We start from the raw sequence: 138612 nt of genomic DNA, 5'->3' as shown, positions 1-138612 counted from the left end.
TACTATATCTATTTCATCATTTTTTGTAAGAATCAGTTCCAAGTTAATTATTCCCTCTTGACTGCTCAAAACAATTTTTTCGTAATCTATTCGATACACCACCTAATTTAATTAAGTTATATTTATTTAACCATTATTTCTCCTGATAGATTAGCTGAGAAATACATATTTAAATACATAATATCTGTGTAGTCTCCACACTGCACACCAGTCCCTTGGCAGAAGTTGTATATGACAGTGCCAACAGGAATCTCTTCTTTTATTGTCTTGTATAGTTGTATGGTTTCAGAGTGAATGAAAGTGGCGAGTAAAGTGAGTAGTAGTATATTCTATACAAGTTAGTGTTTACACTGCCAACCATTAAGAAGGATTAGCATCACCGGAATATTTGTTTATATACTGTTTAATAACGCCGTAATCATATTTGAGCAGTAAACAAATCATGGATTGTTTTACATAATATTTTCGATTGCCCAAATGCACAAAAACACTCCAAATGTTAAAATCAGGGCACTCCAATAAATTAGGGAATATTTTTCAACCATTTTGAATGTGTCTTAATTGCACTCACTGCATTGTTATTTTACTGTAATATAATGCGTCTAAAATTACAAAACCACACCATTCCTTATCATTTCAATAATTCATTACAAATTAATTCTAAAGACTAGATTAAGCACTCTCGAGATGCTTTTTTCTAAACAAAGGCAATGATTTTTAAAAACAATTTTTTATTCCTTATTTTTTGATATGGGAAAGTGATACCATACAATATTAATCGATTGGGAATATTGACTGTTAATATTTTTCAGGCCTAAATCATTCAGTGTATCTGTTTTTATTGTCTGGACAAATCGTTATTTAAACTGTCAGATCTTCTAAACTGCCTCAGTCTATTCATTAATTATTTGTCATATTTTTTCCATAAATAATAACCTTTTTTATTTAAATGATAAGATAGGCTTACATTGATTACGTGTTTTAATAGGTGGAATTAATTTTTACTTGAATAATAGTATTCTAATTCACATGGGCCATGCGATATCTATTGGCAGCCTGTACATTAACCTTGAACTAAGATTTCTTTTATTTATTAACTCCAAGACTGTCTTCCGGGAATACTTACGAAGGAATATGCTATGATCGGAGGCCGATTGATGGATGCAGACGATCTGGACGAAATCGGAAAGAGGGCAAGACGACGGAAGGGATGGAAGGGGCTAACGACAAGAATAGTTAAAAACATGGCACAAGCGAAACCATAAACTTTGTTTACTGGCAACGCGAACGTGCATTAACTAACTAACTCCAAGATCAACGAGAAAGATGGGTCAAAACTAATCAATTAGGTGATCCCTGCCTCCAAAAGCAGCCGGACTCTCCATACTTGATCTTCTGATGACCCAACCGTATCCCGAAAACGCCTTCTCTTCATTCTGCAAAGGAATTCAATCGGCGTGCATTTCTTTATATCCGACCGAAATTCCTCTGCATGGGACACCTTTTCCTTGAATGGGTTTCCCTTCTTCAATTAATTTTATTTTATTAAAACCACAAGAATAAAATGTAGCTAGCTATTTTTTAGTTTAGTGATTAGTATAGTCGATATTTCTTCATTCTAATTAGTTATCTATTAAATTAAAATATTCAAAACTACCTCAATACGATTATTCCACAAAATATTAATAATTTCTGCAGCAGAATAACACGGAGACTCAACCTTATCCAGTCGCAATGAAGGATTTGTTCCAAAATCCTTTTCAACCCGAACCTATTTATTAATGTTTCTAATTAGTACTTTCTCTCTCACTCTAAAAGTATACTTACTATTATGAACATTTATTCTCCTGGTCACAACTTTGTAATAACTTGAATTTTCATCAATTGAGTTGATTTTTAAATTTAATCTCTTCGCGGTTGGAAACAAATTGTCTGAATGGGAATAATCTAGATATACATTTTAAACCGAATTACATGAATTTTCAATAAATTCGGGAGTCGGACAATTAACAAAATTCTTTATTTTTTCGAATTCACACTCATCACTTAAATTATCTAATTGAATTTATTTTTTGAAAAGACTTTCGTTAGAAAATGAATGGACAGATATGTTACAACTGTACAAAGCATTTTTTAATTTATCAACCCACTTTTTTTACTGCTGTCCATATTTTTAACAACTTCCTAATTATCGTTTGATTAAATCTTTCGATAATTACTTGAGTCCGAGGATTATTGGGCCTTCTGTGGATTTGTTTGATGTTAAAATCAACGCATAGTTGTGTTATTTTTTGATTTTTAAATTCAGACTCATTGTTTGATTGAAGAAAGTTGCATGGTCCATTTAGGCGAAACAAATATCTAAAAAGGGTTAAAAAATCTAAAAGGCTGCCCATGTGGCAGATTATAATTTCAATAATTAATGAAACTGATCAAATAAGCAAACGCTAGTCATAGGATCGTATTGCAATTACCACTGCTTTATATTTTGAGGTTACATTTATTCTAAAAGAAAGGAAAACTCAAAGATTACATTTTTATTGTTAAAAAATAAACTTCTAAAAATTGTGACAATTATTAGAATTTCTTCACTGAACAACGTTCAAAACATGGTTCACCTATGTGACTTACAAAAGTATTTTAAACTCCACAAATGACAGTGAATTGTCAAAAAAAATTTAATGGAATATTTTTTGAAAACGAACAATGTTAGGAAATTTTTCAATTTGCAAGTTTTTTCATTACAGTAACTTTATAACAAATTATTACAAAATTGACTTTGATCAGTTTTTTTAATCTGAATATAGGCTTAAAATATGCTGATTCTTAATAATCTAGATCGATAAAGAATATTTTCTCCCCAACGTCATATTTTTATATTATGGTTTGATTTTTTCATTTGAAATTCACCAAAATGCTTTAAAAACAATATAAGCGATTTAATAGATCATATAAAATGATTTTGAAATCGGAGTGTCGGATATCTAAGTCATCAAGGCACCGTAGCTTCCTTCTCCGATTGATTTTATTGGCTAATGTTAAACTCCTGATGTTTTAGGAAAATTCTGAATGCCTTAACTCCAGTAAGTGAAAGGTTGGGTCAAAACAATTTCGTCATTTGTGACTGCAGAATATCTTAATGTTACTAACCATTTAATTGATGTGCCTCAGGTTGCTTTATGTCATTTACTAAAAAACCCGATTGTTATTTAACAATAGCGAAATTATATTTTCATATAGATTAAATAAATAGAATAATTATAATAAATGCTAGTGCGTCTAACTCGGAAGGTTAGTGAAGCACGATTAAAGAGAAAGGTGTCATTATGCAGACAGATAAGCACTCCTGTGGGAATAGTCCCAAAAAACCCTTCGAGCGAGGCCATAATCTTCGACCGCCCAGAACTGAAGGAACAAATATACCCGCAGGTGGGAGACCGGGACATTGTGGGCCCGAACTATGAGAACAACATGCGCTACGTGGACAGACTGGACTTTCCATTTCCTCCAGTCCGGTTCATGGCCAACACTCCCCAAGTGATGGCTCTCCGAGTGAAGGAACAGGCCGACTGGAAGTCCCTGAGTGTGGAGGACAAGAAGGCACGTGAGAATGTTGGCTGACCTGTCTAAGTGTACCGTGCCTCCTTTCGACATACTCTCAGTGAGTGTCGGGCCAAGACTGGTCTTCGGAAGAAGGTGGTCTCCCACGTCCTCATTGCTGTGGGCATTGCCTGTCTCCTCATGTCCTCCATCAAGACTCTCGGTTGGTTTCTCCTGCCCAATGCCTCAGTCATGCCCGAATACCCCTCCTATTTGTCTGTTCAGTCGAAGGAGGCACAGATCAAGAGGATGCTCAGACAGAACAAGGACCCCATTACTGGAATCTCCTCCATGTGGGACTACGACAAGTGTGACTGGAAGTGATATTTACTAACTGGGATTACTTATTTGTTTTGACTAAACAATTAGTTTTACCTAATGCATCATAACTTTTAAATTGACTTGAAATAGTGAGATATAATACAATAAAGAACTTACAAACAATAATAATCTCGATAAATGATTAAATATCACACAATTCATAAATTTCGTTATTGTCCTGATACAGTTTGTTATGGAAATTCAACCGTCTTTGAGAGAGAACTATACATTGACGATAACTGCTATTTCACGAAAGCATTCTTGCCTCAAATATACTTTCAGCGTAAATTTGTTATCCAATGATTCCTTGAATGTCCACAAATCAGTGGACGGGATATATATTGCGATGATTGTTCTCTTTGTTATACTTTTGGGTTGGCCAGTTTTGTTGGTTTTCGTTATCGGAAGAATATTATGGCATTATTCGTAAAGAAAAATGTGGAATATGCGACAAATAACGAAATTTACGAGATGTACGACACTTTTGCAACCTTTAATCATATTATTTTAATTCTGGACTTGTCTTATTTTGAGAAAACGAAAATCAAGAAAAATCCAAGGAAAGATGAAAAACGACGATTATGAGTGACGTGTAAATACTCGAGGAATGTGATGCCACCAAATAAACAGTGAACGAATATCTTATGGAATAATACTTTGTGGGAAAATATAAATTTTAAATGGATAGGGCTTCTTAGTCAAAGGGATTTCACCAATAATGGTCACCGGAATATAAATTGACTGTCAAATTTTCTAACAAATCGTGAGAAGTTTTGATAATAAAATCATTCAGAAAATTCAGAATTGAATGAATATTTTCGAGAAACGTATCCTCATTGTAAGTATTGTACTTCTCGTAAATTTCATTGTTAGTTGCATATTCTATATTTTTCTTTACAAATGACACCAGAATATTCTTCTGATAACGATAAACACAAAACTGGTCAAAGCAATAAAAAGTATAACAAGTAGATCGATCATTGCAATATATTTCCCGTCCACTGATTTGTGAATACTCAAAGAATCATTAGATTCCAAATCGACGATGAAAGCATATTTGAGATAATGTATATTTGTTTATATACTGTTTAATAAAGTCGTAATCATATTTGAGATTAAAAGTTTATTTGTGGTCAATCTGTCTCAGCAAAAAATGGATTGTTTTCCATAATATTTTTGATTGCCCAGATGCACAAAAACACTCCAAAGTAGTCAAATGTTCAAATTACGGCACTCCAATAAATTAGGGAATATTTTCAACCATTTTTAACTTGTTTTATTGTTATTCTACTATAATAAAATGCGTCCAAAATTACAAAACCACAACAAATTCTTTTCATTTCAATAATTTATTTTAGAATTTAGTAATTATATTAATTTTTACTTGTAAAACTTGATCTCTGGTTCTTTAATATTTGAATATAACAATCCATATTTTATCCTCCAACATGTAATACAATATTTAAATTATATAGCTCCTAAAATAATATTTACCACCCTATTTTTAGACCTAGTTAAAAATTAATTTTAAAGACCAGATCAAGGACTCGCGCGATTTCTTTTTCTAAACAAAGCCAATGATTTTTAAAATAATCTTCTATGCTTAGCCACAATAAAAACTCATTTTTTTAAATAGGCTGTATTAAACGATTGGGAAAAATGACTGTTAATATTTTTCAGAGCTAAATCATTAAGTGTATCTGTCATTATTGTCTGGACAAGTCCTTATTTCAATTGTCAGATCTTAAAAACAGAAATGTAAAACTAATTTAAATGATAAAGATAGGATTATTTTGATTACGTGCTTGAATAGATGGGAATAAATTTTTACTTGAATTATTGTTTGATTTTAATTTACCAAAACATTATATGCAATAATTGATACTTTTCTACTGATTATAATGGCAAATATTAATCAAGCTAATAAGAGAAGCAAACGCTAGTCATAGGATCATATTCTAATTAACTATACTTTATATTTTGAGAATAGTTTAGGTTAGAGAATTAATTTGAATGTTCGAAAGTCAATTTTATATACGAAAGTGTCGAAAGAATTAGTAAATTAATAATGTATTTAAATAATAATTTCACCCTGGGCAGCCTTGTCCTCAGGATATACTTTGTTCTCAATTTCTACCTTCCCGTCCACACACTTCATGACTGTCTCACACTCAAACCGGTCTTCTGTCGAGGGAGGGGTCCCCGCCTTCCGAACAGAACTCCTCACCTTCACTCGAACATTCGGAAATGTGTGTTTTGGGGTGCTCTGTGTCACATCCTCTCGAACACATTCCACAGTCCTCCCCCCGTCCTTCCGAGGCACCGAGCAGTGCACCATCTCAGAACTGCCTCCACTCAAAGACGAAATTATACTATTTCCCGACTTTTTTTCTCCTGGTTTTGTATTTCTTTGAGGTTGGGCATAACAACGCCCAAGGTTGAGCTCCTCCGAGGACCGTCGACTAAGAAAAACGAGAGGATCTTTTCTTTTAGTAGGCGGGTTAAAAGACGGGCCACTTTTTGGTGGGGAGACAGTTTTAATTGGGAGGTCTGGTTGTGTTGGGGAGGACTCCTTAGTGAGGACTGTCATCCCCTCATTGGTGAGTCGGGCGGCCATTTGAGGGGATATTTGGAAAGTGGAAGAGGAGGAGGTGACGGGAATCATTTCACAATCAGTCAGTTTATGGCAGGAGACGTCCACAGTGACCCAAACGGAAGTGTCCTCGAACATTCCGCGAGAGTAGAGGACATGGAATTGTGCGGAGACTGTGGCAATGGCATTGTCCGTGACGGTGGCTATCATCTGCCTCACATCCTGGTCCCCCTCAAACGAAGCACTCCCACTGAATGTCCCCGGAGTCTCCGACTTGTTTCTCAATATCAAATTGGCAGTAGCACGTGCAATCAACTTGGAGGGAAGTGCAGTCATGTTTGCGTAGATGTGAACACAGCTGGTATATATTAATACTATTTGCCTATGAGTATGTGACGTCGAGGTTGAATTGGGTTATTAGTCGATCAATATTCTCAAAGGGCATATTGATAATTTAATTGTATTTAAAATTAAATTTTGTTTATTTTTAATAATTTTTGACAAATTAAATAAATGAGCGGGAGAGAAATTGTGTATTGAGTGATGTGTGACTCCATCAATGTCGAACTCATAGATGGCGAAACAGTGGCATTTTCTGTAATATTTAAACACCCTCAAGTCCAAATAGACAAATACAAAGGGAGGTGACATAATAGAGTCCCTGGTGACCATGATGGGGTTGTACGACTACGGAAACTACTTTGGACTGAAATACATGGATATCGAAGGAATCGGAGTTATTCCCTCGATAATATCATAGTTGTGGCTCAAAGAAAACAAAACAGTAAAATCTCAGCAAAAAAGTACGTGAGTGTGACTAGAGCAGAATTCCTGGACAGAACACGTGTGTATTTGTGTCTCAAATTCTACCCAGTGGACCCTTCTGGAATAGGACAGGAGCGAATGAGGTGATTGTGGGCAAATGAGGACAGATATGTGATCTACCGGCAACTGAGGAGTGATATCCTCAGCAGTCGACTTGCCACCCCATTCGACTACTCAGTCCAACTGGCTGCCTATTCCCACCAAAGTGACAATTTATGTGAGGATTAGTCGAGTATGGAGGAGAGGAGGGACTGGGCGGGGAGATGTGTGTCCGCCTCTTCCTCCAGAAGGCCAAGTGGTTGGAGTTGTATGGAGCAGACATCTACCCCCTCCACGGGCACTGTCTGCTGATTATTCTCCCGGGGTCACTCATTGTCAGGAAAGGGCGGGAAAATATTAGTCAAATATTTTGGCATGATATATGTCATGTGCAGTCAAAAGGGCGGGCTATTATTATTCAACGTTTTCCCGCCCCTGGGAATGTGAAGGGGGAGAGGAGTAAGGTGAAGGTCATGTCTCCCCGAGTCTGTCGAAGTGTTGTCCGAGTCATCAGAGGGAGGATGGTCTTCCAAAGGTACTCCTCCTTCAGCCAGTCCTCCAAGGGAAGGAAGGAGGGCCAGACTATCATCCTTTAAGGGGTGGCCAGTTAATGCATATTCTATGAGGAAATGTTTATCGAATGATTTTAATAATATTAGTTTGGGTTGAATTATTTATTTTAATTTAAATAAAATATATAAGGCGTGTTAGTTGTTATGGGTCACGTTAATATTTTTTATTCTCACCCACGGAAATTTGGACCTGGGTCTCGTGCTTGGTAATGTGATGGTTGATGACTTTAAGTCGAATGTGTGGAAACAGACATGGACTGATCAGGAAATATGCCCTCAACGTCTGCCGTCAGTGCTTCAGGGAAAAGGCAACTCAAATTGGCTTCAAAAAATTGGATTAATTCTTTTTTTTCTTTGTTAATGCTGTTTCTGACTTTTCTTTTTTTCATCAACAGAACGAGGCTGGATATCCTCCATGACCGTACTTTTACAGGTTCTGTACTAGTTTCGGCACTGCAGTCCAGGTGTTCAGTTATAGAAGAGCCAAACATACCAATCTACAACAAACCTAACTCTAAGTTTTAGATTTTTTTTTTTTTTTTTTTTATATGTAATTAACAAATAGTTATTAACTAACTAAATTCCCGGCATCGTAAATGGAAACACAGTTTCCACGTACTATGGCCAAGGAAATCCTTTCGAAAAGCCACTTGGACTCGCGTGGGTCTCCCCGTTTATGGGAGATCATGCGGCCAAGCTTTTTTAGAAAGGAAAGAGACTTTTCGCCGATGACGCCGGAAGTCTCGACGGCGATGGGAGTGAACAGATACCGTTCAGAGAGCTCCTTGTACTTTCCAATCTTCATCTTCTCGGTTTTGCGAGAGACTGAGCCAGGCTCGACAGCTGAAGAAGGAAGGTTGAGCTCCGAGAAAGTGTCTGAACACGTCGCATCCCATAACAGAGACTTGCCGAAGTTTTAGATTATTTAATAAAATGATTGAACTTTATTTGAATGCTTGTTTTCAAATATTAAATTAGCTCACAATTTTCATTATATCCATAAGCAACAAATTCATTCTGGCTTAAAAAGTGTAATTTCCCCGACATCGAATTCTTATATGAATCGATACAAAACGAAAACAGCATGATTTCTGACAATTTAAGACACTTTTTAAAATTCTCAGTAAACTTGAAAAAGAAACGAGTGTTTTTTGATCACATTCACCGCAAATATGTTTCATCTTGCCGCTAACTTACAATTGGAAATAATTGACTTGAGATATCACTCAGATCTGAAACATCATGGAAAAAACACTCTAGAAGGAAAGAAGTAAATTAATTTCTCAATAAAAATAAAAACAATTAACAAAAAAATTCGACTTTTTTTTGGTAGGAAAGAAATTTTGCGACGTTATTTGGTTCGGAAAAAAATTTTGCGAGCTTATCTTTTTTGGGAAAAAAAATTTTACGACCTTTTCTTGTTCGGATTTTGTATACATTAAAAAATGGTCATCTCCATACACAGATCTTAGGCAACGAATATGCCCGGGATAATTCTTACAAAGTACAACTGTATTTGGGGAAGCTTTTCTAATGAGCCTGCCACAATGAACGCATCTGCCAATTACAACTTAATTTTATAATATATAGAATTACGTCGCATAAATGTTAATTATCTACTATTTTGAGTATTTGTACACACCTATTCAAATGTATCATTGAAAGTCATATATGGACAGAAAGAGTACATTAACTAGTGATGATCAACATGAATATTTACTGGACAGATGAGTGGAGTATTCAATTGTGCATGCTGCTAGATTCCTGAATCATCAGAATTTGTCAAATATTCCTGAGAAGGTGATAAACTTACATTTGCCCGAAACCATTTATTCCAATAATTATATATAAAACCTTCACATTGATGTAGTCATAGCACGTAGTGGTTTAAGCTTCTGTAATATGATTTTTTTGAATTAAACGGCTTTGTTGTTCATCTTAAAAGCAGGATATATATTTACTATTTAATTGTCATCATTTTTCTAGTTTAATGTGAAGAGTTGAGCAAACATCAAATGGAATGTATACATGAAATGGAACATCAAATGTAATGGAATGTTAACACACATATTAGTGTAGTGGGAACTTACCCATTTAGATAATTCGATGAAAACTCAAGGATGCCTTTTAATACAAAAATTCTAAAGTTTCTTTCCTATGTGGATCAAATTTCTTTGAAAATGCTAAATATAGAATACAATTGACAAGATAGACCAGAGTTTTCCAAAATCTGTATTCAGAGGTGAAGACCGTGGCAAATGCCTTCATTGTGGCAGGCTCGTTAGAAAAGCTTCCCCAAGGCATTTAAATACAGCAGTCCAACAACGATGGTCAATTCCAAAACGAAGAATTAAGGAGCTGGCCCAGAGGATCGGGAATTTAACAATTTCCACGAACCCTTCCAGAAACAGTCCTTTTTCGTTATAGACCAGACTAAATAGTTAAAAATACTTTCTTACTATTTGAATTCCCTCCAGTACTTGTGCTCTTCCAAGAGGCGAACTCGAGACAATTGTGTGCCAGAGATAGCGCACTCCTGAAAGAACGATTTTTATTCTTGCGAAATCTAAAATATTGATTATTAAAAAATAAATACAATGATTCGTACTGGTAAACATATTTTTTTGACAGATCCGATAGAAAAAACATCATCTTTGACTGAATTATGTTTTTAGCGCGCGTCATGTGGTTCACCTTTTCTGGTGGCGCCGGATACAGTCCTAAACGGTATCTAAAAAGAACCATTTGCTCCCCGCCAACCAGAGGACTTCCCCCTGGACGGCATCTTCTCAACGTTGGCACTTACTATCGATTGTTGCTGTTGACCTCAGGTGACGTGGAACAGAATCCCGGTCCAAAGCTAACAATACAATGCCTGAATATTGACGGGATTCGAGGAAAGACGGCGGAACTTGCCAGTTTTTTGGAGGAGAACCGAATAGATATCTGTCTTCTCCAAGAGACGAAACTTTCGAAACGGATCCCTACTCCTCTTTTTGCTGGATACGATGCACTACGATGTGACCGCGAGTCGGAGCATGGAGAGGAATAAAATATTTCGAGAATCCCTTACCGTATACAAGCCTAAAGAAGGACTCCAACACCGAAATAATTGGAATCTCACTTATGACCTCCTACGGAAGACTTGAAATCGCCAATGTCTACGTACCTCCCCCAGGTTCATGCAAGAAGGGCTATCGTTTTGACCTATCAAGCCTTGATAAATTGGATAACTTACTCTTATGCGGAGATCTGAACGCGAAGCATCCCGCTTGGTTCAGATATCAGACTGCCGATGCCAGAGGAAACCTTTTGATATCGCAATTGCAGAAGTTAATAATCCTTAACAACCCGAAAAAGAACACTCGAACACCCTACAACTCTAAGGACACGAGGACATCGCCAGATCTATCAATCTGCTCACCTCGGCTTTCCCCTATCATCAAGTGGTCGGTCCGCTATGATCTCCGAAGTGACCACCACTCAATGATAATGAGAATGAACTGTTCTCCACATCTCATACTGAAACCAAATTATTTCTATGATTACGAAAACGCAGATTGGAATGCTTTCGCAAATTACGTCGATTCAAGACTCCAGAACTTTCACCCTAAGAATTTTTCTTCCTTGGACAGGGCAGTGGAAAGCTTCAACAAAACTATCATAGATGCAAGAAATTTGATTATCAGAAGAGCATGTATAAGAAGTGGGAGCTCAAAATATGACTCAAGAACGAAAAAACTAATCAGAGAAAGAACCAGCCTCAAGAAAAGAAAGTATCGACCCAAAGTAATCATCGATCGAATCAGGGCTCTAAACATGCTTATTACGAATAATACCAACCAAGTCCAAAGGAAGAAGCTCAGCTGAATCTCTAGAGCCATGAATAAACAAGCCTCTATTTCGGCCATGTGGACGATGTTGAGACGCTTAAAGAATCCTGACGAGCGTAAAACAGAAACATATCAGCTCAATCTAAACAATTTTATGAAACACTGTGTCAAGATTAGTCATATTCCTTATAAAAAAATGAACTCACAGCCAAGATTAAAATCAAAGCCATCCAAAAGGCCCCCGACGACTTATTTTCTTCCTGAAGAGGTGTCTGAAACAATCTCGAATCAGAAGAAAACAAACTCATGTGGACCGGATGGAATTCCACTTATTCTACTAAAACACTTGGGCCCAGTTTCAATAAATGCTTTAACCACGATCTATAACACATCATTATTCACGAACTCTATACCGAACTTATGGAAACTATCAAAAATCCGGCCAATATTAAAACCTGGAAGACCGAAAAACGACCCCGGCTCCTATAGACCAATATCCCTTATATGTGTGCTGTCAAGAATCTTGGAAAAACTGGTCCTAAAACATATTCGCCCTTTCCTCCCACAATCCACATTTCAACATGGATTCAAGGAAGGATTGTCAACGACCTCCTTCCTCACCACACTAACAGATTTTATAAATGAAGGACACAAAAAGAAGAAATTGCAGGAGAAATCAATTGTATGCACTATCGACATTCAAAAAGCGTTTGACTCCGTCCCAAGGAAGATCCTAATTCAAAAGATATTTGGTACAAATATTTCTACACCTATGAAGCTATGGATAGCGAATTTTTTGAGCGGACGTCGTGGGAAAGTGTGCGTCGGGAACGAGAGTTCAAGATCACGCTTATTGCCCAATGGTGTACCCCAGGGTTCTCTTTTATCCCCGACCCTCTTCAACTTGTTTCTGAATGATCTCCCGGTTCCTATGGATAATAATGACATACTACTCTCCTATGCCGATGACATAGTTGTCGCATCTAGGGATGTAAATGTCGAATACGCGAAGGAAAGACTACAAAGAATACTGGACGACTTATATGGATGGCTATATGAAAACAGACTACATGCATGTTCCGAAAAGTCAGCAGTCACCCTATTCACGAAAAACAGGAAGATGGGGACGAAAACTATTGAAGTCACGCTGAATGGAGTCCCAATAACACAAAAGAAAACACAGAAGATATTGGGTGTAACGTTTGATACTTTCCTCTGTTTTTCACCTCATGTTGAATCGATCGTGTCAACTTGTATTAAGAAAATCAATTTTGTGAAAGCCTTTCTTTGGAACTGTGGGAGAACTTGTCCGCCAGGGGTAGAGACCCTTTACAAGCAGTATATCGAGCCAACAATAGGCTATGCATGTGCTGCTTGGGGCTGTAACCTGGCGGCAACGAACCAAGTAAAAATCGAGAAAATCCAAGAAAAATCCATAAACCTACTGAAGGACCATACCGACAGGAAAATTGTCCATCGAACACTGGAGTCTCTTGTAGAGGCAAGTGGGAGGGATCGTGGAGATGGACCACAAGCATTTCACCGTACATACAGAAAGTGTGTGGGGTCACGGTCTGAACATCGTGAAAAGATGGCTCGACTGTTGAGAAGTGTCGGAATCACCTGAACACGTTAGTTAATGGTTAAGACGGTGATTCTGTTTTTTGGCTTAAATAATAATAATAATAATTATGGCAGGAATATGTCAACACGGATGACAACTTCCTACACTGTCTCCACAAAAAGGATTTTTTAAAATATAACAACAAATTAAATACACAAACGCAATTGATTTTTTACATTTTTTAAATGTATTCCGGATATCAGTGGTACTGGGTGAGCGCATAGTTCTAAAGCTTTTATATCGATGATACCTTAATTCCTCGCAAATCCGTGTACTAAGTCTGACATTTCCCGAAAATCCTGCTATTATATTTTTCGAAAAAACTTCGATTTTATCGACTCTATTTCAATCTACAAAATTAAAAAAATTAGTACATTAACTACTTCCATCTTTAAATTTCGTTGTTCTTTTAGAGTCTGCAGCAAGCAAAACTACTCCGCGGTATTTGACTTAAAGTATTGTTGTTCCGCACTTAAACTAATAACAAGTTGAAAACAAACCTTCATAACCACACACTTGAAAAAATATTTCTTCCCTCTTTTTAAAACATTGATTTTTAGTTTTTCTCCATCCAATAAATGATTCAACGCAGAAACAACAAAAGACCCAAATGAATTTACCAAGGGGACATTAAGTTAATTTCCAATGTCAAATCAGGTGTCTCATCGCACATTTCAGTAAACAGTAACTTGATCGACATGAACAATATTCACATTCCTTCTGTCCTCACTAAAAAAATGTCAAACTTATCTGATACTCAGGTCGTCAGTAAAGGTATGGTTCTTCACAAAATTGACAATTCACAGAGAGAGTTCCAAGTTCTTAGAGACCTCAGGAATCATCGTGATTCAATTTCTCACTGACATTGGTAGGAAAAGCTTCTCGAAAATATAAATAAAATTCATATTTATTAAAATTAAAATTATTACACTATGGTTAACCTATTTTTAAAGGTAAGCCTAATAAATTATAACACGTTGATACATGTAGTTGACTTATTTTGTTTGTATTTTATATGTACTTTTCTACATTCTTATTTAATTTGATTTGTAAGGAATAAATCTTTATGAACTTTCATTTCCTGATTACAGAATTTGAAATTTTATCATTTTCATCATTTTTTTGATTTTATTCCTTAAAAGTCAATCTCTTATTATTTTGACATTTTTATAATGATTTTTTTTATATCTTTTTGAATTTTTTTACTTCATCTTTATTCTGATTTATCTATTAACAAGAAATCTATTAAAAATAACAAAGAATCAAAAAAGGATCAAATAAAACTAAAATCAATCAATAGCAGACATCCAGAAAAATTAAGTCTTTGATTTTTTTGGCGTCTCTACTTTCTGGCTATATCGTAATCCACGAAAATCACTAAAAATGCTTGTTGTCGAGGAAGCACACAACCTTGATTGATTTGTCTCTCGTATTTTTTAATGTATTCCAGATGTTAATAACACTGGGTGTATTTTATATTGATAATACATTAATTCGTGTATTAGCTTCACATTTCCCGAAAATCCCGCAAAATTGTTTGAAAAAACTTCGATTTTTTCGACTCCATTTTTATCTACAAGATTAAAAAAGTTAATACGTTTCAAAGAATTTGAGTCGTACACATTTTCACTAAACGAATTTCAGAAGTTATTGTAGTGGGGTTATCCCCACTAAACTAATTCCAAATAAAGATATTGTGTGAACTAAGATATTATTTATTAAAATATACTTTGGGAAAATCCTTCTGTTAATCGGTCCTTTTGCGCTGCATGTTTTATAGCATCGTGGGCTATTTTAATCGCCTCACTTTGCGTTATCAATACTCCGAGGTGACTGCCAATAATTATACAAAAATACTGTGCGAATATCCACTGAAATGCCGAGTTTGTCCAGATCCCATAAAAAGGAATAAAGGAATCAATTTTAATTGTATAGATTCCACCTTTGAAAACACATACAAGAATCACGGTCTAAAAATATAAAAAAATAAAATATACCGACAATAGAATTGGAAGTGTATAATTTGCAAAAATTCCATGAATGAACATTACCAAATTTCCTGGATCCACATTATGGTCGAATCTAAATAACAAATTAATCAGAAAAATACAAATAATTAAGACGACATGCACCGAACAATTTCTCATAAACGTGCATGTTCCCCGTGAACCCAATAATTGAGTTGTTCGTAATTTGAAATATTTTGTTTAACCTGTCATTATCTAATTTGTTAGTCCAACAATTTATTACAGTTTTTGTTGGGAGTATTCGCATCTTGGGTTACTCTGCTATCTGCAGCAAGAACAACCCTTCCAAGATAGGGTATGGTCACCACAGTTGTCATACTTATATGATTCTAAGACGAAATTAGAAAATTCAAAGCTACCATTCGAAACATTTTTATCAATCTAACACGTTGGTATATTCATAAATATCACTTTAATCGAGACGTAGAATTATAACTACAACATCAAAGACGGTAGAGCATGAAATTGTAGTATGGTTTTAAGAAATAAGATCAAAGAAAAATTTATTCTCGCAAAATGGAGTTAGGTGGATTTTTTAAATTTAATTCGTCAAAAAGACTGGAATTTAGGCTAAACATCTGTTTTAGATCACTATAGTTCAAAATACAATAATTCAGTTTTGTACTATTGGATTAAAACAACTTTTTAATCTGATTTTATAAATTTTTTAGTTCCATCATTATGTTATAAACCATAAAGCCATGTTCTTCATCTTTATTGGTTTAGCACCCTTACTTATTTAGTTTAATTATTTTTACATTTTGTGCATATAAAATTTTTATTGATTATTCAGTTACTCGTTAAATTCAGTTAATCGCTAACTTTTGCCTTGGTCAAAAATTTGGCAAGTAAACGGGGTTTGACTTTATTTATATTCTAAAATTTTAAACTCTTCGCAAATGTATGAAAAATAGATTATTCCTTACTCAAAATAATAAAACTTTAATGATATGAAATTAAAAATGACAAACATAAAGGGATCAGTTTGTCTATCTAGACAAGAGCTTAGAAATTTTTATTATCAAATAAGCCATTAACCTTATCAAGAGAGCTTTTGGAAGTCCCCGGAATCTCTTTCATAGTTGAACCTACTGGGATCGATTGGGGAGATGGGAAAAAACAGGACTGTATCACTGTGTTTTCTTTCAAGAGAGGAAACACATTTATTGTAAACCGCCCCTAAATAAATCGCCACAATTTCTTAATGCAAAAAGATGCGGAAGTACTCTTCACTTGTGGAGATCCCGTGAGGCCAATACGATGTCATCCGCATAAGATAGGATGGAATCATTATTGTCGGTAGGGGGCGGAAGATCTTCCAGGAAAAAGTTGAAAAGGGCCGAGGATAAAGAGGATCCCTGAGGTACTCTGTTGGACAGGAAATGATACGTAGACTTTAGGCCTCCAAGTCACACCCTTTCCCTTCTTCCACTTAAGAGGTGAGATCCATAGTTTGAGTTACTCTGAAAATATCTTTTTTGATAGAATCCTCCTTGAGACAAAGTCAAAGACTTTGTTTATACCGACAGAACAAAGGAAACTTTTTAAGTGTTTCGGTTTGCTTGCAAATCCAGTAAGAATGAAATCAGTGAATGTTTTTAAGCATGTAGACGCGGACTTGATTTTAAACCTATATTGAAAAGACCTTTACGGTAAAAATTCTTTTATACTTCCAAGAACCATAAACCGGTATAAAAAATGCAAAGTCGTTTCTTTATAAATGGCTGTGTCCATAATGACGTATCACATTTGGGTTTATCGAAGTATCCAACACCTCTCACCGAAAAAAGAAAAGGTGCTGACCGTTTCTTCTGTTTGAGGGTAGCGTGTTGGATTTTTTCTCCTCATTATGTGATATTTTTGCATAGAACTTTATCAGATTATTCAACCCTTTTGAATATATTCCTCTGCTTTTGAATATATTCCTACTATTTTTGTAGGTCGAATACAGGGGTCTGGTTCAAACTATTGAATTATAGTTCATTTAATTTAAATTTTGGTTTACTTTGCGAACAAAGAACTCTTTCACATCTTACAAAGTGTTTATATGCCCATAATACAATAAGTTGTGCTTTTTTGCTGTATAGTTTGACAGATTTCATTTGATTTTGATTAATTAATAAATCATTCTTTTTAAAACATTTTTTGAAATAACCAGTCAATTTCAAATTTTTCTTATATCCTTTCCAAGTTGAAATCTAAACTCATAATATTTTTGGAGTGTCTCAAAAATGTGTTTTGCGCTACATTTTCCAACTTATCCATCATTTCATACGTTTCTAATATTGTTGTTTTGTCCTCTGTCCCAATTCCATTATAAAATTCGCGACTGTTGACTAGATTTTGGTTTTCTTCAAATATTACTTCAGTTATTATTTCTTCCAGGACTTCTTCTCCGCAATTTTTTCTTCTCTACTTTCTTCAATTTTCTTCCAACAATTAATTATTGTTGTTTCTTTGACTTCCATCCATGTTTTTCTAATAAGTACCATAATCTGTGGCATATCTATATTTTTAAAAGATTTAGGATTAATTGTTGTATCTTCTTTCAAATTGAACATAAATTCAGTTGGGAAGTTTGTGTAATACACTTTAAAACATTTTATTATACCCATGTCTAGAAGTTGAATCGAAGATGTTGTGTTTTTCGGAAGAAAAAACAATTTAACATTTGAGTATTCCAATAAAGAATGGCATGTAGCATTATCCATCATTAAAAGTATTTTTCTATCTTGTGAGAGAAACTTGTTGACTTCATCTATTTGAACTAATCTTGAAATGACTGATCCTGTATTAATAAAAGAAGAAATGTTTTTTTTTATTCGGCAAATAGTGCCTTTGCTTATCTTGAATTTTTTTACAACTTCTCTTTCAGATGAAGTTTGTAGACACTTTGCAATTTTAATTTGTTTCAATAGAAATCTTGGAATGCATTACACAAAGATAAGTATCAAGTGTTCAAAAATAATATGTCGCGACCCACGCTGGCGACCATCCCACGCTGGCGACCATCAGTTTGACAGGTCATGACCTTCAGTTTGACAGGTGATTTAAACCGGAAAAAATTCATTTTAAGAAATGGTTTAGCGTCATTTTACAAAAAAAATATGGTTTCTCTCAAAAGATGTTAGCATGAAAAAAGCGACTCAATTTATCATTATTAATGATCGGTATATTTGCGACTCCTAACTCATAGTCTTTATCTAAAGGACGAGAATAACCAAAAACACAATTTGGTCATTTGTCTGGACAATGAAATGGAGATGAGGACACTAGCATTCGCCATTCACCAAGAATCCCACTGGGGAATACGAAAGCTTCAGAAAAAGTGCAGTGAATTCTATTTCACTGTAAAACGTCCAATCATCGAACAAATTATAAAAGACTGTGAAATTTGTAAATTTGCCCTACCATTGAAAGTATTTAAAAAAAATATACCTAGGTGTCGGATTCTAATTACCATGTAACTGCAGGAAAACCCAACGAAAGATTCCAGGCGGGTCTTATTGATGTTAGAAGATATCAAGAGTTTAACGATGGATCTAATTGGATACTGACAATTATTGACATCTACAGCAAATTTGTTGTCTGCAAATCTTTAAAAAATAAAACTGCTACTGGTAAGACTTGAAATTTAATTGAAGAAGTGGTGAATAAATTCCAAAAATTGTTTTATCAAATTGGATATTGTCAGATCTTGCAAACGGACAACAGGTTGGAATTCAAAAACCAACTTATGGCTCAACTATGCGAGGAATAAATTTGAAATAAATTAGGGTGTAATTGAGCGCTTTAACTAAATATTGACACGTGCTATGGCAAAACTTATGGATAAAGAAGGAACTAAAAATTGGAAACAATACGGCGGACATATTACGAACAAATTTCGACCTCTTTAAAAATCAAATTATACAACATGCTACTGAAACCGGTCTTATTGTACAATTTCTCTACATAAAAAAATACGTAAAAATTGGAAACAATTTTTAGACAAAGTAACTTTTTCCTATAATACGACACACCACTCGGCGATCAATTAGACCCCCTTCAAAAGTTTAGGGGTATTTCTGGAATTAACACTGTGATTCATGAAATACCAGGTTATAATCTTATTTATAATTTAGATGAAAATAACGAGGTATCGTTTGTCGAAGATGAACTTAATGGTAAATTTACGATGTATTTATTTTTAGAAACGAATAATAAAAGATTGTGGGACGAATCCGTCATTAAAGCTACACAGATTTGAATCCCCATATGAAGAAAAGGGAAAAGTAAAAAATATAATGTCTAAACACAGATTAATGGTTAGTTGTTTTTCCTAACAAAATTTAGTTCGAATTACGAAATAGTTACTATGAATAGAGATAAAAAATGTTAAGTTTTTTTGATTTTTTAGCAATTATCTTTAGTCAGTAATTAGTGTCAAACTATGTAGGTCGCCCTGTCAATCTTGTCAACAATGAAGGTCGCTCTGGTCGCCAGCGTGGGATGGTCGCCAGCGTGGGTCGCGACATAATATTATTCAGAAAAGAAAAAAAAATAGTAAAGTGCCCATAGTGGGGTTTTGATAATTTTCAAATTTTGATGAAAAATGTACTGAAAATAAAACCGTCCAAAAAGCGAAAAAGCGAAAGAGCCCCAAGGTTTTTGTTGCGGCAGGGTTCGATTGTATTTATAATAAATGACTTCCCGTTTTTAAAAAAATCAACCAGCATTAATGTCAAAGTTTAAAATTATTATTGGTTTAGATAAATTCGAAATATTTCGTTATACCTATCTATACAATAAAACGAATTTGTACATCTCGTAATATAAGTAGGGATTAATTTAGGCTGTCGACTATTTTTTGGGTTAATATAAATTAATACATCGGAAATGATTGACTAGTTATTAATTTGAATAAAATCCGCATTTAGGCTGTCAATATGTGTAATGAATATAAAAATACGAACTTTACAAAAAAGTGACATAAGATTTAAATAGCATTCTCCCGATCGATTTGGGCCAAAATCAGAATGTTTAACTAAATTATATACAATCATATAAAGTGAAACTCAAATAATAAATTGATTGAATGGAATAATAAATATTGTGTAAATCATTCTGGAAATATGTTTGTTTAATTCTAACTATAGCAGACAATTGTTTATTTCTTCAGAAATCAGTATGATATTGATTAATATTTTAATTATTAATTTCTACAATTACTATCTTGATTTACACAACCGTCAGAATCTGTTTTAAAAATAATAAAATATTAAAGAAATTTGTTATTCAAACAATTTAATTTTATATTTGATTGTCTATTAGATCAATTCTGTAAAGTTTTAAGCAGATTATTAATGTTTAAAGAGTGTAATTATAGATTGTCTATTAAATTATAACTTATATTTTTTTACAGTCGTATATAGATCGTGAATCAATGCATAATATTATTGCATTTCATCAAAATTGGTAAAATAATTAAAATAGAGAAATATCTTATGATAATTTTGGTTCCAGCTTCCTCCTCTTTGTTTTCAATCCGCTTCTTCTTGCAAGATTCATGGGCCGGGATACAGCGTCCAATTAATGAATAAAACATACTTTAAAACAAAATTATTTTATAATCGATAATTCTGTGTGATAATTTTTGAGGGGTCTAGTAATTATTATTTACCAAGAATATTTAATATTGTAATTATAATATCGTATTTAAGCTAGCAAATCATTTCCTGATCGTTATTATCAATATATTTATTTCATATAACAATATAAACCAGCGCCGAAAATTAAGTCGAGAATGAATATAATTCGTTCAAACTTATTATTAAAATATTAATTTTATAGACGCCAAAAACAATGAATATGTTGAAATGGAAACTTCAAGCGACACCTGGATAGAAAATTTTGTTCCAGGGGTATTAATTACTTATGACTCTCTTAAATTTAAATAGAATAACCAGTTTTATCAAGAATATCAGAATTATAAGATCCGAATGAAGTCTATTGATGGACCATTATCATATTATGGAAATCAACATGGACGAATTTTTGATGAGCGTTCTACGGCATGATTATTTCATATGTAATTATAGTTTGATGAAATGAATAAAAATCAATATTTTGATGAACCTTTTGGAGAATATTATTATGACATGAATAACCAAAATTTTTACAATTCTTACAATGTAGTGATTATTTGATTAGCTTAAATTTCAATAGAATAACCAAAATGATTTTGATCCTAATTTCGATCAACCTCTTGATTTGGAATATGCTCAGATGAATAAATCAAGAAGAAATATTCATTCAAGAGTCCTTAATTATATTAATTTTAATAGAATAATCAAATTAATTTAGATACCAATTTAGATTCATTCTATGGATTAGAATTTGTTCAGAAGAATGAACCAAGGCGAAATATATTTTCCACAGTTTTTAACTATATTAATTTAAATAGAATAATCAAGTTAATTTGAATCCCAATTCAGATCAACTTCATTATTTTGAATTTTGTCAGATGATTAAATCATTTCCAACTATTCATTCAAGAGTCCTTAATTATATTAATTAAAATAGAATAAACAAATCAATGCGAATAGAAGTATTACTCTGCCAATGTTGAGTTCTCCTCCCAATGTAAAAATTATTTTGAATTTATTTAATTTGAATAGCAATATCAAATTCATTCAAATGATCAAAGTTTTGAATACAATTCAGAATTCACTGATGAACCAATTTTGGATAAAGTTTGTAGGTTTTAATCATTTTTAAGAGAGTTGAGCATTCTTTAAATGAACGAATCCGCAGGAATCAAGTCAAAAAAATATATTTAAACATCGGCAAAATAGTATATGCACAGAAAGTTGGAAAACAAGTAAAATTACTAAACTAATTTGCAGGACTATCGCGACCATATTCGCCAAACAGCAAAAAAAGCTTTCTTTTTCCTTGACGAAATTTCAAATATTATCGCTGAGTTTGAAGAAAAATTTTATGAATATATCCAAATGATGAAAGACTTTGGTCAGTAAATATTTCAACTATCTTGATAGCACATCCTTTCGTGGTCGAAACAGTAATGCAAATTCGGAGTGATTTTGCTAAGAGGATAATGAGTTGCAGGACAATATTGCCTAATTTTTTCGATTGCTGGTTAGATGAAAATCGTGAAGTTAAAAACTTGATTATAACATACAGACAATAACCTAATTTTAAATTAAAAAAATTATTGACTATCAGCCATTTTTTATTAACAAAGGTTTCCAAATGATGAGGCGCGAAAAGCATATCAGAAACATTTTTTTAGAAAATTAGATCTATATAAAAATCGTGATTCATGTGATTGCCAAAAGACCAAATGAACGATTCCCAGAAGACATCGACACGAATTCCAAGACTTTAACTTTGATACGAAATTTTTCAAAGCTCATGAGTGAAGATTCAGCCACAAACTTGATCGGTACTTTTCTATTTAATGAATCACGAAAATAGGCACTTTATTTATTTATTTATTTATTAAACACCAAGACCACAGTTAAGACCGAACTAATTAGCATGTGATCCCGACGCACTTCGACGGAGATCCTCCGGAAGGTTCAATCCTATGCAAAGTGCATCGTCCTGCGACGACGATGTCCCAGGGGTAGGAGAGCTATTGGTCCTTTTTCGGTGAGCATTAGGTGCCCCCTCGGCGTTTCCAAATCCAGTCGAAATCTCCAAGTGAATTTGGTGGACCACGTAACGCCTTTCTAAGGCCGGATAGGAAGGAGATCCCTTTTTGACATACTGTGTCGTGCCAGATGTACTCGTCACCTCACGGGCAAAGGAACTTCGACGAGATTAACCCCGACTCCAAAGTAGCCTCTTCTGGATTCGAACCCACGACGGCTGAATTCCAGTATCCAGGGCATACTCTTCAGCCAAGAGGGCCAAATTAATTAATGAAAATTTATTTAAATATTAGAGGAAAAACTAAAAAAATGAACTATGCCGATTTTGTAAATATTATTATAGATTTTTTTAAATAAAATTTTGAATTTTTTAATCGGTTGTGTGGATGGACGGTCACGTTGGGATGAGAAAATACGCAAAATTGAAGGACTTCGAACTCCCTCGCTCTGAGATGGAGTCCGTAGCCTTCCTTCAGGAGGTTGGAATCATTCCAACCGAAAAGAAATGCGCCAAAAGACATCCGATGATCTTAGAGCGAGATGGTACAACTTGGGTGTGCGATAAAAGCGAGTGTCGAATTTCAAGTTCTGTCCGAAACGGTGTAATAAGAGAGTACTTTATTTTTAGGTACGTGGCTCGAAGGCACGACAGTGTCCTTAGAATCTTGTATTCGTTTTATTTATATGTGGAGCTTCGACAGACACACCATTTTATGGTGTAGGCGTCAACTGGAATGGAGTGGCCAAACGATATGTAATTGGTCTCACTCGCTGCGGGAAGTATGTGCTGCATATTTAGCAAATTGTCCGAACAAACTGATTGTTATATTACATTATTAGATTGCATAGGTGGAATTGAAAATGTCGTAGAAGTTGACGAAAGTATGTTTTCGAAAAGAAAAAATAATGCGGGACGGATTCTCCCTCAACAATGGGTGTTTGGGGGAATCTGTCGTGGAACAAAAGACTGTTTCCTGGAGATGGTACCAGATCGCTCCAAAAGAACGTTAACCGCAGCGATACAGCGAAATATCGCACCGGGTTCAGTGATACACTCTGACAAATGGAAGGGTAATTGTAATTACTTTATTCTTGTTAATAGGTTATTCAACCCCAGATCTAACTGCTCTTGGATATGTGCATCTTACAGTAAATCACAAGTTTATTATAATTCATTTATAATTTGCAGACGAAATTTTGTAGACCCGGAGACCGTGCACATACCCAGACTGTTGAGAGGTTCGTGTAGCAAAAATTATATACAAAAATATAGAATGTGGAGGAACGCAAAATGGCGCAATAAGAGACAAAGAGGAACCGCACGCCACTATATGGGTGAATACTTTGCAGGTATTAAATATTCAGATTTAATTTGTAGAATTTTTATGGAGAAGGCAAGTGAGCCATTTGGACAACGCATTCGACGAATTTTTAGACGCAATCGTGCAATGTGCCTATTTTCGTGATTCATGAAATAGAAAAGAACCACTGGATCTAACACAACTATTCATTCTTTAATTAACCAAACACCATTTGAAAAACTAAGAGGAGTTTCTGGCATAAACACAGTCATTCATGAATATAAAAGTTTTTCAATTTTTTTAAATTTTAAGGAAAGTGGGGGTTTGGATGATTTCTATCCACCATTTGAATGTAGAAAATATTTCAGATGTTTTATGTAAATTTTGTATAAAGTATGCTCAAAAACATAGATGATACTGATTTTGTATTAAATTTTTTTCCACAGAATTTAAATTTATCGTATTTTAAACGGATGAATAAAAAGATGAATGTTCATCAATCGAAATACAATTTTTCAAAAAAAAATTTTTTCAATTGGAAATGAAGTATGTTTAGTGAATAATTGATAGGTTCGCTTTTAAAAGATTATGTGACAAATCCTTCACCGTAGCTAAACAGATTTGAATCTCCATATGGAGAAACAGCTGAAATTAATCAAATTTTGTCATACAATCAACTACTGATTTATTTTATATTCTAAAAAAACATAGACGCTTAATTCTAATAAATTTTTTATTGTTGAAACGGTTATTGATTAGAATCCAATGCAATTAATTTTTACAGTCACTAGACAGGCATTATAATAGATTGATAGGTGATATGTAGCCACCATGGAATAATACGGGCATTATTATAGATTGAAGCGACATAATACAGTGTAGCATTTAGCCCATCATAAAGAGGCAGTTTTGTTTGATTTGCGACTAAATCAGTTTTTATAATTACACGATTTTTCCAATTATTGGATCTTAGTCATATTTCCACTTTCGTTTTTGATCATTTTGTCCGCCGCTACGGTGGAGTTATAATCAAAGAGAATTTCTTAATAATGTCAAATAGCGCCCAAATTGGTTTTGTGACCATACTTATTGAAGAAATCCATCTTTTAGTAGATTTTTATAATTTGTAATTTTGTATTTTTCAAAAGAGGGTTTTCATTTAGACCCAGGTGCTTTAAAACAATAATTTTTTATTAGAAAATATAATTCAGCGGCATTGATTAATCATACAAATACATGATTATTATTGAAACCTATATATTTTATTCACATGTGAAAAACAGTTTTTATTTTTTTGGCCGATAAGAGGGCGAACCTAATAAAATAATAATCATATTGGGAAGATTAAAAATATGTATTTCACTCATTTTTAATAATTATGATTGATCAAGTAAAAAATCAAGTAAATATTTATGCAGAATCTACATTTGATTTTTAACTAAAGTCGCCTTTGCATTGAAACAGAATTAATTATTAGAATTTTAATAACTCATCTTTTTAACGCTTTCAATACTTCACATTTAAATGAGTAAAATCTCAAAATAAATTTATTAAAATTCTTAGATCGACAACTAAATTAAAACCATTCTATAACAAGGAATAATTTGTTCATATTTTTCTAGATATTCTCGGTATTCTAGGCATATTTTTGATAACCACAGACTAACATAAGTTGTCGTAGTCAATTTATCCTAGTTCTTACCAATGTGTTCTATCCAAACCTTACTAAACAATATATTCCACCTAAACCTGTCAGAATAACACTTATCAAAAGAAGATTGTCTCTATAAACTTTTAAACTACAGAAAGTCGAGAAACTCCGCAAATACGACTTCCCTGCAAATATACAGTGTAGATAGAAATATTGTTTTGACATTAGGGGATGACACAAAAAAGGAGTAGTTTTTACATTCTAAAAGATATCGCTTGACTTGTCTACTACTACACCTGTCTTTAAAAAATAAAAAAGAAATCGTTCTAATCAAAAAGTAAAACGAACATTAAAGAGAAGCCCCAGGATTGCTGAGGACGACAATGACGGTGTCCCCTCTGAGGAACATTTTGGAAATATAACTATAAACTAAGGACGGGCAATAACACCGGTCTTTGTTGACAGGCCTGGACTTTTGTCCCTTCTCAGACTTGGGCACTTCCGTCCACATTTCCCTCACGTTTTCGAGGACCATGTTACAATGTCTATAACACTCATATTTAATGGAGACCGATCAAAGGCCTTCACTCGGGCTAATAGTTTCTTGTTGTTTCGGCAGCTTATCAGCACTTGCTTATTCTGACGAACCGCTTGGGTCAGAAGGCTTAAGGGACCGACTTCAAACTCCTGTTTTTCCAACTCTGCAATCTCATCCTCGGTGAGCATTGAACGGGGTCTGTCTTTGAGGGGAATTGTTTGATTCCTTAACATTATTAACAAACAAGCACAACATGGTCACACAAGAATTAACGTTTATAATAAAATAAATTAATATTATTAATATTGTACTTAATTAAATAATCTTATTATTATTAGTTTAGATTCTCCGGGAAACCATTTCATCGAGACTGGACTTTTGAAGATCGTCTCGGTCGTTGGTGGTGAAGGAAATAGAACAATTCTAAAAATCCCTACAAGGCCAATATACCGGGAATAACTTGGCCACTCTGCCCTTATCGACCGAAACACGTGCTTTTTTGAGAGGAGGGACCTCATCGCCAATCCACGTGACGAAGGCAAACTTAGTGCGGACAGTGAATTGGTCCCCAGTGAAGATCTTGACGAATCCGTACATGCGTTTGTGGTCTGTGAATGAGTGAGTGGGGGACCATCAAAGTCGTCCACAAAGTCCTGGTAGTCCACGCCTGTCTTGGACACCCCAATTCGGTTGTCGGAGTAGTAACAGAACGTGGCCCTTGGAGTCACTCATTTGTGTAACCACATCACTGTGTCTTGCTTTGATTGGATGCTCAAATAGGCTTCACTCACATTCTCCTCGAAAGTCAGCATTTATTGCGTAGAATTAACACTCTTTTATACTCTAGTTAAGCCGGTTGTTGTATCCGTTTTTCGTGTTTTTTTATTTAACGGAATTTGTGTTTGAATATTAAGTTTTTTGTTTAATTAAAATGTGTATTTAATCTTGATTTTTAATAAGTTATTTTTAACTCAAATAAAATGCGGGCACTTAGAGTTATATAATTTTTCTAGTGGTGTTTCATACAGATGGATGATAGTAACTACATTCAGAAATATGAGCGCATTTTATCAGAGCGACGTGCAAGATTAAGATATTTGGCAGACAAAATACAGTTATTCGACAGCGAAATGAACATCCCAAAGTGAATAACTCAATACATTTGTAGACAACCATCTGTTGTTCCAGAAACACCACAAAACAAAGAAAACGTCCCCAGCCCCAGAAAAGAGACCAAACAAATTCACAATCCTTTCAAATTCGTCACTCCAATCCCCCCAAAACCCACCGAACAGCTGTTTCAGCCCCCTTTGGGTACTAATTTCCCCAATACATAGCAGATGTCCAACATGCTACCCCAGAGAGGCAAGAACGTGGCCCAATTAAAGGTCACGTAGCTGAAATAGTGCGACAAATCGAGTTACTTGGAGATAAATACCACCAAACTGAAGTCAGACCCCCACAATCAAATGTCCCTTGTCAAGACTCCCCTCAAACTGTAAATCCAGCCAAATATTGTAGTCTGATGAAGACACAGAAAGCCCATCGGTTGACTTGTCATCCCAGCCAGTGAAAGACTCTCCTCAAACTGTAAATCCAGACCAATATTGTAGTCTGATGAAGACACAGAGAGCCAATCGGTAGACTTGTCACCCCAACCAGTGAAAGACTCGCCTAATATTGTAAATTTATACGAATATTGTAGTCTGATGAAGAAATGGAGGGCAAATGGGTAGACATGTGTAGAGAGAAGTGTAATTGTGACTTGTCTGCATTGAAGGATTCATATGTGGAGGTGTCATCGACAGTGCGGGATATAGTGATGTGTGCTGATGGAGTGAAATATCAGTCGATATACCCATCGTCATCCCAACTAGTGAAAGGTGAGTGTTGTGATGTATTCAGACATGCTGGAACACTCCCAAGTGATGAAGGTGGTCCACAACACAGTCCATTCTGAAAAGGACTTGACAGAGGGACACCTCCGGGCATCCTTGGAAATAGAGGAGGGAGTGATAAACCAAGTGATCAAGGCATTGGGGACATGTGGAAGGCACCACACCCCGTCCATCCACGCCGAGTGTTCTCGTCTGCTGTTGGTGGCCAGTATATGTCAGATTGATGATTGCCAGTACATCGAAAGGGGGCAATTCTCACACATTTGGAGAGGAGGATTCTCAGGTCGAATCCCTTTTGCTTTATTATTAAACTGAATGACATTCGACTGCAATTGAAGCAGCCCCTGTCCGACAGAACGCACTATTATGTGTGTTTGCTCAAACATGGCCACACAGTCCTGGCTACCGAGATGAGGTGGTCTGCCGAGTTTGTTGGCCACTCCTCCATCTTCTTTGCCGACGAGTTCACACTGTCCAACCTCCCCGTTGACTTCCAACTGGTCTTGGAAGTGTTTGTCCTCGTCCTCCCCCAACAAAAGCACAGTTTGGTGGCCAAAATGACTCCCCTGTTGAGTAGTGTGCTTGTGTGTATGGTAGAGAGGAGGAGTAATCGCTTTGTGCCTAAATCCTTCGCGTCGTTGGGGTCCGTCAGTTTGTCCGTGGAGGAGAATGGACGGAGGATTATACAACTTCCGCGTCTTCCCTCCACCTGTTTGTTGAATGGATTGATTGGACTTAACTTTGACTGTTCGATAATATCGTCCAAAGTACTCAGATGTTTCCTCGTTGTGTTGTGCCGTGATTTATAGACCTTCCGCGAGTCCAACTCGAGTTGGGATCGACGTTGGTGTTTCATGTGTGAGGCAGTTCTCAAGATGTGGCATTACCCCGAGGATGAGCGTTCTGGCAAGGTTGTGTGTGTTGTCCATTCTAGATTCCAATTCGAAGGATTGACTTTCTCAACAGTCTGGATGGGCCTCCCTCTCCTATTTCGGGGATGGTTTGTCCACGGCCTTTCACATTCGAAGTTCGGTTGAGGGAGGGAGTCGTCGTGAGGTTGGTGTGGCCAGGTGATTGTAGGTCGTGTTTGGTCTCTACTGACTCCATGGATGTGATGATGGATATGCTCGAGTTGTTGAATAACCTTTGGGAGGCAATTGTTCTTTTGAGGCGCTGACTTAACTAAAGTGTGGTTATTTCATCGTTGTTTTATATTTGCAGACTAAGTTAGGAGTTTTAATGATACAGCCAGTTGTCTTACAGAGGTAGGATTTCAACCAACCACCCCCTGTGGGTGGCAAATTGTACTTTAGCAGGCTAGTTTTTCTACTAAATGCATTCATTTAATGTTTTGTCGCATTAAGGTGGACTGAGATGACACTTATTATAAACAAAAGGTGTCCATATCAGGATAATTAATTACAATTTGGGATTGACGATCGAAAGGTCATTTCTCAGTAAGTCGAACTTAGTGCTTAACATATGTTATTGACGATTTTGGAGTGTTTTTGTGCATTGGGCCATCAAACGTATTATGGAAAACAATCCATGATTTGTTTATCGCCTAGTCAGATTTAATCGTGATTAGCCATGCCGCAAGATTTAAACAACATGTTGACATCTCGCTATTCGGCCACACTTTTTTTATAAAGATCAAGACAGAAAGAGAACATGTTATCAAGAAACTAACTAATTCAAATGAATGTGTCTCCGCTTCATCTTGTCCCCTTTTTTTGTAGTGTGGCCGATGAAGACATCCGGTTACGCAGTGAGATCACTGATGAGGGCGTCAATTCAGGTTCCACATTAGATGCATGGAGCCTTCCTTTAGCCGAAGTGATAACAGTGGAATTCCAATAAGTACTCCACCACCCGGAATGAATCAGATTGGTCAAAATAAATCTCAAACTACGATTCCCGGGTTATTAAACAGTATATAAACAAATATTCCGGCGATGCTAATCCTCCTTAATGGTTGGCAGTGTAAACACTAACTTATATAGAATACTCTACTACTCACTTTACTCGCCACTTTCATTCACTCTGAGAGAATAAAACTATACAAGACAATAAAAGAAGAGATTCCTGTTGGCACTGTCGTATACAACTTCTGCCAAGGGACTGGTGTGCAATGTGGATACTACACAGATATTAAGTATTCAAATGTGTATTTCTCGGCTAATATATTTGGAGAAATAATGGTTAAATGAATATAACTTAATTAAATTAGGTGGTTGATCGAATAGACTACGACGGACCTCGTTCTGGATTTAAATATGGTGTTATATTCTTAGAAATCACACTTCTAAAAGATTACGAATCATACACAGTCGAAATATATATAACAGTAAGAACTGGTGAACTAAAGTGGCAGGTCCTGGACATAAATGACAACCCCCCAATATTCCCAAGAAATAAACGGAACATAACACTGGGAGGATTATCAACTGGGTTAATTATCCACTTCCCGAGAGCAGTGGATAAAGACTCGGGGGTGAATGCACAGACATGGTATGAAGTGGTGGGGGATAGTCAGTTCTCCCTCACAAATAACAAATCATCCCCCACTCTTGTATGCCACTCCTCCCTCACTCCCCTCTCCCCCATTAACCTGCGAGTCATTGCCTTTGACCAACTCGACATACACTACTGGTCATTCATGGACATTGCCATCACATTCAACTCCTCCCACAACACTCCCATTCAGTTCTACGACGTCATCCTCAAAAAAGTCCCGGTAAGCGGAAAACATTTGATCACAATCCAACCCACGGACGAGGAGATCGCAAAATACGGAATGCCAACGTATTCGCATACAACCATCAACGGAATATATTCTTTGACGGATAGTGGAGAGATTACACCGGTCGGCACATATAAAGTGTTGAATGATGTATTTGATGTGGATGTGAACTACACCAACAACAGAGTGGGAGTGTATACAATCCAAGTGGATACGATTAAAGAGAAGAATGTCACATTGAAATGGGCGAATGCTGTGATTTTTCCTGTGTTAGATGTGAGAAAGGAGACAACTGTAATAGACCGATTGAGTGTGAGTGGGGGAGTAGATGTGGAGTGCAGTACTAATTCGGAGACTATTGTGTTGTCGAGGGTTTCAAGTAATGAGTACAATCTGATACTCCTTAATTATTCGAGTGTCCTCCCCACAATTAGTGTCAACGTAAGCTGTGTGGTGGTGGAGGACACTGATTGTACTCGAATGTGGCATCCACACCAAAAGATATATACGATTACTGTACAGGTTGGGCTATATTATTTATCATCATATATTTTTATTTGTAGTCAAAGTCGCTCGCTGCGCTCGGTCGCTCACAGCGCCTGTGACATATATTTGTAAGAGATCATGTATCTTTGACTGTGACTACTCCATGTAACAACACATAAGAAGTAGAACAAGGAAATATTAGAACAAATAACTAGGTTAGTTAATAACTGATATTCGAATTTTTGATTGATCACGATCCTTTTTGCATATCATGTTTATTGGGGTGGGATGGTAGCAGAGGTTGCAATCTATTATGAGTAAACTAATCTATCATCTGCTCGCTCCAATTTTAGTATTGCTTGGAAAAATATATCTGGTTTTATATTCACACTTTTGTTAGTTAATAACAAGGTGGCGAACGAATAAGTACTGATCGGCAATCTCGTAATCCTTATAGGTGAATATCCAAGTATTCATTATGGGTAGCGCCCCATTCGTGAATATACACATTTTCTGGCCATCAATAATACTATACACTCAGTAATTTAAAATACAGAAGGTTGAGGGGACGATTGTTCTTAAATTAAACGCGACTGGAAAATGGAATTTGATGGTATGTAACTTTAATGTTAGAATAAGATTTGTACAGAGATGATAATGCGACTAAACGTTCAAAGGCATCTACATTCACGTAACGAAGTTTACTAAAGTGATCAAATGATTCAAAATATTTGAATGTACATATAGTGTAGGTAAATCAAGCCATAAAATGAGTTGTTTAGTATTCTCTTTGGCGAGTCTCCATCACATTGACTAGTGTTAATAAAATGTTGATCACAATGTCTCCAAGTTTGTTAAATTCGAGAATATTTCTTCATATGAAAATGTAAAGTTTCTCGTAATTTTAATTGTTGTTGTATGTCTCGCAGCATGTTCTCCATTGAACTCACAGTCGTACAAATACGACTAGTTTATTCATGAGGGATATGAACACTAAATTGTTTGCATGATTGTTGTGTAAATTACATTTTTACAGGAACGCCACACTTATTAAAGCAGGGGAAGATTGTGTTTTATTTCACATCCATCCAAGCTGTGCTAATCCATGAATAGCATCTAAAAAAGAATTTTTGGCAAGTGGTGTCGCAAAAGAGGAACAAGGAAATATTAAAGCAAATAATTAGGTTAGTCAATTAGTAACATCCGAAATGTAAGTCAAAAGCAATCCTTCCGGCATAGAAGATTGCTTGATGCGGGATATCGGCAGAGGTTGCAATCTATTGTGAGTAAAATAACACACCATAGGCTTCCTCACTGATTAGTGTTGCGTCTCGATTTATTTCTACACTTTTATCAGTTAATTTGATATTTAGCTTATATGTCAATGTTGTAATCCTTATATTTGAATATATAAGTATACATTATGGGTTGGGACCCATTTGTGAATATGCACATTTTCTGGCCTGGATAAATTCTACAAAGTCAGTAAGTTAAAATACCCTATTTTGAGGGGACGACTGATTTTTGGCTTCTGGAAAATGGTATTTGATGGCATGTAACTTTAATGTTAGAATAAGATTTGTACAGATATGATAATGCGACTAAACGTGCAAAGGCATCTACGTTCACGTAACGAAGGTCACTACAGTAATACAGTTCTCTAGTGATTCAAAATATTTGAATGTACATATAGTATAGGTATTTCAACCCGTCAAATGAGTTGTTTAGTATTCTCTTTAGCGAGTCTCCCTCACAGTAACTAGTATTAATAAAATGTTGATTACAATTTCTCCAAGTTCGTTAAATTCGAGAATATTTCTCCATTTGGAAGTGCAACGTTGCTCAAAATGAAAATTCTTGTGTTATGTCCTGCAGCATTTACTCCATTGAATTCACAGTTTTGCAAATCTCTAATTCAAATAAGAAATTTTTCAAAAACTCTTCTGTTAAATCACAGTCTCTTTGGACCACTACGTGAACAAAAAGTAGGACAAGTGAAAGCATTCTAATTAAAGCTAATATTTTATTGCGAATAACTCATTGGTTAGACAACAAATAAATTAAAAACTTTATTAACTAAATCCAAAACCGAAAATAATAAGAAATTAAGTAATTATTGATCCTAGTTTTTGGAAATTTTTCTCATCTTAGGGGACTCCATAACTCATTATTTCCACATTTACTTTCATGCTCAGAGTCATTTATAATTTGTCAATTTGTTTCATCTGGGGTTTTCGCATTATTAGTTTGTCATTGCAAACAACTGGTTCATTTTAGCAAAGTCTGGAGGAAACAAGGTCTTGACTTTCCGGAAGATCAAATGTCTCAACGAAACTGGGATCGAATAGGATGCAAGCAAACTTTCAATCTGCTGCTCGAGCATTCCCGAACGTCCCATCTGGCACTCTCCTCGACGATGAATCGGTAAAAATTGGAATCTCTCATTTCATTATTACTTAATTATTATTCCTTCAAAATAAATATACGACAAAGGGGACGAAGGGTGACAAATAATTTTATTATATACAATCAAATCACTCTAAACCGATTCCTATAGAGAGGAGACCGGTATATTGCACATCAAATTTACTTATAACGACAAAGTGATATTAATAAAAATTTGTCAATAAGGATTGGCTCGTTTTTAGCCTCGATTTAGCAATCGTTTTATTTTTTGGATAGATCAGTCTGTCGACGGGATCGAGTAATGCAGGGTCTTGAATGCAAACAAAGTGGCAGATTTAGCATTTTTTGAACATTTGTGCGTAGTAATTTCTCTATATTTTCTGGCCTGTTTGCTTATCTGAGTCATCGTCATTATCTTCAGAAGCTGAGACTGTTTGTATTGGCCAACGGGGAATGATTCCTATTCATTGAGATTTTCAGTGGGTAGTTAAAAGTCCAAGTTGACAAATTCTTCTTCTGTCACGTGATTACCGACTAGTTTATTCATGAGGGATATGAACACTAAATTGTTTGCATGATTGTTGTGTAAATTATATTTTTACAGGAACGCCACACTTATTAAAGCAGGGGAAGATTGTGTTTTATTTCACATCCATCTAAGCTGTGCTAATCCATTAATAGCATCTAAAAAAGAATTTTTGGCAAGTGGTGTCGCAAAAGAGGAACAAGGAAATATTAAAGCAAATAATTAGGTTAGTCAATTAGTAACATCCGAAATGTAGGTCAAAAGCAATCCTTCCAGCATAGAAGATTGCTTGATCCGGGATATCGGCAGAGGTTGCAATCTATTGTGAGTAAAATAACACACCGTAGGCTTCCTCAGTGATTAGTGTTGCGTCTGGAGTTGTAAATGGATCCATTTCTACACTTTTATCAGTTAATTTGATATTTAGCTTATATGTCAATGTTGTAATCCTTATATTTGAATATATAAGTATACATTATGGGTTGGGACCCATTTGTGAATATGCACATTTTCTGGCCGTCATTAATACTACAAAGTCAGTAAGTTAAAATACTTCATGTAGAGGGGACGACTGATTTTTGGCCTCTGGAAAATGGTATTTGGTGGCATGTAACTTTAATGTTAGAATAAGATTTGTACAGAGTTGAAAATGCGACTAGACGTGCAAATGCATCTACGTTCACGTAACGAAGGTCACTACACCGATACAGTGATCTAGTGATTCAAAATATTTGAATGTACATATGGTCTAGGTGATTCAACCCGTCAAATGAGTTGTTTAGTATTCTCTTTAGCGAGTTTCCATTACAGTAACTAGTGTTAATAAAATGTTAATTACAAATCCTCCAAGTTTGTTAAATTCGCGAATATTTCTCCATTTGGAAATACAACGTTGCTATAAATGTAAATTCTTGTGTTATGTCCTGCAGCATTTTCTCCATTGAATTCACAGTATTCCAAATCTCTAATTCAAATAAGCAATTTTTCAAAAACTCTTCTGTTAAATCACAGTCTCTTTGGACCACTACGTGAACAAAAAGTAGGACAAGTGAAAGCATTCTAATTAAAGCTAATATTTTATTGCGAATAACTCATTGGTTAGACAACAAATAAATTAAAAACTTTATTAACTAAATCCAAAACCAAAAATAATAAGAAATTAAGTAATTATTGATCCTAGTTTTTGGAAATTTTTCTCATCTTAGGGGACTCCATAACTCATTATTTCCACATTTACTTTCATGCTCAGAGTCATTTATAATTTGTCAATTTGTTTCATCTGGGGTTTTCGCATTATTAGTTTGTCATTGCAAACAACTGCCGTAATGACTTCTTTATTAGGCATATTAATTCCCATTCCTATGCTTTCTAGTGTCTTTTTCATTACAAGTGCCAGAATGTATGTTCTCGTCGGGCCTTGAACAAATAATCTTTCGATATAGGAGATAGAACACTTTGTAATACTTTTAAACCTACTCCGTCTCTATTCACAAAAAGATAGAACACTATTTTTTTCATCATTGTCGTTTAAATCATATATTTTTGCTGGAATGCCACATTTATTAAAGCAGAGGGAGATTGTGTATTATTTACGTCCATCCAAGCAGTGCTAATCCACGGATAGCATATAAGAAAAAATTTTAGGCAAGCGGTGTCGCAGTGGTTTCTGTTTCGGAAGCAGTCAAGATGATTAACAAAGGAATTGTAGAGAATTGAGCAAGAGGAGAAATGCCTGGTTTCAATTACCTACAAAACACTGATTGGATGCCACCTACGTCACACCGACTGCTGAAATCGATTGACGAGATGTCTGATAAATGGAATGATTGAGAAGGAGAGGGAAGAAGTTTGCAGTATTGTGTTGGACTGCCCCACCAATCTCACTCACCCGAGATTAGGGTGTAATACTACAAGACAGTCGACGACCATCTCTGCTACAAGACGGAAATAGTCGACCCCACCAAGAAAATCTCCCATTTTACATGTGTAGAGGAGGTGATACAAATCTTAGAGGCCTATTCGTAAGCACATTAATTGTCTCTGTTCTCTCTGCAGCCCGACAACCTCAACCGACTAGGGCCTTTCTTCAACTTGGCGGTTTTTTACTGTGAAGTGAAGGAGATGCCTCACAAGACAATAGAAATGGCGGAACAGTCCGTGGCGACACCAAAGGAGTACTCCACAACAAACACTCTATTTTCATTGCCAAACTCATCCTGGACAATATATCCGTTGGCCCCCATTCTTATATTCACTCAATATTCCACAAGCTGACACACATCTCAACTTCATTATCTCTTCTTTGCTGTCGATCCGCCTCTTTCTGCCAGATTCATAGGCCAGGATACAGCTTTCGTGTGTTTGACAAGTTCCACTGATGTCTCGTGGTGGCTACTTTCTTCATTCAGTCGCTTATTGATTGCCCCAACATCCATTGCAATACTTGTTACGTGATTCGCCGCCGTGGCTGAGAGTTTATGTTTTTTTAACTGCTGGTGATTCACACCCTTGTCATGGAAATTCTACGCTCCTTTTCTGAATTTTCCTTGGACACAAATGTGGTTCATTTCAGCAAAGTCTGGAGGAAACAAGGTCTTGACTTTCCGGAAGATCAAATGTCTCAACGAAACTGGGATCGAATAGGATGCAAGCAAACTTTCAATCTGCTGCTCGAGCATTCCCGAACGCCCCATCTGGCACTCTCCTCGACGATGAATCGGTAAAAATTGGAATCTCTCTGCGCCTCGAGCTAAGGCAATGTGTCCCGCACGTGTATCGTTGTGGCTGCCCTGTTGAGCCTTTCGGTTTGCATCCTTTATCGTGCAGGAGGAGTGCCGGATGGTTTCCAAAACACTCTGCTTTGAATGACATCATACGGAGGGCCCTTAATTCGGCGGGATTTCCTTCGGTCCTCGAACCACCGGGTCTTGACCGCGGTGACGGGAACGTTCTGTTGGGATGACCCTTTTCCCTTTTGAGGGCGGAAAAGTCTTCGTATGGGATGCAACCTGCTGGGACACTTTTTCTGCTTCACATTTAACTTCGTGTGCTCTAGAGGCTAAATCTGCTGCTAAGCAGGTTGAAGATTTAAAGCTAACCAAATATTCTGCCATTTCGGATGAGTTTTTCGTGTTGTCGATAGCGGTGGAGACGTCGGGTGCTCTTAATTCAAAGACGGAAAAATTCCTCCGCAAGCTCAAGACACAAATCTCAATGCGCACTGAAGATCCTCGGAAGGTGGACTGGGTTTTCCAACAGTTCTTGATCGCCGTTATCCGGGGGAACAGTTTGGCAATCCGTCCGGCCGCTGGCCTTTTCATTGATTAATCTTTTAACACATTCTTGGGTTAAATAAAATGAACAAACAAAAATGTGAATTTAATTACAGTGAAACCTCTCGAATCCGCTGCTTCTCGAATCCGCTTGTTTTAATCAAAAATTTGAAATTTCCTATGAATGATTCTTGAATCCGCTTGTTTCTCGAATCCGCTCCTCAAGTATTATGAAAAATAATTTTTTTATCTAATTGTAAGTTAAATTAATTAACATTTTAAAATTCTCATTACACGTTAAATTGTATTTTTGTGATGCGTCGTTGTGTTAGACTTTCTATCAACGAAAAAATTTCTATACTACGTTATATTTCTGACAACCCATTCGTTCACCTCAAATTTCCAGGATTTTTTCTTCACGGTTAAAAAAGAAAATTTCTCCGAGAACTATAAACGACCTTAAATCAAAATCGGACCTTTTGAATAGGACTGACATCAAAAAATTAAACATAACGAGAATTCCAAAACTCAAATTTAATGAAATTGATGTAGCGATGATAACATGGATTAACTTAATGGAATCTAGTGGAGCAATTCTATCAGATTCAATGTTAATTGCAAAAGCTCTTAAATTTGGAAAAAATTTTCCAGAATTCAAAGAAAGTCGTGGGTGGCTAGAAAAGTTTAAATTACGAAATGGTGTCAAGTTAAGAAAATTTCAGTCCAAGGTCAAATTGACGATCCAACTTATAGTGAATTTGTTGATTACGGATATACTGAAAATGAAGAGCTAATGGAATTTTTAGACAAATCTGAACAAGCTGGTACATTACAGTCAAAAAAAGTTCAATCAGTTAGTGATTTTATTTATAATTATACTTAGGAAACAATTATTGAAGAGGAATCAAATGAGAAAAAAGTTGATCTCTCAGAAGCTTTCAGAGCTTTAGAGATTATTAAAACTTATGCTTCTCAGGTAAATGCAGATATAGATGATCATGAAAATATTATGCGAATTGGGGAAATGTTAAGAAAATTAATTAAAAAAAATAAAATTTCTGATTTTTTTGAATATAAATAATTTTATGTATTCAGTCATTTGTATATAAAAAGAAATACTTAATCTATATTGTAAGTTCATGTTTCAACTATAAAATATTATTGGTTGTTACGTGCATGTTTGTTTCTACTGGGTCTAATGAAACATTTCCAATGGACCTATCTACGTAAGATAATGAAAGAGAAACCAATAATAACGTAGATCGTGTGGTCCGTGGGCAGCTTGGAACGCAAGAATCTGATATTCCCCCTCCAAATTCGGTGTCGCAACCGGATTGTCCTGCTAATCTGTTAACTCTACGGGCTATCATCGATCAAGTAACGCAGGTGGACATGATCAAATGGGCGAATGAAGTGGTTAACGTTTCTCGAGCAAGATTCAAAAGAATACCACGTGGTGGATGGCCTATGTTTACTCAGGCTTTTAACGAAAAGTTCCTCACGTCCAAATCTGTGGCGAATGTGAAGAGTCTGGCTAAGATGACGGGAACAAAGTCTAACTCTCCATTGGATCAAGAAAAGAATCACAAGACTGAAATCTCTAATTTTAGAGATTGCTCAATTGAATTTTCTTCCCAAATAGGGCAAGTAAAATCTATCTCTAGAAAAAAACGAAAGCCGACCAAAAAAGTCCCATATCAACTACTTAAAAAAGAAATATTGTCTGGAATAAATGCAGTGATTAATGAATATATAAAGACCAACCCTCCTGTCAATTTGAATGATATCACCGATATCGTTTATGCTGCACAGCTGACATACCAAGCTCTCACAAAATACTCTCCTAAGAATAACAACTGGAAAGGAATAATGGAAGCAAAACTAATTAAACTTAAAGAACAATACGAACAGACTAATACACTTATTGATCAAAAAGGAAGTTTGAAGTTTGATAATGCAACGAGGGATACGCTGAGTGAATATGGATATCGAAAGGCAAAGAAAGGAGAACTTGGAAGAATTTCTGCTTGCATTGGAGACGAAATAAAGATTGTTGAGAAGAAACTTCGACTCCATGATGCAAGAAAAGAATTTCGGAAACAGAATTGGTTTTTTGAATTGAATCGGCGTTGTTTCTATCGCAGTTTAAATGATGAGAGAAAGAGTGCAGAGTTCATGTTTAATAACAGTGAATGTTTTTCATATTGGAAAAAAATATGGAGTAGAAATGAGAAGAGCGATAATGTGTTACATATTAACAAGAGAGTGACATGGGCAGAGGATACATTTGCAGAGTTTAGTAAAGAAAGCATCCTTGAAACAATTAAACAACTCCCAAACTGGAGAGCTAGCGGTTGTGATGGGGTGTATAATTTCTTTCTAAAAAAATGACCTCAATCCATGATCACTTGTGTGAAGAACTAGTCAAGATAATCCATGGTGAATACATACCGGATGAGTGGTTCTACACTGGAATCACATATCTCATCCCAAAGAAAGATATTTGTCAAGGACCCAAAGATTTGAGACCAATTACTTGTATGTCTAACCTATATAAGCTTGCAACGAAATGTGTTAACAGGAAGTTGGGAGATTATATTGAGGCATATAATCTGATTGCCGATAATCAATTGGGAACTCGGCGAATGTGTCAAGGGGCAAAGGAACAAGCAATTCTTAACCGGTGCATTCACAAGCAAAACGGAAATAATTTGTTTTCTACCTGGATTGACGTAAAGAAAGCGTTCGATTCGGTAGATCACGACTTTCTGTTCCAGGTGCTTGAAAACTCCGGACTCCCTAGCTGGATTGTGAATTTTGTGAAGAACCTTGTAACGAAGTGGAGAATAAAGCTAATTCTGAATCATAATGAAATCGGAGAGGTAAAATTGGAAAGAGGCATACTCCAGGGTGATTCCTTGTCACCTCAAATCTTTGCCCTGGTGATGGATCCTCTTAGTAGAATTCTGAATGCTAAGTACCCAAAAGTGATGATTAATAACCAAGATCAGGGTTGTATTACATATACAACAAATCACTTACTGTTTATGGATGATCTAAAGCAGGGGTGCGCAAGTGCGGCCGTGAGTCAATAAATGTGCGGCCGTGGGCACAATTAGGTCATCGAGCAATTAATCTTAAATATAATGCTCATAGTGTTAATTAATCAAGAAAAACCCTAAATAATAATTAAAAATATTCATATTAAATAAAATTCTATTTTTATATAATGGTTAACCTCTATTAAAAGTAATTATCATAAACGGCTTAATTTATTTATGTTATTACCTGTTAAAAGACGACGTTCTTTGAATGAAGAAAAAAGAAAATTTAATATCAACTGGGAAAGTGAATACTTCGTAGTCGAAAGAGACAACAATAGCATGCAATGCTTATTGTGCCATGAGATTGTGAAAACTATAAAACGGGACAATGCTAAACAACATTTTCAAAGACATTTAGACCACCTAGTTGTCAAGTCCAAGTTGTCAAGACCACCTAGTAAACTTTTACTCATCAAAGCAAAAAGAGTGTCCTTTGGATAAAAAAATATCTTAATTGACTTAGCATTTCTGGTTGATGTACTCACATATATCAATAATTTGAATATATATTTGCAAGGTAAAGACCAAACAATTTGTCGAATGTATAAAAAATTAACGATTTTATGGATACATGCCGCCTACTGAAGACTCACATAGAAAAAAATGAATTATTTCATTTTCAAAAAGTCAAAAATCTCATTGATGACAAAATAAAACGGCGTGGTCCATTCAGCGGACGGTCACATACTATATTCGATTATATTTTGAAACAATTTGAAGAGCGATTTAACAAATTTAAAAAAATTGAACTCAAACTTCAATTAACTGCAGCACCACATACTGTTTCGATTGAGAATGCGCCATTGGAATTTCAAATTGAATTATTGAAATTAAAAAATGATTTAATTTTGATAAATAAATTTAATGAAAGCGAAGATTTATTGAATGTATGGAAATCAGCGACAGATTATCCAAATTTACGTGAAATGGCAAGAAATATTCTCGTTTTATTCGGAAGCACATATTTATGTGAGTCTACATTTTCCAAAATGAAATATTTAAAAAGTCAATATAGATCTCGGATAACGGATGCAAACTTAGAGTAATGTTTGCGCATAATGATATCTACCCTACCAGTGGATTTCAATAAGCTCGCAAAAAATACCAAAGATCCTGACCGTCATTAGAATAACTTGTATAATACATTTCTTTTAATTAATTTTCCTTCTTTCTTATCTTTTGTCCATGAAATAATTATTTATTTTAATAATATGATGTCCCTGATGAACGAGAGCATTTCCTGTCCAAGAACTCATTCGGTCTCGATGACAATGGGCAACTTATGCGGTCACTTTTAATAATTAAAAAAAATTACTATATTAATATCGAAAAAATAATGCAGAAAATGTGCGGCCGTGGAAGAGAAGGGAAAACAAATGCTATGCGGCCGCAAACCCAAAAAGCTTGCGCACCCCTGATCTAAAGGGATCTCGACGATTGTACTTTGGGCGGTCCTCCTGATGTTTTGTTGAGGGACCTAGCTACTCTAATTCCCATTTTATCTAACATTAGTCTGGTCATTAATTCCAGTAAGTCTGAGATTGAACACTAAATTGTTTGCATGATTGTCGTGTAAATTACATTTTTACAGAAATGCCACACTTATTAAAGCAGGGGAAGATTGTGTTTTATTTATGATTAGCATCTAAGAAAGAATTTCTGACAAGTGGTGTCGCAAAAGAGGAACAAGGAAATATTAGAATGAATGATTAGGTTAGTTAATTAATGACATTGAATATTTAAATTAAGCACAATCCCTTCCGCATAGATGATTGTTTAATGCGGGATATCGGTAGAGGTTGCAATCTATTGTAAGTAAACTAACGCACCATAGGCTTCCTCCGTGATTAGTGCTGCCTCTCGAGCTCGATTTGCATGTATTTTTACGCTTTTGTCAGACAGAGCAAGAAGCAAAGAAATATTAGAATGAATAATCAATCACATTAATGTCAATAAAGTCATATTAAGAGAATTTTGAATAGCTGTCCATTTCAGGATTAAGATACCAATAAAGATTACAATCGGGAACGTCTTTTTACAGAGGGTCAAATCTTAGTGCTCGACATGTATCTTTTTCAAATTATGTATTTATCATTGTGACTAGCTCATCTAACACAAATAGAGCTAATAAGTTGAACAAAGAAAAATTGGAACAAATAATCAGGTTAGTAAATTAGAACACCGAAATTTTTAATTTAAGAACAATCTTCTGTGCATAGAAGATTGCTGGGATTAGGGTATCGGCAGCGGTTGCAATCTATTGTGAGTAAACAAACACACCATATGCTTGTGCTGTGATTAGTATTACTCCATTAACTTGATTTGTAGTCATTTCTACACTTTTGGTGTCTAATTCAATGGACAGCCAACTTGTTTCATTAGTCACTTTCGTAATCCTTATATGAGAATAACAAAGTATACATAGTGGGTTGAGACCCATTCGTATATATGCACATTTTCGTTCTCTCATTAATACTACACAGTCAGTAATGTAAAATACAGAAGTTTGGGCGAACTAATGATTTTTGGTGGCAGAAAAATGGTATTTGATGGCATATAACTGTAATGTAAAAATAGGATTTGTACAGCTTTGTTAAACTGGGTAGACCTGCAAATGCATCTACATCAATGTAACGAAGATTACTGCATGAATAAAGTGTTCTAGTGATTTAAAATATATGAATGTACATCCAGAATAAGTAAATCACTCTATCAAATGAGTTGTTTAGTATTCTCGTTAACGAGTTTCCTCGACAAACACTGGTGTTAATGAAATGTTATTACAATGATATCAAGTTGGGTAAATTCGAAAATATTTCTCCATTTCGAAATTCAACGTAATCTCGAATTAGAAGGTGTTCTGTATGTGTCGAAACGTGTTCTGTATTAAATGTACAGTTTTGTAATTCAGTTCTTTTCAAATTTCCCGAAACCCGTTCTGCTAGGTTACAGTCGTTTTGGATCACAGAACGAAACAAAAAGTAGAACAAGTGGAACCATTCTAATATAGATAGGTCATATTTATTGTGAATAACTCATGGTTAGACATTTAATTGATATATTTTTTTTTAAACTGTTTTTTTGTTAATATATATTACTTTACACATATTTCCGAGGCGGTATGACAACAAAATTTTTTTTTTATTCGGATTGTATAAAAATATTTTACCTCTGAAGCATTTCGAGTAATGACGGATACTTCCATAAAATCCGTAATAATCATTTATAAATTGAACAAAAAAAAAAAAAAAAAAAAATTGAACAAAAATTGGCTAACTCAATATCTTTTTTTTTTTTTTTTTTTTTTTTTTAAATTTAATTTTTTTTTTTTTTTTTTTGAAAAAACAACCAATAACTACAAGTAATTAATTAAAACTTCAGTGCGGGAAGCCAGACGCGATCGAGAAGAATTAGAGCGTACTATCGCAAGGGATTCCGCTCGAAAAACCATCTCGATTCGATATCTTAATAATAAAATGGTATGGTGTGTGCTGTCTGTCTGTCTGGTTGTCTGTCTGTCTGTCTGTGGGTGCACACCAACTTCAAATTGGCAATCATACGATGTCCTCGACTTACATGATGAGGTCCTTAAAACCTTCCCCCCCAAAAAAAATTAAAAAAAATTTTCTGCGTTTTGGTCAAAATGAACAACTACGATGTCCTCGACTTACATGATGAGGTCCTTAAAACCTTCCCCCCCAAAAAAAATAAAAAAAATTTTTCTGCATTTTGGTTAAAATGAACAACTACGATGTCCTCGACTTACATGATGAGGTCCTTAAAACCTTCCCCCCCAAAAAATTAAAAAAAATTTTCTGGCATTTTGGTTAAAATGAATAACTACGATGTCCTCGACTTACATGATGAGGTCCTTAAAACCTTCCCCCCCAAAAAATTAAAAAAAATTTTTCTGCATTTTGGTTAAAATGAACAACTACGATGTCCTCGACTTACATGATGAGGTCCTTAAAACCTTCCCCCCCAAAAAAATTAAAAAAAATTTTTCTGCATTTTGGTTAAATGAACAACTACGATGTCCTCGACTTACATGATAGGTCCCTTAAAACCTCCCGCCAAAAATCAAAAAATTATTTTCTGAATTTTGATTAAATGAAAACGCGAATGTGTCCTCGACATTCATGATGAGGTCCATTAAACTTTCAGGCAAAAATCTCACGTATTAAGAATTCCTTGATGAAAACGACAGCGAGAATATAACAATGATGAACTCTCAATTATTCGCGATAAAGAAATTCAATTCATCCAATGTTTTTCTCTTTAAAATTAAATGCATATATCATTAACGCCCATGAATCAAAATAAAGCTATTATCATAGAGTGTGCAATTAACAGATTTTGAAAAACCACTTTGATAGTTGAAACCACATTAGCATCAATCATTAACACAATTTACCACAATTGACGCACGACCTTGAATAGAGTGTGCAATTAACAGATTTTGAAAAACACTTTGATAGTTGAAACCACATTAGGACAATCATTAACACAATTTACCACCCATTGACAGCGCAATCAGAAGAATTTGCGTAAAAATATTAACTATTTAGTTAAGTTTTTCGTAAAGATAGAATTTATTTTCGGTATGCCTCTTTTCCTAAACTTTTTTATTATTCAAAAATAATTTTTTCAATAGATAACCGAAGGAGGGAAGACGACCTTAAGAAAAGAAGTTTTTCGTAAAGATAGAATTTATTTTCGGTATGCCTCTTATCCTAAACTTTTTTATTATTCAAAAATAATTTTTTTAATAGATAACCGAAGGAGGAAAAACGAAGCTGAAGAAAAAACGGTCAGCTTAATAAGGTAATTAATCAAATCTTTTTTGTGTGTCGCTTTCTTGCCTGTCGCTTTTTTGTGTGTCGCTTTCTTGCCTGTCGCTTTTTTATGTGTCGCTTTCTTGCCTGTCGCTTTCTTGCCTGTCGCTTTCTTGCCTGTCGCTTTCTTGCCTGTCGCTTTCTTGCCTGTCGCTTTCTTGCCTGCCGCTTTCTTGCCTGCCGCATCTCTACCTGCCGCATCTCTGCCTGCCGCATCTCTGCCTGCCGCATTTCCGCCTGCCGCATCTCTGCCTGCCGCATTTCCGCATTTCCCCCCATCTCACCCAAATAAAAAAAGAAAAAAAAGGAAATTACAAAGAAACACGAAAAAATCAAATATAAAAAGTTAACAAATAAAAAAAAGAAAATAAAGCCCAAAAAAAAGAAAATAAAAGAAAATAAAAAAAAGAAAAAAAACTTAAAAAATTAAAAAGAAAATAAACAAAAAAAGAAAAAAAAACTTAATAAATAAAAAAAAGAAACTAAAAGACAAAAAAAGAAATAAAAATAAAAAAAAATTTAAAAATAAAAAAAAATTTAACAATAAAAAAAATAAAAAAATAAAAAAACTTTTAAAAAATAAAAAAATAAAATAAAAACACAATAAAAATCGAAAAAAAACACAATAAAAATCGAAAAATTATAAAAATAAAAATAAAAAAAAAAAAAAGAAAATAAAAAAAAAATCAAAAAAAGAAAATAAAAACACAAAACAAAAAAGAATAAAAAAAATAAAACCAATAAAAAATAAAAAATAAAACAAAAAAAAATTCAAAAATAAAAAAAAAATTTAAAAAAAAATGAAAAAGGAAAAAAAATTAAAAAATAAAAAAAGAAAATAAAAACACAATAAAAAAACAAAAAATAGAAAAAAAATCAAAAAAAAAGTTAAAAAAATCAAAAAAAATAAAATAAAACACCGCAAAAGACAAAAAAAGAAAATAAAAAACAAAAAATCGAAAATAAAAAAGGTAAAATATCAAAACAAAAAAAAATCAAAAAATACAAAAAAAGTTAAAAAATAAAAAAAGAAAAAAAAGTTAAAAAATAAAATAAAAAAAATTTAAAACATAAAAAAAGAAAATAAACCCAAAAAAATCAAAAAAAGAAAAAATAAAACAAAAAAAATTAAAAAATAAAAAAAAAGTTAAAAAAAAAATAAAATAAAAAAAATAAAACAAAAAAAAAGAAAAAATAAAAACCAAAAAAAATAAAAAAAAAAATAAAAAATAAAACAAAAAAAGTTAAAAAATAAAAAAAAGAAAATAAAAACACAAAAAAAGAAAAAAATTAAAAAAATAACACAAAAATTTAAATAAAAAAAAGAAACTAAAACACCAAAAAAGAAAAAATTAAAAAATAAAACAAAAAATTTAAATAAAAAAAAGAAACTAAAACACAAAAAAAGAAAAAAAATATAAAAAACTAGCTCGGCAGCTCGCTTCGCTCACCGCGACCTAGATCCTGCGGAGGGCCTGTTTCATCATCAAACAACTAAAGTTTATGTAGATGTATAAAACTACCTGGTTTAATGTAACCCTATTCTATCGCCTGTTGATAAACGATGTTTGTCGTCCGTCCTTCCTTGCATATATGAAAATTTTTTCTCTTCTGCCTACCCTCGAGCATCCCACATACAGCTGTCCATGTGAAAAGCACTCACTCTAAAAATAACCCAACTACCTTTAATGACTGTCCCTGGGCCTTGTTTATTGTCATTGCAAACTTTTTTTTTCATTTTTTGTGGTTTATTTTTTTTTATATTTAATTTTTTCATTTTTCCTTTGTAATTTCCTTTTTTTTCTTTTTTTATTTTTTACTGGCGGAAATGGGGCAGGGGGAGATGCGGCAGGCGGAAATGCGGCAGGCAGAGATGCGGCAGGCAAGAAAGCGACACACAAAAAAGATTTAATTAATTACCTTATTAAGCTGACCGTTTTTTCTTCAGCTTCGTTTTTCCTCCTTCGGTTATCTATTTAAAAAATTATTTTTGAATAATAAAAAAGTTTAGGAAAAGAGGCATACCGAAAATAAATTCTATCTTTACGAAAAACTCAAGTAAATAGTTAATTTTTTACGCAATTCTTCTGATTGCGCTGTCAATGGGTGGTAAATTGTGTTAATGATTGTCCTAATGTGGTTTCAACTATCAAAGTGTTTTTCAAAATCTGTTAATTGCACACTCTATTCAAGGTCGTGCGTCATTTGTGGTAAATTGTGTTAATGATTGTGCTAATGTGGTTTCAACTATCAAAGTGTTTTTCAAAATCTGTTAATTGCACACTCTATTCAAGGTCGTGCGTCAATTGGTGGTAAATTGTGTTAATGATGTGCTAATGTGGTTTCAACTATCAAAGTGGTTTTTCAAAATCTGTTAATTGCAACACTCTATTCATCTGGATTGCACATTCTGTCAAAGTCAAATATGATAATAGCTTAATTTTGATTTATGGTCGATAATGATTATGCAATTAATTTTAAAGAGAAAAACATAGGATGAATTGAATTTCTTTATCGCGAATAATTGGGAGTTCATCATTGTTAATATTCTCGCTGTCGTTTATCAGGATATTCTTAATACGTGAGATTTTTGCCTTGAAGGTTTTAATGGACCTCATCATGATGTCGAGGACATTCGCGTTGTTCATTTTAATCAAAATGCAGAAAAAAATTTTTTGATTTTTTGGGGGGAAGGTTTTAAGGACTTCATCATGTAAGTCGAGGACATTGTAGTTGTTCATTTTAACCAAAATGCAGAAAATTTTTTTTTAATTTTTTTGGGGGGTGGCGCTCCCACGGGAGGTCAGCCACCCATGTCGGAAGGATTCCTTGCTCTGACAATTCTAAATGCCCGCTCGCTTGCGAGACGGGCATCGGAGCTGAGGCTCCTGCTGGCCACAGCGAAGTCTCACATATTGATTATCAATGAGACTAAGCTGAAGGAAGCTACGAGGGTGGAATTCGAAGGCTATAAGTCTATTAATATACCATGGAAAATAAACTCAGTGGCGGGGACAGGAACCTCAGTCTACTACAGGGCGAACCTTAAGGTAAGAAACATCAGAATTGTGGAGGAGTCACTCTGTGAACTTATTGTGCTCGAGCTGCACACGACTGCTGGCTGGCTAACCGTCGGGGGAATGTACTCAAAGTCGCTAAGGCGCTATTCAAACGTTATTGGGACGTTCTTTGAGGAAAATTGCCTGTCAATCCTAGCAGGAGATCTTAATGCCAAAAATGTGAGTTATGGATGTGAAACTACGAATATGGATGGAACTGTCCTTGAGGACTTGGCCAGTAGCTTGGGTTTTTCGGTCTTTACATCGGAAGAACTGAATCATTATGCAGACAGAGGCAGGGCTGATCGCTTGGGTCTCTTTCTATGCTCGGCATCAATTAGTCCTTTATGTTACATACCGAGGTTGGAAGCGGACATTGGCTCTGACCACGTGCCGCAAACGATGTTGATAAAGATGACTATGAATGTTACGGAGGACTTGTTCATTGGTTACAACCTCGTGAACATGAACTGGAGTTTATTCGAATCATATATGCGGGATTCTCTTCGAAATGTCGTGTCCCAGCCTCTGAGAAGCAGAGATGATATTGACAATCTCGATGATCACCTTAGATCGTCAATCATAAAATTCCTGGATGTTTATGCATTAAAAAATGTATGGAAACCCAAAGGAACGCAAAAGCGGATGAATTCGAAACTTGTCACTCTGATCAGAACGAAAGGTACCCTGGAAAATCGCAGGAGAAGATGTCGGGTTGAGTCAATCAAATGCCGCCTGAAATTGGAGATCGACAAGATAAAATCTACTATTGCAAAAATGGCCAAGACTGAGGTCGAAAGTAAATGGAGGTCTGAATGCAGAAAACTGGATAAGCGAAACCCTAATTTCTGGAAAGCATATCAACGCCTTACCAGAAATGATGCCAAAGGATTTGAAATTTCACTAAAAGAACCAGACGGGAAATATATCTCCTCTGATCGTATCCCGGAAGTACTCAGGAACCAACTGAGTAAGGTTCAAGAGGTCGAATCTACCGTTCCACGAGGGACTTATGACCGAATTGTGAAGAAGCTTGGCTCTTCGCAATTATCGGAGGGACCATTATGTGGGGCGATAACACAGGAAGAGGTTGAAAGGGCAATTGCTGGGTTGAAGAACAAGGCGCCTGGCTTCGACTACATCCCTCCGAAGTTGTTAAAGAAGGCCCCTGAAATCTTGATACGAGCATTGACTATGTTGTTTCACGCCAGCTGGACGTTCGGACACCTTCCATCGGCGTGGAAGCATACGATTGTTCGAATGATTCCAAAATCTGGTAAATCGACACTGCTGGCACAGAACTACCGGCCAATTAGCCTCATTTGTGCTTTCTCTAAGACAATGGAAAAGATTGTCTTTAACAGACTCTCTGGTCATATAGAATCACAAAATTTGCTTTTACCTGAACAATGGGGATTTCGTGGAGGAAGATCCACAGGGGACTGCCTCAGGGAGTTAGAGCACCAATTATCCCGTGCTGACAGAAATGAAGCATGGCTAACTGTGGTGTGTCTGGATCTGGCCAAAGCCTTCGATAGCGTGTGGCACCTGGGCCTACTCTCCAGAATCCATGACATCGGAGCCGGGATAAAGACCTATCGATGGCTGGAGAGCTTCTTGTCAGGAAGACAATCATTTGTCCGCTGTGGAAACCGCCTATCGGGGTGTGTGGAACTTAGAAGGGAGTCCCGCAGGGATCTATCTTGAGTCCACTTCTGTTCAACCTCTTCTTGGCGGACATTCCTCTGCCGTCGACACGTACTGGCAAGCTCGTTATCTATGCTGACGATATCCTGGTCATGGATACCTCGAAAAGGATATCGCAGTCTTGGAGACGACTGAAATCATACATTGCAACGCTAAAGATGTGGACTATAGAGAAGGGTTTGACCCTAGCACCGGAGAAGAGCACCATTTCATGGTTGCGGAGAGGGAGTCGCTATGCGGAGTCTTGTGCATATGCGATGAGTAGCTATGTGATGGATCTCTCGAAAAGAAAAAATCTTTCTTACCTGGGAGCAACCATTAACTGTCGTGGCTCGTACGTAGAGCATATAGCAAATCAGAGAAAGAGGAGTGTGAGGATCCTCAAAAGCTTAACCAGGTTCCATCTGGATCCGGAAACGTACATCTACGTATACAAAACGTGTGTGCAGCCAGTCCTCACATATGGCTACGAGGGCTGGTACGGTACGGAGGAGAGTGACTACCTGATCGAACAGTTGGAAAAGACAAGACGTTTCGCTATGAAATTGGCTTACGGAGTACAACTTGACGGAAGGCTAAAAGACTCACAAGAATCCTCTGTGCCCACGATCCGGATGGTCTTGGAGAATTGTCGTCAAACATGACTAGTATTGGGGATACGCATGGAAAGAGACACTTCGGTGCCTTGTTTTTATCTCCCCGCCGATGTTTTTCTTCCTTGTTTTTCTTTTTCTTTTCGCTCAATAAACACTATTCTATTCTATTCTATTTTTGGGGGGAAGGTTTTAAGGACTTCATCATGTAAGTCGAGGACATTGTAGTTGTTCATTTTAACCAAAATGCAGAAAATTTTTTTAAATTTTTTTTGGGGGGGAAGGTTTTAAGGACTTCATCATGTAAGTCGAGGACATTGTAGTTGTTCATTTTAACCAAAATGCAGAAAATTTTTTTTTAATTTTTTTTGGGGGGAAGGTTTTAAGGACTTCATCATGTAAGTCGAGGACATTGTAGTTGTTCATTTTAACCAAAATGCAGAAAATTTTTTTTTAATTTTTTTTGGGGGAAGGTTTTAAGGACTTCATCATGTAAGTCGAGGACATTGTAGTTGTTCATTTTAACCAAAATGCAGAAAATTTTTTTTTAATTTTTTTTGGGGGGAAGGTTTTAAGGACTTCATCATGTAAGTCGAGGACATTGTAGTTGTTCATTTTAACCAAAATGCAGAAAATTTTTTTTTAATTTTTTTGGGGGGAAGGTTTTAAGGACTTCATCATGTAAGTCGAGGACATTGTAGTTGTTCATTTTAACCAAAATGCAGAAAATTTTTTTTAATTTTTTTGGGGGGGAAGGTTTTAAGGACTTCATCATGTAAGTCGAGGACATTGTAGTTGTTCATTTTAACCAAAATGCAGAAAATTTTTTTTTAATTTTTTTTGGGGGGAAGGTTTTAAGGACTTCATCATGTAAGTCGAGGACATTGTAGTTGTTCATTTTAACCAAAATGCAGAAAATTTTTTTTTAATTTTTTTGGGGGGAAGGTTTTAAGGACTTCATCATGTAAGTCGAGGACATTGTAGTTGTTCATTTTAACCAAAATGCAGAAAATTTTTTTTTAATTTTTTTTGGGGGGAAGGTTTTAAGGACTTCATCATGTAAGTCGAGGACATTGTAGTTGTTCATTTTAACCAAAATGCAGAAAATTTTTTTTTAATTTTTTTTGGGGGGGAAGGTTTTAGGACTTCATCATGTAAGTTGAGGACATTGTAGTTGTTCATTTTAACCAAAATGCAGAAAATTTTTTTTTAATTTTTTTTGGGGGGAAGGTTTTAAGGACTTCATCATGTAAGTCGAGAACATTGTAGTTGTTCATTTTAACCAAAATGCAGAAAATTTTTTTTTAATTTTTTTGGGGGGGAAGGTTTTAAGGACTTCATCATGTAAGTCGAGGACATTGTAGTTGTTCATTTTAACCAAAATGCAGAAAATTTTTTTTTAATTTTTTTGGGGGGAAGGTTTTAAGGACTTCATCATGGAAGTCGAGGACATTGTAGTTGTTCATTTTAACCAAAATGCAGAAAATTTTTTTTTAATTTTTTTGGGGGGAAGGTTTTAAGGACCTCATCATGTAAGTCGAGGACATCGTATTGCCAATTTGAAGTTGGTGTGCACACACAGACAGACAGACAGACACACAGACAGACACACAGACAGACACACACCATACCATTTTATTATTAGATAAATAAAAACACACAATAAAAACCAAAAATAAAAAAATAAAAACACAAAAAAAAATTCATAAAATAAAAAAAAAATTTTTTAAAATAAAAAAAGAAAATAACAAAAAAACTTTAAAAATTTGTCTGCCGCCGTGTGTGCACACTTCAACAAACCGTGCGCGGAACGCGGAAGCAACCGTACTGCTGGGCTCTAACCCCTGCCCCGTCGAGCACGCAGATCGAGCTGGATCTCTTAATTGATTCTTATTTTCACTTAAAAATTATTTACTTTGAATTAAAATTAGATTAATTCTTATTTTCACTTATCTTTAACAACCTGTCAATTTTTTAACAGCCTATTAAGATAATGCTTAAGAGCCCTTTACAGTTTCCGGAAATTTAGCTTAGTGACCTTGATTAGACAAATTACTTCAGATAGCAATTAAGATAAGGCTTAAGAGCCCTTTACAGTTTACGGAAATTAGGCTTAGTGACCTTGATTAGACAACCACTTCAGATAGCAATTAAGATAAGACAAGGCTTAAGAGCGTTAAATGTTCAATATGTATTACTGCGTGGCGTAAAAAATAAGATTAGTATGGTGGGTAGTCAGAATATGGAGAGTTTCACACCGAAGATATCGTGGATGCCAAAACAAACGAACAAACTGAGCTTGGGGGGAGTGTAAGTAATGTAGGTGCGGGCATAGGTAATATAGGTGTAGGAAATGCAGGAAATGTGGGCGCAGGGAGTGTAGGTAGTGTAGGTGCATGCGTAGGTAATCTAGGTGCAGGAAATGTAGGTAGTGTAGGCTATGTATTGTCAGAGAAAATAAGATTACTCATCAGTTGTCAGAAGATCATCAATCGATCCGTTTCGATGAAAATAACTTCAGTAAAGAGGTATTAATATTAGATTTATTTTTAGTGTATGGAAACGGATTACCTATTGAGAAACAAAGAATATTTGGAAAATACACAGGTTTTAAATAATTTATGTAGCACGAAACGTAAAAAAGTTAGTGTAGGAAATAATAATTTTAAACGATATAGTTTCGATGATATGAGTGTTAGTCTAGATAATAAATTTAACATTAAAGTAAATAGTTCAAATGAGACGTTTTCGATCTCAAATTTTAGACGAGAAAAGAATAGATTGCGCATGGCTATGAAAAGGGCAGCCGAGTCACAAGATCAAAAGGAACATCGACAAGAATGCAACAGATTAAGAGCAACTATATAGAAGGAGGCAGAGACCGATGATATGAGGAATTTCAGAAAAGAACAAGATATAATGGGGAAGGCTATTACTAGGGAACAAGAGTCACAAGAACAGAGGGAACATAGACAAGAACAAGATAGAATGGGGAAGGCTATTAGTAGGGAACAAGAGTCACAAGAACAGAGGGAACATAGGCAGAACAAGATAGAAGGGGAAGGCTATTAGTAGGGAACAAGAGTCACAAGAACAGAGGGAACATAGGCAGGAACAAGATAGAATGGGGAAGGCTATTAGTAGGGAACAAGAGTCACAAGAACAGAGGGAACATAGACAAGAACAAGATAGAATGGCAACGGCTATTAGTAGGGAACAAGAGACAGAAGAACAAAGGGAACATAGGCAAGAGCAAATAGAATGGGAACTGCTATTAGTAGGAAAAGAGACTCAAGAACAGAGGGAACATAGGCAAGAACAAGATAGAATGGCAACGGCTATTAGTAGGGAACAAGAGACTCAAGAACAGAGGGAACATAGGCAAGAACAAGATAGAATGGCAACGGCTATTAGTAGGGAACAAGAGTCACAACAACAAGGGAACATAGACAAAAACAAGATAGAATGGCAACGGCTATTAGTAGGGAACAAGAGACAAAAGAACAAAGGGAACATAGGCAAGAGCAAGATAGAATGGGAACTGCTATTAGTAGGGAACAAGAGACTCAAGAACAGAGGGAACATAGGCAAGAACAAGATAGAATGGCAACGGCTATTAGTAGGGAACAAGAGTCACAACAACAAAGGGAATGCCGACGAGATCGGAACACAAGAAGAAATTCAGTTAGGAGGAACCAACTAACTCAGGATGAACATCAGACAGAAAATCGACTACGAGTTTCACGCAGGAATAGTAGGGTATCAAATTCTATTGGTTAGAAAACACTGGATTTAATTATAATAGGGGCATTGAGTATAGAAATTTAGGTAATGTAGGTGCTTTAACGGAGATATGTACTTTTTGTTTAGCTATGAAATTTAAGGGGAAACTATCGGAATGTGCTGCAGTCGCGGAAAGGTACGTTTACCAGTTTTAGACCCGCCTCCTGAGCCTCTTTTAACACTGTTGAGGAATGATACACCATCATCTAGGCACTTCGTTGATAATTTCGCAGGTACAATAATGTTTTTCAGATGACATCTTTTGGTACAAGTGGAAATTTCAATCCGACGGGCTATATGCCCACATTTAAGGTACTTGGGCAAGTGTATCACAGGATGGGTTCACTCCTTCCAAGTGAAGGCGAGGATTTTAACTTTTTACAAATTACTTTATAGATAATCACGAAGAACAATCTAACCGAAGATGTCTAGCAGATTCAAGACTACGAGGCAACATTATTAGTTCGTTGCAAAATATGTTGCAAATGTGCAACACGTATATTTCATCTTTTAGATCTGTTCTGAGATCCACAGCAGATGAAGATTGTAAGGTAATTATACATGCAGATAGGACACCTGCAAATGAACATAACCGTCGATACAACGCACCAACGTCAAACCAGGTTGGAATTCTAATAGTAGGTCAACACTATGACTCGAGAGACATAATAATAAACAAGAGATCCACTGGATTAATGAGAATTTCAGAGACACATCGGTCATATGATGCACTTCAGTACCCATTATTATTTCCGAGAGGAGAGGATGGGTACAATTTTAAGGTAATGCATTTTAATCCGTCGACTGGTTTAACTACTACTAAAAAACCAGTTGTATGGAATTTTATTCTTATAGGTTGATGAAAGAGAGCAGGAATTCAACATTCTACATCGTACAGGCCAGTTATTTAATCAGTTTATTGTAGATATGTATGCGAAAATAGAGGCAGAGAGACTTCTCTACATTCGGTTGAATCAGCGGAAACTGAGAGCAGAAGAGTATATACATCTAAGAGATGCCATAATGAATGACGGTAATGTGTCTAATGTAGGTCAAATGGTTATTTTGCCTTCGTCATTCACGGGAGGACCAAGATATATGCATGAGCGAACTCAAGATGCTATGACATACGTTAGAAATTACGGAACTCCGGATCTGTTTATCACTTTTACGTGTAATCCGAAATGGCCAGAAATTAGTGATAACATATTTGTAGGACAAAAGGTCGAGTATAGACAAGACATCATAGCACGTGTTTTTAAACAAAAAGTCGATAAGATGATTGATCTTCTATGCAAGGGACAGATTTTTGGGAAGACAAGATGCCACATGTATACAGTAGAGTGGCAAAAAGAGGTTACCACATATACATATATTAGTATGGTTAGTAACTAAAATTAGGCCTACAGAGATAGACGATTGCATACGGGCAGAATTGCCAAATCCAAATGAAGATAGAGAATTATACGAGATCATCAAAAGAAATATGATACATGGTCCGTGTGGCATATATAACAGATCATCACCGTGTATGCAAGATGGTAAGTGTTCTAAAGGGTACCCAAAAAACTTAATAATTAACACGCAAACAGGTGAAAATGGATTTCCATTTTACCAGAGAAGGGGAGCAGCTGAAGGAGGATATACTGCAACCCTCCACGAAGGAAAAGAAAATGAAATAACAGTTGATAACAGATGGATAGTGCCTTATAATCCACTATTAAGTAAGATTTTTGATGCACATATCAATGTGGAATTTTGTAATTCAATTAGATCAATTAAATATGTATGTAAGTACATTAATAAAGGGTCAGATCAGGCAATCTTTTCAATAGAGCAACGTGATGAGCCAACTTTTTATCAACATGGACGCTATATCTGCAGTAATGAAGGAGCATGGAGAATTTTTGGATATCCGATTCATGAAAGATATCCATTGGTTATGCATTTAGGGGTTCACCTGGAAAATGGGCAAAGAATTTATTTCACAGAGCAGAATGCACGCAATCAAGTTACAAATGCAAGAAATTCAACTCTGATGGCATTCTTCGAATTATGTCGTACAGATCAATTTGCAAAGACTATATATTATGTTGATGTTCCTAGATATTATACATGGGATGTCGCGGGGAAGAGATTTAAGAGAAGGATAAGAGGAAATCCAGTAAATGGACATTCAGGAATTGTAAGTGCAGATGCATTGGGTAGAGTATATACAGTGCATCCAAATAATTTTGAATGTTATTGTGTTAGGTTACTTTTGCACACCGTACGAGGGCCAGAATCTTTCACTGATCTACGGACTGTAGATGGAGTACTCTGCGAAACATACAGAGAAGCCTGTTTTAAATTAGGTCTTTTAGAGGATGATAATCACTGGAATCAGACTTTAACAGAAGCTGAACTTGCAGATTCCCCATCGCGACTAAGGTATTTATTTACTTTGATGCTAGCCCATTGTGGGTTAGCAAATCCACAACAACTGTGGGAAGGTCACCGAGAAAGCATGTGTGAAGATATATTAAGAGAGAAGAATAGATTGAGTTTCGATGCAGAGATTTTCAACATTGGATTAATCATGATAGATAGATTGCTAATATCTATCGTTGGTAAGAGTATAGGTGAATTTGGTTTTATAATCAGCGATATTCATAATATTAATTCATTTGATGAGCATTATAATTTAGAAGAACTTCGAACAATAGTGGAAGAAAGAGACAAAGCTTAACCACTGGCCAGTTGGAGGTATACAGAGAAATTAATCGAGTCATCCAAGAAGAAAACGGTTCTATCATTTTTATTGATGCACCGGGTGGAACAGGTAAGACCTATCTTCTAAATCTATTATTAGCTAAGGTCAGAAGCGAAAATAAACTAGCTTTAGCAGTTGCATCTTCTGGAATTGCTGCAACTCTTTTAGATGGCGGTCGAACCGCACATTCGACATTCAACATTCCGTTGAATCTCTCATATACTACTGAACCGGTTTGTAATGTAAAAAAAATTCAACTACGGGTAATAGAATTATGCATTCTAGGTTAATTGTTTGGGATGAATGTACGATGGCTCATAAAGGCGCATTCGAAGCAGTTGATCGAACATATAGAGATATCAAGAATTGTAGCGACCATTTATTTGGGGGAGCAATAGTTGTATTGGCAGGTGATTTTAGACAGACGCTGCCAATTATTCAAAGAGGGACGCCTGCGGATGAATTGAATGCCTGCCTCAAATCGTCATATTTGTGGACACACGTGAAAAAGGTAAGCTTAGATGTAAATGTACGTGCACATTTACAAGGCGTTAATAGCATATTCCCACAAATCCTTCTAGATATTGGAAATGGGGCAATCACTTCAGAAATGCAAGACCAGAAAATTAGGCTACCGGAAGAATTATGTATTTTCGTAGAAACAGCAGAAGAATTATTGAATGCCGTCTATTCCGAACTATCTGAACACTACGTGAATTTCGACTGGCTGCGTGAACGAGCTATATTAGCTCCACTTAATGATGAGGTACTTAATATAAATTTAGATTTATTAATGAAAATCCCTGGCAGAGAAAGAATATATAAATCGGTCGACGTTATTATGGACCATGAAAGGGCCTGCGAATATCCTGTAGAATTTTTAAATTCCTTAGATCCATCTGGAATGCCGAATCATCTATTGAAATTAAAAATAGGTGTACCGGTTGTGTTACTCCGCAATCTTGCGCCACCTAAATTATGCAATGGTACAAGGTTGGTTATCAAGAATTTGATGGCTAACGTAATAGAAGCGACAATATTAACAGGTAATTACAGAGGTGAGGATGTTTATATCCCACGAATACCTCTGATTTCGGAAGAATTACCTTTTAGATTTAAGAGACTACAATTTCCGCTGAAGATAAGTTTTGCTATGACAATAAACAAGGCCCAGGGACAGTCTTTAAAGGTAGTAGGCTTATTTTTAGAGAACGAGTGCTTTTCACATGGCCAGCTGTATGTGGGGTGCTCAAGGGTAGGTAGAAGAGAAAATTTATTTATATTTGCCAAGGATGGACGGACTGCAAACATCGTTTATCCACAGGCCTTAGAATAAGGTTATATCAAAGCAGGTCGCATTTATATATCTACATAAATTTATAGTTATTTAAGGAAACTGCGAGCGTAGCGAGCAGGGCCTCCGCAGGAGCTAGCTCGCAGTGAGCGAAGCGAACTGCTGAGCTAGTTATTCATAAGATATCTGTAAATAAGAAAATTTGTGAGGTTATGCAATAATAATTCGGTGAAAAGTACATTGCACTAATACATCTTCCAGCCTATAACTTTTTTCAATAATTACTCATTCGTGTTTCCGATCAAACTTAACTATTTATTGTAGTATCTACGAGAACCTCCAACAAATCATTAGATACTGCATTTTTCACTAATCATCAGTCGTTCATTGACAGAAAATATATCAATATTGTCAATTGATCACAGAAAAGGAGCTTATATTTGTCGTAAACTAGAATTTTTAGTTTCGTGCTGGACGTCGTATGCAATAAAGCGTGATCTAGACTGGCTATTTCCGTTCCTTACAGCGCAGTCTATCATCATCGAGTCATAGTCTGGCTATTTCAGAGTCCACGACAGAAAGTGTCAGTTGGAGGACTACAAGGAGGCACTGAGTCGCCTTTTTTCTTTTTAGTGTGCAATAAAGTCGATTATCTGTCGCTATCTCTGCCAAATTGGCATTGCTGACTAAATTAAGCTCTAAACTCTTTGCTTAATGTAGTGAAATACGTTTACACCAGTAAAACATGGCTTGCGAAAAGGCACAAATAAAGGTCACTAATCTACCTTACATTGTGAGATAGTGGTCACCTAACCAAAGAAGAACTGCGATTTGTTGCGCTTAACCAAGGGAATTAATTGACCCTACTTCTGTTGTACTCAATTGGGGGGAACATATTGTCCACACACTCCCTCAAACACATCAATCTGTCATATTACTCAACATGACAACCCCAGGAAACCAAGTCTACTGAGTGTCGGCAAAGTCAAAGAGTGGACCTGTAAAATAAACCATGGTCATTTAGTATGTTCCACAGCGTTTAATGTTCTCGGATGAATTGGGTCTTTCTCTTTGGAAACTCTTAGTCACAAGAAGAAACCCACAATCAGGGTAACCTATCTTTGCTAGCCAGTTAATGACCACCTAACAAGAGTGTGATCTATGCCTTTAACTATACCATTTACAACTCTATTTTGCATGTACGAAATTTAATTTGCGGTCAGTAAACTCATTTCTGCAAGTAAGAAATGATTTTTGCGGTTAAGAAAGTCAATTTTGCAATCAAGAAAATTAATTTGCGGTCATGAAAATCGGTTTTGCAAGTGGGAAATTTAATTTGCGGGTAGGAAAATCAATTTTGCTAGTAGGAATATTAATTTAGCAAGTAGGAAATTTAATTTTGCAAATTCATTTTGTATAACCTTGACGCAACATTAATGCGTTTAAACAATATACACCCCATGTAATAAAAACCGGATTTTCGAATGCTTAATTTTTTTGATATTCTGTTTTTAATTTTAGACTTTTATTTAATTTATAATGATAATCTTCGTAACTTTCTTTTTATAATTTTTCAATAATCTTTTTGTACAGCTAAACTGACTATATTAAATTTTTTCTGTGTAAAAAAAAACCGGATTAGACAAAAAGTCAAATGATTAATTATTAATGTGTCCTCCATGTGCCTTATAAAGCTCAATGCTTCTTCTTGCCATGTTTTCAGTTAATTTTCTCACTAATTCCATTGGTATTTCGTCCCAAATTTTTATAATATTTTTGCATAAATCCTTTTTACTACTATCAGCATTTTTTTACTCAATTCTTCCTTTATGTAGCTCCACACATGTTCAATTGGGTTCAAATCTGGTGATTGCGGTGCCCAATTTAATAATTCAATTTTTTTCTCATCCAAAAATTGTTTTGTTCTCTGGAATTATGACAGGGGGCGAAATCTTGTTGGAAAATAAAACGATTTAGCCCATTTTATCTGCGATTTCCACAAATTATTTATTAAAATGTTGATATATACAGCAGAATTTATTTTTTCATTACTATAACCATTCCCTCCCCTTTCCTATAGAATACAACCCCATACCATAATTCTTCCACCACCAAACTTCAAAGTTGGCGTTAAATGGGCATAATTTAAGGCTTTATTTTTTTTCTAAAGCAAAATGTTCTTTTTTTAGATGAAAAAATTTCAAAGGAAGCCTCGTCACTCTATATAACAGTTCTCCACGTTTCATTGCTTATTGCAGAAAGATTATTGAAAGCTCGTATTGTTTTTCACTATTTTTTTTGATAAAAAAGGTTTTCTTTTACACACACATGCTTTGTAATGATTTTCATGTAGATAATTGCTTATTGTTTTTTGCAGACAACTTTTCCTGTAAAATCAAAGACTTCTTCTTTCAGGTTGGCCAGTGTTTTTTTTGGATTTTCTTTCACAATGTTGACAAGTTTACAAATATCTGAGTTAGAGAGCTTTTTGGGTCTTCCAGAATCAGGTATACGATCAACAGTCCCTTTTTTATTTAACTTATTCAGAAAATCATTGAGAATCGAAGTTGGAATATTCAGCTCCTCAACAATCTTCTTTTGTGTCCAATTTAATTGAATGAGAGCTAGAATCTTTCCTTTAGTGATTTTATCAAGCATTTTTTTCAAATACCTAAAAATTGGCTTAGCAACAGACTAATCAAAAAAATCCGGTTTTTTAATACACGCTAAGATTTTATCAAGATCAATTATTCAAATATACATTATAATTTTAAAAATAGTAAAAAGATACAACAAACGATTGCTGAAAAGTAATTTAAAAATTGATATACATTTAAAAAAATACTAGTAAAAACATGCAAACTTGAAAATCCGGTTTTTTATTACATGGAGTGTATATCAAGTATTTTTACGTTTAAAATTAAATTAAAAATGGCACAAAATCGAGAAGCCTCCGAAAATTCACAAGAAAATGGTACAGAAGACATTTGCATAAACAGACAAGGAAGAGGACATTACGGAAAATATTCAATGGAAAAGCGGAAATTGATCATAGACACACACATAGAGATGGAGATTGGCGCTCTTTATGCAGGTCTTTGGGAGTGAAAGAAAGAGGTCTTTGGCTTGATGGACAATTAATTTCATTGAAATCAATTCAGCCAATCACAATTAACACGAATACAGAGGAAAATAAAATAAAAAGAATGGAGTATTTAACACGTCTTTTGAATGCGAGATCTAAAGGAAGAACTATAATTTGGATAGATGAGTCAAATTTTAATTTATTTTGTCGTTGTAAAGAAGGACGTTCAAAAATTGGATGTCGGTCTATTGTTCTTGCACCTAGTAGCAGAGGATCAAATTTACATTGTATAGCTGTAATGTCATCGTCACAAATATATAATTTTAAGTGCAGAAGAGGCTCATATACAGGGGAGTCCTGTAAAACATGGTTTAAGCAACTTATTAATGAATGTGATGAATCAGGAGCTACACATCCAACATTCGTAATTGATAATGCTCCTATTCACAGTCAACTTGAGTCTGTAATAAATTCAGGAGAAAAAAGTGAATTATTAAGACTAGCGCCATATTCTTATTTAATCAACCAAATAGAACTTGCTTGGAGTTCATTCAAAGCTGAAGTAAAGAAAAGAATTCGTGAAATATGGATATAATTATAAATTATAAAAAAACTGCAGAGGGACTGTCAATAACCGAATTCAGAATGAGAATCTTGGAAAGGATTACAATTGAGGCAAAAGAAGTATTAACTCCACAAAAGTTAATGGAATTCTTGAATCATGTGGAGAGATATTATCCCTCAGTTATTCGATGTGAAGATTTAACTGACAAATCTTTTTTGTAATAAAAATTTCTTGCAAAATAGAATTTCTCACTTGCAAAATTGGTTTTCATGACCGCAAATTTAATTTCTTGATTCATTTACTATTTGCAAAAATGATTTTCCTAACCGCAAACCGGATTTCTTACATGCAAAATTGACATTCTTGACTGAAAATTTAATTTCCAGATTGCAAAAATGATGTTCTAGGCTGCAAAATTGACTTGTAAATGGTATAGTTGGTCCAATTAGCGTGTTTTTATATATACAGTGAATACCCCAAAATTCGCCATTCTTAGATTCGCCAATTCTTAGATTCGCCTTTTTTAAAAAAAAATTCTAGTTTCAATGGAAATTCGCCAATTCTAAAATTCGCCACAATTTTTTAAAATTTTTAGATAAAAAATAAAAAAATATGGATAAATAATACATTTTTAAAAAGTTCTTGTTCAAGTTAAAAAAGGCATGAATTCCGTCTGAGAAAATTGCACGGGCAGATGAAAACGGATAAAAAAAGTTAACATCGAAGGATTTTTAAATGAATTTCAAAATTTATCCAAGTCCTATACTCTCGATGAAATTTATAACCTTGATGAAACAGGGATTTTCTACAAACTAATTCCACCTAAAAGTATTTGCAAGACTCAGTTTGGACGATATAAAGATTTTAAGGATCGGGTATCTGTAATGTTGTGTGCAAATAATAACAAACTAAAGCCTGTTTTAATTAGAAACTCAAAGATGCCAAGATGTTTCAAAAATTACGACTATCAATGCTCTGTTTCATATTACAGTTCAAAAAGGGCTTGGATGACGGGCCAATTTTTAGTAAATGGCTGATTAATTTTGACAACTTTTTGACGAAGGAAAAAAGTCAATTTTGATTTTGATCGGTAATTGTACTTCTCATTGTATATCTTGTCATCTTGAAAATATAAAAATTATGTTCTTTCCTAAAAATGCAACAAGAATAATTCAACCAATGGACTTGGGAATTATCAAAACATTTAAAGTGCACTTTAATAGGCACCAATTATTTTATCTCACTAAAATTTTGGAAACTGACAAAGTTTCGGTTTATGAATCCTATAAACATTTAAATCTTAAGGACACTGTTTTTTTTATAAAAATGTCTTGGGAAAACGTATGCTCAAAAACTATTGAAAATTACTTCAAAAAACTGAAAAAAATAGATTTTGATGAACAATTTACAGATAAAAATTTAATTGATGAATTGATAATTAAAACAGATATTTATGATCCTATTCAAATTGAAGAATTCATTTCTATAAATTATTTAGAAGAAAATGCAATTTAATTCGCTTATAAAAAAAATTTGCAATTAGCGAAGAAAGTAATTTCGATAATGAAGATCCTGAAAAACAATCTGCAGATAAAAATTGTCCTTTAAATGAACAAACAATAGTTCATTTCACTAGAAATGAGATTGGTGTAAAATTAAGAGAAATTGAGAAATCACTAATCGAAATTGTCGAAAACGAAGATGTGCGTCTAATTATTTCAATTCGAAGATTTGAGGAAAAAAATCAAAATATAAAGAGAAAACAAACGGGACTGGAATATTACTTTGATAAAAAGCATAATTCTTTTTTAAAATAAAATTAATTTTTTCAATTACGTCAATTTTGGCTATTTTCGAATTATTAAACAGTTCTACTCGCATTCAAAAATTATTGATTATATTCTGAAATTCGCCATTTCTCAAATTCGTCGCAAAAATGACGGAACCAAAAATGGCAATTTGGGAGTATTCACTGTACCATTAATTCTTGCATTTCTCTCTCACCTTCTTTTCTTTCTGACTCCAGAACTGTCAACTCCTCCTCTTTTAGGGATACTTTCGACTGGAGATCTCCCAGTTTTGAGGTCTCCTTCTCTATTCTGAGGAGAATGTCCTCGTGTGCCTGTCGAGAGTTGGCCAGGTTCACGTTTTTTGCCTTGATTTTGTTACATCTTGTACTTTTAGGTCACATTCGCTGTTTTCTAGTCTAATTTCCAGTCGTTTTTAACTCGTTTCTTTAACGTCCAAGTTAATAAATTGAAGAATTTCCAGTTGGGTGAATGATTTGGTGAATTGTGAGACACGGTCTTCATTTTGAGCCACGATTAGGTCGTAGTCGTGTTCCATTGAGACTCGACTTGAGAGTTCTCATCGTCTCCTCCTCGTTTGAGATCTGCAGGATTAGGGGACATTTTGGACAGTTTCTTCGAGTTGTTTCAAATGTATAGTCCGTTCTAATATGACTCCATCGAGGTCTTCCAAGTATAACTCTTCAGGGTACGTTCTGAGGTAATCTCCAATTTTAGGCATGGTATAAATCTCGACGTATAAGCAATAGATTTTAATTATTTTTTCATTTTTTATTAATTTAAGTTAATTTTATTTAAATAGGTTTGTCTATTGTTGATGCGGCTGCAATCAAGTTTGATGAGCAAATAATGCAGGAATATAACCGGTTTTCGTCTCTAAACAGGCTCTTCGGCGATAACGTGGACAACGCAATTTGGTTATGCAGTATAAGAACGAACAGCTGGTTTTCCAGTAAGTCATCCTTAAACTAATTTTAGGAAGTCATTTACCGTTAGCGAAAATTTTGATGCTTACGTATATGTGGGCATTAAATTACCCAGGAAATCTCATCTCGTACGAACTAGAAATTTCGCAAAATACGATTACAGATTGGACGAACTTTTGCAGAGAACTTATTACGGTGTCTCTTGCAAATGCTCCTATTAAACTTGGGGGACTCGTGGTTAATGAAGATACATTACGTAATTCATTTAATTTTTAGAAGAGTCGATAGTGGAAATCGACGAGTGCAAATTTTTTAACAGAAAGTACCATCGAGGTCATTGGCGACCAGGCCATTGGGTATTGGGTGGAATAGACAGGGAAACTAGAAAGTGCTTTTTTGAAGAAGTTGCAGGTTCTTTTTTCCATTTATCCTTTAGACAGGACAGCGGAAACACTCAATGAAGTTATCGTTCGACGCGTACTTCCCGGCACCCATATTATTACTGATGGTTGGGCAGCCTATAGTGGGATTGTGCACATTGGAGGAGGGATTTATTCACATCCTGTGATAAATCACTACGAACATTTTGTTGACCCTTTGGACCGCTCCATCCATACTCCAAATATTGAGAACACATGGATGCGAGCGAAGAGAAAGCTAAAAAGGCAATTTGGTAAAACTCGTAAATTTATTTTAGGAACATCGCGAGCGTTACTGCTTCGTTCTTCTGAAACCGCAATTGATTGTCCCTGCGGGTCAGAAGGTCCATCTGAGCCTCCTGCTTGATCTTGGCTTCCTCCATTTCCCTCATCTAACAGGTCCTGGCCAGACTTAGCCACCTGTGTGTTCTGCAGTTCAATAAAATGTTCATTTTTGACTATTTTTCCTAAATCTATTTACTTATAACGACAAAGTGAAATTAATAAAAATTTGTCAATAAGGATTGCCTCGTTTTTAGCCTCGATTTAGCAATCGTTTTATTTTTTGGATAGATCAGTCTGTCGACGGGATCGAGTAATGCAGGGTCTTGAATGCAAACAAAGTGGCAGATTTAGCATTTTTGGAACATTTGTGCGTAGTAATTTCTCTATATTTTCTGGCTCTGTTTGCTTATCTGAGTCATCGTCATTATCTTCAGAAGCTGAGACTGTTTGTATTGGCCAACGGGACTTGCGCATCTAACACTAATAGAGCTAAAAAGTGGAACAAAGAAAAATTGGAACAAATAATCAGGTTAGTAAATTAGAACACCGAAATTTTTAATTTAAGCACAATCTTCTGTGCATAGAAGATTGCTGGGATTAGGGTATCGGCAGCGGTTGCAATCTATTGTGAGTAAACAAACACACCATATGCTTGTGGTGTGATTAGTATTACTCCATTAACTTGATTTGTAGACTTTTCTACACTTTTGGTGTCTAATTCAATGGACAGAAAACCTAGTTCATTAGTCACTTTTGTAATCCTTATATAAGAATAATAAAGTATACATAGTGGGTTGCACTGATGAAGGCGTGTATATGCACATTTTCGTTCTATTAGTAATACTACACAGTCAGTAATGTAAAATACTGAAGTTTGGGCGAACTAATGATTTTTGGTGGCAGAAAAATAAAATTTGGTGGCATATAACTTTAATGTAAAAATAGGATTTGTACAGATATGTTAAGGTGTGTAGACTTGCAAAGGCATTTACATCAATGTAACGAAGATTACTGCATAAAGTAAGTTTTCTAGTAATTTAAAATATTTGAATGTACATCCAGAATAAGTCAATCACTCTATAAAATGAGTTGTTTAGTATTCTCGTTAACGAGTTTCCTCGACACTCACTGGTAATAATGAAATGTTATTACAATGATATCAAGTTGGGTAAATTCGAAAATATTTCTCCATTTCGAAATTCAACGTAATCTCGAATTAGAAGGTGTTCTGTATGTGTCAAAACGTGTTCTGTATTAAATGTACAGTTTTGTAATTCAGTTCTATTAAAATTTCCCGAAACCCGTTCTGCTAGGTTACAGTCGTTTTGGATCACAGAACGAACAAAAAGTAGAACAAGTGGAACCATTCTAAATATAGGTCATATTTTATTGTGAATAACTCATTGGTTAGACATTTAATTGATATATTTTTTTAACTGTTTTTGTTAATATATATTACTTTACACATATATTCCAAGGCGTAATGACAACAAAAATTTTTTTTATTCGGATTGTATAAATATTTTACCTCTGAAGCATTTCGAGTAATGACTGGATACTTCCATAAAATCCGTAAATAAATCATTTATAAATTGAACAAAAATTGGCTAACTCAATATTATTCATAAGATATCTGTAAATAAGAAAATTTGTGAGGTTATTCAATAATAATTCGGTGGAAAGCACATTGTACTAATACATCTTCCAGCCTATAACTTTCTTCAATAATTACTCATTCGTGTTTCCAACATTGTTTTTGACAATTTGGTATTTATTGTAGTATCTACCAGAACCTCCAACAAATCATTAGATACTGCATTTTTTACTAATCATCAGTCGTTCATTGACAGAAAATATATCAATATTGTCAATGGAGCTCAGAAAAGAAGCTCATATTTGTCGTAAACTAGAATTTTCAGTTTTGTGCTGGACGTCGTATGCAATAAAGCGTGATCTAGACTGGCTATTTCCGTTTGGCGAGGGTTTCCTTACCGCGCAGTCTATCATCACTGAGTCATAATCTGGCTATTTCAGAGTCCACGACTGAAAGTGTCAGTTGGAGGACTACAAGGAGGCACTGAGTAGCCTTCCTTTCTTTTTAGTGTGCAATAAAGTCGATTATCTGTCGCTATCTCTGCCAAATTGGCATTGCTGACTAAATTAAGCTCTAAACTAACAAGAGTGTGATCTATGCCTTTAACTAAACTACTGAGTGACTAGAAATGGTCACCCAGCCAAATGGGTGATTAACTGAGAGAGGATATCCACCTGGTGATGTAAGCAGGGTACTTAATTATCATCCAGGAGGCCAACATGCCCCCACACAATGACTTGTGTTTGGAGAAAATAAATAGTCAATTAAACTGACGTAGTACAACATGAAGTGTGCAATAAAGTCGATTATCTGTCGCTATCTCTGCCAGGATGTGACCGAATAAACCCCATCTATTGCTTCTTATTTCTTTGTCCAACGGGTGTACATTGTACCTGGAGTAGAGATGTTTGTTTGAAATCCGTTTTGGCCAAAATATTCCTAGGATGTATTTCAGCTGCATTCTGTGGAAGGAATTGAGATTTTCCATTTCCTGAGTGCCCAAGAGGAGGAGTTGTATAGTAGGACTGGTTTTACGAACATATTGTAAAGTTTGATTTTTAGAGACGCAGAAATTTGTTTGCCTCTCAACCATATGTTGTTTAATCTTTTGAGCAAGTTTCTTTGTATGCCTCCATTTTTCCTTGTGTCGTTCCGCCAACTAGAAGGTACTATGGACAAATTGGCCAACACTTTTGAAAAATCACTCCTAAAAATTAACACTGAGAAAACAGAATACACTATAGTGAGGCGATGTGACCAACGACACGAGACCACCACTAACATATTATAAATAATATTTAATAAACTTAACAAATTAAATTAATATAAAATAAATATACAACATGGTGGGGTATGATCTGGAGCACGAGGACAGTAAAATATTAATATATAATCAACCAGCACCACCAAATGAAGAGACAGCCGATTTGGGCAAAAAAGATAACATAAATATAATCTTCATTGGCCACGTGGACGCGGGAAAATCGACAATTGGCGGGAACCTAATGCTCCTAACAGGAATGATAAGCAAGAGAACATTGGAGAAGTACGAGGCAGAAGCGCGGGAACTAAACCGTGAGTCGTGGTACTCCCAACTGTAATGTGTGAGGTACCTCTCCTATGCTCTCGACACCAACCCGGAAGAGCGGGAAAAAGGCAAGACAGTGGAAGTGGGGTGTGCCTACTTCAAAACCCCCAAGAAGCACGTGACTATATTGGACGCTCCAGGCCACAAGGCATATGTCCCCAACATGATCAACGGGGTGGTCCAGGCAGACGTGGCAGTACTCGTCATCTCGGCCAGGGCGGGGGAGTTCGAGGCAGGCTTTGACAAGGGCGGGCAGACGCGGGAACATGCCATCATTGCCCGCGCTTCTGGCATTAAATATCTTATTGTCCTTATTAATAAAATGGATGACCCCTCTGTCACCTGGGCTGAACAAAGGTAATTTCACACTTTTCCCGCCAAAGGTTTAAATTCTGTGGCGCGAAATTGGCGCCCTTTTTGAAACAGTTGGGATTCTCCAAGTCTGAGTGCTTTATTATGCCTTGCTCGGGGTTTGACGGGTCTTTCCTTAAGGAAATGCCTCCTGTGGCTGTGTGTCCCTGGTTTAGGTCTGATTGCTCGAGTAATGCAAAGAAAGTGGACTTTTCTGGGTCTGTTGGACAGTCTGGAGCCAATTGATCGAAGGCCTGACCACCCAGTCAGGTTTTTGGTGGCCGACAAGGCAATAATAATCGGGACAATGGTTTTTGGCAAACTGGAGTGTGGGACTGTCACCACAGGACAAAAACTAATGATTCTTCCCGCCAAAGTATATTATTAATATATTGATAATAATAATTAAAATTAATTAAAATTAATATTTAATTTAATAAGGTGACTGTCACGGTCTCCCAAGTGATGGTGGACGAGATTGAGGTCGAGCAGTCGAGTCCAGGCTATAATATCCGTCTGAGAATCCTGGGAGCCTCAGAAGATGTTTGTTGTGACTAAAAAACGTGATTTAGGAGATCTCAGTGGGCTCTGTGATGTGTCCCCCCGAACATCCAGTCAAAATGGCCAAGAACTTCAAAGTGGAGGTGTAGTGTCAATTAGAGTGTGTAGATAGTGACAATGGACCTGTCGAATATAATTTGTGCTGGTTTTCCCGCCATGATGCACATCCACCACGTGACTCACCAGGTGACATTCCGACGGCTGGTGAGTACTCAGGAGATGGGGGAGGAGAAGGTGAGGAATCCTCGTTTCCTGAGGACGGACAGTCGATGTGAGGTGGTCTTGGCTGTGGAGGAGCCCATCTGTGTGGCCGTGGCTGCCGACCTGCCCATTCTGGGGAGGATTATTCTCAGGGATGAGGGCAGGACTATTGCCTTTGGCAGAGTTCTCAAACTAATTGATGGAAAATAATTTTTCTTATTCTTTGAGCTGATTTCCATTCTTTTTTGTAAATGTTTTGGCAAATTTAAAACAGTTTAAATTGACATCCTCATTTCAAACCTCTTTAAAATATTTATTGACGATTGAGCAACGATGGTCAACCAGACCCGACTTGTTTGTTTGTTGAGCACTTATTTAAATAGCTTCTGATAATTTGCGATATCGTTCTGAGGAATCTTTTGCTGATTCTTGTATTTCTCAGTATGTTTTTCCAGATTTATACATGCCAATTATTCTGCCTTTTCTTCAGATGTTCAATGATTAGCTATGATTGAATTTGAACGAATTCAATGACTAGCGGTGGCGGCAAAATTATGGTCTGGGGATGATATTCATATTTTGGAATGGGTTCGTAATGTTTCATCGATGAAAAAATAAACTCAGGACAATATATAAACATTCTTGCTAACAATCTGGAAAAATCAGCCATAAAAATGGGATTAAACAGCTTCATATTCCAGCAAGACAATGCCCCATGTCATACTTCGAAAGCAACAAAGGAGTATTTTTCTGCAAACAAAATTAATTTACTTGATTGGCCGGCACAATTCCTCGATATGAATCCCATTGAACATATTTGGTCGAAAATTAAATATGAATTATCGAGGGATGATACAAAAAATCGACAAAAAAATAAACATCAACAAAAGGATAAAATATTAGAAATTTGGAATAAAATTCCAACTGATTTTATTCGAAAATTAATAAATTCGATGAAAACTCGTAGTTTAGAGTTATATAAATCGAGAGGAAAGCATATTCCTTACTGATATTTTATTTTTTGACATTTGTCCGGAATTTTTTGTCTTAAAAAATCGGTTTTTGCTTTATTCTCAATATTTTAAAAAGATTTATGGATAAATATTATAAACTTAAAAAATATAGATGATATTATCATGCTTAAGTTTTTAATTTAATAAAATTGATAATAAAAATGACGATTTATTAGTTTTTATTGTTGTTCACTGTATATATAACTCCAGGCATTTTTAGTGACATTTTTGGACGCGGGAAAGCACCACGTCAAAACTTGTTCTAAATTAATTTATTATTTTTTAAAATTTAAAAATGCTAATAAATATAATTGGTGACGTGGAATGATAACGGTTAGTGTTAGCACGTGACAAACAGATACCTGACGACCACGAGCGAAATAACGCGGACCAATTCGAATTGCCCGAATTTTACCGCCCCTTCATAGACGACATTTTAATTCCACAGGAGGAGGCAGTGGACAGGCACACAGCACTACTAATGCAGTAGGATTAATGAAATGAGCAATGAAATATGGAATATATATAAAGGACAGTCCCTCATTCTCCTCTGTGTTCTCAAAGGGGCATTCAAGTTCACTGTGAAGGTCACTGAGGCTATGGAACGTCTCAATCTCTCCTCTTCGAAGGAATCCTATGTGAGGTTCCATTTGGAATTCATCAGGACTGCCAGTTATCTGGTTTAATCACTAATGTTACCACCAGAACGACCAGTCGACCGGAAGTGTGAGTGTATTCTCCCCCCAGGTGTTATCCTGTGTTCGCCAGAAGGTAAATTATTATTTTAATAATAATTAATTAAATATAAATTATTATTAATTAGAATGTTCTTATTCTTGAAGACATTGTGGATACTGGGAGGACTATAACCAAGCTAAAGGAGGTTCTGGCCGAGTATGATCCCCTCTCTGTCAAAACCGCCTTTTTTATTTCTAAACGACTGGCCAAGCCGACGATGCCTGCAGACTGTACTACTATTGGACTATATATAGTCGTGGGGTTCAGTATTCCTGACAGATTCATCGTGGGGATGGGGTTTGACTACAACCAGGAGTTCAGGGATGTCCCTGTTTGTTTGTTTGGCTCACTTTCTAGCACATTGCACTCATCAATCAGGCAGGAATTGACTATTTTAGGAATAATTGACTTTTTAATATTTCTAACATTATTTTATTTCATTTTATTATTGGTCACAAAATACCCACGTCACGCAAGTATTTTTAAAATTTAAATTAAATAAATTTCAAAAAGGTTCTTGTGGGGATTATACTCATGTTGAAAAACCTTGCAAATAAACTGTTTTACAAACCAGAACGCAGCTTCCAGCAATATTTGAAATATTTATGGAATATATCAAACACAGAAACACTAATGGAGATGCTGTCCCTCAACTTAATGGACAAATACCAACAACGATTCAAGTGAGGCAGCCACCCGACAAAACTAGAAAGAAATGCGACAAAAAACTGGTGTGGGGGGATGAAATAGCCTCAGCCAACATAATCCTCTCCTACAAAGGGGCAGTCAAGTTCCACGACCAAGACCGGTTTGCCCATAAAAGGACCTCCCAGGTGGGTCACCTCCCTCCATTCCCTCCCCACCTGCTTTGTCCCTGGTCTTCGACTGGAGGCTATCAACGCCTCGGGCACTTTATTTTTCTATGATATTCTGGATTATATTGGTTATATATATATTATATATATATTTATTATATATATTTATAGATAAATGTGAAAATTTAAATTATATTGATTTAAGTGAATGTGTCAACGTGGATGACTTTGTGGTGGCCAGGTTGAGGACTTTTAGTGACTCCCTTCGCTACTTGGACTTGAGTGGGTGTTCTTCGGTCAGTGAGAGAGGCCTTGCCACGCTTCATTGCTTTCAGTTTTGTTGTTTTTAGCACGGTTGAGGAATTTGAAAAGATTGAGAGCATTCAATATGACTGGAGTGGAGAATGCGGACTTGATTGGGTTGTTGTTGGAGGACAAGTTGCCCGACTGCTTCATTGATGGACTGTTCAGTCCTCCACCCAAGTTGTTGGATCATGCTTTTAAATAATTGTAATAAAATGTCCATTCTAGTTGAGTGATGTGGTACCATTTGTTATCTAATATTTAAATAGTCATTTAGATATTTCGAGTTTTGATTGATAAATAAAATAAGTGGGTTATTAATAAAATAAAAGAATAGGAATATGGAGAATAAATAAATTAATAAGATTAATCCGGAAATGCAGCACGTAAAATGTGTGATAGTAGGAGATGGGTGAGGGAGTGTAGTGATTGGCAGTGCAGTGGGCAAGACATGTCTGCTGGTGAGTTACACGACCAACACGTTTCCCGAGCAGTACGTGCCCACAGTGTTCGACAACTACACAATGCGAGTGATGGCCCAGACGAGCAATACAAGCACACACGTCCAGTTGGGACTGTGGGACACGGCAGGACAGGAGGACTACGACCGTCTCAGACCTCTCTCCTACCCTCAAACAGTCCCCTCCCTCTCTTACCCTCAGGACGTCTTCATCGTCTGTTTCTCTGTCATGTCCCCTCAGTCATTCAAAAACGTGGCCTCCAAGGTGGGTGTCCAACCTTACTCTCAGTGGGTCCCCGAAATACAGGCACACTGTCCTACCACTCCCTTCATTCTCGTCGGCACTAAGAGTGACCTCCGAGATGACGACGAGGCCAGTAAAAAGTTGGCGGCCAACGGACAGGTCCCCATCTCCTACCAAATGGCAGTCGAGGAGGCCAAGAGACTCAGTTCCTTCCATGTCCTCACTTACAGAGGCCGCCAAGTACATCGAGTGTTCGGCCATGCAATTGATTCGGGTCAAGGAGGTCTTTGATGAGGCTATGAAACAGGTCTTCACTCCTCAGCCCAAAAAGACTGCCCTTTGTCGGCTTATTTAACTTAATTCTCACTTTTAAGGATTCCCTAATCTTAATCCTCCTTCACTTCCTTTTATGAATTAATTGACACTGATTTAAACATTCAATTTTTGCAAATCCATCATACATTTCCGATATTGTTGTTTGTCCTCTGTTTTAATTCCATTATAAGATTCGCTACTCTTGGCTAGATATCTGTTATATATTACTTCAGTTATTCTTTCTTTCAGGACTTGTTTATGGGATTATTTATTTTCAACTAATTCTCTAATTTCCTCAATTTTCTTCTAACACTTAATTATTGCCAACACTTAATTATTTTTTTCAAAAATGAAAATTTCTAAAGAAACCTCTATTGCTCGCCAAGTTATAAATCTCGCCACTATTTTTCATTATTAAAAAATTTTTGGTTAATCTAACTTTTAATATAAAATAATCTTAACTACGCTTTATCCAACATGCGCAAGTGTACTGTCGTTTAATGAATTGATGATAACAAACATATGACAATGCAACATACAACCTCTGTTTTTTCTTCAATCTTAAGAAAACAATTTCGCGAAGATCAATCAATCATCGCAGGCTTGAGAAACAAAAAATACTTGAATGTGATCCTCTTATCAAACGCTTATTTAATCTAACATATTCAACTATTGGTACAAAAGTTATGAAGTGGATACAAAGTGAAACTTCTTGGCGGATTCTTGGACGATAATTCTATTCTTTTGAAAGCAAAAAAAAGTTGCCGTTCTACAAGGAATTACTGATTTCAAGGCTAGGACTGTCTGGCTTTTTGAATTCAAGAAGCTGAATAATATTAAGCTAATAACTTTTATTATTTCAATCAATTCTTTTATTTCAGTAATTTTCACAAAATTGCAAGAATATGGACCTGAAAATATCTATAATGCGGACGAAATAGGAATATTCTACAAAACCTCTATTCCTCACCAAATTCTAAATCCCCCCATTTTATGCGACCCACCAAATCTTGGCGAGATTTAGATGTTTGCCTGTACTATAATATATCCTATATATTCAAAGATTTCAAAGCTGGATTTATTTTTAAATCGCCCAATTATCTAGATTATGTAGTTTTTCTTCCTTGACAGCCTTACTTATTTTATTTCAGCTAATAGCCCAATTATCTTTGATTATTTGTAAAGATTGATAACATTCTTTTTAGTAACAATTTTCAGCTTATCAGCATGTTCATCTTTTGGCAGATATCAGAATTTTTCCATTTTAAATATACCATTTAAGGTTAAATAAAAACAGAAATTTAGAGAAAATCAAAAAAATTTTGTTGCCTCTCGGTTTTTGAGGCATTTTAAAAATTAGGCTTCAAGTCAAGGTTTACTGTAAATAGAATTCTAAATATTTTCCTTCGTCTTTTCATCGCCAATGTGAGTACTCTCATCCTTCTTACTTGTGGTCACCTAACTGAGTTTTCCTTCTTTTCTCAATACACCAATTAGTCCACTTACTGTCAGCTGTGTCTCCAATTAGTCCCTAATCACGTTCTTTTCCTCGAATACTGTTTAGCTTGAAAACTTGCTAAAATTTCACCAAAAAGCAATGATCGGGTACATTTAGAAAGACCCGATCGACCACCTTTGAGATGTGCCCGAATGGTGTTATGAACATTAAATTCAATAATATTCCAATTAACTCGTCATTGTTGTATTCCAGGCAACAGATGACAAGTGCGTGTCTGCCTGACATTATCCACTAACATGTCCGAATGTGTCCATCTGAAGGGAATCCCAACAAACAAGTCAAAAATTGAGGGTTTGTAAAAATGTGGTATTTTAGAGATAATTGGATGTTCAAAATGTGTGAGAAATTAATGAATCGTAAATAAATGGTTATCTCATGGAGTGTCATCTCATTCTGTTCTACTCGTAGATGTGATTGAGCACTCCACTTGATTACGTTTTTTGAATAGATTTGACATTCTCCTCTCAACACATTCACTAACCGTCGCCAATTCGTGCCAGTCGTGTGAATTAGTGTCATATTCAAATGTACAGTGCATCCTCCTTGGGTCATATTGATCACTAAATTCCTCAAAAATCGACCACTGCAGAACAGTGGGGACACTCCTATATTCCAATATGACCCACAGCATACTCCGTGAGGGTATTTTGGGCAAGTAATTAGCAAAAAATGATGATCAATACAGCAATGATATTCTCACATTGATTTATTTTTTTTGCGCTTAATTAATTGCTTTAACTCAACATTCCCGATTTAACACTTACGAGAGAAAATATGAACTTTGGCTACTCTGGGGGTGATAGGCAGGCTGGTCGTGTCAACTGGGACCTGGACAGGCAGTGTAAACGGAATAAATCACATTATTAGCTCACACTGCTGGGAATGGCTGTGATAAAACTGATCTTCCAATGGGAGGACAAGGTGTGCACAATCGGGGGATGTGGGGTGCCTTGTTTGGTATATATATGTTGTCAGTGGCAGATTACCAGGCATTCCAAATGGCACTGACACAAACATATTACTTACAACTGCTCAATCACTACATGTGGCAGCAAACCAATTGGATGGTACAAAGACTGGGGGAGTACAGGACCACACCCAACTACAGAGCATTCGTCAAAATGACTCAAAAAACGAAAACCGAGGAAGAAGACACGAAATCTTGTGATACGAAGAAAACTCGACTGTGGGGGGAGACCGTGTTTGTGAATGGAAAGAAGCTGATGAAATGTCCCGAATGTGGAAGGGTGGTGACCGAAGGGGCGTTCTACCGACATTCTCAGAGTCACAGCAAACACTATAAACACGTGTGTGGGAAGTGTTCCAAAAGGTTCTATCGGAAGGATAAGTGGAAGGAACACAGTCTCCTGTGTGATGGGACTCCTCGCTACCGGGGGAGACCTTCTAACACTAGGATTGGGACAGGAAAATTATAATGAGGACTTTTATAAATAATTCATATTTTAAAGATTAATTATATTTAAATTATATAGGTGTTAATTAATTGGGGTAATGTGAGGTCAACCAGAAGGGTCGTATTTTAAATAAAATGTCAAAAATTAAACATGTTTTGTTGTCCTGACGACATTTGTCTGCACTAATATGAATAATAGCCAGGAGACTGACTTAAAAACCCTCAACGACATGTCTTCGAACTATTCCTCAGACAGGTAGTCTTGGAAAATAACTTTTAGCAAACAGAGAGGACTCTCCGACTGTGAATGTTTGTTATAAATATAATATATATAAATAATATTGATTTAATACATTAATAAATTATTATTATATTCTCATTGTTGTAGGTTCGATTAACTCAATCGACCTGGTGGACAGAATAAACGACCTTTGTGATGAAAACACAAAAATGACCACAGAAAATGTATTCTAGAATATTCCAGCAGTCCCCAGTCGAGGGATGCCCACAAATACAAGGGAATATGCCACAAACTGAGAAATAAGCTGGACCAAGCAAAGACATGCCAAAAAAGGAGTCGCCAAGTCCAGAACAACATAATAAGCAGTGTTGGGGAGATATTACAACTAGTCGACACCAATTACCTCAAAAAACTCAAAAAAGTAGCCCACGTGCCCACAGTGTCCCTAGTCTGAAGAAATGGAGGGAAAATTAAGACAAGAACTGAGGCAGACACAAAACAGGTTAACCACACTGAAGGCGGAGTGTGAGGAAGGGGAGAGGGACGTGGGCAGACTGAGGCGGGAAAACGAGTAGGGAATGTGTGTGACCTGTGAGGAGTCAGAAGGAGGAGTTAGAACAGTTGGTGGGGAGACAAGAGGAGTGCAGTCGACTGCGGGAGGAGATGACTGCCAATTACACAGCAATGGACTCACTCCGAGCACAGTTGAGGGAAAAGAGCCAGGAATTGTGCAAGGAGAGACGCCTTCGACAGGACAGTGACAAATTAGTGGAAGGCTACAGCTCTAAACTGAAGGAATTGGTGGAGAAGGTGGAGGAGGTGACCCAGGTATGTCCCACAGTGAGGACAGTAGGAGAATGAGTCACTGCAGGGGCACAAGAGTGAGTGTGGGCGTCTGCGTGGGGCAATGAGTGGTCTGAGGAAGAGCTATGAGACCAAACTGGCCAAGTGTGAGGAGAGAGTGAGTCAGGCCACACTCAAATGTGATAAACAAATTAAAATAATTGCGAATAAAAAGGGGGAAATTAGTGAATTAAAGAACGAATTGAGCAGACTGAGGACGTGTAATGGACATGGCTTGATGGAAGAACAGAAAGTGAGGTGGGTGAGTGAGAGGAGTAGAGGAGTGAGGCCACCATAGCCAGTCTGGAGAGGATTAATCTCCAAAATATGAAGAAAGTGGAAAAGACAGTCCACCTGGAGGAGACAGTCAGCCAACTGAGTCACCGACTGCGTCAGTTGGAGGACGAAGTGGAGTATTACCAACAAGAGGGGGATAGAAGGAGTGAGAAGGTGTGAGGGTGAGAGAGAGTGGTAGATGGTGGGGTATGAGGACAGACTGAGGGAGATGGAGGACAGTCTGGAGAGGGAGGAGGCGAGGAATGGAGAACTGGTCAGTCAGTGTGAAGAACAGGCCAGTCAGTTGGAGGAGGAAAGACAGCAAGTGGAGGACAGTGTGATGAGAGTAGAGTGGTGAGAGGACAAGGAGACTGGAGAATGAAGTAGTCAGTCTTCGCAGTGAGTTGGCGGAGGTGAGGAGTGAGAAGAACAGTCTGCAAGTCAGTCTGAGGGAGGCAAAGGAAGAACTGTGCAAGCAGGAGGAGGAGTGGAGCAAGTCACGTGTGCAAGCAGAGGACATGTTGGAGGAATATGAGAGGAGAGTGTGTAGTAGTGATGCCCAGTTGTGGACATGTCGACAGGACATGCTCAATCTGCACGTGCAATATGAGAATAGCATAGTAGTCCCCACTCTGACTGTAGAGTGTGAGTGCAGCACAGGAGGAGGAGATTGCCCACTTGGAGGAGTCATGTGAGGGGTATAGACTGAGAGTGGACACATTGGAGAGACAACTGAGGGAGACCAGAGAGGGGAGGAGGAGTGAGTTGTACAAGTTGTGGAGGGTGGTGGATCAGTTGAGTGTGGGGGGGATAAGAGAGAGCATGAAGGATCACCTGAGGGACATAGAGGAGTGCATTCGAGTGCATAGACAAGGGAGTGTGCGGATGGCCCAGCAGATGGAGGGACTGTCGTGCAGACTGACCTCCCGAGAGGGGACAATCCGAGTGTTGAGTGAGAAGAACGGTGAGTTGAGGAGTGAGTTGGAGTGGTGTCGAGAGGAGAGTGGGAGGGTGGTGGAGTTGTTGTATTGTAGAGGATGGAGAGGATGGGGAGTGAGTATGAGAGTCGTCTGGCACATGTGAGTGGGCGGAACAGACAATTGGAGTGCAGGAATGGGGAGATGGAGGGGAGTATTACCCAAATGAACGCCAAGTTGAAAAGTGTCATGAAGGACTTTGACAAAATATCAGTCCAGTTTGCCAATGTCCTGCGTGCAAAGAGGGTGATGACTTGGTTGTATTCCCAGTACTACGAGAACAAGTATTTGAGGTTGAGTGCACACCAATTTGATTCCATGAGTGGGTCGTCCATTTGATTATTAATTCACAATCAATTGTGTTTTACACTCACTTATATAACCAACTGTGTGCATATTGACTTACTAGCCCTGTACAATCCAGACTGAGTTGGTTTCATTCGAGGTACCTCAATTTTTGGAGAAGATATAAGGAATATGAAGATAGGAGTTGGGGTGATACGGTCTTGTGTTAGGACTTTTGATCTTTTAGTTTATGCAAGCCCGTCTATGGCATTTATATTTCGAGAATTTATTGTTTTTATGGGTAACCAAGTTGGGCATGGGAAAAGAATTTTAATTTCTAAAATTCAGTGCCAGTCTTTAAAGGCACATAAATATGTTTGTCATATATTACTGATCTCTCCACGTTTGCGGAGACCTGTTGGAATGATTCGTCCACATTTTCGCGGTTGTCTTTGACATCAAGAACGATCTACTCAAGTCGAGACATCGAGAACTTAACCAAATGGCAGTTATGATCAGCTTTCGTTTTATTTCGATTTACTTTTTTAATCTCAAACAAAAAAAAGGAATATGTTACCAAGAACCAGTTCTAAGTACGAATAGGACTGGAGCTGCTTTGGAGATGTGCTAACACATGTGGATATTAAATACATCTAAGGATAAACAGGTATGATTTAAAAGTTCTTTTTTATTTTTGCTAAGTAAAATTTGATATAAAAGTATGTTTGAAATGAATAAAATATTTGATAATTATTCATAAATGCTATTCCTGACCTATCTACTTGCTAATTTAATCCTACCGAGATCTATCTCAGATTTACCAATCTGTACTTTGCCAGGACAAAATGAGTTTATTAATGATTAACCATTATTAGTATTTTGAAAAAATGTAAATTTATTTCTACACCGAATGATGATATAACAAGAATTACAATCGCAAGTAATGTACAATTCAATGGAACACCCATTTTTTCAGAGTTAAAAAATTTAGATTTTTTGTAATTAAAAAATGACTTAACTAATATTATTTAGTGGGTGTCTAGGTACTTCAATGACACAAATATATGCCAATACCTTTGCTGGATTGACTTTGTTGAGGACAATGTTTAATTTGAAATTATTCATATTTAGAGATCTAAAAAACTGTCTAAACCTTGAATATGTTGACCGTGACGCATTTGAAGGACTTTCAAGTTTAGCATTTCTGTAACATTAATATTATATCCATTAAAGCGCAATACCAAGTAATTCCGTCTTTTTGGCAATCCGAACAAACAGATTAAATTATGAGTATGATCATTCAAATTTCTTTATAGAATAAATGAACCCGGAAAAATTTGCTTTTTGGGAAATTGGTCTCAACCTATAATGTTTGCTTCTTTATTTTAGATTGTAGGTTTGGTTCCTATGGTGGGCTTGTTCAAATAAGATTATTTGATGGTCATCTAGATGTTTTTGAGGGAGATTGTGAGATTAGATTTCAAGAGGCTTATAGTATTAATATTTGTGTATAAATAGAATGCAATCAATGTCGTGGTGGCCATACAAGAAATTTGATTTGCAGGGAGAACTGCGTTACTAATTTGAACTAATTAATCAACACGTCATTCTGGTTATTAATAAATGGAATTGTAACATTTCCTTATCCATTCTTCCTAGTTAGCTGCCTTGTTTCTGGCCTTCATTTAAACATTTTCCAGCAATTTCCGTCCGGTTTTTGCGTAGTCTACTTTTAATAAGTTACAGTAATGTAAGTTACAAATGCATTCATACACTTCAAAAGCAATCGGTCAGCTTGCTATGATGGATTTTACTAAAACATGCTTTAATTATTGTTTCGAATATAATCACCGACATATTGAACAAGTCATTGGAACTTCACTCTGAAAGCACACCTCCCGTTGAAATAAAGGCTCCTCTTTAGACAGAAGTCCTTCGCGGTTATATACTCACATAGCAAGAATCCAAAAAAATTAAAAAAGGATTGTCAGGATCACATAAATTGAATTTTCGTTTTATAAAGATATTGTCGGTTAATCATAATAGTGACAAGAATATGTAATATTAAGACCAGGCTGATAAATTTTAGATAATAATCACAAATTCCTTTATACGTATACGAGAGTTCGTGGAAAAATACCTTTTTAATAGCCAAAGTGGATTCAGAAGTGAAAAGGTCTATCTCAGATTTAATATGGAGCCATAAATTGCTTATTTCAATACGTCAAAAATACTCAAAAGTATTCCAAATCCTAGGAATCGATCTTAAAAATGCATTCGACAGTATTAACGTGATAAAGAAAAAAACTCATGAAGGAACTGCTTGACAAGGACTGTCTGAAACTAATAAGTCTGTTGCTTTCGGAAACAGACATATCCGTGGAAATTGGAAGCAAGAATTCAACGAGATTCAGCGCCAATCGCCAATTCGATTCATAATATATCTCGAAGCGTTTCTTAGAGAGCTGAGAATCGACAGGAATCCAAAATACGGAAATATAGTCGACTACTCTATTGAGACTTTGTATCTACTGACAAGAAAATATTTGACCAAATTATTTTGAATCAATTGGATCTGCAAATAAATATATTGAAAACTGACTATACATGACTCGAACGGACTCAATCAAAAAATGATGAATGCTAGAAGACTTTATGTTAGCAAAGAGTTTATATCTAATTTAGTTAAGTACTTTCTAATCGGAAGACTTTTTTGTGTTGTTCTATCGCTATTTTGGAGTGCTAGAAGACAGGTGCAAAGGATGTACTCAAAAATATTAAAGAAGAAATGCAAAATCGTATCGGTAGGCAATCAGAAATTAAACTAAATAAATTCATTTTTACCATAAAATATTGTTTATAAATTCATTTTCTTTGTTTTAAAAGATATTTGTCATATTTAATTCGTGCAGAAATATGTATTTTCTTTAATAACGGAACACGACAGGGCTTTCGTTTATTGATGCCTTCACTGCGTATTGTAAAAGTAATTGTACGAAGGGATACTAATGGTCCTGTATTATTTAAATCATCAGCGAATTCTCTTAGAGTAATTATTGGTTTTGTACCGACTATTCTTTTCATTAATGAGCAAGAACGTTGAGTTATTTTCTTTGGAGGACCTGAACTTGGTCGATTAATGACAGTTCAGTTCTTGTTATAAAAGCTGTCAAAAGTAGTAATCATTATAAAACTTGGTTTTGGTCTTTGGTCTCGTGATCTGATATCATCAGAATAAGAGAGTAAGATGTCGTCCTTGTTAGTATGATATAGGAATGTCGCCCATATAAAGATTGAAAAGAATTGAAGACAGTGGTGATCCTTGGGAGACACCGTTTGGTAATAATTTAGAAACAGAGTTTATTTGGCCATGATTCACAAAACCTCAACGTCCACTCAAGAAGTTTGCTAGCCATAGCCAGTTGGATATTTGAGTAAAAATCATAATTTCAAAACAAATTAATGAATAAAATTTATTTAATTTAAAAAAGCCGTTTTATTAATTAAGTTACCTTAAATTTTAAAATGTTTTGAAAAACACGTTTAATTGTTGTGGTGTAATTTTTTTCCATTTATTTGTTATTTTTCATATTTTTTTTATAATTTAATACATTGTTGAGTTTCAGAATATTCTATAATCTAGAATATTTTGGAATTTTTAATTGTCCTTGTCAATTTTCAATGTACTAGATTTATATCTGTTTTTATTTTATCAATTTATATTCAAATGTTTTTCCTCTTGAGTTTTTAACTTGATATTTTGTTTTTAAAAGTAACTGAAAATGAAATTTCAATAAAATGGTTAAATTCTGGTTATCATTTTTACATTTTCCCATTTTTCTCCTCTTGGGAGAGCTTTCTACCAACGCACCATCAGCACTTTCATTCTCCGAACACAAGATTTTCCAGTTTGCTTCATCCGAAGGGTCCTCGCAAGATTGATTTGCCACTTCAGCCAACTGACTGGTTTCCGTAATGAATTCCTCTTGAGACGTATGGATTCCATGCCTATGTTCCACCACAATTGCCTCCAATGTCTTCTTCATGACAAGTCCCTGAATGTACGTTCTTGTCGGGCCTTCAACGGATAACTTTTCCATATAGGCTTTGTAACACGTTGAAACCACCCCGTCCCACGTCAGCACAATCGGAATAATTTGGACTGGTGCCCCGTAAAACATCTTTAGTTCTCCAGCCAGCAAATCGTATTTATGTAATTTCTCAACTTTGGTTTGTTTGAGTCTTTCCTGCGATGTAATCCCCACCTCAATTATGGTGATCTCATTCTTCAATCTGTCATAGATAAAGATATCTGGCTTATTGAACTGAACTTGCGTATCAGTCAATATTGGTGTATCTACTCTTATTTCGACATTTGAGTCGATAAACTAGACTGTACTGAGTGAGACTTTAGTTTCCCAGTTTTATTTATTCCAAACTGTCTGCATACGTGCAAATGGATGCATCTCACAACCTCATTGTGCCTTCTCACATAGTCACTGTTTAGCATTCTGTTGCACCGTGTAGCCATGTGGTCTACTGTCTTCTTAGTTTTTTTGCAATGATCACACAGCGCACCACGCGCAGAAGAAAAAAACAAATTTCTATCTTGCAAGAGGCAATACAAAGCTTCAGTCTTTGGTGTATTGTTCCCTTTGTACAGCCACTCGCTAGACATTTTGAGGTCGGAGTTAGAGTCTTCTTTAAACCTGAACAGGACAGAATGGAGTGAATGGACAGAAAGTTTCCAAAACAATTTGTTGTATAGAAAAATACATAAATGACAAACTCGAACACGTCGAGAATGTCGAACGGGTGAAATACTGTAATTCCCAGAGGTAATGGAGACCTGTGTAGTTAAAAATTAATTTACCTACGCCATTTCACTGTATTTCATGATTTCATATAATGAAAAGTGTCATTCATGATATACTGAAGAGAATCTCAACAGTCTTTATAATAAATCAATTGGCAATTATTCACATCGTCGGAAGATTGTAATACTGTTGCTTTGTTTCACAACTTCATGAGTTTTGTCTAATCCGTGATTGTGAGAGATTTCTTCTTTAAGAACTTATTTCAAGACAAAATTCAAATTATGAATTGCCGCCGATAGTAGCGCTATCCAGATACCAAATATTCAATTCAGAAGAAACCGACTGGACTATTCCAATGATGCCCAAAGCAAAGAGGAGGGGTCCTAGTGGATCGCCTGTTGAACTCACGTACATGAGGGGATAATATTTGATCCGAATATTAGAGAGCTGGGTCTTCCATAGGACAAGAGCGCCAGGGGTACAATGGTCGTGGCAAACTGAAAGGAAGTAATCCCGGCGGATGCAGTTGAATGCGTTCTTTATATCGAGTTTGAGAAGGGCTCTATCATGGCGAGAAAAAAATATAATCATATGTTTTTAAAAAAATCTTCGAGATCTAGAATATTTTTTGGAATATGTAGAGACAAGAGTTGATTCCTTATTGTTTGCTTGAAAGAATCTGCAGAAGGGAGAATAATTCTGGATGCTGTATCACATTGAGAAAAAACATTTGAATAGATTTGTAAGGGATTCTCTTGGCTCTTTTTGCAAGAAGTTTTGCTTTGTTGCACAACTTCGTCATTTTTATTTGAGTTTCGTTTAATTCGTGATTTTGAGAGATTCCTTTTTTAGGAAACTCAAAGTTATGATCTGTTCTTAAGCTTCCTCTGCATCCTTGTGAACACTTTTTGACACAATTAAAAAATTATATAATTTTTTGTTGTCGAGTGCCTTGTAACCTTTGAAACAATTTTTTTGCCTCCTTTGTTAAATTATATTATCTTCATTTTGTCACTTATTTTTGCGGCATGCATAATATTTAAGATACGATATTAAGATTAAGATACGCCTTGAAACTGATTAAGCCAAAAAGATTTATCAAAGCAAATAAGTCAAGTCACTTTTATTATTTCGAAATTGATAAATAAAAAAAAATTAAAGCGGAAAAAAGTCAAGTATTTAAAAAAATTGTTAAAAATTAAAAGTTGTTATTATTTCTATAAAGATAAGATATAAAATAAACAAAGACGACTTGACTTTTTTCCACTTGACCTTTTTTCCACTTGACTTTCTTTCTGCATACCGTTGTAATAGGTGTTGTATTCGGTCGAAATACGACATTCGACTTGTTTCAAGGAAAGCTAAAATGAGTAATCAAAATTGAAGACCACCAACCCAAATTGATTTGCTAGACAAATGGTCCCTTTATCCAATTGTTGACCAGTTCGAGATTGATGCAAGACTTGAGGTTGATCTAACATATAAATCAATTTATTTTGTAAAATACAAGATAGGCTGGTAAGGAATAAAATTGATTGGATATCTATTATCTCAATTTTACACGTTTCTGCATGTGGAATTGTTTGTAATTTTAGAATCACCCTTAAAATATACTATGATAACTGCTACAGTGTTATTGTAGTTATTCGACATGTAGAGAGCCATGTATGCATCTCTTAAAGTAAACTAACTGAGTATTTTAAAATTCAAGTTATTACTTTCATTTGAGTAGGATTATCCATTATAAATAAGCATTCACTTGGATCGAAAAGCTTGTCATAAATCAATTTATAGCAAGCTGAAAAAGCTCAAAATAAAACATGAAAGGAATGGTAGCAATTAAAGGCCCTTTGTATCCATTAGAAGTGATATTTACAATTATGATCATGTGTGAGTGGATTCAGTCAGTGAAGTTTTTATGTAAATTTTGAAACACATTTTGAAGACAGGGAACAAAAGAATGATGATATCATCATTGAAAGGCTTTTTGCTGAATATACGTCCGAATACATTGATTATCAGCACAAATATTTTGCTTTTAAAAGCACTTGATAATGATTTACAAAATCTAATACAAATATTTATAATAATTAAATTCCAGCGCCCCCGTTGAGAATTACTGATTTAGATTGATACTTTGTACATAAGGGGAAAGTCAACCACCTCAACTCGAATTATCAATTTTTAGTTTTTGAACTGAACTGGACTCTATAAAAAATTATAAGAAAGTTTAAATTTTTGACAGTATCTGTATGATTGTCAAACTGTTTTACGAGTCATCACTAACTACAATGATTATGAGTCAATTCTATGCAAATTAGTCTCATAGGGGCTTTGGAGTACTAACAAAAACACGGAACCGTGATTCTTGAACAAACCGCCAGCAAGAAAAAAAAGTCTGGAAACCCGCCCTATTTGACGGTCCCCAAGTAAAAAACAGAAACATATCTATGTTGCGACAGTGAACAAATATACAACTATTTTCCATGACATTTTTAATTTTTACTGAAATGGGGATACTTTAAAAAATGTTTGAACAAGCTCAAAGAAACTTTTAATAAAAATTTCCAAATTAATTATTTATAATGAATAATTCATTCCGAATTTTAATATTAAATATTTACCACCGAACTCTCCTTTCTCAAAGAGAGTATATTTATGTGATAGAATCAGAATTTATATTGGTTTTTATATTCTTAAAAATAAGTTATAATTATTACAAAATTTAAATATATACAATAATAAAGGAACCAAGAAAGCATTCGAAACAATCTAATGAACTAACAATCCTTACCTTCAATGTCAGAGGTCTGAAAACCGTGGCTAAGAGGCACCTTCTATGTACTGATCTCGAAAAATACCAGGGCTCTATATGCTGTCTACAGGAGACTAAAGTAAAACACGGACTTGACGAAATACACGGAAATTATCGCCTAATACTGCTTCCTCAGAATCTATACATTATGGACAAGGATTCGCAATACACAAGAACCACACCTCCAGACTATATCGATATTGGAAAGTCAGCGATAGGATCAGCGTCTTACAACTACGTACAATCTCAAGCAGCAAATCGAGGAGACTCACGTCAATTGTCAATGTCTACGCGCCACACAGTGGACGTATTCAAAAAAATCCAGAAGAACTTGATATCTTCTATGAGGAATTAGGAAGGACATTAACAGACCTCGGTTCTTCGTACTTTCTGTTTGTTGCCGGGGACTGGAATGCGAAAGTTGGAACCCGTAAGGGAAACGAAAGTTTTATTGGCCATCACGGAAGAGGAATCAGAAACTATCCAGGAACTGTTCTAGCTGAATTCTGTCGGTCTTTGACCTATTCCTATGCAACACCGGTTTCCAGCATCCCGCGCGTCACAAAACGACGTGGACTGGCCAACGACCCTCACCGACCGCAGGGTCCGTCAACATTTTCAACCAAATTGACTACATCGTCTGTCGAGCCGGGGAAAAATCGCTTCTCCGAGACTCAAGGTCTTATGGAGGTGCAGCTACTTACAGTGATCATAAAATTGTCTCTGCCAAGTTTGCTATGAAGACATCAATTGACCTACGACGAAGGGGGCCCAACGCTGATGTAAGGATAAGGCATAAAATCGAACAACTGTGCTCATCTACGCTGGTCAGAGACAACTACCAACTGTCAATCATGAAATCTCTTGGAAACATAAATGCCGAACTTTCTCCAGGAGGTGCCTGGGCGGAGACAATGAAAGGGATCCTCTTGGCAGCCGACGAGGCAATTGGCCTTCGGTCGCAAGTACTATGCAACAAAGGTATACACTCTGATCTCCCTGCCCTCATCAAAGAACAAAAGGAGCTAAGACTACAACTGGAAAACACATCTGATCCGAAGAAGAAACAAATCTTACAGAATAGACGTTCATCTACCCAGAAAAAAATCAAAATGTTGAACAAGACAAACTTCACTAACAAACTCGACTTAATAGCTGCAGGAATTGAACAGCTAAAGGACTCTTCAAAAATGTTTACGGCAATCCGCCTACTCAACAGGAAAAAACAAACTAACAAACTCAAAATCCATGACAGCAATGGAAGATTCATCACAAATCCCAAAGAGCAGGCTGAATATATAGCCTCGTATTCGAGAGTATATTAACCGCTCACGGAGAAATATCCGATTACACCAGCGGATACACCACTCATCTCAGCCTACCTATCACCACCGGTGAAGTATCAACTGCAATAGCCAAACTTAAAAATGGCCGCTCCTCTGGACCGGATGGAATAAATTCAGAACTGTTTAAATACGGACCGCCTGCACTAACAGACAAACTGGCGGAGCTACTCAATGGTATGTTTATGAAAAAGGAATTCCTCGGTCTTGATTCCGGATTATTAATACCGATCCAAAAGCCTAACAAGCAGGCTGGGCCTGTCGAAAATCTACGCCCTATAATCTTGCTAAACACCTTACGGAAACTTTTGGGATTAGTTACACTGAACCGAATAAGAGAACAAGTGGACAACTATCTATCCCCGAGTCATAGTGGATTTAGGACAGGAAGATCCACCGCCGATGCTGTCTGGGCCCACAAGTGGTACTGCGCTATCACCCAGAGATACAAATGCAACAACAGTCCTGGGAATAGACCTGTCTAGGGCCTTTGACACGGTACGCCGTGGTCTACTCCTCAAAATACTGGAACAATTCCTGGACCCTGACTCTGTCAATATGATAAGAGTACTACTATCGAATACAAAGCTCAAGGTGCGGGTCGGCACGGCGTTTTCCCGTGAATTCACGTGCAACGTCGGTACCCCTCAGGGAGACGCCCTCTCGCCGTTGCTATTCGTGATCTATCTGGAGACGGCACTACGAGACCTTCGAAAATTCTATGCTGGCAATATCGTCGAAATTGTATATGCAGATGACGTCGACTTCGTGTCAGACGACAAATCGGCCTTACTTACTTCGACTCCTTGAAGTGGCACCTGCTGAGCTGAACAGATGGTTCCTTAAAATGAACGTTGAAAAAACCGACATCGTTGAAATCATGAGGATGGAGAGCAGCTCAAGTGAAGCCTGGCGCAAAACGAACAAACTCGGTTCTCTACTTGGGGACGGCCATGATATTGTCAGAAGAAAGGCTCTCGCTTGGGCCACGATGAACAAGATAAAGAAAGAGTGGATCGGCAAACGACGACTCTGTACGTCACTTCGTCTGAGGATGTATGAAGCCTTTGTCAAACCAATCCTGACATATAATTCGGCGACCTGGGGAATGTCTAGTACTGAACAACGTGGACTCGATTCTTTTCACCGCAGGCAACTTAGATCCCTACTGGGATTGAACTGGCCTATAAGAATCAATTAGGAATCGCTATACAATAGATGCAGAACTGGCCCTCTGAGTGTGGAAATCGTTAATATGCGGTGGAGGTTATTTGGCCAAATTCTACGAATGGACATGCTTGCCCCAGCTAACATAGCAATGGAGGGCTACTTCCTGAAAGAGGGATCGAGCTTCCGTGGACGTCCACGTGTTACGCTGCCGGAACACTTGACGGAGACCTGAAATGTGTGAAGAAAAGGCTAAGGAGTGGTGAGGATCTGGACGAGCTGAGGAAACTCGCTCACGACAGAGGAGGTTGGAGGAGGCTGGTTCAAAGGATTGTTTTTAATGCTGCACGAGTAAAATTATAACTAATATGATTCTACGTATGTTGCAAATAATAATAATAATAATAAAGGAACCACGTTATATTAAGTCTTGTTGTGGGTATACTAATGACACTCGCCCAAGATTTATTATACCCTGACCCTAAGGATGAACAACGAAAGCACAAATTAAAACGTCTGGTCCCATCTCCGAATTCCTACTTCATGGACGTTCGTTGTGGGGGATGCAATGCAATGACGACAATCTTCAGTCACTCTCAGACGGTGATCAGTTGTGTTGGGTGTAATGTCCCTCTCTGCTTCCCCAAGGGAGGAAAATGCAAACTCCGAGAAGGCTGCCAATTCCGTCGTAAAATAGAATAATTCTCTATTTCTTAATTCTTTCTTTTGCGATGTTCTTTTTTATTTAGTCATTCTATTTTCTGTGTTTTAGTAGTCGATTGTGCTGTTCCTTTTACCCTTTGAATATGTACTTTTGGCTCTCGCTGTACTCTTAGCTTACTCTCTATTATATATACAAGAAAAAATTTATTAATGATTTATTTTAATTGGATGGATTTTGCACAGATAAATATACTTAATGTTAGTTAATATTTTACTGCTGTGAGTGGCCAAATGGTCAACAGTTTTTTTGCTTTTCTTTCAATGATTATTTAATTGATAAGAAAAACGAATTTCTATTTTTTTAGTTACTCTGAAGAAGATAAATCTAAATTCCGTTCATCCAAATATTTAAGAGTGTATATTTAATAAGTAAACAAAATTTGTGTTAATTACGGGGACGCATTCTCGCAAGAAATTTCTCTACGGCCTTTAATATGACATCGGAAGAAGGATTGCTTTTGGTAGAAGTAAGCCACGGGAATTTTCATGGTCCTGGAAAAGAATTCGGGACAGTTAAGTAATTTTCTCCCTACATAAATTAATCTTTTTTGTAATTTTGTATTTCGGATCAAATAGAGGTAAACAAAACACGTTGAATTAAACAAAATTTTAGTATAATTTTTTTTGTAATTTTTATTTTTCTGTAACTGTTTTTACACCTTTTTTGTAATAAATTTTTTTTCCAAGTGAAGCACTTCAATTAGAAAAGTCCAGGTAGAAAAAGTCCCAAAATTCTAAAACCCTTTCATTTATAATACATTTTGATGTATTCATGTATTATTTCCCATAACATTGATAGTCCATATAATTATCATATTATAACTAATCTGTCAAATTATTAAATTTTCAATTCAATAATCCCAATTAGTACTAAATGACATCACAACAGATCAAATTGTTGTCAAGGGATGACGTCCGTCAATTTATCATATCCGAGATTCGCCGTCGACGTGCTCTTTTAGCCCAAATTGAGACTCGAATAAGGGAGGACACTCAAAAAGCTCTCGCTCTACTTCTCAAAATACAAATTTAATGAATATTGCTCGACATATTCACTCTCAATTAGTAATATATGGTCAAATGTCTAATTCTTTCCACAACTCTTTCCACCAAAGCACAGTCTCGAGTGACAGTAGTTCTGTTACGCCGATTGAGGATGTCCCAGTAGACCAGTCGATCACACAACCCCCTGAATATGACATGGGGGATACCGGAAGTAGTCGAGATCACGTGTTTCCGTCTTCTCGGTGGTCCCAAAAATATATTTGCCGAATACTCCCACCGAACAAGTAAAGGAGAAGTGTTTGGCATATTTTGGGAGTAGTTCATGACTGTTTCCCAGTTGTTCCTAAAACATGAAGTGAGTCGACTACAATTGTCTGTTCAAGTTTCTTGAGGAGTTTCATATTTTTGGTAGAAATGTGGTCCCAGGCCTAAAAAATGAGGACCAATGTGTCTACTTTGAGTTGTCTTACCCGAGGACACTGCAAACCAGCCAGAAGTACGTCGAGGGACGCGTAGTCGTGTTTATGTGCAGCCAATTTGACTACTTGGATTATTGTTCTTATGACTTGTGTCTATCATGTGAGCAGTGCACATTCCACCCAGTCACCCCCACCCAACACCTCTGCTGATATCCAATTTGAACATTTGTCCTCCACTACTCTCACAGTCCTCGTCTGTGCCTGCCAATCGTCCACCAATTGGTCTCCCATCACTCTACCCATCCCAGACACCCACAACCTGAGAAAATTGTTCTTTTTTAGATTGTTTGCGAATGTTATCGACTGAATGGTTGAGTAGACGTTCTGCAGGATGAAGTGCAGGGCCTCCAGGATCTCCCACGGCCTGAGATTGGGAAACAAATTATGGTCGTCCTCTCTATTGGAGGGTGTCAGAAGAATGTAATTCACAAATTGGGAGGAATGAGTGTTTTGTAGAGAGGCCAAGTTCCATGATTTTTTTATTTGTTGTAAAATCGACTAAATGTCAAGATTAGGAGTAAACAGAAGGTCTGTCGAGTAATTGCTCGATTTGGAGAGTCATGTTGGTGTCCTTAAAGTCGATTTGGTAGAACTCAAAAACCCAAATACTGACGAGTTGAATGTAATAGAGTTGGTTGTATCTGCAATGAAAAGAATGAATACTTGTACAACAAGTCAATGTGACTGATCAGTATTTCCAGAAATTCTTGAGGACTGACAAACAGTCGGTAAATGTACAGAACGTACAGATTATTGGCATCAAATATGTTTTCTCTATCATTAGTATTCCTCACTACTTGTTTAAGACGTTTTTCAAATAATCGACAAAGTCGGTTTTATCGGCCAGTTTTTGTTCGAATATTGTCCTGACTGGGAATTGAAGAGACTGACATTTGTTTTCCACCACAAACGAGCAAATCTATATGACTTCATTCCCTCTCACTTGGAGGAACAGCGCTGAGTAGTAATTCGACTGGTCGATAGTAGTTCGAGCTTTCATTTCTACAATGTCCATAATCTACTCACTCAGTTTGGATGTGAGACGTCCGAACATGTCGAGTTTGGATTTGTCCCCGACTTGTGGATCCTTTTTTACGAACTCTGCGAACTTTATCTACTCAATGAATTAATCACGTGACCGAATCCAGGAGGGGAAAACAGTCCTCATTGAGCATTTCCGCAAACAGATAAAACACAGCAGACAATTTAAAGTTACTCTTTATGATTTGTGCGCAATCATGTTTATAGAACTGTCACTCAAAACTGTTCATATACTTGTAGAAGTTGTCTAATCGACATTACTTCCTCTCTTTCGACAGGGACGTTTTCCCCTTCCCCAAAACACGAGTCCCCACTCTCTGAATGGTAGACTGAAGTCTCCTCGAAATGAATTTGACTGTCTTGTTCTTCAGAGACTGGAGACTCGATTGTTGGTTGATTGTATTCTATACTGGCTTGTACTTGTTGATATATTCGACAGATTTGTGATTTGGCACATTTTGCATGTTCCTTGCACATTTGTAAAATCTGGTGATATGTAATGGAGGTTTCGGTCGTAGGGGAGGTCATTGCATTCATTAGTTCTCCCAGATTAGGGCACACGACTCCACTCAGGTCGTTGTTGTGTTCGAACACATACATCAAAGTCATCCCGAGTGAATATATCTGTTCCTACCAATGCACAATCAACTTTACTGCTTGATTCAGCTCAGATTGACCACTTTTGAATAATGGGTCGACTAGCAAGTCTTATTTATGGAGTACCTTCCACGTTGTTGTAAAACCGGACATTTCCGAAGTAATCAAATAGTACACTGCTTGGACACACGTAAAAGTATTTTCTGTTTATAGTATTCAGGGTCTCAAGACATTGTGCACACAACCAACACAGTGACCACACGTCGATTGGAATTTCTTGGTCGGGATAGTGAAATATTATGTCTCCCAGTGATATCAAGTCTTCTTTCTCCAGGATTTGCTGCATCTCTTCGTTGCGTCTGCTTCTATGGAAACAAGTCAAAAATATTAAATAAGGCATTAAAACTAATTTGTTTAAAATCTTGGTTTATTTTACAGTTAACATTTTTAATATACCTTTTCTATTGATTGTCACATTTTTAATGAGCACATAGCAAATGGCAGAAGTGAAAATTCACGATTTAATTCTTTCATGTCAATTCTGAGTAGACTAGTCGAAGAATTCTGATTTGATTTACCAATTAGAATATTTACATCAACTAAGAATTCAATTATACAAATGTGATAAATCTTAATAATAAAATGGTATGGTGTGTGTCTGTCTGTCTGTCTGTGTGTCTGTCTGTCTGTCTGTCTGTCTGTGCACACCCACATTCAAATTGTTACAAACCAGATCAAATTGTCAAAACCTTCCCTTTTGTAGTTATTCGATAATGAGGCACAATAAAGGTTGATATCCTCTAAGAACCTTCCTGTCAAAAAATTTTAATAAGAAAGAATATCCTCGATGATGAGGTCCCCAAAACCTTCAAGTCAATTTTCTGCGTTTTTGTTAAAATGAACAACAAGAAAGTCCTCGACTCACATGATGTGGTCCCCCAAAACCTTCAAGCCAAAAAATTAAAAAAATTATTTTCTGCGTTTTTGTTAAAATGAACAACAAGAAAGTCCTCGACTCACATGATGTGGTCCCCCAAAACCTTCAAGCCAAAAAATTAAAAAAAATTATTTTCTGCGTTTTTGTTAAAATGAACAACAAGAAAGTCCTCGACTCACATGATGTGGTCCCCCAAAACTTCAAGCCAAAAAATTAAAAAAAATTATTTTCTGCGTTTTTGTTAAAATGAACAACAAGAAAGTCCTCGACTCACATGATGTGGTCCCCCAAAACCTTCAAGCCAAAAAATTAAAAAAAATTATTTTTGCGTTTTTGTAAAAATGAACAACAAGAAAGTCCTCGACTCACATGATGTGGTCCCCCAAAACCTTCAAGCCAAAAAATTAAAAAAAATTATTTTCTGCGTTTTTGTTAAATGAACAACAAGAAAGTCCTCGACTCACATGATGTGGTCCCCAAAACCTTCAAGCCAAAAAATTAAAAAAAATTATTTTCTGCGTTTTTGTTAAAATGAACAACAAGAAAGTCCTCGACTCACAAGATGTGGTCCCCCAAAACTTTCAAGCCAAAAAATTAAAAAAATTATTTTTTCTGCGTTTTTGTTAAAATAAACAACAAGAAAGTCCTCGACTCACATGATGTGGTCCCCCAAAACCTTCAAGCCAAAAAATAAAAAAATTATTTTCTGCGTTTTTGTTAAAATGAACAACAAGAAAGTCCTCGACTCACATGATGTGGTCCCTCAAAACCTTCAAGCCAAAAAATTAAAAAAATTATTTTCTGCGTTTTTGTTAAAATGAACAACAAGAAAGTCCTCGACTCACATGATGTGGTCCCTCAAAACCTTCAAGCCAAAAAATTAAAAAAAATTATTTTCTGCGTTTTTGTTAAATGAACAACAAGAAAGTCCTCGACTCACATGATGTGGTCCCCCAAAACCTTCAAGCCAAAAATTAAAAAAAATATTTTCTGCGTTTTTGTAAAAATGAACGACAAGAAAGTCCTCGACTCACATGATGAGGTCCTCCACAACCTTCAAGCCTCGTGAGGCCATTAATTAGCTTAGCTATCTTTTTTCGATGACATAAATTCTTTTTTTGTTAAATTTTCGTTAAAAAATAAAATAAAAGCTCTAATTGTTATCGACCATGAATAGACTGTGCAATTATCAGATTTTGAAAACCACTAAAAAGGAAAAAGAAAAAGCAAAAATTATTAGAGATTACATAATTGATTCTTTTTAACTGCCGAAACTGACAAATTCGATTATGCTACTGTTTAGATTTCTTAAAAGATAGAGGCAATAAAATTTAAATTAGTCATGTAAATTTCAATTTGCCTATATTTAAATCTCCTTGATTTAACAGGCTTTAATTTTTTTTCTTATAATATCTACAAAGATGAAGCTGATTATCATTTTCTTTACCGAAACAGACAAGTTCGATTATGCTAAAGTTTCAATTCCTTTAAACATAGAGGCAATTAAGTATAATGGCTTTGATTGGATAATACACTTTACATAAATTTCACTAAATAAATTACGTAGAAAATTTAATATAAATTACTGATTCGCGTTTACAAAATCATAAGAATGTCCTATAAAGAGAGATCTGAGAATGTTAACAAACAAGAGAATATGAACCATATAACAAAAAAAGAGAAACGAGGGAGATGTGCTTAAATGGTGAGGGAACTTAGACAACAGCTGAACAAGGTCAGGACTGCTGTTAAACTCAACTACGGGTAATAGAATTATGCATTCTAGGTTAATTGTTTGGGATGAATGTACGATGGGCTCAAAAGGCGCATTCAAGCAGTTGACCGAACATATAGAGATATCAAGAATTGTAGCGACCATTTGTTTGGGGGAGCATTAGTTGTATTGGCAGGTGATTTTAGACAGACGCTGCCAATTATTCAAAGAGGGACGCTGCGGATGAATTGAATGCCTGCTCTCAAATCGTCATATTTGTGGACACACGTGAAAAAGGTAAGCTTAGATGTAAATGTACATGCACATTTACAAGGCGTTAATAGCATATTCCCACAAATCCTCTAGATATTGGAAATGGGGCAATCACTTCAGAAATGCACGACCAGAAAATTAGGCTACCGGAAGAATTATGTATTTTCGTAGAAACAGCAGAAGAATTATTGAATGCCGTCTATTCCGAACTATCTGAACACTACGTGAATTTCGACTGGCTGCGTGAACGAGCTATATTAGCTCCACTTAATGATGAGGTACTTAATATAAATTTAGATTTATTAATGAAAATCCCTGGCAGAGAAAGAATATATAAATCGGTCGACGTTATTATGGACCATGAAAGGGCCTGCGATAGATTTAAGAGACTACAATTTCCGCTGAAGATAAGTTTTGCTATGACAATAAACAAGGCCCAGGGACAGTCTTTAAAGGTAGTAGGCTTATTTTAGAGAACGAGTGCTTTTCACATGGCCAGCTGTATGTGGGGTGCTCAAGGGTAGGTAGAAGAGAAATTTATTTATATTTGCCAAGGATGGACGGACTGCAAACATCGTTTATCCACAGGCCTTAGAATAAGGTTATATCAAAGCAGGTCGCATTTATATATCTACATAAATTTATAGTTATTTAAGGAAACTGCGAGCGTAGCGAGCAGGGCCTCCGCAGGAGCTAGCTCGCAGTGAGCGAAGCGAACTGCTGAGCTAGTCTTAATAATAAAATGGTATGGTGTGTGTCTGTCTGTCTGTCTGTCTGTGTGTCTGTCTGTGTGTCTGTCTGTCTGTGCACACCCACATTCAAATTGTTACAAACCAGATCAATAAAAAAATTATTTTCTGCGTTTTTGTTAAAATGAACAACAAGAAAGTCCTCGACTCACATGATGTGGTCCCCCAAAACCTTCAAGGTAAAAAATTAAAAAAATTATTTTCTGCGTTTTTGTTAAAATGAACAACAGAAAGTCCTCGACTCACATGATGTGGTCCCCCAAAACTTTCAAGCCAAAAAATTAAAAAAATTATTTTCTGCGTTTTTGTTAAAATAAAAACAAGAAAGTCCTCGACTCACATGATGTGGTCCCCCAAAACCTTCAAGCCAAAAATTAAAAAAATTATTTTCTGCGTTTTTGTTAAAATGAACAACAAGAAAGTCCTCGACTCACATGATGTGGTCCCCCAAAACCTTCAAGCCAAAAAATTAAAAAAAATTATTTTCTGCGTTTTTGTTAAAATGAACAACAAGAAAGTCCTCGACTCACATGATGTGGTCCCCCAAAACCTTCAAGCCAAAAAATTAAAAAAATTATTTTCTGCGTTTTTGTTAAAATGAACAACAAGAAAGTCCTCGACTCACATGATGTGGTCCCCCAAAACCTTCAAGCCAAAAAATTAAAAAAAATTATTTTCTGCGTTTTTTGTTAAAATGAACAACAAGAAAGTCCTCGACTCACATGATGTGGTCCCTCAAAACCTTCAAGCCAAAAAATTAAAAAAAATTATTTTCTGCGTTTTTTGTTTAAAAATGAACAACAAGAAAGTCCTCGACTCACATGATGTGGTCCCTCAAAACCTTCAAAACCAAAAAATTTAAAAAATTATTTTCTGCGTTTTTGTTAAATGAACAACAAGAAAGTCCTCGACTCACATGATGTGGTCCCCCAAAACCTTCAAGCCCCAAAATTAAAAAAAATATTTTCTGCGTTTTTGTTAAAATGAACGACAAGAAAGTCCTCGACTCACATGATGAGGTCCTCCACAACCTTCAAGCCTCGTGAGGCCATTAATTAGCTTAGCTATCTTTTTTCGATGACATAAATTCTTTTTGTTAAATTTTCGTTAAAAAAATAAAATAAAAGCTCTAATGTTATCGACCATGAATAGACTGTGCAATTATCAGATTTTGAAAACCACTAAAAAGGAAAAAGCAAAAATTATTAGAGATTTACATAATTGATTCTTTTTAACTGCCGAAACTGACAAATTCGATTATGCTACTGTTTAGATTTCTTAAAAGATAGAGGCAATAAAATTTAAATTAGTCATGTAAATTTCAATTTGCCTATATTTAATCTCCTTGATTTAACAGGCTTTAATTTTTTTCCTTATAATACTACAAAGATGAAGCTGATTATCATTTTCTTTACCGAAACAGACAAGTTCGATTATGCTAAAGTTTCAATTCCTTTAAACATAGAGGCAATTAAGTATAATGGCTTTGATTGGATAATACACTTTACATAAATTTCACTAAATAAATTTACGTAGAAAATTTAATATAAATTACTGATTCGCGTTTACAAAATCATAAGCATGTCCTATAAAGAGAGATCTGAGAATGTTAACAAACAAGAGAATATGAACCATATAACAAAAAAAGAGAAACGAGGGAAGATGTGCTTAAATGGTGAGGGAACTTAGACAACAGCTGAACAAGGTCAGGACTGCTGTTAGACTCAACTACGGGTAATAGAATTATGCATTCTAGGTTAATTGTTTGGGATGAATGTACGATGGCTCATAAAGGCGCATTCAAGCAGTTGACCGAACATATAGAGATATCAAGAATTGTAGCGACCATTTGTTTGGGGGAGCATTAGTTGTATTGGCAGGTGATTTTAGACAGACGCTGCCAATTATTCAAAGAGGGACGCCTGCGGATGAATTGAATGCCTGCCTCAAATCGTCATATTTGTGGACACACGTGAAAAAGGTAAGCTTAGATGTAAATGTACATGCACATTTACAAGGCGTTAATAGCATATTCCCACAAATCCCTCTAGATATTGGAAATGGGGCAATCACTTCAGAAATGCACGACCAGAAAATTAGGCTACCGGAAGAATTATGTATTTTCGTAGAAACAGCAGAAGAATTATTGAATGCCGTCTATTCCGAACTATCTGAACACTACTGAATTTCGACTGGCTGCGTGAACGAGCTATATTAGCTCCACTTAATGATGAGGTACTTAATATAAATTTAGATTTATTAATGAAAATCCCTGCAGAGAAAGAATATATAAATCGGTCGACGTTATTATGGACCATGAAAGGGCCTGCGATAGATTTAAGAGACTACAATTTCCGCTGAAGATAAGTTTTGCTATGACAATAAACAAGCCCAGGGACAGTCTTTAAAGGTAGTAGGCTTATTTTTAGAGAACGAGTGCTTTTCACATGGCCAGCTGTATGTGGGGTGCTCAAGGGTAGGTAGAAGAGAAATTATTTATATTTGCCAAGGATGGACGGACTGCAAACATCGTTTATCCACAGGCCTTAGAATAAGGTTATATCAAAGCAGGTCGCATTTATATATCTACATAATTTATAGTTATTTAAGGAAACTGCGAGCGTAGCGAGCAGGCCTCCGCAGGAGCTAGCTCGCAGTGAGCGAAGCGAACTGCTGAGCTAGTCTTAATAATAAAATGGTATGGTGTGTGTCTGTCTGTCTGTGTGTCTGTCTGTCTGTCTGTGCACACCCACATTCAAATTGTTACAAACCAGATCAAATTGTCAAACCTTCCTTTTGTAGTTATTCGATAATGAGGCACAATAAAAGGTTGATATCCTCTAAGAACCTTCCTGTCAAAAATTTTAATAAGAAAGAATATCCTCGATGATGAGGTCCCCCAAAACCTTCAAGTCAATTTTCTGCGTTTTTGTTAAAATGAACAACAAGAAAGTCCTCGACTCACATGATGTGGTCCCCCAAAACCTTCAAGCCAAAAAATTAAAAAAAATTATTTTCTGCGTTTTTGTTAAAATGAACAACAAGAAAGTCCTCGACTCACATGATGTGGTCCCCCAAACCTTCAAGCCAAAAAATTAAAAAAATTATTTCTGCTGGTTTTTGTTAAAATGAACAACAAGAAAGTCCTCGACTCACAAGATGTGGTCCCCCAAACCAACCTTCAAGCCAAAAAATTAAAAAAATTATTTTCTGCGTTTTTGTTAAAATGAACAACAAGAAAGTCCTCGACTCACATGATGTGGTCCCCCAAACCTTCAAGCCAAAAAAATTAAAAAAAATTATTTTCTGCGTTTTTGTTAAAATGAACAACAAGAAAGTCCTCGACTCACATGATGTGGTCCCCCAAACCTTCAAGCCAAAAAATTAAAAAAAATTATTTTCTGCGTTTTTTGTAAAATGAACAACAAGAAAGTCCTCGACTCACATGATGTGGTCCCCCAAACCTTCAAGCCAAAAATTAAAAAAAATTATTTTCTGCGTTTTTGTAAAAATGAACAACAAGAAAGTCCTCGACTCACATGATGTGGTCCCCCAAAACCTTCAAGCTAAAAAATTAAAAAATTATTTTCTGCGTTTTTGTTAAAATGAACAACAAGAAAGTCCTCGACTCACATGATGTGGTCCCCCAAAACCTTCAAGCTAAAAAATTAAAAAAATTATTTTCTGCGTTTTTGTTAAAATGAACAACAAGAAAGTCCTCGACTCACATGATGTGGTCCCCCAAACCTTCAAGCCAAAAAATTAAAAAAAATTATTTTCTGCGTTTTGTTAAAATGAACAACAAGAAAGTCTCGACTCACATGATGTGGTCCCCCAAACCTTCAAGCCAAAAAATTAAAAAAAATTATTTTCTGCGTTTTTGTAAAAATGAACAACAAGAAAGTCCTCGACTCACATGATGTGGTCCCCCAAAACCTTCAAGCTAAAAAATTAAAAAAATTATTTTCTGCGTTTTTGTTAAAATGAACAACAAGAAAGTCCTCGACTCACATGATGTGGTCCCCCAAAACCTTCAAGCTAAAAAATTAAAAAAAATATTTTCTGCGTTTTTGTTAAAATGAACAACAAGAAAGTCCTCGACTCACATGATGTGGTCCCCCAAAACCTTCACACTAAAAAATTTAAAAAATTATTTTCTGCGTTTTTGTTAAAATGAACAACAAGAAAGTCCTCGACTCACATGATGTGGTCCCCCAAACCTTCAAGCCAAAAAATTAAAAAAAATTATTTTCTGCGTTTTTGTAAAAATGAACAACAAGAAAGTCCTCGACTCACATGATGTGGTCCCCCAAAACCTTCAAGCTAAAAAATTAAAAAAATTATTTTCTGCGTTTTTGTTAAAATGAACAACAAGAAAGTCCTCGACTCACATGATGTGGTCCCCCAAAACCTTCAAGCTAAAAAATTAAAAAAAATTATTTTCTGCGTTTTTGTTAAAATGAACAACAAGAAAGTCCTCGACTCACATGATGTGGTCCCCCAAAACCTTCAAGCCAAAAAATTAAAAAAATTATTTTCTGCGTTTTTTGTTAAAATGAACAACAAGAAAGTCCTCGACTCACATGATGGTCCCCCAAAACTTCAAGCCAAAAATAAAAAAAATTATTTTCTGCGTTTTTGTTAAAATGAACAACAAGAAAGTCCTCGACTCACATGATGTGGTCCCCCAAAACCTTCAAGCTAAAAAATTAAAAAATTTTTTCTGCGTTTTTGTTAAAATGAACAACAAGAAAGTCCTCGACTCACATGATGTGGTCCCCCAAAACCTTCAAGCTAAAAAATTAAAAAAAATTATTTTCTGCGTTTTTGTTAAAATGAACAACAAGAAAGTCCTCGACTCACATGATGTGGTCCCTCAAAACCTTCAAGCCAAAATTTAAAAAATTATTTTCTGCGTTTTTGTTAAATGAACAACAAGAAAGTCCTCGACTCACATGATGTGGTCCCCCAAAACTTCAAGCCCAAAAATTAAAAAAAAATTTTCTGCGTTTTTGTTAAAATGAACGACAAGAAAGTCCTCGACTCACATGATGAGGTCCTCCACACCTTCAAGCCTCGTGAGGCCATTAATTAGCTTAGCTATCTTTTTTCGATGACATAAATTCTTTTTTGTTAATTTTCGTTAAAATAAAATAAAAGCTCTAATTGTTATCGACCATGAATAGACTGTGCAATTATCAGATTTTGAAAACCACTAAAAAAAAAAAGCAAAAATTATTAGAGATTTACATATTTGATTCTTTTAAACTGCCGAAACTGACAAATTCGATTATGCTACTGTTTAGATTTCTTAAAAGATAGAGGCAAATAAAATTTAAATTAGTCATGTAAATTTCAATTTGCCTATATTTAAATCTCCTTGATTTAACAGGCTTTAATTTTTTTCCTTATAATACTACAAAGATGAAGCTGATTATCATTTTCTTTACCGAAACAGACAAGTTCGATTATGCTAAAGTTTCAATTCCTTTAAACATAGAGGCAATTAAGTATAATGGCTTTGATTGGATAATACACTTTACATAAATTTCACTAAATAAATTTACGTAGAAAATTTAATATAAATTACTGATTCGCGTTTACAAAATCATAAGCATGTCCTATAAAGAGAGATCTGAGAATGTTAACAAACAAGAGAATATGAACCATATAACAAAAAAAGAGAAACGAGGGAAGATGTGCTTAAATGGTGAGGGAACTTAGACACAGCTGAACAAGGTCAGGACTGCTGTTAGACTCAACTACGGGTAATAGAATTATGCATTCTAGGTTAATTGTTTGGGATGAATGTACGATGGCTCATAAAGGCGCATTCAAGCAGTTGACCGAACATATAGAGATATCAAGAATTGTAGCGACCATTTGTTTGGGGGAGCATTAGTTGTATTGGCAGGTGATTTTAGACAGACGCTGCCAATTATTCAAAGAGGGACGCCTGCGGATGAATTGAATGCCTGCCTCAAATCGTCATATTTGTGGACACACGTGAAAAAGGTAAGCTTAGATGTAAATGTACATGCACATTTACAAGGCGTTAATAGCATATTCCCACAAATCCTTCTAGATATTGGAAATGGGGCAATCACTTCAGAAATGCACGACCAGAAAATTAGGCTACCGGAAGAATTATGTATTTTCGTAGAAACAGCAGAAGAATTATTGAATGCCGTCTATTCCGAACTATCTGAACACTACGTGAATTTCGACTGGCTGCGTGAACGAGCTATATTAGCTCCACTTAATGATGAGGTACTTAATATAAATTTAGATTTATTAATGAAAATCCCTGGCAGAGAAAGAATATATAAATCGGTCGACGTTATTATGGACCATGAAAGGGCCTGCGATAGATTTAAGAGACTACAATTTCCGCTGAAGATAAGTTTTGCTATGACAATAAACAAGGCCCAGGGACAGTCTTTAAAGGTAGTAGGCTTATTTTTAGAGAACGAGTGCTTTTCACATGGCCAGCTGTATGTGGGGTGCTCAAGGGTAGGTGAAGAGAAATTATTTATATTTGCCAAGGATGGACGGACTGCAAACATCGTTTATTCACAGGCCTTAGAATAAGGTTATATCAAAGCAGGTCGCATTTATATATCTACATAAATTTATAGTTATTTAAGGAAACTGCGAGCGTAGCGAGCAGGGCTTCCGCAGGAGCTAGCTCGCAGTGAGCGAAGCGAACTGCTGTGCTAGTCTTAATAATAAAATGGTATGGTGTGTGTCTGTCTGTCTGTCTGTGTGTCTGTCTGTCTGTCTGTCTGTGCACACCCACATTCAAATTGTTACAAACCAGATCAATAAAAAAATTATTTTCTGCGTTTTTGTTACAAAACCTTCAAGCTAAAAAATTAAAAAAAATTATTTTCTGCGTTTTTGTTAAAATGAACAACAAGAAAGTCCTCGACTCACATGATGTGGTCCCCCAAAACCTTCAAGCTAAAAAATTAAAAAAATTATTTTCTGCGTTTTTGTTAAAATGAACAACAAGAAAGTCCTCGACTCACATGATGTGGTCCCCCAAAACCTTCAAGCTAAAAAAATTAAAAAAAATTATTTTCTGCGTTTTTGTTAAAATGAACAACAAGAAAGTCCTCGACTCACATGATGTGGTCCCCCAAACCTTCAAGCCAAAAAATTAAAAAAAATTATTTTCTGCGTTTTTGTAAAAATGAACAACAAGAAAGTCCTCGACTCACATGATGTGGTCCCCCAAAACCTTCAAGCTAAAAAATTAAAAAAATTATTTTCTGCGTTTTTGTTAAAATGAACAACAAGAAAGTCCTCGACTCACATGATGTGGTCCCCCAAAACCTTCAAGCTAAAAAATTAAAAAAAATATTTTCTGCGTTTTTGTTAAAATGAACAACAAGAAAGTCCTCGACTCACATGATGTGTCCCCCAAAACCTTCACACTAAAAAATTTAAAAAATTATTTTCTGCGTTTTTGTTAAAATGAACAACAAGAAAGTCCTCGACTCCATGATGTGGTCCCCCAACCTTCAAGCCAAAAAATTAAAAAAATTATTTTCTGCGTTTTTGTAAAAATGAACAACAAGAAAGTCCTCGACTCACATGATGTGGTCCCCCAAAACCTTAAGCTAAAAAATTAAAAAAAATATTTTCTGCGTTTTTGTTAAAATGAACAACAAGAAAGTCCTCGACTCACATGATGTGGTCCCCCAAAACCTTCAAGCTAAAAAATTTAAAAAATTATTTTCTGCGTTTTTGTTAAAATGAACAACAAGAAAGTCCTCGACTCACATGATGTGGTCCCCCAAAACCTTCAAGCCAAAAAATTAAAAAAATTATTTTTTCTGCGTTTTTGTTAAAATGAACAACAAGAAAGTCCTCGACTCACATGATGTGGTCCCCCAAACCTTCAAGCCAAAAATTAAAAAAAATTATTTTCTGCGTTTTTTTTTGTAAAAATGAACAACAAGAAAGTCCTCGACTCACATGATGTGGTCCCCCAAAACCTTCAAGCTAAAAAATTAAAAAAATTATTTTCTGCGTTTTTGTGTTAAATGAACAACAAGAAAGTCCTCGACTCACATGATGTGGTCCCCCAAAACCTTCAAGCTAAAAAATTAAAAAAAATATTTTCTGCGTTTTTTTAAAATGAACGACAAGAAAGTCCTCGACTCACATGATGAGGTCCTCCACAACCTTCAAGCCTCGTGAGGCCATTAATTAGCTTAGCTATCTTTTTTCGATGACATAAATTCTTTTTTGTTAAATTTTCGTTAAAAAAATAAAATAAAAGCTCTAATTGTTATCGACCATGAATAGACTGTGCAATTATCAGATTTTGAAAACCACTAAAAAGGAAAAAGCAAAAATTATTAGAGATTTACATAATTGATTCTTTTTAACTGCCGAAACTGACAAATTCGATTATGCTACTGTTTAGATTTCTTAAAAGATAGAGGCAAATAAAATTTAAATTAGTCATGTAAATTTCAATTTGCCTATATTTAAATCTCCTTGATTTAACAGGCTTTAATTTTTTTCCTTATAATATTACAAAGATGAAGCTGATTATCATTTTCTTTACCGAAACAGACAAGTTCGATTATGCTAAATTTCAATTCCTTTAAACATAGAGGCAATTAAGTATAATGGCTTTGATTGGATAATACACTTTACATAAATTTCACTAAATAAATTTACGTAGAAAATTTAATATAAATTACTGATTCGCGTTTACAAAATCATAAGAATGTCCTATAAAGAGAGATCTGAGAATGTTAACAAACAAGAGAATATGAACCATATAACAAAAAAAGAGAAACGAGGGAAGATGTGCTTAAATGGTGAGGGAACTTAGACAACAGCTGAACAAGGTCAGGACTGCTGTTAAACTCAACTACGGGTAATAGAATTATGCATTCTAGGTTAATTGTTTGGGATGAATGTACGATGGCTCATAAAGGCGCATTCAAGCAGTTGACCGAACATATAGAGATATCAAGAATTGTAGCGACCATTTGTTTGGGGGAGCATTAGTTGTATTGGCAGGTGATTTTAGACAGACGCTGCCAATTATTCAAAGAGGGACGCCTGCGGATGAATTGAATGCCTGCCTCAAATCGTCATATTTGTGGACACACGTGAAAAAGGTAAGCTTAGATGTAAATGTACATGCACATTTACAGGCGTTAATAGCATATTCCCACAAATCCTCTAGATATTGGAAATGGGGCAATCACTTCAGAAATGCACGACCAGAAAATTAGGCTACCGGAAGAATTATGTATTTTCGTAGAAACAGCAGAAGAATTATTGAATGCCGTCTATTCCGAACTATCTGAACACTACGTGAATTTCGACTGGCTGCGTGAACGAGCTATATTAGCTCCACTTAATGATGAGGTACTTAATATAAATTTAGATTTATTAATGAAAATCCCTGGCAGAGAAAGAATATATAAATCGGTCGACGTTATTATGGACCATGAAGGGCCTGCGATAGATTTAAGAGACTACAATTTCCGCTGAAGATAAGTTTTGCTATGACAATAAACAAGGCCCAGGGACAGTCTTTAAAGGTAGTAGGCTTATTTTTAGAGAACGAGTGCTTTTCACATGGCCAGCTGTATGTGGGGTGCTCAAGGGTAGGTAGAAGAGAAATTTATTTATATTTGCCAAGGATGGACGGACTGCAAACATCGTTTATCCACAGGCCTTAGAATAAGGTTATATCAAAGCAGGTCGCATTTATATATCTACATAAATTTATAGTTATTTAAGGAAACTGCGAGCGTAGCGAGCAGGGCCTCCGCAGGAGCTAGCTCGCAGTGAGCGAAGCGAACTGCTGAGCTAGTCTTAATAATAAAATGGTATGGTGTGTGTCTGTCTGTCTGTCTGTGTGTCTGTCTGTCTGTCTGTGCACACCCACATTCAAATTGTTACAAACCAGATCAAATTGTCAAAACCTTCCCTTTTGTAGTTATTCGATAATGAGGCACAATAAAAGGTTGATATCCTCTAAGAACCTTCCTGTCAAAAAATTTTAATAAGAAAGAATATCCTCGATGATGAGGTCCCCCAAAACCTTCAAGTCAATTTTCTGCGTTTTTGTTAAAATGAACAACAAGAAAGTCCTCGACTCACATGATGTGGTCCCCCAAAACCTTCAAGCCAAAAAATTAAAAAAATTATTTTCTGCGTTTTTGTTAAAATGAACAACAAGAAGTCCTCGACTCACATGATGTGGTCCCCCAAACCTTCAAGCCAAAAAAATTAAAAAATTATTTTCTGCGTTTTTGTTAAAATGAACAACAAGAAAGTCCTCGACTCACAAGATGTGGTCCCCCAAAACCTTCAAGCCAAAAAATTAAAAAAAATTATTTTCTGCGTTTTTGTTAAAATGAACAACAAGAAAGTCCTCGACTCACATGATGTGGTCCCCCAAAACCTTCAAGCTAAAAAATTTAAAATTATATTTCTGCGTTTTTGTTAAAATGAACAACAAGAAAGTCCTCGACTCACATGATGTGGTCCCCCAAACCTTCAAGCCAAAAAATTAAAAAAAATTATTTTCTGCGTTTTTGTAAAAATGAACAACAAGAAAGTCCTCGACTCACATGATGTGGTCCCCCAAAACCTTAAGCTAAAAAATTAAAAAAAATTATTTTCTGCGTTTTTGTTAAAATGAACAACAAGAAAGTCCTCGACTCACATGATGTGGTCCCCCAAAACCTTCAAGCTAAAAAATTAAAAAAATTATTTTCTGCGTTTTTTTTAAAATGAACAACAAGAAAGTCCTCGACTCACATGATGTGGTCCCCCAAAACCTTCAAGCTAAAAAATTAAAAAAATTATTTTCTGCGTTTTTGTTAAAATGAACAACAAGAAAGTCCTCGACTCACATGATGTGGTCCCCCAAAACCTTCAAGCCAAAAAATTAAAAAAAATTATTTTCTGCGTTTTTGTTAAAATGAACAACAAGAAAGTCCTCGACTCACATGATGTGGTCCCCCAAAACCTTCAAGCCAAAAAATTAAAAAAAATTATTTTCTGCGTTTTTGTTAAAATGAACAACAAGAAAGTCCTCGACTCACATGATGTGGTCCCCCAAAACCTTCAAGCTAAAAAATAAAAAAAAAAATTTTTCTGCGTTTTTGTTAAAATGAACAACAAGAAAGTCCTCGACTCACATGATGTGGTCCCCCAAAACCTTCAAGCCAAAAAATTAAAAAAAATTATTTTCTGCGTTTTTGTTATAATGAACAACAAGAAAGTCCTCGACTCACATGATGTGGTCCCCCAAAACCTTCAAGCAAAAAATTAAAAAAAATTATTTTCTGCGTTTTTGTTATAATGAACAACAAGAAAGTCCTCGACTCACATGATGTGGTCCCCCAAAACCTTCAAGCTAAAAAATTAAAAAAATTATTTTCTGCGTTTTTGTTAAAATGAACACAAGAAAGTCCTCGACTCACATGATGTGGTCCCCCAAAACCTTCAAGCCAAAAAATTAAAAAAAATTATTTTCTGCGTTTTTGTTAAAATGAACAACAAGAAAGTCCTCGACTCACATGATGTGGTCCCCCAAAACCTTCAAGCTAAAAAATTAAAAAAATTATTTTCTGCGTTTTTGTTAAAATGAACAACAAGAAAGTCCTCGACTCACATGATGTGGTCCCCCAAAACCTTCAAGGTAAAAAATTAAAAAAATTATTTTCTGCGTTTTTGTTAAAATGAACAACAAGAAAGTCCTCGACTCACATGATGTGGTCCCCCAAAACCTTCAAGGTAAAAAATTAAAAAAATTATTTTCTGCGTTTTTGTTAAAATGAACAACAAGAAAGTCCTCGACTCACATGATGTGGTCCCCCAAAACTTTCAAGCCAAAAATAAAAAAAATAATTTTCTGCGTTTTTGTTAAAATAACAACAAGAAAGTCCTCGACTCACATGATGTGGTCCCTCAAAACCTTCAAGCTAAAAAATTTAAAAAAATTATTTTCTGCGTTTTTGTTAAAATGAACAACAGAAAGTCCTCGACTCACATGATGTGGTCCCCCAAAACCTTCAAGCCCAAAAATTAAAAAAAATATTTTCTGCGTTTTTGTTAAAATGAACGACAAGAAAGTCCTCGACTCACATGATGAGGTCCTCCACAACCTTCAAGCCTCGTGAGGCCATTAATTAGCTTAGCTATCTTTTTTCGATGACATAAATTCTTTTTTGTTAAATTTTCGTTAAAAAAATAAAATAAAAGCTCTAATTGTTATCGACCATGAATAGACTGTGCAATTATCAGATTTTGAAAACCACTAAAAAGGAAAAAGCAAAAATTATTAGAGATTTACATAATTGATTCTTTTTAACTGCCGAAACTGACAAATTCGATTATGCTACTGTTTAGATTTCTTAAAAGATAGAGGCAAATAAAATTTAAATTAGTCATGTAAATTTCAATTTGCCTATATTTAAATCTCCTTGATTTAACAGGCTTTAATTTTTTTCCTTATAATACTACAAAGATGAAGCTGATTATCATTTTCTTTACCGAAACAGACAAGTTCGATTATGCTAAAGTTTCAATTCCTTTAACATAGAGGCAATTAAGTATAATGGCTTTGATTGGATAATACACTTTACATAAATTTCACTAAATAAATTTACGTAGAAAATTTAATATAAATTACTGATTCGCGTTTACAAAATCATAAGAATGTCCTATAAAGAGAGATCTGAGAATGTTAACAAACAAGAGAATATGAACCATATAACAAAAAAAGAGAAACGAGGGAAGATGTGCTTAAATGGTGAGGGAACTTAGACAACAGCTGAACAAGGTCAGGACTGCTGTTAGACTCAACTACGGGTAATAGAATTATGCATTCTAGGTTAATTGTTTGGGATGAATGTACGATGGCTCATAAAGGCGCATTCAAGCAGTTGACCGAACATATAGAGATATCAAGAATTGTAGCGACCATTTGTTTGGGGGAGCATTAGTTGTATTGGCAGGTGATTTTAGACAGACGCTGCCAATTATTCAAAGAGGGACGCCTGCGGATGAATTGAATGCCTGCCTCAAATCGTCATATTTGTGGACACACGTGAAAAAGGTAAGCTTAGATGTAAATGTACATGCACATTTACAAGGCGTTAATAGCATATTCCCACAAATCCTTCTAGATATTGGAAATGGGGCAATCACTTCAGAAATGCACGACCAGAAAATTAGGCTACCGGAAGAATTATGTATTTTCGTAGAAACAGCAGAAGAATTATTGAATGCCGTCTATTCCGAACTATCTGAACACTACGTGAATTTCGACTGGCTGCGTGAACGAGCTATATTAGCTCCACTTAATGATGAGGTACTTAATATAAATTTAGATTTATTAATGAAAATCCCTGGCAGAGAAAGAATATATAAATCGGTCGACGTTATTATGGACCATGAAAGGGCCTGCGATAGATTTAAGAGACTACAATTTCCGCTGAAGATAAGTTTTGCTATGACAATAAACAAGGCCCAGGGACAGTCTTTAAAGGTAGTAGGCTTATTTTTAGAGAACGAGTGCTTTTCACATGGCCAGCTGTATGTGGGGTGCTCAAGGGTAGGTAGAAGAGAAATTTATTTATATTTGCCAAGGATGGACGGACTGCAAACATCGTTTATCCACAGGCCTTAGAATAAGGTTATATCAAAGCAGGTCGCATTTATATATCTACATAAATTTATAGTTATTTAAGGAAACTGCGAGCGTAGCGAGCAGGGCCTCCGCAGGAGCTAGCTCGCAGTGAGCGAAGCGAACTGCTGAGCTAGTATTGAATAAATTGGACAGGTTGTCTTCAAAACGAAATAGTATTTTCTTTTGATTAGAATTTACCTGGATGACTCACAAATGACAGAGCAGCTACCTGCCAGTAGTAATATCATGTGTCCATGTAAGATATAAAAATTTTATGACATATATTTTGCTTAGTTGAAGTTCCTAAATTGGATTCGACACTATTCGTACCGACATCGTGAAAATAATCATGTTTGGCCAATCAAATGGGCTTCACCCATTATAGCAATTAAATAGCTAACCTCAGTCATAAAAGAAGTGTCATTACTTCGAAAGAGGCCTCAGTTGCTTCATAAGCAGGACTTTTCACTATGTCTATCATTATCTTCTTAGAACATGTAAAAGTGGCCATTTTATATCAAAAAATTGGCCATCTTTTTATCAAGGATAATAAGAATTTAAGTGACATAAAAGTTTAGAAGGAACAAGAGAAGCATTGCAAAATATTTTGTGACAAAACATACATTCGGCTTTCGATAAAAACTGTTCACTTCATTTTGCAAATCCATATAACAGATATTCGTGCGAGTATTTTCGTTTCTTTATTGTTAATTGTAATTTTTTATACCTTCGTCTTAAGAGTTATTTCGATTAAAAGTTTTTTTATTAATTAATTCAGATATAAAAAATCTACAAAAATGCTAAAAAATAACTAAAACGTTATAATGTCGACACGGCATGTTATTTCTTAGGAATCTATTTTTTTTGTTTAAATAAAATAAATTTTCTTAAATAATAACATAATTTTTCGAATTTTTCGCGTCATCCCTAATACTTTCCCGCATCACCCACTTTGGGAAACGCTTGTTTTAGTCATACAATTCAAGTTTGGATTGCTTATAGAAACGACATGGATTTTCAAAACATTTTTATTAAGTTTTTTTTGTTATCAATTTATTTTTGAATTAATAGTCTTGGTTTGAGGTTTTTATATCTTTTCTAAGCCTTAATATCGTTTTGTCAAAGATCTTCAATTTGAAGTCTTTTTTAAGCTTTGTTCTTTTTTTGTTCACAAAATCACTATTTTCAAAATACAGTCGGACCTCGTTATGAGCCAGACCTCGGGTATGATCCATACTCGCTTTATGATACAAACTCTATTTTTGAGCCACGTTTTTTGAAACTGCTTTTTTCCTAAGGGGTTTGTAAAAATCAATTAAAAATAGACCTCGTTATGAGCCATCTAAAAATTTCTATAAACTAAATATTTTGTAATATAATTATTTTTATTTTATATATTTTATCGTTTATTTTAAAGAATTTTTTTCTTGTCACGTTGTTATCTTTGTTGAAGTATTTTCCACTGTTCTATGTTTTCTAGATGCCTAAAATGAAAATTGATCACGAAAAAAAACTCGAAATAGCCCAATATATTAAACGGAACCAGCTTTCAGAGCGCAGAATTGCGGAAATTTTCAAAGTTAGCAGGGCTACATTTTCACGTATAAAAAAAGATTTCCCTTTTCTTGATAATGATTTCCCTTTCTGAAAACCGAAAAATATTAATGTTGTTGGATAATGCTAGTTCTCATAGACTATCCGATTATTCAAACATTGAATTTTTATATTTACCTAAAAACACTACATCGTTAGTTCAGCTATTGGATATGGGCATAATTAAAGCACTGAAGACAAATTACAGTAATTTACATATCGAATTCGTATGCATTTGTGATAATAGAAGCAATTTTTTGGAAGCAATCAAAAGTCTCAATTTACGGAATATGATGCAACTAATTTCTGAAGCCTGAGCCAATGTAACTTCAAATCAAATTCAAAATTGTTGGAAAAAAATTTTTGAGTGTAGATGGGAGGAAACAATAAATATCAATTCGAAGATTCATACGGACGTGACAGAAATGGTGAACGAAGTCTTTGTCGAAGAATTGCTTGAAAGCGAAATAAATTTTTATAATGGGCCTGAATCAACAGACATCATAGATCCACTGACTCTTGTTAATAATATGGAGGAAAATATATGCAAACTTTCTCCAGAATTATTAAATGATTTCTACGCCCTAAGGAAAAAAATAATGATTAATTTACGGGATAAAAATCGTTTTGGAGAAAAGATTACGCATTATTTAAAAAAGTATAACTTATGAACTGTTTCTATGTGTTTCTTTTGAACTATTTTTTACTTAAAGTACTGTTAATTAGGATTATTAGCGAACCTCGGTTTATGATACAACCTCGGTTTATGAGCCACCAAGTGGCTTAAACCGAGGTCCGACTGTATTTGGTTATATTGACTGCAAGATGATGGTTGCACTTTTTTGTAACAGAATTTTTGCAAAGATTACAAAACAATCCAAGTCGTATTTAAAAAATTTATCAGATTTTTAGAATATTTTTTTGTGATCATTTTCAGGTATTATTCAAAAGTTTACCAAAATATCAGATCTGGCGAACCAGCATTTACTTAATGATTCAAAATTTATGCTTTTTAGTCTGAATGCAATATTATTTATTTTATGAGAATTCTAAAACATCAGGATTAGACGAACTATTATTAATTCCAAGACTCCAGAAAAGAAATTTAAGCTAACTAGGTTGGGTGATTAAGGTAAATTCTCCCCGTAAGTTTCTTTAGTGCTACAGTCAACCCTCGTTTATCTTAATAGCTTCATATTTGTCGAAAACAAGGAATTTCAATTAAAGTCAACCCTCGTTAATCCGAACCTTAATAATCCGAAAACTGAATTTTTTAATTGAAATTATAAATTTTCTAACTTTTTCTCGCAAAATTTGATTTAATGCTCCGAAAATTCAATAATCCGCAATCCGAACGCAAGGAGTAATATAATTTCGGATTAATTTTGTTTATTATTAAAAAAAATTCCTTCATAATCCGAAGGGAAAGTCGATTTTAATTTTTCGGATTAACGAGGGTTGACTGTACTATTAATTTAAAATAGCCAACTTAAACATTCCATGATTGTCCGATCTTTGTAATACTACAGTTAAAAATTTATCAAAAATGACTCATAAAATTCAGGGTTATTCCGTATTATTCAAATTTGTTAGTCATATAGCCAGTAACAGAATTGTCACTTTATCTTTGAATTCATTTGTTTACAAAGAGAATCAAAAAATGCACAACTATTAATTGAAATATTTATATCTCGTAGTAAGCATGCAAGATTCAAAGTGAAAGATAATTTCGATGTAGTGACATGAACTGGAGTTGTTTCAGGATCTCCAAGAATTATAGCTTATCCATAAAGGAAGGAACACACATTTTTATGCAGTGATTCGGTATGTTTCGCTGTCACAATTAGGACTGTACAGAGCGAACCCACAAATAAGTTATCAAAAAGTACTTCGAAATTTTAAATATCAACCACTTGATTACAGGACTGCCCATGCACTATTTGCAGTGTCATATATCCGGATTCCCAGATAACGATTTTTTTCTCGGTTTGAAAAAGCAACAAGCCATATTATAAAACAAATGGACGAGATAGCCAAAATCAAACTACTTAATCCTATTTGCAATTTTTTTCAACGTGGTTGATCTTTCTTGTTGTAGTGCCTTTGGATTCTTGATTCTTTGTAATTGTAATTGTCTTTTCATCCATCCTATTTTTCTTCTCTTTTATACTTTTCAATTTATCCATTCATACGCAGCCGCTTCGTGCTCGGGAAAATCCCTAAGGCCGCTCGGCCGCTGGCTTCCGAATCTTTAGCCTCTCTAATAAATGATATCCTTTTATCTTCATCCAAATTTGCTTGGGTCCGAATTTTCCTTTTTCCCCTGTTGGCACTTGCTTTCAGTGTCGACCACCTGAAATCAGATCGATCTCTCACCATGGCCGTTAAAAACAACATCTCGGCTTTTATAAATCAATATCAATCTTAATACTTATCGAGGGCGATGAGAGTCCTGGCTTCCAATGGCGGCATACTTCTATCGACCAAACATGTAATTAAAACTTTGAAGAGCAAATACCCTTCATCACCTGCAGACCTCAGGACATTTCCATCTATCGAATCCACGCCCTTCCCTCAGAATTCCACGAACGATGCGGTCAGCTGCGCTGTTAAATCCTTTTCGCCTAGCAGCAGTTCATGGATTGAGAGCTTTCGCTCAATTCACCTTTGCAGTCTCATTTCCAGCGGGATTGGCCCAACAGGTCCGCTGCTTCTTACCTGGAGACAGCTTAGAGTTGGGATCCCTTCAGGCTGTGAGGAAGCGGTTCATGTTGCCAGATGTTTTGTGTCCGAGAGTTCACATCCCCGAATCCTAGTCAAGCTAGACATTACTAGCGCATTTATAAGTGTCTCCGAGACTGCGTTTTGCTCTTTCTGTACAAGTGCGGTAAAGCAATCGTCTGGGTTGCGTCATGGTCTGACACTTTTTCGTCATCATTGCTTTTTGCGTCCTCGATCGAAGCCGGCACAGAAAAAAAGGAAAATACGCATCTCTCGCCGACAGATTCATTTTTGAACCAGTGTCAGTCGAAACGTCTGGTACGCTTGGACCAACTCTTAGTTTCCTCACCGGGAGAGGCCGCCACCTCGGAAGAATTAGAAACGACCCCCGCGAGCTCAACCGGCTCTTTGAGCGTGTCTCAATAGCCGTTTTCAGAGGGACTGTTTCTCAATTCTCTCTGCGGGTAGTCTCTGATTGTTTTTTGTTTTGTTTATTTCCATCTAAAAATTAATAAACAATTGAATCAAAAAAAAGAATATTTGTATTTTTAATATTTTTTCAAAACAAAGCGTTCCTTTTATAAATACTCAGATGACTACTGCCAATTGCTCTTTTTAAGAATATTAATCCGTTTAATTATAAGATGGAAAAGACTTCACTGAGAGACATCTCTAACAAGGTTGTTGATAGAATTTGAAATCTTAGATGCGTTTTTTATACACGTTTACCTATTTGATGTTTCAAGAAATTAATACTCGTGTTCAGACAAGTTCAATTTAAGCAGCTTTGTTTTTAATCTAACTAATAATCTTGCATTAGTATCGAAAACCAACAGTTCTAGATTTACAAAATTTAATTTTAACATTTAAATTATGTGCAATATTTCCGGCACGTTTAATGAAACAGTGATGATGAAATATTTTCAATAATTCATTTCATATTCGACATTCTAAGCATTTATTACTCCACATATTCATACAAGTAATCTCCATTACTGAATTATGTCGAATATTAAATCATTCATTAGCTATACTAATAGATGATGTGAAATATGTAAAAGAATATTAAGTGAGATTTGAATATGGTCTAGCCGGTCTTTAGGATCATAAAATTGGTTTAAAGTCAATTGATTTAATGATAACCAATCTATTCGTAGATATCAAAAAGGACCACATTTGGTACCTTTGAAGAGTAGTTTTGTGGTCGCTATTGGTTTGGGGTGATTGAGGACATTTATGTGGTCACTGTTCAGGCAAAGATTAAATTTGGCATTGACGTGTCCTGTGGTGAGTACTTTACCTTGAAAAAAGATTATTCTCTCACTACAATGTTGAGGTTCCCCACATTCGTAAAGGATTCTTAAGCATATATTTTAGTGAAAGTACAATGAAGGGCATAAAATTAATCGTATTTTCTGTCAAGTGAAGTTCCATTGAAAATGTCAATGAAATGGCTTACTCAGACAAATAATTGTTTATGGACATTATCGCTCAATATAGTTCTGAATAATGAATTATCGATTGGAAACTCATTAGAATGTCGACTATTATAATATCACGGATTGCTCAGTTGTGTTTTTATGGCCAATTAAGATAAACTATTAATATAGGTCAGACAGGGAATAACATTATAATTCATAAAAATATATCCTCTAATGAAATCTGAAGGATGTTAATCCCCCACTTATTATTGGACATATTTGACAGTGCATTACTCGCTTGAATATTAAGAATGTGATAGAGAAATAATCAATTCAGAGTTGTGACTTGTTCTCCCAGTTTGAGGGGAGTGAGGGAGTTGTGGAGGGGAGGTGACGTGTGACCGACCAACGTAGACACCGTCAATCGATGCGATATTTTATAGTTCGTTGACGCTGGCAGCTTATTAGATTGGTTATTTGCCCACGTTGTGGTTTATCTGAGAGAAATGCTGTCCCAGTCTTGTATGAGAGATGACATGTCCCCTCACCATGTTCTGAGTGAGAGGAAACAGGGGTCGAATGTGACCAAGTCCGTCAAAGTGCCCAGTTCAGAGCATGTGGCTGAAATAGTAGGAAGACAAGGTGATTGGAATATAATGAGCAATAGGTTGTAAAATAAAAGCAATTCGAGCCAACACAAACACATATATAAAGACACCAGTGAGAGGGTCTGACCCAGTCTTCTACGTGACAGGGCAGAGTGAGGATGTCGAACTGGCGGCGAGTGAAATAGAAAGTGCGGCCAACCACTTTTCCAACATTCGGTCGAACAAGCAGACGAGTGGTGAAGGACAGGTCGTGGGGTACGTGAGAGTGCCCTACAAAGTGGTGGGACTGATTGTGGGGCAGAGAGGAATGACAATAAAACGTATTCAGCAGGACACCAACACTTACATTGTCACTCCCAGTCGGGACAAGGAACCCGTTTTTGAAATCACCGGAATTGCGGAGGATGTGACCTCTGCTTATGACGAAATCAAAACACATGTCCGAATCAGGACTGGGGTGTTGGACGATAACGAAATCGACTCAATTCTCCTCACATTGTCGGAGATTGAAACCATCGAGAACGATCACGTTCAGGACGATCCTTTGCCGGATGTTATATACAGTGAGGCAGACTGTCTCCCTCACTTCCCTTCTTTCATCCAACAGAGCAGTCACTTTAGCCAGTATTGGGACCATCCTCCTAATTGGAAAAGTGTCTATCGGACACACAGGTCATTCGACTGCCCAGTCAATCCTTCTCTTTATTCTGATTCCTTCAATTTTTACTCACCCTTTGATTCACCTAGAAGTTCATTCGACTTGCAGAATGAGCATTTCAATTATTTCAGATAATTTTAATATTTGTTTTCATTTTCTATATATTTCCTGGACAATAAATTATGATTGTTTATTTTCAGACTTAATCAATAGTAACACGCTGAGACTTGTCTAGTGTACTTATCTCAGCTTGACTACCGGAAGCTCTTAATTAAATGTATATTATTAACATTAATAGGTTATTTATAGACTTTGATATATTTAATACTATTAAACCATTGTCAAATTTTATCTCAAACGATATGTCAATATTTTTCCCCGAATTGTATTCCTCTTTCGTGTAGCCAAAGGATCCAATTTTTGCATAGCCACGTTTATTTGGTTAGTGGTGAAGTCTGTTGTTGGTTTTTGGGCTTTATTGGCCTGGAGAGTGTCTCTCTAATATACTTGACACGTCTCAATACGTATGAACGGTAGTAGTCCCTCAAATCCCTTATCAGGTCATCAGATGCCCTGCTCTCCACCCCGTTCTGCTTCCACGATTCCATCAGTCGCATCACATAGGGAATGTAGGGAAATGGCTTAGGTCTTTTGGCTGTGGGGAGTAGGTAGTTGTTGAGGGTCACACGGGATCCTTTGTAGCTTCGTTCTTTCTCCAAAAAGTGACTCATTCTGCTGGCTAGCAGTGCCCTTGCATTTTCACTTAAACATATTTTAGGCATACACGTGTTTTGCACCACAACAGCCAATTAAGTATTTTTTTTATTTTTAAATGTTTTTATTTCTTAAAAGAAAACAGAGAGAAAAGAGAGTTAACAAGAGGACTTCCCCGCCTCGTAGATGGAGAAACAGTTTCCACGTACAATGGCAAGGGAAATCCTCTGAAGGAGCCATCCACACTCACGCGTGTCGTTTCTCTTGCGAGAAATCAGACGACCCAGCTTTTTGAGGAAAATGAGTGACCTGTCACCGATTACGCCAGAGGTCTCCACGGCGATCGGGGTAAACAGATAGCGTTCCGAGAGATTGGTGTACTTTGAACTCTTTAATTCTTCTGCTCTGCGAGAAGCAGAGCCAGCTGCGACAGCTGAAGGAGGAAGATTTAATTCGGAAAAAGTATCCGAGCAAGTTGCGTCCCATATCAGCGATTTTCCGAACTCGAATGGGAAGGTGGATAGACCGTCAGGCCTCTTTCCGTCTCCCCTAGCAAGCCAACTGGTTCGAGAATTGATGGGATTCCAGCAGCTTTGAGCCCCTCAGGACAACGTCATTTAGGGCAGCGTGGCGTGGGGCACGCCCAGCACTGCGTCTGCAGGAAAGAGGGTGTAGTCCGTACTGGTCGATCATGGCCCCACAGCGGCACTTGTGAATTTCGCAGATCTTCAAACCGAGACGGAGGGAGATAGCTACTCTGAGGCAATCGCCGTCGAGTAGTGTCCCGATGCTCGGAAGAGGGGGGGCCTTTCAGCCAAGCACCGCTGCCTTGACAGCGACCTGCGCGTAGGCAGGCGAGGCGGTGTTGATTAGAGACGGCGATCAGGTCTTCGTATATTTTCTGACGGGAGATTTCATCCCATTGGCGCTGGATAGAAGTGAAATCAGGTATACACGGGCCAAACCGAGCTTCCCACCGACCACAGGCAGCAGAGTAATCTTCAGACAATTTGCGTTCGGGAAGGTTTCTGAGAACGATGTCTGAGAGAATACGTAAAGCAGAGCGTGCGGAAAGGAAGCCTGGGAGGGCGAGATCGGAATAAGATCTCATGCCCAGGCCGCTCCAGCGCACGGTAGAGATGCCTGAGACAACCCCGATCGTCAAAGGCCAGATTACATAGCGAGCTCGTACCAAGCCTGAGGATGTTATCCAGATTTGACAGAAGGTCGTCTCTTTTGAACTCGATCATTTTGAAAGATTAGAGATTTTGCAAGACAACGTGTCTTCAAGGGCAGAAGGCCATGGGAGCCTGGGTCCATTTCATTTAAGTATTTTATTTGTGATTTAAATCCTGATAAGCAGTAAATGGTTAAAGGGTGTTAGCCATCATTCAATAAGAAAGAAAAAAGAAAAAAGTAAGCAATTGGGTGGCTAAGGGGATTGTCGAGAGCCTGAGGGTCAGCTCAACGATGCGCGCTGCGTATTGAGTGGCAGTTTCCGCGGAGCACAGCGACCGAGATTCGCTGGAACAGCCAGCTCGTCTCCCTCCGGTCGTTTGTTTTTGTGGAGATTTTACTACTGGACGACGAATCCTTGCGGATTGGGATCAGCTTACGATTGGGTTTGGACATCTGCCAGCCCCACCCTTGCCGGTGCGGGTCCTCAATTTCGTCAAACGGCTTGCACGCCTTGTCGTGTAAGAAGAGTGCCGGGAGAATTCCCCGTCACACTCATCTGAATGACGTTGTGAGGAGGGCTCTAGAGTCGGCTGGTTTCCCTTCCACCCTAGAGCCAGTCGGCCTTTCCCGGAGCGACGGCAAGCGTCCCGACGGGATGACGACCTTTCCTTTTAGGGAAGGCAAGTCCCTGGTTTGGGATGCCACGTGTGTCGACTCTTTTTCGACGACAATGCTTCCCAGGACTGTCGCAAACCCGGGTTCCGCCAGTGCGCTGGCTGAAGAGACAAAGATGACGAAATACCGGTGTATTTCGGACGCTTTTGAGTTTGCCCCCCTCGCCTTCGAAACCTCTGGAATCGTCGGAAAGGCTGCGACTCAACTCCTCACCGCCATTGGTTAGCCATCATTTAAAGGGCAATTTCTTTAGTTAATGTAATACGAAAAATACATTTTATTTTTTATTTATATTTATTAATAAGAAGTATTAATGATTGGTTAACCTTATTTTAAATATAATATTTGACAATAGCATGTGCATATCTGTTATGTTGTGCGTCTTTAGTTTCTTTATGAATTTGCTATTAATGGCTGTGGAAGCTGCAGTACAGATTTGTCCATGCCACATAGCATACATTAAAGGCGATTCGTCGCTGCTTTGCATATTCCATCATCTTTTTGGCAACAATCAGATAAACCATGCAAAATACATTTCATTAAATCACCTATCCTAGCCTAACAAATAGTGTTCAAAATCCATTTATATATTCTTAGTAGCTGTTAGTTTAATGTAATCGGGATAATGCTAATAAATTGCTGTAGTTAGGGTAATGACGATAATCAATGTGGTCTCAGAAGTTAAGTTTGGGATACTTTCGAGCAATGCTAAACAACAATTCCAGGCAAGGTTAAAAGAGTACTTCAATACCCTTGTCTCCCTCCGTAATGAGTTTGAAGCATCCGAGTATGACTGCCCAATAACCCTGAGATATCCTTGGACTGTCACCAACGAGTTTGTAGAGAGTTACAAAAAGGCAAAGAACGAGAACGAATACTGCCAAAAAGCATATATAATGCTCAATAGAACAAAAAGGAGACTTGGACTGGACTCCACTCGTCCACACGTGATAAAACAAGTGGCTTTGGGATGGATAGAATTGACTATTCTCATGGACTGTTCTCCCACAATCAGGGACTGTTTGTGTTTGTAGTTATGTGCTCAGACTGTTATGACTGTGCACTCCAATCCTTCCAATCCTCCCCCTTCCACTCCAAACTGGTCCCCGCCTTGTTCTATTTTGGGATTTGCTGTCTTCACAGACTCATTTCCTCTCAGTCTTGTGTCCTCACTTCCTCAGAAATAAAACTAATCACAGTAATGAGAGTCCCTCAATCTGAGATGTTAGAAATTGTATTCTTCAGACTGTACTGCCATTTCCTCGCCCATGAATTGACTTCCCCCGACTTTGCAGGGCGACTCCTCCTGTACTACGAAGGTAGGCCAATACTCCTCATTCGTGGATTTCCAATGTCTGGTCCACTTGTACAAAGACTGGCCAGTCCTCCATGCCAAACTCGTCCTGGTTGAGGACATCCTGCGAGTCCTTCTCCGTACAGAGACTGAAGGCACCTTCCACGATAGGAGTCCCCTTCTCTACCACACAGTCGAGGTCTGGCGGATTGTCAGTCCGTCCACTGATTTGAATGAACTAACCAAATTCCTCGACACATGTCCTCTTGTGGAATCCTCAAATGAATCTTCAACATGGTGGACTGTCTGTGTGGACTGACTAGGCTATATTCCGTGACCACCATGACTGTCCTGGCCCAGTCAGCCAAGAGAAGTCTGGCGGCTCTCCAACTATTGCAGACATGTGCCAAACTGGGACTGCAGAGTGTTAGTGGTAGGGGGACTGGAGATGAGTCATCTCGCTTGGTTGTTGTAGTAATTGAGTAATGAAGAATTGGAATTGTGAAATGTTGTACTTCTACGTGAGTCTTCTTGTTCAAATCTTCTTTGAGACCTCCCAAATTGCTATTCGGAAATGTGCCTTCTACGGAGAGTCTGAGGATTGTGGCATATTCGGATTATTGACAGCCGATCTGGGGAATATTGAGAGTATCCTGTGTCCTAATTGTCAGATGACTCTTTTTGGTGGAGAGTGAGATCATTTGCTGTATTCCAGTTTACTAACATTGCTTATTCCACTCAATGTAAGGACGATTTGGTCCAAACATTTGCGAGGACGACGCTTGCGAGGGTCAGAGATTTGGAGAGGGACAGGAGGGTGTTGGAGGCTCATCGAATAGCCAATGTGAGTGAGTGATAATATGCTAGATTATGGCCAACATATCACAACTTAATTTTACACGTTTTAAAAAGTCATTTTCTGCCCATCTTGTCGAGTATTTCTCAACTTTTGTGCACAAACAGTCCAATATTGACTGCCCTCTTTATGACCCACCACAACATAAAATGACCTCAAAAATTAAGAAACGTGGAAAAAGTCCCCGACGTGGTACAAAATGTGGAGTCCATAAACTCGATTTGGCCGAATGGAAGTGGGATGAGCAAGCAAAAAGAATAATCAGTGAATTGGTTAATGTGTGATTGCATTTAATTAGTCGATTAACGAATTCGCTCAGAATGGACTGTCATTGGAGGGTGTCTCACAAATACTGGCAAATTATGACTTTTCTAAATACGAGAATCGCTCTCTTGGTGAACAAAGAAAAGCATTTCTCAATAAAAAGTGACATTAATTGATTTATTAATAAAATTCATTAATTCGAGGGCAACATAAGTCAATAAAGTCAATGTCAATTTAGAGTTAGAATTTAGTCTAAAAATAATGATTAATTAAGAAATGTCTAAAAATGTTTTCTATAAAAAGTTTGTTCGGTCAATTCAATTATTAAATGCAAATTTAAATAATATAATTGTATCACAATTTTAAGCATCAAAATAAATTTAAAATAATCGGCGTGACATTTCTGTCTTATTGTCAGTCTATTTGTTCAAATCTTCAGACGGTTTTAGGAGTAACCTTCGACATGCACCTCTGCTTCTCCCCACACGTAGACAACCTCCTTTGCAAATGTGAAAAAATTGAACATTCTCAGAACTCTATCCGGCTTATGGAAAAACGGGTCACACCCGGTACTGACGAATATTTATTGTCAATACTTTGAATCGTCCATTTCCTACGCCTGCGGTTCATGGGGTCCGCGGTTATCGTGGTCCAACAGGAGGCGAATCGAATAAGTTCAACAAAGGACCCACAGATTAACCGAACGTTGGTCACACGATATCCGGTTCCTATGGAAGACCTGATTAAGCTGAACCTCAGTCTGTTTGCAAATGCCCCGACAAATGAGGCCAGCCATTCGGTGCGATCTTGTGTGGGCTCGTGGAAAGATCATCAAGGAAGGATGTTTAATAAGTAAATTGCAACACTAAAAATATTTGTGAAAAATATCCCAAAGAATTTTCAATTACACCGAATGGAATGCTTTTTGTAAATTATATGAGTCACCCGTAACTTGCAAAAAACTATTTTTTGTGAAAAAACACAGGGAAGCATTCTTCACAAACAATTATGTGCACAAATACAAGACAATTGAATATTGTTCCTCCAAATTATTATATTCTAATCTATACCATATCACATGTTTTACTCATTTAGTGCACAATTATGCACTTAAAATAAAAGTACACTATCCAGAAGTCGACAAATTTATTGCTTGTATCAAAGAACTTGTTATAACAATTATTAAAGACAACTGTTTAAAGAAATTGAGTACCTACCAGAACCAATAGTTATGAGGTGGGGAGATGGCTTAAAGCTGTTTCCTCTATGTTTCAAACCTGCCAAATGTTATTCAAGTATGCACTTCCTTAAAATGAGATTCTTTGCTTATTAAAAGATTGAAAGAATGTTTATTCAATGAACAATTTTATGGAAATCTAACGAAGATAATATTTAGGTATTCACCTTTATTACATTTGCTTGACTATATAGAATCAACCAATTTTACTATAAATAAAGCAAACAATTATTTGAAGAAATTGGATTTTAAAGAAGACGTATGTGGAATAAAAAATTATATTAAAAAAGGATGAATTCTAATGATATCACAAAAATAATGAATTTTGATGATCATTTCACCTTCGGATTATTCCTTATTGATTTAAAAAACCCTTGAATCGAGGGGTAGGAATGTCGATGTCAGGCGGGTTTCCTGTATTAAGGCGATGTCCACATCATAAGAGGATAAGAATTCCATTATCTCATCTTGTTTCGGGAGATCTCATTAATATTTATTTGTAGAATGGTGAGGCAGTTCGACGGTCCTGGATTGGGTTCAATATCACCGGAGGGGGCAAGTGACTCACGGAAGAGGCTGAACGCCACTTCGAGGACAGCCAGAAGATCCAAGTGATCCAATGGGGAGAGTATTGAGGGTCTTTTAGTCGGAGTGAGAAACATAACGTCCAACTTTCGCCACATGAAGGTGACCCAAATCGAAAGTCCTTATCGATAGAATGTCAGGCTACATCGAACGCAGTGGAACGATCATTTTCGATTCTTAACAAAGGATAGAAATTTTAAATCGGAAAATGTAAAATATTACTTGATTGTTAATAACTTGATAAACGATGTATAAAATTTTCTTTAGAGTAGTTCATATATGAAAATAAAGTTGTAAATAATATTTCTTAGGTAAATTTTTCAGTAAATTTTTAAAATTTCACAGTCGGTTAAATTGACTTTTTAAGGACAATTTTTATTTTTTAAGTCAATAAAAATGTTGCCCTAACCATTAGTTAATAACAAATTTTGTTTTGTGAGAGAGAAATTAGGCATAGAGAACTTGTCTAAATAAACCAATTTATTGTTAATAATTGTCAATGGTTAATTATTAGATAACTTTTTACAATTATATTCTTTTATTCCAATTCCTCAACATGCTCAGAGACCTCAGTTTAGTTCTTCTGATGCCTTCCACCTGTTCCTCCGAGTCCTCCAATTCGTCCTGCAATCGTTTGTTTTTGTACATTATCGACGCGTTTACTTGCTCCTACAAACATGCCCATTGCTCACAAACCGTGTCTTCGAGTCTCTTCTTGCATTCTCTCAGTCTTGAGGTCAGTGAGTTGTTGTCCTTCTCCAAGGAATGCACGATTTGATGCAACTGCGATATCTCTCTGTTGCCCTCCTTGAATAAACGTTCCATTTTTTTGAGTTGCTGAGAATTCTCGACTGATTTGATTCGAGTATTTTCCAACTCACGTTTGAGCATGTTGACCTACGTTGGTGACACACATCACTTGGGAGGCGTGGTCCTCCTTGGCTGAGCACAGATCTCGGGAAAAATGTTCCCTCAACTCAAAAAAGGCCGCTTCGTCCTCTTTTTTAGCACAGTCGTACTGCTGGACTGACATTTCCAATTCCTCGCAACGACACTCGACTAGTTTAAGTTGTTGCTGTGTTTGGAATAGTTGGTTGTGAATCTCCTTTTCTTTGTTTCGTGTTTGACTGACAAATGTGGTATAATACGTCACTTTAGAGTGTTCTCCATCACTTCCGCCTGTTCTTTCAATCGCAGACTCTCCGTTTCTAATGCTGCATTCCATTCAGTCTGTTTTGTCAATCGAATCTCTGCACATTCCACGGAATTGGTCAGTTCTTCATTTTCGGCCCTCAACTTATTCACAAGTCGGTCAGACTACAAGAATAGTTGACGTTGTGCTCACGTGGGTTATCCTCAGTTGATAGTCCTCACATTCCCCCTTCAGACTGGCACTTCTAGTCTTCAGGGAAGTCACTTGCGAGGACAGTTCGGTACACTTTAGAGACTCCTCCTGAAGGAACTGCTCCACTTGCTTAGAGATAGTCTCGACAGTGATATACCCTGACTTTACATTTGAGACATCGAATCCTGTCCTCAGCCTCCACACGCTGTTTGATTAGGAGTTCGTTCCTCTCCTCCAACTCGAACATGTCCTCGGAGTGTTGTTTTCTGATACGAGAAGTCTCGGCCTTGTGTTGTGACATGCATTCCATAATCTGCCTCTCACAGTCGTCCTCCATTTTGATCACATTCGACCTGCCCTTTCAATTTGCGATAAACCTCAAATATTCAATTTCACTTTCTTTCTCTGCCAGACTTCGTCTAAGCAAGTCTTTTGTTGTCTCCGCCTCTCCTTTGACGTGACTGAGATCACTCTCGGCCTCCTTCCTGGCCTTGTCCGATTCTCTGAGCTGTTCTGAGAGCGCCTTTTTGTCCATTTGAAGGACATGACAGGTCCCCTTGAGCTCAGAACTGGTTTGTTCCATCATTTTGAGGGCCTGGTCAAGACTGGTTATATTCTCTAGGAATATCCCCAATTAAGACCTGTCAGTGATATTGCTTGACTGGTTAATCCTCGGTTCTCTTTTTCCACACATTCGACTCGAGACTCGCACTGTTTTAGACTGTAAGTCAGAGTTGCTGCCGAGTTCTTGGCGAGGTTGAGTTCTTCTTGCAACTCAGAGACACGGGCGGTCCTCTCCTCCTCACGGACAGACAACTCACGGAGTTGTTTCTGCAAGGACGAGTGGGCTGAACTGAGAGTGATTATTCGACAAAACCTGACATTGTCAAAGTCTTTGGTCAACTCAGAAAACTCGTGCAAAAGCTGTGCTTTCTCTCGCTCGACTTTGACTAGTTTGGACTTGATGGTTTCCTTGCAGTCCTCACATTCACTCAGGAGGCTTAGATTCTTCTTCCTTCGAGGGTTATAAGTCGCATAACTTGAGTGTCTCCATTTCTACTTCCAGGCTGTCCATTTCCTGACGATTTTTTATTCGCAGGTTTTCCAGTTCGTTGGTGACTTTGACCAACAAATTTTTAGAATTTAAATCGTCTTTTTCCACGTTTTGGAGTGTGTCCTTAAGGTGAGTTAATTCGGCCATCAGATCTGAATTTACGTTCGACAAATAATCCAATTTCTGCACAAAACATGATGGTTGTATTACATTTGTCTGTTTTTCGTATTTTTTGGTCAATTCCTGCGATGATTTTTCCAATTTGAGTCTCTGGTGAGTGGACTGGGCGAGCCTTGACTCGACCTCCCCCACTTTTTTAACCAAATTAGAGTTCTCCTTCTGTAAGCACGACTTGTCATTTTGGATGACTTGTGAGTCGTGGACAATCTGAGAATTTTCTTTTTTGAGTCTTTTGATCTCAACCGTCAACTCCTCGACCTTTGTCTCCAATTTTGTCTGCCAGTGACGTCAAAAGGGTACTTTGGAGTGGACGGTCAGGTCGAGGTCTTGGTTGGCTTCTTTCAAGTCGGTGAGAACCGCGCTCTTTTCCTTGGCCAGTCTTGTTTGTGTTAAGCACTCGCAAACTTGATTCTCGACCTGTTCACTGAATCGAATTCATTTTGAAGAGAACTGATCAAATCTCGGTTGTTCCGTCGACAATTTTGTTCAAATTCTTCCCGCGACTCAACACTGTCCTCGATTTGTCTTTTCAATTTGATAATCTCGGCGTCTTTGGCAGAGATTTGTTTGTCCTTATGTAATTGAAGAAATGTACCCGCATATTCAAGGACTCCTCCATGTCCTTCATTTCTCCAGTCAGATTGGACACTTGGAGTTGACATTCGGCCAATAATTTGTCGTTCTGTTGGGTGACTGTACAAATAAACCTGAATTCGCCATGTCCGTTCATATTCGAGTGACTTCTCCAACTCCCTGACTTCGTTCTTGGACAATTCCGTGGTCCCTGCCCTTCCCGTGGATACCAGTTTGGATACACTACTGCTCTTCAGCATTGGACTGGCCGATCTATCGGTAATTAAAGGAGTGATCGACACTTTTATCATCAATGTGTCAATTTTGATGTATTGGCAGCTTTGAAATTCCATTTTCTCATTGGTTCTCTAAACTATCTGTTTCATTGCAAAATAAATGGACTTCTCTTACTCTGTTAATTATTTTTAATTTGAAATTTAATACAAAATGTTATAATAGAGTGGCTGACCTATATATGATTGATTGTAAAGTTAAGCTGAGATATCCCAAGTATGTGTACGGATTCTACATTGACTCGACCCCTGGATTACATATAATATCCGGGATTGTCCCCAATTCGTTAGCGAAAAAATGTGGTCTACAAGTAAATGATCGAATCATCAAAATCCACGACAAAAACATAACAAAAAAGTCTCATAAATATGTAGTCAAAATAATATCAAACTGTAAAAAAGATTTCAATATCACAGTCGAAAGAGACTCTCTGACTTGCAATAAGATCGAGAATCTAAAAACTACCAACATTTACCGAAATCTAACACATATACGTTCATACCCCAAAACAACAAGTTTGAATCCACGCGGACATTTCTAATCTACTGAAGTGTCACTTAGTGGGGGATCACTACTAACTAAAGTTTGAATTTGTCCATTTCTAATCCACTATGTTAATATCCGACCACAAAAGTGTCTTAATTATATGTTTTAAATATTAATTAGCAAATAGGACATAAGCTTGTAGTCTATTTAGGGGTCTTTTTAGACTAGTATATAATCCATGTGATTTCCAAAGTGCTTTTCCAATTTTTGCTCGCCAGATTATTGCATTCTAATCTCCAATAGGAAATATTCTGGTCTTAAAAATAATGAGAGTGACTTGTATATCACTGATATGACATGAATGTTGACAAGGAAATTATTCTTATTACATGCAAGTGATATGATATCATAATAGAACATATTTCATTGAGGAATAACCACAACAAAACTTATTACTTGAGAATATCTGGGAGCCTACTACTCCAGAATCTCTGAAAAAGGGACATAAGTAGAAAAAGAAGGTCGGAAAGAGACATAACATTAGTATAAACAGTATGGGGTTGTATTACTAGACAGAGCTATAAAACCCAGTCTTTTCCAAATATTGTCTATTTTCTTTTCCCAGTATGGAATTATACGTGGATTGCTCGTGTGAGTATTCAGTCGGTTTTACTCTGTCATATTTAAGGTTGGTCCCTTTCCTTGATTTTTTAAGCATTTTAAACTGGTTTTCACAACTTTTTTCATAAAACTCTGCAAATCTGTTTGTCAGGAATACCCTGAGAAATAATTGGGACGGTCTTTGAACTCAAAAATCTTAAAGGAACTCTTTTAAAGTTATTTTGAAACCTTTGATCTGCCACTCAAACAAAAAAAGAAGACTTGTTTGTGTTTGAACTTGGAAGAACATTCGAGGTCTGTTTTGACAATTCATGAATTAAATTTGCATATGCTTATGCATAATTTTATTAAAAATTATTTCGTAAAAAAATAGTATTGAGAAAATAGAATAATAAAAACCAAAAACGTCGTTGTGGTGTCTTTAATCATGAATTCAACTTCCGACATTGACAAGCAAATAAATGACATAACTGATCAGGTTTGAGATAAATTTAGTTAATATCAGTCATTAGCGAGCACTCAGAGAATGCTGGCCACTTCAATGCTGGTAATATCGCAGAACGAGCTAAGTTTAAATAGGCACAGAATAAGGGAAGTAATGCCCTCAGCAACCTGGCACAACAACAAGGTTGCCCTCCAATAACTCATTTGAAGACAAACTCAACCAAATGGAAAACAAGTTCGACTCAGTCAACCAAGATTTGGACGAGACGGAGAAAAATCTCCACCAAATGAAGAAATGGTTCGGTCTGTTTGTCCCCCCATGGAAAAAGGACAAAACCAAAAAGAAAACCCACCAAATAAAGAAGGAGACCACCCCCAGTGTGCCCGAGAAAGCGAGGACCTGTGTGGTGGAGGATAGGAGTGGTGTCATATCAAGGTTAGGGGAGTGGAGTGAGTGAAGGATCACGGGGGATGTCAGGGAGGAGGAAATGGAAAAGAACATGACGGATGTGTTGAGCATTGTGGGGAACTTAAAGTCGATGGCATTGGACATGGATGCCACTGTCACGTCACAGAACAGACAGATTGACAGAATTAATCAAATTGTATTTTGGAAATTTATTGTAGACACAACAAACTGATCTGAGGATTCAGAATGCTGACGCTGAGGCCAAAAATCTGCTTAAATAAATTTATAAATTTAGTCTAACAAGACAGGAATTGTGTATTATTTGAGGATTAAGAGTTATTTTAATTGATTGTTGATAGTACTGTAGTCTTACAGCAATTAATAGCTAATATGAACTTTACAAACCAACTAGAAATAGAATATATATTAAGAACAGTGGAATGTTTGATATTTGGTAGATATGTCCAGACTAAACAGGTCTGTGATGAAATTTCTACAGGAAAAATGATTAGCTGACGATTGACTGATTTTTAAAGTGATAGAAAAAGGGGTAAATCAGAAACTGAATATTATTAATTTCTTGTTACCGAATAGTCGTAAATTAGGCATAAAATGTGTTATTCTGATTAAATATTGTTAAATTTATATTTGAGCTCCAGAAATAATCGTACATTGAATATTCCTGAATTCAAATTAATGTTTGTTTTTAAATGCAAAGACTTTTTGTAGAATGCCTCACTCCATACCAAAATGAAGAGAAATGAGTTTAATTTTGAATATTTTAAGTAGAATATCCCACTGTTATAATAATTTGTTAATTGATGCCTTTGGTCAAAAATAAAGAAAATATAATTGACAAATTCCTCAATTGACAAATTCTTATATTTTTAATTGTCCATATCCTTCATTCCCAATTGTGGACAGTAGATAGAATATGCTACTTCCCGGTTAATAAACGTGATATAAATATATATTGTTCGTCGTTATATGCAATTTGTATTAATTATGAACAATATTGACCACACAGAAATAAGTAGAAATAGCAGTCGCATATCTATTGGTATGAAAGCTTGGGAAAAATATGTAATTTAGAAAGTAGCAATCAATCAGGTAGAACTCCAAAAACGAAGAACTGCTGCAATTGTCCAAACTGCCAACAACTGAGACAGTATGGAATGGACGATGGACAGAACGAAGAGCACAACTGTCACATTAAAGGATGTGATAAAATATACAAAAAACCGGGACATTTGAAATCTCACTTGCGTTGGCACAAAGACGACCGGAAATTCGTATGTAATTGGAATTCATGTGGACTTCGATTCCTTAACAATGAACAGTTACAAAATCATATCAATAACGTTCATTACTCATATTAAATCATTTCATTATTTTTTACGGGAAGGGTAGATAAAAAGGCTCAGTGGTCTAGTGGTATGATTCCCGCTTTGGGAGCGGGAGGTCCCGGGTTCGATCCCCGGCTGAGCCCTTTTATTTTGTGAGATATTTTACTAATTTTCCAATTTTAGATTTAGTCAATGGCAATTTTATTTTGATTGCCAGATTCAGAAATATTTAAACAAAACTTTCAGTGTAAAATAAAGCCTGCATTAAAAAATTTTTATCAAATAGCATATTTCGTAAAAGCATTTTCAACTTTTATTTCAATACTAGCTCAGCAGTTCGCTTCGCTCACTGCGAGCTAGCTCCTGCGGAGGCCCTGCTCGCTACGCTCGCAGTTTCCTTAAATAACTATAAATTTATGTAGATATATAAATGCGACCTGCTTTGATATAACCTTATTCTAAGGCCTGTGGATAAACGATGTTTGCAGTCCGTCCATCCTTGGCAAATATAAATAAATTTTCTCTTCTACCTACCCTTGAGCACCCCACATACAGCTGGCCATGTGAAAAGCACTCGTTCTCTAAAAATAAGCCTACTACCTTTAAAGACTGTCCCTGGGCCTTGTTTATTGTCATAGCAAAACTTATCTTCAGCGGAAATTGTAGTCTCTTAAATCTAAAAGGTAATTCTTCCGAAATCAGAGGTATTCGTGGGATATAAACATCCTCACCTCTGTAATTACCTGTTAATATTGTCGCTTCTATTACGTTAGCCATCAAATTCTTGATAACCAACCTTGTACCATTGCATAATTTAGGTGGCGCTAGATTGCGGAGTAACACAACCGGTACACCTATTTTTAATTTCAATAGATGATTCGGCATTCCAGATGGATCTAAGGAATTTAAAAATTCTACAGGATATTCGCAGGCCCTTTCATGGTCCATAATAACGTCGACCGATTTATATATTCTTTCTCTGCCAGGGATTTTCATTAATAAATCTAAATTTATATTAAGTACCTCATCATTAAGTGGAGCTAATATAGCTCGTTCACGCAGCCAGTCGAAATTCACGTAGTGTTCAGATAGTTCGGAATAGACGGCATTCAATAATTCTTCTGCTGTTTCTACGAAAATACTTACAAAATTCCACATTGATATGTGCATCAAAAATCTTACTTAATAGTGGATTATAAGGCACTATCCATCTGTTATCAACTGTTATTTCATTTTCTTTTCCTTCGTGGAGGGTTGCAGTATATCCTCCTTCAGCTGCTCCCCTTCTCTGGTAAAATGGAAATCCATTTTCACCTGTTTGCGTGTTAATTATTAAGTTTTTTGGGTACCCTTTAGAACACTTACCATCTTGCATACACGGTGATGTTCTGTTATATATGCCACACGGACCATGTATCATATTTCTTTTGATGATCTCGTATAATTCTCTATCTTCATTTGGATTTGGCAATTCTGCCCGTATGCAATCGTCTATCTCTGTAGGCCTAATTTTAGTTACTAACCATACTAATATATGTATGTGGTAAACCTCTTTTTTGCCACTCTACTGTATACATGTGGCATCTTGTCTTCCCAAAAATCTGTCCCTTGCATAGAAGATCAATCATCTTATCGACTTTTTGTTTTAAAACACGTGCTATGATGTCTTGTCTATACTCGACCTTTTGTCCTACAAATATGTTATCACTAATTTCTGGCCATTTCGGATTACACGTAAAAGTGATAAACAGATCCGGAGTTCCGTATTTCTAACGTATGTCATAGCATCTTGAGTTCGCTCATGCATATATCTTGGTCCTCCCGTGAATGACGAAGGCAAAATAACCATTTGACCTACATTAGACACATTACCGTCATTCATTATGGCATCTCTTAGATGTATATACTCTTCTGCTCTCAGTTTCCGCTGATTCAACCGAATGTAGAGAAGTCTCTCTGCCTCTATTTTCGCATACATATCTACAATAAACTGATTAAATAACTGGCCTGTACGATGTAGAATGTTGAATTCCTGCTCTCTTATCATCAACCTATAAGAATAAAATTCCATACAACTGGTTTTTTTAGTAGTAGTTAAACCAGTCGACGGATTAAAATGCATTACCTTAAAATTGTACCCATCCTCTCCTCTCGGAAATAATAATGGGTACTGAAGTGCATCATATGACCGATGTGTCTCTGAAATTCTCATTAATCCAGTGGATCTCTTGTTTATTATTATGTCTCTCGAGTCATAGTGTTGACCTACTATTAGAATTCCAACCTGGTTTGACGTTGGTGCGTTGTATCGACGGTTATGTTCATTTGCAGGTGTCCTATCTGCATGTATAATTACCTTACAATCTTCATCTGCTGTGGATCTCAGAACAGATCTAAAAGATGAAATATACGTGTTGCACATTTGCAACATATTTTGCAACGAACTAATAATGTTGCCTCGTAGTCTTGAATCTGCTAGACATCTTCGGTTAGATTGTTCTTCGTGATTATCTATAACAGCGGTTCTCAAATGCGGCCCCCGGGGCCGCATGCGGCCCGCAGGATTTTTTTGCGGCCCCTCTAGAGTAACTAACTTTTTTAATTTTTTAATAATGTTAAAATTTAATTATTTATTGATTGTTCCAAAGATATAACCGAAAATAGTTTCGATCAATTAATATGGCATCACTGCATAATTCACCAGAAAATCTTATCGCCAAGTCCATTAAAATGGAACATGTTTCCAAAAAAGTCGTTAATATCGTTTATTGGATACGCTCAAAAGCGCTCAATCACGATATTTTAAATCTTTTTTGGAAGAAGTTGATGCTGAGTATGGAGATGTTATTTTTCATACTGAAGTGAGGTGGTTAAGTCGTTCGAAATGCCTTAATATTTTATTAAAGGTTCTATAAATTGCTTCCAGAAATTAAGGAGTTTACCAAAGACAGAGTAATTTTCGATGAACTTTACGATGAAAGATGGATTGCCGATTTGGCTTTTTATGTTGATTTAACCACGCATTTGTCGGATCTCAATGTTGAATTACAAGGAAAAGGCAAACTCTGTTATCAGGTATATGGATATATTTCTTTGTTTATCGAAAAATTATATTTATGGATGACTTCCCTTAAAGAGGGAGATACATCTCATTTTTATTCACTATCTGAAAACAACGAAGGCGCTGCTTATGAAAAATACATATCCATAATTGGTGATTTAATTAATCAATTTGAAGCACGTTTTGGGGTACATTTATATAAATTTAATTTTTAGAATTTTAAAAAATTCCTTCCTTTAATGAAAATATTCGCAACTCCATTCAGCGTGGAAATTAAGGATGCGCCTGCAAAGTTTCAACTAGAACTCATTAATTTACAACATGATATAGAACTGGCGGCATTGTTCAAAAAAGCGTCCATTATTAATTTTTACGAATTAATTCCTCAAGACAAATTCAAAAATATAACACACAATGCATATATGAATATATCAATGTTTGGATCTACTTTTTATGCGAATCAATATTTAGGAAAATGATTCGCATAAAAAATAAATATCGTAACAATCTCACGGATAATCACTCGAGTCAGCTTTTACGAACTTCTTCGACTTTACTTATTCCGGATTTCAAAAACTTAATAAACAAATAATACTTTCTTTTTAGTTACAACGCCTTTTTTTAGATTTTTTAGCTTGTAATTCTTTATAAAGGAAATGGAAATTAAAAAAAGAAAAAACAGAGTCCAAAAACTCATTACCATCAGCAGTGGCTGCACTTCGGATTGCAAGCGAGTTACCGGCTTGGAAAATATAAAAATATATAAAATATTTTTTGTGCGGCCCGCGAAGCTAATCTTAATTATCGATTTGGCCCTTGAGCTAAAAAGGTTGAGAACCCCTGATCTAGGCACTTCGTTGATAATATTCGCAGGTACAATAATGTTTTTCAGATGACATCTTTTGGTACAAGTGGAAATTTCAATCCGACGGGCTATATGCCCACATTTAAGGTACTTGGGCAAGTGTATCACAGGATGGGTTCACTCCTTCCAAGTGAAGGCGAGGATTTTAAATTTTTACAAATTTACTTTATAGATCAGGGGTTCTCAACCTTTTTAGCTCAAGGGCCAAATCGATAATTAAGATTAGCTTCGCGGGCCGCACAAAAAATATTATATATATTTTTATATTTTCCATTTTACTAAATATTGATTCGCATAAATATGTAGATTCATATATGCATTTGTCTTGAGGAATTAATTCGTAAAAATTAATAATGGACGCATTTTTGAACAATGCCGCCAGTTCTATGTCATGTTGTAAATAACAAAATCGATTGAATTAATTAGTATGACCCTAGGATAGCGTGTGAATTTCCGCGGACAATTGCACACGAAATCCTCTGGAAGAGCCACGACGTCTCCCGCGGATCACCTGTTTTTTTGGTGATTAGACCACCCAAATTAATGTTGTAAATTAATGAGTTCTAGTTGAAACTTTGCAGGCGCATCCTTAATTTCCACGCTGAATGGAGTTTCGAATATTTTCATTAAAGGAAGGAATTCTTTAAAATTCTAAAAATTAAATTTATATAAATGTACCCCAAAACGTGCTTCAAATTGATTAATGAAATCACCAATTATGGATATGTTTAACCTTAAGAATGAATAATTTTTTTTTGAAAGAAAAATAATTAAATTTGAACATTATTAAAAAATTAAAAAAGTTAGTTACTCTAGAGGGGCCGCAAAAAAAATCCTGGGGGCCACATGCGGCCCCGGGGGCCGCATTTGAGAACCGCTGATCTAGACTAACACTCATATCATCGAAACTATATCGTTTAAAATTATTATTTCCTACACTAACTTTTTTACGTTTCGTGCTACATAAATTATCTAAAACCTGTGTATTTTCCAAATATTCTTTGTTTCTCAATAGGTAATCCGTTTCCATACACTAAAAATAAATCTAATATTAATACCTCTTTACTGAAGTTATTTTCATCGAAACGGATCGATTGATGATCTTCTGACAACTGATGAGTAATCTTATTTTCTCTGACATTACATAAGCCTACACTACCTACATTTCCTGCACCTAGATTACCTACGCATGCACCTACACTACCTACACTTCCTGCGCCCACATTTCCTGCATTTCCTACACCTATATTACCTATGCCCGCACCTACATTACTTACACTCCCCCCAAGCTCAGTTTGTTCGTTTGTTTTGGCATCCACGATATCTTCGGTGAAACTCTCCATATTCTGACTACCCACCATACTAATCTTATTTTTTACGCCACGCAGTAATACATATTGAACATTTAACGCTCTTAAGCCTTGTCTTATCTTAATTGCTATCTGAAGTGGTTTGTCTAATCAAGGTCACTAAGCCTAATTTCCGTAAACTGTAAAGGGCTCTTAAGCCTTATCTTAATTGCTATCTGAAGTGGTTTGTCTAATCAAGGTCACTAAGCTAAATTTCCGGAAACTGTAAAGGGCTCTTAAGCATTATCTTAATAGGCTGTTAAAAATTGACAGGTTGTTAAAGATAAGTGAAAATAAGAATTAATCTAATTTTAATTCAAAGTAAATAATTTTTAAGTGAAAATAAGAATCAATTAAGAGATCCAGCTCGATCTGCGTGCTCGACGGGGCAGGGGTTAGAGCCCAGCAGTACGGTTGCTTCCGCGTTCCGCGCACGGTTTGTTGAAGTGTGCACACACGGCGGCAGACAAATTTTTAAAGTTTTTTTGTTATTTTCTTTTTTTTATTTTTAAAATTTTTTTTTTATTTTATGAATTTTTTTTTGTGTGTTTTATTTTTTTTTATTTTTTGTTTTTTATTGTGTTTTTATTTTATTTTTTTATATTTTTTTTCTTTTTTTGTGTTTTATTTTTTAATTTTTTTATTTTTTAATTTTTTTTATTTTTAAATTTTTTTTTATTTTTAAATTTTTTTTATTTTTAAATTTTTTTTCTTTTTTTGTCTTTTAGTTTCTTTTTTTATTTATTAAGTTTTTTTTTCTTTTTTTGTTTATTTTCTTTTTAATTTTTAAAGTTTTTTTTCTTTTTTTTTATTTTCTTTTTTTTGGGCTTTATTTTCTTTTTTTTATTTGTTAACTTTTTATATTTGATTTTTTCGTGTTTCTTTGTAATTTCCTTTTTTTTCTTTTTTGAATTTTTTCTTATTTTTGTTTTTTATTGTGTTTTTATTTTCTTTTTTTATTTTTTTTTCTTTTTTCATTTATTTTTTAAATTTTTTTTTATTTTTTGAATTTTTTTTGTTTTTATTTTTTTATTTTTTTATTTTTTGTTTTTTATTGTGTTTTTATTTTTTTATTCTTTTTTTTGTGTTTTATTTACTTTTTTTGATTTTTTTGTTTTATTTTCTTTTTTTATTTTTTAGTTGTTTAATTTTTTGATTTTTATTGTGTTTTTTTTTCGATTTTTATTGTGTTTTTATTTCATTTTTTTTTCTTTTTTTTTATTTTCTTTTTTTTGGGCTTTATTTTCTTTTTTTTATTTGTTAACTTTTTATATTTGATTTTTTCGTGTTTCTTTGTAATTTCCTTTTTTTTTCTTTTTTTATTTGGGTGAGATGGGGGGAAATGCGGAAATGCGGCAGGCAGAGATGCGGCAGGCGGAATGCGGCAGGCGGAAATGCGGCAGGCGGAAATGCGGCAGGCGGAAATGCGGCAGGCGGAGATGCGGCAGGCGGAAATGCGGCAGGCGGAAATGCGGCAGGCGGAGATGCGGCAGGCGGAAATGCGGCAGGCGGAAATGCGGCAGGCAGAGATGCGGCAGGCAGAGATGCGGCAGGTAGAGATGCGGCAGGCAAG

The 138612-nt window shown here is 36.0% G+C and overlaps 3 protein-coding genes, 1 non-coding gene and 1 pseudogene across 4 annotated transcripts; all 5 read left to right on the top strand.

The window, feature by feature from the left end:
• The first annotated feature begins 17169 nt into the window (after positions 1 to 17169).
• LOC115229205 (protocadherin gamma-A4-like) lies at positions 17170 to 36915 on the top strand. The gene is made up of 8 exons (XM_029799599.1): positions 17170 to 17197; positions 19559 to 19613; positions 30220 to 30316; positions 30711 to 31535; positions 33541 to 33683; positions 34720 to 34816; positions 35594 to 35680; positions 36697 to 36915. The coding sequence occupies exons 1-8, from the start codon at positions 17170 to 17172 to the stop codon at positions 36913 to 36915; spliced, it is 1551 nt and encodes a 516-aa protein (XP_029655459.1).
• A 17420-nt stretch (positions 36916 to 54335) lies between these two features.
• Positions 54336 to 54914, top strand: LOC115229204 (trichohyalin-like). The gene has a single exon (XM_029799597.1). The coding sequence runs from the start codon at positions 54336 to 54338 to the stop codon at positions 54912 to 54914; it is 579 nt and encodes a 192-aa protein (XP_029655457.1).
• A 1566-nt stretch (positions 54915 to 56480) lies between these two features.
• Positions 56481 to 57722, top strand: LOC115229203. The gene has a single exon (XM_029799596.1). It carries the CDS (start codon positions 56481 to 56483, stop codon positions 57720 to 57722), a length of 1242 nt encoding a protein of 413 aa, XP_029655456.1.
• Positions 57723 to 73669: 15947 nt separating this feature from the next.
• LOC115229202 lies at positions 73670 to 74384 on the top strand (annotated as a pseudogene).
• A 57451-nt stretch (positions 74385 to 131835) lies between these two features.
• On the top strand, positions 131836 to 131907 carry Trnap-ugg. The gene has a single exon. It is a non-coding gene; the product is annotated as a tRNA-Pro (tRNA).
• Positions 131908 to 138612: the final 6705 nt, after the last annotated feature.

The sequence above is a fragment of the Octopus sinensis genome, unplaced genomic scaffold (genome assembly GCF_006345805.1).
Source record: "Octopus sinensis unplaced genomic scaffold, ASM634580v1 Contig12082, whole genome shotgun sequence".
Taxonomy (NCBI): domain Eukaryota; kingdom Metazoa; phylum Mollusca; class Cephalopoda; order Octopoda; family Octopodidae; genus Octopus; species Octopus sinensis.
Note: the sequence above shows the minus strand (reverse complement) of the source record. Positions and strands in the feature narration are given on the sequence as shown.

Coding starts and splice junctions, on each gene's coding strand:
- LOC115229205 (XM_029799599.1), top strand. CDS start 17,170: ATGACGTATCACATTTGGGTTTATCGAA. Junction 19,614..30,219: donor CTTAATGGTAAATTTACGAT/GTATTTATTTTT, acceptor CTTTTTTTGTAG/TGTGGCCGATGAAGACATCC. Junction 33,684..34,719: donor CAGTCTCTTTGGACCACTAC/GTGAACAAAAAG, acceptor ATATTTTTACAG/GAACGCCACACTTATTAAAG.
- LOC115229204 (XM_029799597.1), top strand. CDS start 54,336: ATGGGGAAGGCTATTAGTAGGGAACAAGAGTCACAAGAACAGAGGGAA.
- LOC115229203 (XM_029799596.1), top strand. CDS start 56,481: ATGATACATGGTCCGTGTGGCATATATAACAGATCATCACCGTGTATG.